The sequence below is a fragment of the Motacilla alba genome, chromosome 24 (assembly GCF_015832195.1).
Source record: "Motacilla alba alba isolate MOTALB_02 chromosome 24, Motacilla_alba_V1.0_pri, whole genome shotgun sequence".
Classification (NCBI taxonomy): domain Eukaryota; kingdom Metazoa; phylum Chordata; class Aves; order Passeriformes; family Motacillidae; genus Motacilla; species Motacilla alba.
In genome coordinates, this window is record NC_052039.1 from 5,636,997 (window position 1) to 5,752,484 (window position 115,488).

Sequence of the window (115,488 nt, forward strand, 5' to 3'; positions counted from 1 at the left end):
TTAAATCTTTCAGGGGCAGGAATTTTAGGGATTTAGCAGAAGGAAGTGGTGCTGAATTTCCCCAGCAAGGAAGGACGAGATGCAGCTTTGTAGCCATGGAGAAATTAGGTCAGACTCCAGAAGACACAGAATGATTTATGCTAATGAAATATTAACTCCCAGCGAGGAGGGGAAGCTGTTGGCACTTTCATGGGAACTGAGCGCTCCAGAAGAATAAAAATAATAATTAAAAAAAAACAACAAAACAAAACAAACACGTGGCAAGAAACCAACCCAAACAATGCCCAGGTTGGACTGGTTTGGGCAGAGAGGCTGATCCTCAAAAGCTGACAGAGCCATCATTTATTTGTTCATGGTTCAGGCAAATGAAAGCGAGAATAATCCCCAGGAAATCTCTCCTGTGGCAAATCAACACATCCCTGTGAAATATATCCATTGAGGAGAGGCAATCTGCCCTCGGTGAGATGTTTCTCCTTAAATTTTGTGCCTCAGCTCAATGAAACAAAGGCCTGGCTTTTAAAATTCTGTCACAGCAGAGCTGGGCACGCACAGCCCTTGGAGATTCCTTTATCCCCCCTACAAAGGAATTTAATCCTCTGAGTACGTTTCTCAGCCCTGCTGATTAACAGGAGGTACTTCCTTATTTTGAGGTAAATATCAGCTGTCACAATTCCCAAAGAAAACCAAAAAGGCAATAAAATACACAGCGTTTAGCAAATCAAACAGCTCAGCCAGGTCAGGATTTCGCAGGGTTCTGCTCTTCTTCAGAGTTACTGTGCGAAGATCAAATTTCAGAATTAATTTGGGGTGTCATTGATTGGAATATTGACCACAAGAGCAGGGATTTTTCATTGCTGCACCCTCTCAGACCAGCCAGAATCCCAATAAATTCCATTTCTACAGAATTTTTTTGGGGGGTTTGCTTTGTGTTTCTCTCGAAATCAAAATTATTTATCCATTCCAAGTGACTCTTTGAGGTTGAGGATGAAGAATAACAATATTTTCCCTCCTTTTTCAGGCAAAGTGCAATAACTTTCCAAGCAATGGCAACAATCCTGACCTTTCCCATCCCTTTGGGAGCAGCTTTGGGGACCCCTCACCTGTTTTTCCCCCCAAATCTTCTTTTCAGTGGCTTTTTTCTGTCCCCGTGCCCAACCACCCCCGGAATAAGCAGCATTTTTATGCCCCAACAAAACAATTTCTCCCCATTTTTCTGCAGTGACCTCAGTGGGAGCTGTTTCCCTGATGCTGAAGGAATTTGGATGGAGGCCACTGGCAGTGAAACAGAATCTGGGTGGATGGGAAAGGGCTCTGAAACCTGACCCCAGATTAAACCCCATTGTTGTTTGTGACTTTCAGAGGGCTCCACTGGATTTAGGGCCTTTATTTTCTTCTCCCCACTTGTTTATGGCTTTAATTATTAACCCCAAATAAGCAAATTTTTCCTGCTGCCAACCTTAACTCGGAGCAGCTGCGATTCGGCCCATCCTAATTCTGGTTTTATTCGGCTCAGAGTATTTATTCAGCCTGCAGAGCAGAGTCCCTGACACGCAGGTATTTCGGGACACTGCTCCCCTGGATTTCTGCTTTGGGATGAGAGCTTTGCTGAGGGTAGGAACAGAAAGTTTCTGGCAAATACCATCAGCAATTACTACAAGTGGTTCAAATCCCCTTCAGAAAAGAAATTCAGCACTGAGGGACTGAATGATGCAGAAATAAAATTGTGAATAACCGAAATATTTCCCTCACAGCTCACTGTGGGAGTCCTGCTTTAATCTGGGCACCTTGCAGCTTGTATTTAATATAAATATTATATTTAAAATAAATTTATAATTTATATCATATTTAATTATAAATTATATTTGTATTATTGAATTTAATTAATTTAATTGAATTTATTGAATTTAAATAATTTAAATTTATTGCTTATATTTAATGTAAATAATTTGCATTTCGTTGTTATGAATATTTGGGAAGAATTCTGTGGAATATTTGGGAACCATTCAGTACAATATTTGGGAACTCTTCCACGGAATATTTGGGAACTTTTCAGTGGAATATTTGGGAACTTTTCTGTGGAATATTTGGGAATAATTCAGTGAAATATTTGGGAAGCATTCAATGGAATACTTGGCAAATATTCTGTGGAATATTTGGGAACTCTTCCATGGAATATTTGGAATAATTCTGTGGAATGTTTGGGAGCTTTTCCATGGAAAATTTGGGAACTTTTCTGTGGAATATTTGGGAACTTTTCTGTGGAATATTTGGGAACTGTTCCATGGAATATTTGTGAATAATTCAGTGCAATATTTGGAACTGTTCCATGGAATATTTGGGAATAATTCAGTGGAATATTTGGGAACTCTTCCGTGGAATATTTGGGAATAATTCTGTGGAATATTTGGGAACTTTTCTGTGGAATATTTGGGACTCCCAGGAACAAAAAGGTGTGAGGGCCCCAGCTCAGAGTGCACCAGCTCGTGGTCAATGCCAGGCCACCCTGAATTCCTGATTTGAGCTTCCCTGGATCCCTGCCGGGGGACAAAACCTGCCAGGGAGGGATCCTGTCCTGGTGGGGCATTCTCCTCCACAGCCCCACCAGCCTGAGATGGGCAGAAATGAGAGAAAACTGATTGATAAACGCTGTTCAGCCACCTCAGCACGGGCAGGACACCAGTGAAGGGAGGGAATGGCAAAATAATAATAATAATAATAGCAATAAAAATGTGAAAATCCAGGGGTTTGGGGCCCGGATCCCCCGTTTCGTCCACGCGCAAAAGCTCAGCTCAGCAAGGAAAGCTCTCTGAGGCCCTGAAGAGCAGCTCCCGAGAGCTGGAGCCTGTCAGGGGCAGGAGTTTCTTGTGCAAGAGCGGAGGGAGCCTGTTTGGGCTGGCTGCAGGCCACGGCGCTGTGTTGCAGCAGCACACAGAGAAACCATCCCTCCAAACGCCCCGCTGGAAACGCAGACGCTCAAGCACCCGGACTCCAAAAAACAAGTGGTTTTGTGGCTTCAGCTCCCAAAACATTAACCCCGAGCAGCCTAAATTTAAGTTTATCCTCTGCTGAGCCAGGACTAGGCCTCAGCTTTGCTGAAACCGGGTTTTGGTGGGGATAGATTGAAATGAAAGGAGGTTGAAATTACCCAGTGAGCTGCAGGGACACAAAAAGGGGACATTCCCCGTGCCACGTGGCCCTGGTGTGTTCTGCAATCCTCATGGAAACCCCACCTTCCGTGAGTCCTTTGAGCTCTCACCTGAGCTTTGTTAAAACCGGCTCCATTTTCTGCCCTGCCCCTTCCTCCCCCTTTTTGTGCCAGCTCCCAGTGGAGCTGTCAGGAACCAACACAAACATCAGCTTTGCAGGGATGGAAAAGCATTAAAAATGGTATTTTATTACTTTAATATAATAATAATTATTATTATTATTATTATTATTTGTTTTTATTATTTTATTTATAATTTATTTTTATTTATTATTATTTTTATATATTTATTATTTTATCCCATAAAATTGTATAAAAAGCATTAAAACGGTATTTTATTATTTTTATATATTTATTATTGTTATTTGGTTTTATTATTTTTATTTGGTTTTATTATTTTTATTTTTATTTATTATTTTTATTTATTATTATTTTATATATATTATTTTATCCCATAAAATTGTATAAAAAGCATTAAAAGTGGTGTTTTATTCTTGCGATGGTATTTTATTCTATTCTTTTATCCCATAAAATGGTATAAAAAGCATTAAAAATGGTATTTTATTATTGCAATGGTATTTTGTTCTATTATTTTATACCATAAAATGGCATTAAAAGCATTAAAAATGGTATTTCTGCCCTGTTCTGCACATGTTAAACCACAAGGAACCCCTTGTACATCATCCTCAAACACCAGATTTGTTCCAACATTAAATTTCCACTCCCTCTCCTCTATTTCCCTTTTTGCTGCCTTGTTTGGAATCTGATGAGGGTTTTTTGCCGCCGAGGGTTTTTTTGGTCTGACTCCCAGCACCATCTAGTGACACAACCCGGGATATAAAAACATTTTCTATTTGTATTTTATCTCCCTCTCGATTTTCCTGACCTGGTTTTGCTTTTCACTCGCCACAAATTAAAATTCAGCTTCATTTGCACCAAAAAAAAAAAATATTTTACCACGCGTCTCAAAAGCCAAACCTAATTATTGGGATTTTCCCCTGCGCTTCCTGCTCCCATCTCCTTCAACCCGAAGAACAGCACAGAAATTCCCAAACCACTTCAGGTAGCCTAAAAAAAAAATCTGCATTTCAGAAGGAATGCTTGGAAAGGCTCTCGCCCTGGAGCTGCAGCTGATGCCAGCGCTCCCCAGCTGAAGGTTATTTGTTTGGAAGATGAACCATCAGAGTATATCATATATTAACAAATATAAAATATTAACAAATATAAATATCAGCATTTATTTCAGATCTCTTCAGTGCCCCCTCAAACGGATGTGGCCGATTCCTCGGCACAAATGTCTGCTTTTCACCTCGAGAGCAGAACCCCAAGAAGCCCCATGGGTTTAATTCCCATTTTTTTCTGTCTGCCTGCATGCAGCCAGTCCAGCCTGGGGAGAAGAACCATTGTTCCTGCATCACCGCTCGCTTCTGAGCTCAGCAGCTGAGTGCACTCTGCTTCTACAGGCATCAGCATGAAGGGATGAAAAGTAAAGCCAAGAACAAACATCCCTGAGCCCTGGTCTGGGGAGGAGGAACTCTGAGCATTCCCATTAAAATTTAACAGGAACGTGGCCCCGGGACTCAGCAGAGCGAAACATTTTAAACCGCTCAGTTCCCTCCCTTGGTTGCTGAAAAGAATTGTGGCTAAAAATAAAAATATTCTGATTTCCGAGGGGCAGTGAGGTGGAGAGCCAGACTGTGCCACTTCCAGCCCGGAGGAAGGGCAGTTTTGCCATGGAATTATCATCCCAGCCTCTGAGCCACGGTGCCTCAGCTGGGGAAGGAGAGCTCCAGAAAAATGAAAGAGGATTCCCTGATCACGGAAAATCATTGATTCCAACCCTTCTCTGCCGTGAGCCCACCGTGCCGCAAATGCAGAGCAACTTCTGTAACTCAGCCCCTCCAAAAAATCAAATTATTCCTCTCAGAGCCCGGCCAAGCCCTCAGTGCAGCCACCAGCAGGCCTGACCTCATCAGCTGCATCCAACAGCAGGGCTGAATTCGGGGATGAATTTCCCTCTGAATTTCCCTCTGAATTTCCCTCTGAATTTCCCTCTCCATCTCCCATTTTAGGTGCTCTGCTCAGAACCCAGCCCTGATCAGCTGAGGGAGCACGCTCAGGCTGCCTTTGAAACCTCAGCAGATGATTCCTAAAGGTTTGCCTGGCAAAGAAATCAGAAGGAGGAAAAAAAAACCCAAAACAATACAAAATAAGGGAAATGTCTGAAATTTTTTTGTTGTCTGAATAAAAAATTTTCTCAGTGAAAAATGGATTAAATGAGGAGCACCCAGAGGAAAAGCCATCAAAATGCTCCAGTGATAATAACATTTATTCCTTTCGTCTTTCCGTGCCTGTTTGGCCTCCAAATTTAAACTTTTCTCTGGATGTTTGTGCAGTGTAGACCAGTGAAAATCTCTGTTAGAAAAGTGATGAATAAAAAGGTTGATCCCGAGTTGTTTGGAAAGCTGGGAAGTGCTGGATATCCTTTGGGACTGGATGATAATTCCATTTGGGATGGGGTGATAATTCCATGTGGGATTGGGTCATAATTCCATTTGGAAGTGGAGGATCAATTCCATTTGGTATGGGGTGATCAATCCCATTTAGGATTGGGTGACCAATTCCATTGGGATCCGGTGACCAGTTCCATTTGGGAAGGGGTGACTAATTCCATTCTGGATTAGATGATCAATTCCATCCTGGATTGGGTGACCAATTCCATTGGGATGGGGTGATAACTCCATTTGGGACTGGGCGATAATTCCATTGGGACTGGGTGATAACTCCATTCTGGATTAGATGATCACTTCCATTGGGATGGGGTGATAATTCCATTGGGATGGCGTGATAATTCCATTCTGGATTAGATGATCAGTTCCGTTTGGGATGGGGTGATAACTCCATTGGGATGGGGTGATAATTCCATTTGGGATGGGGTGATAATTCCATTGGGACGGGGTGATAACTCCATTCTGGATTAGATGATCGATTCCATTGGGATGGGGTGATAACTCCATTGGGACGGGGTGATAATTCCATTGGGATGGGGTGACGGTTCCGTGCTGGATCAGCGGGTCAGTGGAACAGGAGCACCCGGCGCTGGCAGCTCCTCCTGCCCAGGGGAGGTCACTGTTGCTGCACAGAGCGGCTCAGACGGGGCAGTTTTAGGTGGAACAGCCAGTCTCGATGTGGAACACCAGCAAACTCCTCCCGCAGCACCTCAGGGCTCCTTTCCTTCCTCATCTTTCCAGAAATCCACCGAAAATCGATCCCACAACCGCACCATTCCCGGCGCAGACTGGTGATTCTCAGGGCTGCACCAAGGGCAAACCAAATCCCATCCCCAGACGCCTCAAGGCATCGAAGCTGGGCAGATTAAAATAATTTCTTCACCTTTAATCACCTGCAATTCAGGACCACACAGCGGAGAAGTCATCAACAATTAACAGCATCTGATCGCTGCTTAAATTAGGAAATTATAGCCCAGGGGAGCAGAGCTTTGCTTGTCCTGGTCTGAAGAGGTGAAAACTCTGGGAAAATGTCTTGATTCCCCTCTGAGGGGCGCAGAGCCATCCCAGCAGCCCCACACAGGAGGAATTTCCTCACGGTGACACGTTTCAGGGAGGTGAACCCAGTCTGAACACGCCGGCCCCGCCACGGCCAGGCAGCTGCGGATCCGGGGAAAACATTTGGAGGTAACCATGGAGCAGCAGCAGCAGGGATGAGTCAGGGGCAGGTAATTCTTGGAAATGAGACACGGAGATCACACAGGAGGGGACAGTGCCATTGTCAGCGTCACCTGTGGGGTGGAGGGGCTGGAGAACCCCTGGGCAGCTGGGAAGGGCCTCAGCCTGGAGAAAAGGGGCTCCAGGATGGATCTTGTGGCTCAGCCTGGAGAAAAAGGGGCTCCAGGATGGATCTTGTGGCTCAGCCTGGAGAAAAAGAGGCTCAGGATGGACCTTCTGGCTCAGCCTGGAGGAAAAGAGCTCCAGGATGGATCTTGTGGCTCAGCCTGGAGGAAAGGAGCTCCAGGAGGGACCTTGTGGCTCAGCCTGGAGGAAAGGAAGTTCAGGATGGACATCGTGGCTCAGCCTGGAGGAAAAAAGCTCCAGGATGGATCTTGTGGCTCAGCCCGGAGGAAAAGAGCTCCAGGAGGGACCCTCTGGCTCAGCCTGGAGAAAAAGAGCTCGAGGAGGGACCTGCTGACTCAGCCTGGAGGAAAGGAAGTTCAGGAGAGACCTTGTGGTTCAGCCTGGAGGAAAGGAGGCTCAGGAGGGACCTTCTGCCTCTGCCCAACTGCTGCCAGGAGGGGAGGATTTGGGATCTTATCCCAGGGACAGGGATAAGGAGAGGGAGCAGCCCCAAATCACACCGGGGAGGGTCAGGGTGGACATCAGCAGGACTTTCTCCATGGAAAGGGTGGCCAGGCACTGGAAGGGGCTGCCCAAGGAGGTGTCACCTGATGAGGTGAGAGTGTCAGGGGAGATTTTAAAGCTCATCTTTGGAGAGAGTTGTGCCTCTCTAAAGGTGAACATAACCCTGTGTGAATACAGCCCGAGCTGAGTGGATGGGCAGTGTTTAACAGGCTGAATAATGCCGATATTGAAAATTCCTGGAGGTGCCCAAGGAAGGGCTGGAGGTGGCACTGAGTGCTCTGGGCCGGGGACAGGGTGGGGATGGGTCACAGCTTGGACTTGGTGACCTTGGAGGGCTTTTCCAAGCTCAGCGATCCCGGGATTCGTCACGGCTGTGCCCCCTGTGCCCTGCTGCCCTCAGCAGGCATTTTCAGCTCCCCCAGAGAAGGGTTTGTTCCTTTGAGAAGCATCTCCCAGCTCGGGACACGGCTCCCGGCCACCCCAGGTGACCCCGAGCCAGTCCTGGCGTGGGTAATTAATCAGGTAATTAATCGGGTGGATGTTTACACCGAAAGCGTGTGACAAACCCCGCAGCGATGTCACAACCCGCTGCCACCGCCAGCGCCGCGATTGTCACATCTCAATTGCAGCGCTTGCCATGCAAATGGAGCCTCCACATCCCTTCTCTGCTTCCCAGGGGAGAGGCTCCGAGGGGAAAATCCACCCGGAGAATTTTCAATATCTGCATTATTCAGCCTTCTAAACGCTCCCCATCCACTCAGCCCGGGGTGCATTCACACAGGGTTATGATCACCTTTAGATTTTCGCGATTCTCTCCAAAGATGAGCTTTAAAATCTCCCCCGATGTTTTGTTTGTCACCTCAGCTGGCTCGGCAAAGCCTCCTCCTGCCTTTCTCCATCGCTGCGAACCAAACCCACCCCCTCCCAAATATGCAAAAGAGGGTTTTAAGAAAGGAACCCTTTTGCAACAAAGGCTTTTCAGCCAGGTGGGAGCAGAGCTGGCACCCAGAGGGAGAGCCAGACAAACACCTACCCCAGCAAAGGCTGTTACAGTGGGTGTGTGCACGGGAACGTGTAGGAACAAGGGAGGAGGGGAGGGACAGGATTCACCCTCCATCCGAAGGTAAAAAAGGAGCTCAGCCCATGGGCAGCACGGCCTGGAGGCGCTCCAGGAGAGAGGCTTTGCAGAGCTGCCCATCTCAAATCGCTTCGTTGCAGGGGTTTTTGTTTTTCACTCAGAACTTCAGAGGGTGCTGGTTATTTCTGCTGGAAAATCTGAAATTCCTGCATCAGGATGTCGGGAATGTACAAGGAGAAAAAAACAAAAAAATCCCCCCCCAGAACAAAAATGATGGGATTTTTTCCCTACAGTGCAAATGTGTCTTTCCTAAAAGCTCAGCTCTGTTTCTGCCCAAACCTCAGCCCTGCCCCGGATAATTGCCACTGGAGACCCTCACCCAATCCCATCCTCTTTTCTTACACCTTCAACACTTGAAATTTTCTCCCTTTCTTAGAACAGAAGCGCAGGGAACGTTAAAAACGCAGAACTGTGGAAGACAACGAAATTATTCCACGCTCTTGTGTAAAAACCACTTTCCCCAGGCCAGGTTTCACCGGGCAGTAAATGAAACAGTTCAGTCCACAGGGATCTTCCTGTGGGAATCAGGAGGCGCCGGCTGAAGCAGCATCCACAAATCCTAGAAAGTGGTTTTTGGGATCTCCCTGTGTTTGCTGGGCAAGCTGGAGCCTGCCCTGCCTCGGTGGATAAAAGAGGAGTCCACGCAGCGTTATTAGAGGGTCCAAATTGAAAGCTGCTGTTGGACAGCCAGGGATGGGGCTGGAGGTGGACAGCTCACGGCCAGCAGTGCCTGTTTGCAGAGCAAGACTCATGCTTGAAATTAGAGCAACAAAGGATTCTTTCAAAATGTCAGGTAGCTGTCGAGGTTGGAAGCAGAACCACAAAATTCCCAGCTAAACAAACACAAAGCCTTGGAGCCCTTGTAGTGTCCACATTCCAAGGGGTTTTGCTGCTGGATTTGAAAATCCACTTTTCTCGTGGCTGAAGATTGCATTTTGGCCCTTTCTGGGCCATAAAAGGTCAATTCCTCACCAGATTTGAAAATCTCATGGCTGAAGATTGAATTTTTGCCCTTTCTGGGCCACAAAAGGTCAATTCCTCACCAGATTTGAAAATCCACTTCTCTTCTTGTGGCTGAAGAAAGACATTTTGGCATTTTCAGTGCCATAAAAGGTCAATTCCTCACCAGATTTGAAAATCCACTTCTCTTCTGGTGGCTAAATATTGCATTTTGGCCCTTTCTGTGCCATAAAAGTCAATTCCTCACCAGATTTGAAAAATCTCATGGCTGAATATTGAATTTTGGCCCTTTCTGTGCCACGGAAAGGTCAATTCCTCACCAGTGTAGGTCAATACCTGCACCAAACCCAGGCCAATTCCTGCTTTACCGTGGATGCAATCACAAGTTATAAACAAGAAGATAAAACCACCCAACGTAAGGGCTGGAGTGTGGAGGAGAACAGAAAGAGGAGCACTCTCTGCTGTGATTTACGGGCCAATAAAGGCAGTGAGTTACTGCAGTCATTTCCTGTTTGCAGGAGGCCAAATTCTCCCACCTGGAACTGGAAGAGTTCCTGAGCTGGAGGAGCTCCCGAGCTGCTGCCTCATCCTGGAGACCTGCACAGGGTATTTTCAGGGTGACACAGGGATTTGTGGCACTGAGGGGCTGGATCCTGCCTCCAGCTCCTGCACTCCGGGCAGCGAAGCGGCTGACACAGGAGGGAAATGTTTCCCCAGAGAGAGCAGGAGCGGCCCTTGGAGGAAGAGGTCACTGTGTCACACAGGCAGAGCACAGTCCAAAAGTGAAAGGTGATCTGACAAATCCCTTCCCCGGGACAAAGTGAGGAGGAAAGTCACGGCTGCCTTCAGTGCCTGAGCTGCAGGGATCTCACAGGGATGGCAGAGGCATGGCTGCCCTTGGGGGCGAAGCCTTGTTGAATTTGGAGGCAACCCTGACGAGGGGAGAGGTGAGTGGATCTGACTCCATGTTCCTAGAAGGCTGATTTATTATTTTATGATATATATTATATTACAGAATGCTACACTAAACTGTACTAAAGGATAGAAGAAGGATACAGCCAGAAGGCTAAAAGATAATAATGAATCTTGTGACTCCTTCCAGAGTCCAACACAGCCTGACCCTGACTGGCCAAAGAGTGAAAACAATTCACATGAAACCAATGAAACAATGACCAAATCTCCAAACACATTCCAAAGCAGCAAAACACAGGAGAAACAAATGGGATAATATTGTTTTTCTTTTTCTCTGAGGCTTCTCAGCTTCCCGGGAGAAGAATCCTGGGCCAAGAGGATTTTTCAGAAGATCCGATGGTGACAAAGCCTGGCTCCAGCCATGCCTCTCCCTTCTCCATCGTGTTCCTCCATTAATTAAAGGCAGCAATAATCTGTGGGGCAGGCAGCCAGGGAAGAGCACTGCAATGCAGATCAGCTCCCGATTCCCTGCTTGTTCTACAAGCATCAAATCTCCTTTGATCAATACCTGAATAATCCTTTCAACATCCCTGAGCCTGTGGTTGCTGCTCCCAGCGCAGAGAAAGCAGGAGATGGGATTGCTCAGGCCAGGGAGAGGAGCCACTGCCCAGATTAAATTATAACAAAAATGTGATTTTGCTCTTTTCAATCTGCCCCAGAAAGTCTGGCTGCTCTCTGCCCAGGCTGATGGCAAAGATGGTATTGTTTGGGATTAAATCTGGAATGCTTTCCAGGGCACAGCCAGGGAAGAAGATGCAGCTGATAACATCGTAATCCCTTTTCCAATCTAGGTGCTTAAGAGAAATATCTGCTTGTTCACTTGAATTGGCACAGCCCACGGGGTGAAATACATTTCCCAGGGACATGGGAATGGAGCTGAGATCTGATACTGAGATCTGGTGACAAGGAAATAGATTTCCTGCAGGAAGTGTCCCCATTTGTCACGGCTTAACCCCCGTGGCACCAAATACCCCACAGTCCCCAGCTCACCCCTCTGCCTGGATGGGGAGAGAGCTGTGAGCAGGTAAAAAGCCATGGCTGAGGTAGGAACAGTTTAATAAATGAAATAATGGCACGAAATGAGAGAGGGAGATAAATAAATAAACCCCGATTAAAACAATAAACACAAGGGCTCCCTCCAGCTGCTGCCCTGAACTTGGTGCCTCAATCCCCCAGTTTAAATATCGGGCACATCTTCCCACAGGACGGGATGTCCCTTGGCCATGGTCACCTGTCCTGGCCGTGCTCCCTCAGGGCTCCTTCTGCTCCTCCAGCCTGGGAAAATCCCTTCATTTGGGGGCAGCACAACTGGGCAAGCGCTGCAGCATCAGTTTGGGATCAGGAGCATTCTCCTGCTCAGTCCAACAGCCAGCACTGCACCAGCTACCGAGAGCAAAACTCGCCCTATCCTGGCTGAAAAGCACCTTTGAGAATTCCCAAAACATTTCATTAAGGATCTCCTGCTACTTTGCTCACTTGCACAACCCTAAGTCAGAGGTTGCTTTTCCCTCCCCGATGAATCAGAATTTTTTTTTTTCTGTTTCACACAGCAGAGAAGAAAAAAAAACAAACCACCTCAACTTGAAGTTGAGCTTTTTCTTGGGAAAACTCATTTCCTCATCAGCTGCTCGGGGTTGTAAAGAAAGAGGGTGGAGCCTTCCCAGGCTGCCATCCTCCAAAGCATACCTGAGTATAAAGAGCAGAGCAGAACTGCAGCCAAGAAACTCTCAAAAGCTGCTTCCAGTGCCTGCTGGGATTCCAAGGCTGGTTTTGTTCCTCCCCTGCTGCAACTTGCTGCTCCAAAGACAAGAGGGAAGCTGGACTCAGCTAATTACACTGGAGGATTAATTACATTGCCATGGACTCCATGTGATACTGGATTGATTTTTAATTTTTTTTTTTTTAAACACAACTGAACCGGGTTTTTTTCCCTCCCCTCTTCTCTTTCATCTTTTTCTGCACACACACACACAGTGGAGATGTTGCAAACAGTCTGCATGAGCCCCGAGCTGCTCGTCAACCAAAACATGAGTGAAGGTGAAATCTGTGGCTACAGCCCAGGCCAGGGATCTCCCCTGCCTGGAGAAACTGCCAGTCCCAAGAGCTGCTTCCAGCAGAGCCCATCTCTGCCAGACTCTGGATTAACTGAGCTGAACGTGGCGAGTCCCAAGATCTACCACCCTCCTCCTCCTCCTCCTTGCAACCCTCCAGGGATGCCTGCTCCTGCTGGTAAGAGAAAAACCTTTATTCCCATTTCCTACTTTGTGCTTCTTGCACCAGCTGATGAGGCCCAGGGGGCTCTGAGCAGCACAAAGCAAGCTCAGCAGTCCCAGAGATGTTCAGCACATTCCAGGCTTGGCTGGGTTTCGTTTGGTTCTGCTGCTGAGGTCAGAGATTGCCCTGGTTTCCAAAGGATGCCCAATATTCCATCATTCCTGTCCATCTCCAGCGTTTTGCTGCCCTTTTGCATTCTGAATTGCAAGTTTGGTTCTGAGCTAACAGCAGGGTAATAGATGTGACCTCCTGAGCTATTAACATTTCAAAGTCACAGCGAAGTGTGTCTGGTGAATCACTGCCTTTGCAGAGCCCTTCAGTTCCTAGGAAATGTTTGATCTGTCACTGGAAACTCTTCCCAGGTATCAACATTATCAGCAATCTTACTGGCTGGTTATAAAGCTTTCCGAAGAAACCTTTAAAGCACTCTTCAAACAGTTAATAATTCATTGTCAGAACACCAGTCTATGAGAAAATAATAATTTCTAGAGCAGTCTGAGACACAAACCCTGCTTTTCAAGGCCTCAGTGTTTTGATTATTCGGGGATAGGTTAAACACTGAGAAGTGCCAGAAATCCCAGCACAAACTCTTGCCAGGTATCAACATATCAGCAATCCTGCTGGCTGGTTACAAAGCTTTCCAAAGAAACCTTTAAAACAATTCATTGTCACAACACCAATCTATGAAAAAAAGAATCATTTCTAGAGCAGTCTGAGACACAAACCCTGCTTTTCGAGGCCTCAGTGTTTTGATTATTCGGGGATAGGCTAAACACTGAGAAGTGCCAGAAATCCCAGCACAAAACAACAGCCCCATCTCCGTTCCAAAGGCACCATTTGCTGCTCGGGATCGCCTCCCTGCCGCTGGAGGGGTGTCAGCTCTCGTTGCCTGGAGCGGGGAAAGGAAACGAAATCACGCAACAAGAAACCACATCTGGTGGGGCTGGTTCCCCTGCCAGGACTGCTCCTCTCTGCCATCCCAGGAGCTGCACCGAATATTCCCATCTGCTGAGCTCCCCCTCCACGGGGCCCAGATCCCACATTCTTGTCACATCTTTGCCCCAGATCCCTGATTTTGGTCAGGAATATTGGTCGGGCACCTCCTGGTTGATTTAACAGCACCAGGAGCTGCTGGCCCAATGCTCCTCCTTCATTTCAGGCTCTCGTGTTGTTCCATCCTGAACTGTGTTTGATCACAAGAGCTGGTTTTATTCCTCCTGCAGTGGGAGCAGAAAGCTTCTCCCTGCTCTCAGGATCCCAGGCTCTGCTCCCTTGGAGCTGGGCTTCCTCCATGGAGTATTTCACTGGGAAAATGAAATGCAGAAAGCTGGGGATTCCTCCATAGTGTATTTAATCTTGAAAATGAAATACAGAAAGCTGGGGTTTCTCCATGGTGTGTTTCACCGGGAAAATGAAATACAGAAAGATGGGGTTTCTCCATGGAGTATTTAATCTTGAAAATGAAATACAGAAAGCTGGGGCTTCCTCCATGGAGAGTTTCACTGGGAAAATGAAATATAGAAAACTGGGCTTCCTCCATGGTGTGTTTAATCTTGAAAATGAAATGCAGAAAGCTGGGGCTTCCTCCATGGTGTATGTCATTGGGAAAATGAAATACAGAAAGCTGGGGTTTCTCCATGGAGAGTTTCATTGGGAAAATGAAACACAGAAAGCTGGGGTTCCTCCATGGTGTATGTCACTGGGAAAATGAAATGCAGAAAGCTGGGGTTCCTCCATGGTGTATGTCACTGGGAAAACCTTGATCTGATGCATGGAATCTGTAATTTTTAATGGCAATATCTGTTACTGAATGAATTTTAGATGAAGGTTATTCCAGGCAGGGGGACACACAAGGCAAGGAGGTGAATGCCAGAGTTACATAAAAGGTGTTTCAAAAGCCGATGGGTTTAAGCTCCTAATCTGGGCAAGTCTTTCAAGTTTGGGGATGCAGGCACCAGATGCAAGGAGTCCTAACACAAACAATCACAGAGCAGCTTGTTTTGACAAAGAGAGAGCCTGTTTGGACAACGAGGTAAATTCTCAAATAACTGTTCCATTTCAGTGCAGAAAATCATTGTTTCGCTTTGAGCACACTGAGAGCCCCTGGACAGAGCATCCCTATCTTGATTTTGGACAAATTCTGCTCCTTGTTCATGCGCTGGCAACAATTTCACAGAGCACAGGACAGGAAACTGCAAAGGCAGATTTACCACAGGACAGGAAAATCAGAGTGGAGCAGGGGCAGAGACCTCAAGGCTGCTGACACATTCCCCAAAAGCAAATCCACGCGGGAAAACTGAGCAGGAATTCATGGAAGGAATTGTTGAGCAGGGCCAGGGAACAGGCAGGGAGATGTGGAAATTTCCCAGAAGTGATGATGAACATGGGAATCAGAGCCCGTTCCCCAGGCTGACCTCATCCTCCCACCCTTCCCCAACAGCTCAGACAATTGTGTTACTTTCAGCATCGTGTTGTGACTTTTCCAGACTCTGAACTTAGCTCTGATCCCCCTCAGAAGCGCTACATGGGTGTGAGAGTGAAGATGCCAGTGCGGGAATTGCTGAGGAAAATCCGACTCTCCAAAGGCTTGGACCCGGCTCCCGGCAAGGTGAGGAATCCCTGGGGCTGGGGAGGTTCCTGGGGCACACAGCCACTGCCCACTGAGTGCTCTGCAGGGGTCACACCTGCAGCTGCTGCCTCTTCCAGCCTCCAAACCGATGCTTTTGAAAGCGGAGAATAAATCCCGAATTCCAAACGGAACGAGGGCTGGGCTAGGGACAGTTCCAAGGCGCCCATCCGTGCCGTGGGTGCTGTACATCCTTCATCCAAGGCAAAGATGGCCCAATAAACACTAAAAATGTTGCTCCAGAACCTGCAGAAACAGCCCAAGGAGCTGATAAACTCCCTGGCTGCTGTAAAGATCTTTGTAAAGCTGCCATGAATTACCCACTCAGGGAATTGTCCCCGCCTGCAGCCCCTGCTGAGCAAACCCAGAGCCCAGGAGCCACTCTGCTCCTGTCAGAATATTTGCCACTGTTTCATCTCCTCCTCCCTGTGAGCACCTCACATTGAAGCTGGGTGGTTTTGTCTCCTCAGGAAGCCTCACCAGTGAAGATGGCAGCCAAAGGATCCTCAGGAAAAACAGGTTTGGAAACGCCTCACTTGGTAACAGAGCCTCCTTTGCTGGTAGGATCATCAGTGCGAGGTACCCAAAGAGCCAGAGCACTCCTGTGCCATGGGCAGTGGTCCCTGCTGGGTCCCTTCTGTGCCAGGAGGCCAGCTGTGCATCGCCACCCTGCCTGGCTCGCCTGGCTCTTATCTGGGGCAGCGCTGATGGGAATCTCTGCTCCGTGGGTGCCTCTGAACCTTTGCTTCCCTTTTTTTTTTTTTCCAGCAGAGAAGAGGAGATCTCACCCTTATACAGAGAAACAGCTTAGGCAGGTATGCAGAACGCCTTGAACCCCTCTGTGCCAGGCTCCTGGGGCAGAATTCCTGTTCTATCACCGAGGGAGAACAGGACACTTCATGTCTGCTTCCCTCCCCTTTCTTCCTCCCTGCCCGGCTCCTGTTGCTGTTTCAGGGCAAGCAGAGCGCTGGGCAGAGCCCCAAAGGCTTGGAGGACCTCGACATCCTGGTGGAGGTGCTGCAGGAGGATCTGAACCAGAGCCAGCTCGGGGAGGAGCCTCGGCACCCCGTGCCAGACGGGTTTTGGCAGGGATTCTCCAGGGAGCTGCAAGGCTGCCGCTGGCAGAGCGTGGGGAGCGAGGAGGCAGCTGCTGCTGGCCTGCAGGGGAGGCAGCCGGGCCCAGCTGAGCTTCCCCCCGAGTGCTGTGGGAGAGATTTCCACCCCATCCTGCGGGGACAGGCAGAGCCTGCCTTCCATGGCCAGCAGGAAAGCCTCCAGAGGTCCGGCCCGCCTGGAATGTTCTCCAGGATGGGCGAGGAGGGGAGCGGCTGGTGGGAGCAGGATGCTCTCCCGAGCTCCCAGGACTGTTTCTGGAGGAATTCTCCATCCCAGGGATGTTTCTCGAGGAACTGTCCATCCCAGGAATGTATCCTGAGGAATTCTGCACCCCAGGAATGTCTCCTGAGGAATTCTCCATCCCAGGAATTTCTCCTGAGGAATTCTCCATCCCACAAAGGTTTCCTGAGGAATTCTGCACCCCAGGAATGTCTCCTGAGGGATTCTCCATCCCAGGAATGTTTCCCGAGGAATTCTCCATCCCACGAAGGTCTCCTGAGGAACTCTCCATCCCAGGAATGTTTCCCAAGGGATTCTGCACCCCAAGAATGTTTCCCGAGGAATTCTGCACCCCAGGAAGGTTTTCCAAGGAATTCTGCACCCCAAGAATGTTTCCTGAGGAACTCTCCATCCCAGGGATGTTTCCTGAGGAATTCTGCACCCCAAGAATGTCTCCTGAGGAATTCTGCCCCCCAGGACACGCCTGCCCTCCCCAGCTTGGCAGAGATGCTGCTGGGAGCTCCCAGGGGCTCTCCAGATGTGGAGGGACGCTTGAGGCTGACCCCGAATTCCTTCACCAGGCAGGACCTCTCCGCCCTCTCCTTCTTCCAGTTCCAGCTGCGCAGGGAGGAAAACTTGCTGAGGAACATCCCAGAGGAAAAACTGCTGGCCCCCGATGAAAATGGCAACAGGTCCTTGCCTTTTCTGTCTAAATACTTTGATTTCTGTCCCCTGGGGACATCACTCTGCTCTGGCCTCTGAGCTAAAGCTTCTCTGCTCAAGGGGAAGCTCAAACTTGAATCAATACACAGAATTTTGGGCAGACATTAAAAATGGAAGTGCTCCATATTTGCAGTAATGTTCCCGAGCTACAGCTGATGCCAGGGCAATTCAGGGGGTTAAAATATTTGAGGGTGAGGGTATGTGCAGGGATTCACAAGGAAATTAAAATCGAGGAAAATAAAAAAAGATAAAAAACTGCTGCAGACACTCTCAGGGTAATGATTTGTGTTATTAATTGCTAATAAAAACGGATGGGAGGGTTAGCCAGAAACACAAACTGGAGCACAGACTCCCAAAGACCTGGCAGTGGCTGGAAATGAAAGGAAAGCAAAGCTTTGCCTGCTCCCAGTAAAAACCAGTATTGCCCTGGAACGGGGTGCTTGTGGAAGAAATAGCTCTTTGTAAGAACTCCCTTTGGGCTGTTTGTTTTTACCCATCCTTTGGGGTGTTTTAACTTCTCATTTGGGGTATTTTGCCCCTCTCCTGTGGGGTGTTTTTACCCCTCTTTTGGGGAGTTTGTTTTAACCCTTTCTTTGGGGTGTTTGAACCCTTTCTTTGGGGTGTTTGAACCCCTCCTTCGGGGTGTTTTTACTCCTTCTTTGGGGTGTTTTTACCCCTCCTTTGGGGTGTTTGAACCCTTTCTTTGGGGTGTTTGAACCCTTTCATCGGGGTGTTTCAGCCCCTCCTTTGGGGTGTTTTTTACCCCTCCTTTGGGGTGTTTTTTACCCCTCTTTTGGGGTGTTTTAACCCTTTCTTTGGGGTTTTTTTTTACCCCTTCTTTGGGGTGTTTTAACCCCTCCTTTGGGGTGTTTTTACCCCTCTTTTGGGGTGTTTCAACCCTTTCTTTGGGGTGTTTTAACCCCTCCTTTCCCTTCCGAGTGTTCCCAGCTGAGTTCTCTTCCAGGCTGCTGCACAAGGCTGTCGCCCAGGGAAGGAGGGCTCTGACTTTTGCCCTGGCCCAGAGATTCGCAGCCCTCAACAAGATCGACGAGAAGGATGCAGAGAAAAGGGTAGGAGGCTGATTTGCCACCAGAAAAAAGTCATTTTTTTATCCCCTGCAACCCAGCCACGCACCAAGCATCCTCCCGCTGTCCTGGGAAAACGGGAATGGGGAGGGAGTGATGGAGCACAAGTGGGACCAAAGAGCCCCAAAATCCCGACTCCCCACTTCAGGATCTAAAAAATGTTGTTGTTTTGAAACTATTTCTGCCTTTCACTGCAACTCTGTGCCCTTCTTCCCTTCTCAGACTGCTTTACATCTTGCTGCAGAAAAGAACCAGCACCTGATGGTGAGCGACCTGATCTCCCTGGGAGCCAACGTCAACGAGCAGGACAGCTCTGGGAGAACTGCCCTGCACCTGTGTGCTGAGAACGGCTACCTGAGAGTCCTGGAGGTGAATTGGGGTTTTTTTTTGGGGGGGGCCAAAGTGGAGGGAAAGCAGCTCATGCACCTTGTGGTGTTTGGAATAACCCGGGGTGTTCCACGCGGCTCCGCTCTGCGGTCACTGACGTGTTTTATGAAAAAAAATCCTTTTGTTAGGATTTCTTCTTTTGAGAAGTTGAGAGGTTTTAGAAAAGAAGGAAAAACAGTTCTTATTTGTTGTTGTGGAATGCAATAGGTGTGTCTTTGATTGGTCCACGTTGAGTGTTTTTACTTAATAACCAATCAAAAATGCAGCTAGTTTCAGATTTTTTTGGGAGTTACAAGATTTAGTTGTTTATTTTATTTTATTCTTGCTTAGTTTTTTGATGATTTTTAAATTTTTTTAGTATCGTTTTAGTTTAATATTTTTAATATAATATATATGATAATATAAAAAATCAGCCTTCTGAAAAATGGAGTCAAGATCCTCATCTCTTCCCTCGTCCTGGCTGCCCTGCAAAGGCCACGCTCTGTTGTGGTTGCAGAGGGATTTGGAGGAGGAAAGGGCATTTTTGGCCCTGCCAAAGGCCAGGAATCACCTGGATATTCCTCATTTCAGGTCCTGAAAAGCTGCAAGAGCAGCGGGGTGTGTGTGGACGTGGATGTGCCTGACCACTGTGGTAAGAGGGGCGGCTCGAGCGCAGGGCTTGCCTTGGATCCCAAATCCCTGAACGCAGACCGGGGTCAGCCTGGGTTTGACTTTGTCCCGCGCAGGTTTGACCCCCCTGCACCGTGCTGCTCTTGCCCACACCGTGCTGGTGACAGAGTGCCAGGGCACTGCCAGGGACAGCAGCACGGGGAGGCTCCTGAGGCTTCGGAGAGCCCAGATCCTGGAGGGAATCCTCTGCCTGCTCCAGATGGGAGCGCGGCCCCGGCTGCAGGTGAGCATCGATCCCAGCGGATCTCCAGCCTGGCTCAGGTGTTCCTGTCCTTGTGCAAGCACAGGATTTGCTGTCGTCTGCAGGTTCTGAATTCCTGTCAAACCTCCACCCCCTGCCTAAAGCTCGAGGAGAACACAGAGCTCATGTGTTTGCTTCAGCCTCATCAACCCCGGGCACAGGATGTTCCTCAGGAGGTAACTATTGCTGCTTGACACAGGCAGTGTCTAATTCCAAGATTAATTTCCAGGATTAAGCAAATATCCAGTGCTTAAAAACAAACAAAAAATGTTACAGCTCTTCTGTCTTTTCCCGGGTCTTTTTTGCCTGGGTCAGATAAGAGTTCCCACCAGAGTAGGTGTAATAAATGTAATGATATAACCAGATTTCGGTTAGAAATACAGATTTAAAGCCCCATTTCAAGTCACTGAGATTCTCCCAGAACCCAACAGAGAAAGAAAAATCCTTTCAGTGCGGTTCAGCTGGAAATTGACTGTTCTGGTCTCTTCACCCGTCCAGAGCTGCAGCCTGCTGGGTGCTCCCAGAGGAATCCCCGCTCCCCCAGCTGCAGATAACTCACCTGGGCTTTGCTCCTTGGCATCCTCAGACCTCCTTGATGTCCTCCTCACAGGTATTTTGTGGTGGGAAGTGGAGGTCAGGGGGTTGGGGGTTTGTGTGACTCAGCAGCTGGGATGGAGCGGCTCAATCCAGTCCCCGCTCTGCCGTCCCACTGAATCATTTGGGGTGGGGGAAAAAACCCCAAAATCATCCAGCTCCAACCCCCGCGGCGTGGAGCTGGCGGAAAAGGTGCTCGGCACCTCATCCCAGCCTTTGGATTCACTCCTTTTCCTTGCAAGCCTCCTTCCTCCCCCAGTTTATGAGGGAATAAATTCCTTTAGCAGGAATTTTGCTGCTTTGTTGCCTTCCAGGGAAGTGCTGAGAGCTCTCACCCCCTGCACCTGATGGGCCACCCGCTGCAGGAGAATCACCAGAGCACAGACACCAAAATACAGAATGTTTTATCCTTTATCTTGAGCTGGCTGCTGGGAAGATCTCGCCTGGACCCAGAATTAAAGAGCAAACTGATAAATGAGGGGAATGCTCAGTGCAGATCTCACCAGGAATTCAGTGTCAGGTGCTCCGGGAAGAATTAGATCTTCATTTTCTCACAATTTTGTGCTTCTCTGCTCAGGACTGAGGTCAGTCTGAAGCTCTGATGGTTTTTCATGCAGGTGTTTAGCCCAAGAAAAAGATTTTAACCATCCAGGGTCTAATCCTGAGGGTTTCAGCCTGAAATTAGTCTATACACTCCAAATTCTGTGTTCAGATAGGTGGAAAATCTCAGTCATTTTAAACAATGTTCAGATAGATTGAAAATCTCAGTCATTTTAAACAATGTTCAGATAGAACTGAAAATCTCAGTCATTTTTAACATGAGCTCTGGGAATTCAGAGCCTAAATATTGAAAATATTTAATATTTTCTGCAGTCTGGCTCTGAACTTGGCCAAGGCTGGAGTGGTCACACTTTAAGGCAGTCTCAAGGTGAAGTCCTTCCAAAATCAACCATCGTGCTGAGCATGTTTCTTCAACAAAAATCAAGCTTTTTATTGATGCAATCGGAATTTTGCAATTTTTGTAGGTGAAGTCTGGGACAAAGTGTTTCCAATCAGCTCCTTTCCAACAGATCTGAGAGAGGATTTTGTAAAGATAAAATTGAAATCCAGAACAGCAGCTTTTGAAGGATCAGTTTTTTAAAAGTTGGGAGCTCAACAAGGAGCTGAAATGCTCCTGTGCTGCCAGAAAACCAAGTTATTCAGCAGAACCACTACAAACTTGATCATTTTTATTTTAAATTATTTCTTCCCAGGCTTACTCTGGTTTAATTTTGACTTCTGGTTGCGAGTTTGCTGGTTTCTATGAAACTTCCCTGTTTGCTACATAGGGAGCAATTCTACTTTTACAGAACCTAAAAGCAGAATAAAAACTGGTCCAGCAGCTCCTCACGTGTCTCCTGTGGAGGAAAATGGGAGATTCCCACGTGAAGCCGCTGCAGGATCCAGTGTTGAGTACTCAGCATCTTTGGGGAATGTTTGTAACGAACCCTTTGCGTTTGTTTCTTGGGGAAAAAAAACAACCAAAAAAGGTTATTTTTGTGTCATGGGGTTTCCTGAAGTGTTAAGCTCCAAGAGCTGCGTCGCACGAGGCGAATGAACTTTGAGAAGTGGCAGTGTTGAAGTGAATTCCGGTGGGATTTGGGTCAAATCCTAAGATTCCGATGCCCTGAACAGCTAAAGAGTTCTCTTCTGTGTTTTCTCTAGTTTGAGGCATAATAACTCATAATCTTTCAGTGTTTCATTTAAAATATAGATATATGTTATATGTTATTCTCAGGAGGAGTTGCATCACTCAGCCACCTCCTCCCAAAGCTTTCCCTCGTGTTTTAATAATCTTAAATCTTTTCTTTTTCCCTTTTTGTCCCAGCTTTTAAGGATATTTTTCCTCTCTGAATATTTCTCCCTGTCCCCCCACCACTGCCCATCCTTCCTTCTGTTTGCATTTGAACTCACATCTGTATTCACTGAACTTTTTATTCATTTGAGGACGATTAAGGGAGAACTTCTGGCTTAGCTCAGCTTCCATTTGTGGGATTGAAGGGTCGGATCCAGCTCTTTATTTTCATGATAAACCCACCAAGAAATCCCACAGCACCAGGAGGAAGCAGAGTGAACAAAGAGAAGAGCAGCCATAAACATCTGCAGGGAAAAAAACCAAAAAAAACCAAAAAACTGAATTTTCTCACAGGATTTCTTTAAAAAAGCATAGAAAACTCTCATTTAATAATCCAGCATTAATCTTTTAGCCATGGGAACCCTTCAGGTGAAAGGACAGCAGTGTTAAACTATTCCTGTAGGTATCATTTATTCAATGTACTCAGAGATGAACTTGCTTCTACCGTATATTCCACCACAGTTATCCATTAATTGCATGGTTAATCACTTTACATTGTTTCACTGCTCCTTCCTGCCAATAAATACATTTATTTCATGCTGTCACTTGGTTTTTCTGTGCTTTTCCATTCATACCAAGCTCACAAAAGAAGGGACATCATGGAAAAGGCAAATTCAGCAGGGTTTAGAAGCTGAGAAGCGTGGGAAGGTTCTGTTGTTGTTTTTGTTTTTAGGACAAAACCGAAATCCTCCAGCATCCCCCTGTCCCACCATTAACCCCAATATTTCCCAGTTCCTGTCATTCCAACGGGAATTGCAGCAATTCCTGTCATTCCAAAGGGAAACAGGGCCCGAATTCCTGGCAGGAGGCTCTGGAGGGATCCATCTCCCCACCCCTGGTGCCTCACCCACAGCAGAAACCCAACCCCTCTTTGGTTTTCAGCCTCCAAAAACCGTCCTTGGAGCCCTGATTTGCTGCCCGGTCACAGTCACTGCACCAAACTCCTCCCCGAGGCTCCTGGGGTTTTGCTGAAGGAAATTTTTGCGCCTCCCAGAGCCCAAAATCCTCAGCTGAGGAGCGCGGGGACCGCTGCCCGCTACAGGAGACCACGGCAGGCAGGGAACAGCGCCAGGATTGTGAGGAAAGCACAGGCAGGCAAAGCAAACCAAGTCTGTATTTTTAAAAAGCCCTCATTCCCTCAAACAAAGGAATTACACAAACAAAAAATAATAAATAAATACAGGCAACATAAATCTAATTTTGTGTGCCAGGGTGCCAGGCTGCCCAGTGTCTGTTCCAGGGTTCCAGGCTGCCCAGTGTTGGTGCCAGGCTGCCCAGTGTCTGTTCCACGGTTCCAGGCTGCCTGGTGTCTGTTCCAGGCTGCCCAGTGTCCATGTCAGGCTGCCCAGTGTCTGTTCCAGGCTGCCTGGTGTCTGTGCCAGGCTGCCCAGTGTCCGTGCCAGGCTATTCAGTGTCCGTGCCAGGGTTCCAGGCTGCCCAGTGTCTGTTCCAGGCTGCCCAGTGTCGGTGCCAGGGTTCCAGGCTGCCCGGTGTCTGTGCCAGGCTGCCCAGTGTCTGTTCCAGGCTGCCCAGTGTCGGTGCCAGGGTTCCAGGCTGCCCAGTGTCGGTGCCAGGGTTCCAGGCTGCCCAGTGTCTGTTTCAGGCTGCCCAGTGTCTGTGCCAGGCTGCCCAGTGTCTGTGCCAGGGTTCCAGGCTGCCCAGTGTCTGTGCCAGGCTGCCCAGTGTCTGTTCCAGGGTTCCAGGCTGCCCAGTGTCCGTGCCAGGCTATTCAGTGTCCGTGCCAGGCTATTCAGTGTCCGTGCCAGGCTATTCAGTGTCCGTGCCAGCGTTCCAGGCTGCCCAGTGTCTGTTTCAGGCTGCCCAGTGTCCATGCCAGGCTGCCTGGTGTCTGTGCCAGGGTTCCAGGCTGCCCAGTGTCTGTGCCAGGCTGCCCAGTGTCTGTTCCAGGCTGCCCAGTGTCCGTGCCAGGCTGCCCAGTGTCCGTGCCAGGGTTCCAGGCTGCCCAGTGTCCGTGCCAGGCTATTCAGTGTCCGTGCCAGGGTTCCAGGCTGCCCAGTGTCTGTTCCAGGCTGCCCAGTGTCTGTTCCAGGCTATTCAGTGTCCATGCCAGGGTTCCAGGCTGCCCGGTGTCGGTGCCACCCCGCAGTGCCGCTGGCAGTGCCAGGGCTGTGACCTTTCCCTGGAATCGTGTCGCAGATGTTCAGAGCTGATAAGGTTCTGCGGAACCCGTGGGGCCGGGCCGAGCTGCCGTGTGCTGAGCGCCAGCCACCCGGGGACATTCCCTGGGGACAGGTGCCAGCAGCACGGCTCACTGTCACCCCGGGCACAGCGCTCGTTTCCTCCTGGTGGCTTCGAGCCAACACCTCGGCTGCTCTCCCGCGCTGCAGAAATAAACTTTGGGCTTGACTCCCCACCTCCAACCTGAGCAGGAGAGCTGCAGAGCTAAATTCAATTCTAAAATCTGTATTTTCGAATTTAATCTAAATAGAAATATATTTTATATTATTATGTTTCTATATTTTATTATGATAGAAATTATAAATTATATAAACATATCATATATTAATATATAATATAATTTTATAATATATAATATATATAATCTAAAATATACAATATATATAAAATCTAAAATATATAATATATATAAAATCTAAAATATATAATTTTAGATATAATATTAAAATATGTCTATATAAATAAAAATTCGATAAATTATACATATCTTTTTATTAAATTATCATACTATTTCTATCATAGTTATCATATTTATATTTTAATATAGATATAAGATTTTATACTTAATAGTTAATGTATATACATATAATGAATGTAAATAATAAAAAAGGGAATGTGCCCCTTGCACAGCCCAGTTGATGGTGGAGGTGAAAATAAAGGAAATAAAAAGGAAATTTGCCACTTGCACAGCCCAGATTGGTGCTGGTTGTGGCTCTGGGAGTGAAAATAAAGGAAATAAAAAGGGAATGTGCCCCTTGCACAGCCCAGCTGATGGTGGGAGTGAAAATAAAGGAAATAAAGATAATGTGCCTCTTGCACTGCCCAGATTGGTGCTGGGGGTGAAAATAAAGGAAATAAAAAGGGAATGTGCCCCTTGCACAGCCCAGATTGGTGCTGGGGGTGAAAATAAAGGAAATAAAAAGGGAATGTGACCCTTGCACAGCCCAGCTGATGGTGGCTGTGGCTCTGGGAGTGAAAATAAAGGAAATAAAAAGGGAATGTGACCCTTGCACAGCCCAGCTGATGGTGGCTGTGGCTCTGGGGGTGAAAATAAAGGAAATAAAAAGGGAACGTGCCCCTTGCACAGCCCAGCTGATGGTGGCTGTGGCTCTGGGGGTGACAGTGACCCCACAAGCCGCAGGCGGGGTTTGGGTTTTGTGTCCAAAGCTGCCTTTTCAGGGCCCTGCTTCCCCTGGAGCTCGCCGTGGGCAGCTCCTGCGGGTGCCACCCCGTGCCCTGGCTCTGTCCCAGCTGTCCCAGCCCAGCCTTTCCCCAGAATCTCGGAGCGGCTCCAGGGCTCCTGCAGCTGCTGCTCTGCGAACCCGGGCTGAGCAAACACCGACCCAGGGACAGCTGCGAGGGAAGGGTACGGGGGAAAATGAATAAAAGCCATTAAAACAGAACCTATTCCAGTCTCTCCAAGCGTGGGAGAGAAGGGAGAAGGATTTCTTGGAAAGGAAAACGGAATAAAAGAGTGGAAATATGGGGATTTCTTATTGTGCTTTTTAAAATCTTACAGCTTCTGTTGGGAGGATGAATTAAATATAAGCCTTCCCTCACTGGGCTCTGTGTTTTCTATGCAATAACAGCGCTTCTGAGCATGTTTGTGTGGTAAAAAAATTCATTTTTATTCTATTTTCAGAGGGCTAGAAGGTAAAGAACATTCAGCGTTATTTTTACATTGAAAAGCTTAATTCTGGAAAAAGGGAATTTACCTCTGTGCCAGCTGAGAGCGCTCTGTGAGCTGAGGGCAGGCGCCTGAGATGCTCCAATTAATCATTAATTGCAGCCAAAATATTCCACTTTTCTGGCTCCTTTTGCTGAAAAACTTCCATGAAATTTTGGAGCAATAGGACAAAAAATTGGCTTCTCTGACGTGCTGGCCATGGGTCTCGTGATAAATCAGGTCCTGCTTGTAAAGATGCCATGGAAGGAAAATAAATTATTTCTTTTCAATTATTTATTTTATATATTATTTATTATTTATTTATAAAACAAATTATTTCTATTTAAATTAATTTTTTATTTTTACTTTATTTTTATTTTAATAAATAAATATATTAAAAAAAAAAGAATAAATAAAGCCTGATGCCCAGGAAGAAAAATAGATAAAAATGACTCAAATTGGCTAAAAAATAGCTTTAAAACAGTTAAAAATAGCTTAAAAGTAGCTAAATAAAAGGTAAAAAAAAAAAAGCTAAAAATAACAGGAATCCTGTGTGAAAGAGGCTGAGAACACCCGTGATTAACTCAGCAAGGGGAAAAACGACAGAATTCCAAACCAAAATAATTCTTTGAGTTCAAAACTCTGTGTGTGTGCATTGGGGATGATTTCACAAACTCCAGAGCTTTTCTTTGCTCTTTTCAGACCCTGCTCGAGCTGCTGTGCTCAACAAGAATTGAATTTTTAGTGATTTTAGTGAATTTGGGAGCTGTTTAACCAAGGGCTGCTCGTTCCCCGATTCCTTTGAAAACCCAACAGAAAATCGAATTTTTCAGCCTTCCCCTCTTTTTTCCTGCACAAGGAGGTGATGAACGAGCCAGCCAGGGTGACTCAGGCTGATTCATTTTATGGGGCTGTAAATGCCCGGCCCGGGCACGGAAATGCCAGCCTGGCAGCCGGGCAGCAGTTCTGGGGAAAAGGGAAATCCTGAGAGCGCTCAGCACAGCCAGCACCGGCTGGCACTCCCACTCTAGCACGAGGCTCTTTTTATTTATGTGTTTAAATAGATGTGTTTTCGTTTTATTTATTTATATTTATATTTATATTTATATTTATATTTATATTTATATTTATATTATTTTATTTTTATTTTATTTTATTTTTTCTAGTTCTAGTTCTAGTTCTATTTTATTTCTATTTCAATTTTTATTTTATTTTATTTCTATTTTATTTTTTCTATTTCTATTTCTATTTCTATTTCTATTTCTATTTCTACTTCTAGTTCTAGTTCTAGTTCTAGTTCTAGTTCTAGTTCTAGTTCTATTTTATTTCTATTCTATTTCTATTTCTATTTCTATTTTATTTCTATTTCTATTTCTATTTTATTTCTATTTCTATTTCTATTTTATTTCTATTTCTATTTCTATTTCTATTTCTATTTCTATTTCTATTTCTATTTTATTTCTATTTCTATTTCTATTTCTATTTCTATTTCTATTTCTATTTCTATTTCTATTTCTATTTCTATTTCTTTTTTTAAATAAACGCCCAGGGAATGCAAACCCGAGCAAGGAGCGGACTTTGGGCACTTCCAGCTGCCATTTCCAGCCCGGGCAATTAGGATGGAAGCAAATCCTACTTTAAAAATCAAATTTTAGTGGTGGCACGGGGGACTCCAGGCTTTTCTATGTCTAAAAACCACCGAAACATCAGAGATGTGTCCAAGGAGCAACAATCTCTGCCAATTTCCAACAATTTCTGACAAATTCTGACAATTTCTGACAATTTCTGACAATTTCCAAAAAATTTCCAAAAATTTCTGACAATTTCTGACAATTTCTGACAATTTCTGCGCATTCCCACTTCAGTCACTTCGGCAATCACAGAAATAAATATTTCCTCTCCCTGCAAACCCCTCTCTTCTGTTTTTCTCCCCCAAAATAAATCAAAATATCCAAACCCCTCATTTCCCGCGTCCCGCAAAGCCCACCCAGCTGCGGGTCCTCGAACAAGCAGCTGTGGGAAGGGATTGGAGAAGAATTCGCATTTGTTATGAAAAAATTGGGAATTTTCACCCGGAAATCTCTGGATTGTTCGGTTGTAAATTCCTCCAGGAGGAAAAAGCCGCGCGGGGCGTGGGACATCTCCAGCAGGGCGCGGGTTTCGGCTCCGGGGGAGTCTCAGAAATTAAAAATGTGGCATCGATTCCCTGTTCCCATCCTGCAGGGAGCCAGGCTGCCCTCTGCCGTGGGAATAGCTGCAGGAATTCGGGTTTGTCGCCTCCAAAACCTCCAGAATTCCTTCCAAACCTGGCCCCTGGCTTGTGGATTTTGGGAACCTCAGTCCAGCTGTGGAGGGTGAATTGTTCGTGGTGAATTCCGAAATTACGGCGATTGCTCGGCGGGGTTTTGCTTTGGGGGGCAGAGTTTATGGAGAGGATATCCCAAAGACACGGCTGATCCCACACCCACTGCTGGACCCGGGGGAAATGGGAGATGAGAAATGGGGAATGGGGAATGGAAATGGGGAATGGGGAATGGGAATGGGAGATGGGGAATGGGAGATGGGAAATGGGGAATGGGGAATGGGGAATGGGAGATGGGAAATGGGGAATGGGGAATGGGGAATGGGAATGGGGAATGGGGAATGGAAATGGGTAATGGGGAATGGAAATGGGGAATGGGGAATGGGGAATGGGAGATGGGGAATGGGGAATGGGAGATGGGGAATGGGGAATAGGGAATGGGAGATGGGGAATGGGGAATGGGAATGGGGAATGGGAATGGGGAATGGGAGATGGGGAATGGGGAATGGGAAATGGGGAATGGGGAATGGGGAATGGGGAATGGGGAATGGGGAATGGGGAATGGGAAATGGGGAATGGGGAATGGGGAATGGGGAATGGGGAATGGGAGATGAGAAATGGAAATGGGGAACGGGGAATGGGAGATGGGGAATGGGAAATGGGGAATGGGGAATGGGGAATGGGAAATGGGAAATGGGGAATGGGAAATGGGAAATGGGGAATGGGAAATGGGAAATGGGAAATGGGAAATGGGAAATGGGGAATGGGGAATGGGAGATGGAAAATGGGAGATGGGGAATGAGGAAAATGGGAAATGGGAAATGGGGAATGGGGAATGGGGAATGGGGAATGGGGAATGGGAAATGGGGAATGGGAAATGGGGAATGGGAAATGGGGAATGGGAGATGGGAAATGGGGAATGGGGAATGGGGAATGGGGAATGGGAGATGGGGAATGGGGAATGGGAGATGGGGAATGGGGAATGGGAGATGGGGAATGGGAAATAGGGAATGGGGAATGGGAGATGGGGAATGGAAATGGGGAATGGGGAATGGGGAATGGGGAATGGGAGATGGGAAATGGGGAATGGGGAATGGGGAATGGGAGATGGGAAATGGGGAATGGGGAATGGGGAATGGGAAATAGGGAATGGGGAATGGGAGATGGGGAATGGGGAATAGGGAATGGGAGATGGGGAATGGGAAATAGGGAATGGGGAATGGGAGATGGGGAATGGAAATGGGGAATGGGGAATGGGGAATGGGAAATGGGGAATGGGGAATGGGGAATGGGGAATGGGGAATGGGGGAAATGAGAAATGGGAAATGGGAAACGGGAAATGGGATAAATAAGGATTTACCCTGGACTGGGGTAAATGGGGGAAATGAGGAATTGTGGAATGGGTAAATGGGGGAAATGAGGATTTGTGGACTGAGGTGAATGGTAAATGGGGTGAATGGGGTAAGTAAGGATTTCTGGACTGGGGTAAGTGGGGTAAATGAGGATTTTCCAAACGCAGGGTTGCTGGGGGAACCCTGAAACTCCAGCTGGCCCAGGAGCAAACTCCAGCATCCCAAAGCAGCCCTGCCCTGGCCTTACTGCACAGGAATATTCCTGGGCAGGGCAGGGCAGGGAGCAGCTCTGCTCTGTGCCCTGCGGGGCTCGGATGACTCCCATAAATATTTCACAGCAATCTCTTCACTCTCCCTGCCATGAAATATTCAGCAGGGCAGGAAAGCTGAAGGGAAGGAAGGAAAGCTCTCCTCAGTGCTCTGTCCTCCCCGACCCGGGCAGCTCAGGCTGTAAATCCAAATCCATGGCCCTTTTCCTCTTCTTCTTCTCTCTTTTTCCAGCCTTGCCTGGAGCCAGGGCGGGAACACAGCGTGAAAATGATGGGGAGTGCCCAAGTGGGGTTCCCTGCCCCCCCGGATTTAGGAGCTCTGGCAGGGACGGGAATCTCTGTGTCAGAAAATCCTACCCCGTGTGCCGGGACTCAGCCTCCCGGAACCAGGAGGGGCAGTGCCTGACCAAGAGAGGATGGGCTCGCTACTGCTCCCAAAAGGTATGCAGTTGTTAATTTTTTAATTTTTTTTCTACTTGTAAATCCCCAAAACCAGGCATAGAATACCCCAAAAAAGCAAAATCCCTAAGCTCTCCCTTCCCAGGGCACCCCCAGCGTGATCTCCAGGGTTATTTGGGTTTTCTGAGGAGCTTTTGCCTCTTTTCCAGCTTTAGGAACCCATGAGGTATTCAGGGGTTCTTTGATGGGTTTTTGGGGGTTTTATTGGGTTTTTTAAAATTTTTCTTTTTATAAATCCCAAAACCAAAATACCCCAGGCAGAAAATACCCCCCAAAAAAGCAAAATTCCCAAGCTCTCCCTTCCCAGGGCACCCCCAGCGTGGTCTCCAGGGTTTTTTTGATTCCACAGGAGTTTTTTCCTCTTTCCCAGCCTCAGCACCCTCTGTTTTTTGGCCCTGCTGTTTTCCCTGCTGTCCCCAGGTCTGTGCTGTCCCCAGCGATTTCCGGGGCTATGACAGAGTCCTGGGGCTCTGCGTTTGTCGCTCGGAGAGCCTGGAGAGGGTTTGCAACTCCCAGTGCAGAAAGCGGCAGCAATCCACCCTGCAGCTCTCCTGCGCGGAGAAGCAGCCTCAGCTTCTCATCACCCACGGCAACGGCAGCAAGGTGACCCAAAATTCTCATTTCCCCATCTCCCTTCTCCTCTCAGGCTCTGCCCCTCGTTCCTTTTTTTTTGCTCGGAAAATTCTGGAACGCGACAGCAAAAAAAAAAAAAAATAAAAATCCCCAAATGTTTTCCTGTTACACACATAAAGTGCTTTTTAATTCTGTTGCGACCCTGGGGGAAAATTGAGGTTGAAAATTAAAATTAAAAAAAAGAAAAATCGGAATTATTTTTCTTTCAGACCGCTGTTTCCATAGAAAACTTGAGGAAGGTTCTGCCAAGACCAAATTTCTCTCTGGAAGGTGTTTGTGCTGCACAACAAGAAATCCATCCGGCGCACATCGTGGAGATGAGCGGTGAGGGAAGGGAATTGTTGGGGTGTTTTGTGGGGTTTGCAGACAAAAAAACCTTTTTGTGGGGTTCAAAGCACAAATAATGAGGAATGCCCAGGTTTATTCCTGAGAAAAATGGGAGTTTGGCACTCCACACCAAATTTATCCTGCTCGGTCCAAGAATATTCGTTTGAAATTCGTGTATTTCTAACAGAAATTTGTGTATTTCCAACGGAAATTTGTGTGTTTCCAATAGAAATTTGTGTATTTCCAAGGAAACTTCTGTATTTCCAAAGGCAATTTGCATAATTCCAATGGAACTTTGTGTATTTCTAATGGGAATTTTTGTATTTCTAATGGAAATTTGTGTATTTCCAGTAGTACAGGAAGAATATTCAGGGGTTTCCTTCCTAAACGACAACAAACAGAGCTGGAATCTCTTCTCAGCTCCTTTCCCGCACTGATTTTTTCCTTGGGATTTGAACTTTAATGAGTTTTATTTAATTATTTATTATTTATGTATATATTTTACCAATTTGAATTTTTCCAAGTCAAATTTGAAGGAGAGGGAAAAAAAATTCCCTCAGAATTCCAGATCCAGGCCAAAAAGCACAGCCAGAAAATTGAATCCCAACATCCGGAAAAATTTGTTTGCCCCGTGCAGGTTCATTGACTTCAACCAAGTGGTTGGATCCAAAAAAACCCCAAAGGTTTTAATTAAAACAAAAAAAACTTAAATTATTATTAAAATTTAATGTTAAAAGGCCCAAACACTTTAAAAACTGCTCTAAAATGAGAAGAATGTGCTAAAAATGCTCCCATTTGGGTTTCGAGCTTGGGGGGCTTTGCTGAGCAGATGTTCTGGAAGGAAAAGCAAAACTCAGAGCAAAATTCAGAGTGAAGCCCAGAAATGGTTGATTTTCTTTTTGTTCCATCGCAGAGAAAGGATTTTTAGGGGTTTATGATCCGGACCCTCAGCTCGTTCACGACCTCGTGGTGCAGGGGGAGGCTCCAGCGCTCCGGGAAATGAATCCTCCCTCAGCAGCAGCGCCAGGTCAGCTCTGCAAAGCTAAACTGGGATTTAATAATCATATTTTAAAATAATTATTTCAATTTGTCCTCTGCACGTGACTCCCTCCGAAAATGCCCAAAAAAGCAAATTCAGTGTGTCCATGCTGCTCCGGGGGTGCTGCTGGGGCTTTTTCCGTTCACATTCCTCGCTTTGGGCAGAGCTCAATTACCGATAATTGAATTTAAATTAAATTTAATATAAATTAAAATTAAAGTTATGTATATAGAGAGAGATAATACACATATACATATATATAATATAGATAATATATATAAAAATTTAAATATTATTGTATATAAAATTGTATATAAATAATATATAAATATATTGTATATATATATAATATATAAAATTAAATATTGTTATTGCATATGAAAATAAATTTACATAAATATATAGGGTTATTTCATATATAGTTATATAGGTATATATACATATTTTATTTATTATTTATTTCTGAGCATTTAGAAATATATCTTTTTGATTTTTATATTTTTACTTTTCTATTTGAAAATATTTATATTATATATTTACTATATATAAAATTAAATATTATTATTAGATAATATTGATTAAATGCGCATATATATAGGTTTTTAAATACATAGTTATTCATAATTTCATATATATAATTAAATATTATTCTTATATATTAAATTAAATTTACATATATATAGGTTTTTTAATATATATAGTGTTAGATAGTTATATATACATATATAGTTATATATACCTATATTATTTATTTATTTCTAAGTATCTACAAATATATATTTCTTAATTTTAGCGGTTTTATTTTGATATTTAAAATAAATTTATTTTGATATTTAAATGTTTTAAAAATATTTATGTATCCTATTTACTTATTTGTATATTTTATATACTTTTCTATATTTTATCTATTTATTTCTATATTTTATCTATTTATTTCTATATTTTATCTATTCGTTCACATATTTTGATTTATAAATGGATGTATTTCTGCTCATTCATGAGCACGTTTATCAACACAAGGATGGATTTCTGCCTCCTGAGGCTGCTCTGTGCTCTCCCAGATCCCCCCGGCCCCGAGGAGTGCAGGGACCGAGCCCTGAGCGCCCCGAATTCCACAGGGCAGCGCCCCGAATTCCTGGGCATCCGCAACCCCATCGCCTGCCTGGGCGGGAACGCCACCCTGCTCTTCCTGCTCAGCCCGCAGCACTTCCCCCTCTATGACGTGTGAGTGAGAACAAGGGTTTAAACCCCCAGAAAAGAGCTCGGCTCATGCAATTTTACAGCAGCCACCAGAAATTCTGCACCTTTTCCTGTATCATGTGTGAGTAAAATATGGATTTTAAACACCAAACCCATGGTAGAGCTCAGCTCATGCAATTTCACAGCAGCCACCAGAAATTCTGCACCTTTTCCTGTGTGACGTGTGAGTAAAAACATGGATTTAAACACCAAACCATCCAGGAACTCAGCTTGTGCAATTTTACAGCAGCCACCTGAAATTCTGCACCTTTTCCTGTATGATGTGTGAGTAAATATCTATATTTTAAACACCAAACCCACACAGGAACACAGCTCACACCATTTTGCAGCAGCCACCTGAAATTCTGCACCTTTTCCTATATGATGTGTGAGTGAAAATATGGATTTTAAACACCAAACCCATACAGGAACTCAGCTTGTGCAGTTACACAGCAGCCACCTGAAATTCTTCACCTTTTTCCAGCACACAATTGAAAGGAAACAGGACAGGGAACAGGAAAATTCTCATTATTTAACATAATTCCGTGTATTTTTCACAGACAGGGCAGTGCACAGTGGAAGCAGCGTTTAAAGCAGCAGGAAATTCACATTTATTTATTCCTCATCACCCCGCAGCATTTCCCCCTTTATGATGTGTGAGTAAATGTATGGATTTAAACGCCAAACCCATTAAGGGACTCAGCTCACACCATTTTACAGCAGCCACCTGAAATTCTTCACCTTTTTCCAGCACAGAATAAAAAGGAAACAGGACAGGGAACAGGAAAATTCTCATTATTTAACATAATTCAGTGTATTTTTCACAGACAGGGCAGTGCACAGTGGAAGCAGCGTTTAAATCAGCAAGAAATTCACATTAACTTATTCCTCATCACCCCGCAGCATTTCCCCCTTTATGATGTGTGAGTAAAAACATGGATTTTAAACACCAAACCCATGGTAGAGCTCAGCTCATGCAATTTTACAGCAGCCACCAGAAATTCTTCACCTTTTCCTGTATGGTTTGTGAGTGAAAATATGGATTTTAAACACCAAAACCATACAGGATCTCAGCTTGTGCAGTTACACATCAGCCACCTGAAATTCTTCACCTTTTTCCAGCACACAATTGAAAGGAAACACGACAGGGAACAGGAAAATTCTCATTATTTAACATAATTCAGTGGATTTTTCACAGACAGGGCAGTGAACAGTGGAAGCAGCGTTTAAATCAGCAAGAAATTCACATTAACTTATTCCTCATCACCCTGCAGCATTTCCCCCTTTATGATGTGTGAGTAAAAACATGGATTTTAAACACCAAACCCATGGTAGAGCTCAGCTCATGCAATTTTACAGCAGCCACCAGAAATTCTTCACCTTTTCCTGTATGATTTGTGAGTGAAAATATGGATTTTAAACACCAAACCCATACAGGAACTCAGCTTGTGCAGTTACACAGCAGCCACCAGAAATTCTTCACCTTTTTCCAGCACACAATTGAAAGGAAACAGGACAGGGAACAGGAAAATTCTCATTATTTAACATAATTCCGTGTATTTTTCACAGACAGGGCAGTGCACAGTGGAAGCAGCATTTAAAGCAGCAGGAAATTCACATTTATTTATTCCTCATCACCCCGCAGCATTTCCCCCTTTATGATGTGTGAGTAAATGTATGGATTTAAACACCAAACCCATTAAGGGACTCAGCTCACACCATTTTACAGCAGCCACCAGAAATTCTGCACCTTTTCCCAGCACAGAACTGAAAGGAAACACAACAGGGAACAGGAAAATTCTCATTATTTAACATAATTCAGTGTATTTTTCACATAGAGGGCAGTGCACAGTGGAAGCAGCATTTAAATCAGTAAGAAATTCACATTTACTTGTTCCTCATCACCCCGCAGCATTTCCCCCTTTATGATGTGTGATTTAAAACATGGATTTTAAACACCAAACCCATCCAGGGACTCAGCTCATGCAATTTTACAGCAGCCACCAGAAATTCTTCACCTTTTCCTGTGTGATGTGTGAGTGAAAACATGGATTTTAAACACCAAACCCATACAAGAGCTATTAATTAAATTAATATTAAATTAATATCTGTTATACAATTAATATAATTTATACATGGAATAGTGAATTGAAATTATACATTTACTCATGGAATAACGAATTGAATTCACACATGGACTAACAACTCGGAATTCATGAATCTCCACCTTATTTATCAGCCTAGAAGGAAAAATAATTAAAATAAAACAAGTAACCAGAAATTTTTTGCGTTTTCCCTCCTAGGAACAACCTGTACAACACAAACGCTGGATTTGACTGGGGAGATTTCCGGAGCCTGAGGGAGGAGATAAGGGAAATTCCCGGGAATTCCCAGGAGTTCCTCCTGTTCCTTTTCCAGTTCCACACCCCCGGCACCTACGTGCTCCAGCTGAGCAGCAACAAGCACAAGAGAATGGTTTGTGCCCAGAAAATCCTTCTTTTTGTTTAGAATTTCCCAAAATTATGAATTGTAATTATAATTTATTAATTTATATATAAAATTAAAATGCACAGAAAGCATTTCGTGCTCCAGGTGAAAGTCTGGAAGTGCAGGAAGATCTAAAAACAATAATGAGCATCTTTATATAGCACAGAAATACAGAAATAAATAAATTCCTACAAATTCGACTGTGTAAGAACAAAAAAAAAATTAAATAATTACAAATAATTAGAAATTTAAATAATTACAAATATGAAATTGTGCTGTCGTGCAGTTCCTCAGTGGGGGGACACAAAACCCTAAGTGGTTTTCTGGGTTTGTACCCAGAAAATCTTAAATTTTTTAGTTATAATTGCCCTTTTGGAGAAGAATTTTGTGCTGCAGGTGAAACTTGGGAAGCTGCAAAAATAACAGTAAGCACAGAAATAAATGGGAGTTTGTTCCTGTGAGGGGAAAATGGGGAAATTCCTGCAAATTGGAGAGTGTAAGTACAAAAACTGAATTTCAATAATCCCAAATCTGATTTTGTGCTGTGGTGCAGTATCTGCAGGTGATGCCAGCGGGGGGACACAAAACCCTAACTGGCTTTCTGTCTTTATACCCAGAAAATTTTTTATTTATAATTTGCCTCTTGGGAAAGCGTTTTGCACTCCTGGTGAAAGTTTGGAAGCTGCAAGAACAACAGTGAGCATCTTTTTATAGCACAGAAATAAACGAGCTTGTTCTTGTGAGGGAAAAACGGGGCAATTCCTGCAAACTGGAGAGTGCGAGCGCCAAAACTGAATGTCAATAATCATAAATGCCGTCTTGTGCTGTGCTGCAGTACGTGCGGGTGATGCCAGCGGGGGCTCAGTGCCACCAGCCGGGTCCCTTCCTGCCCAGCACGCCCCGGTTCGCTGTCCAGGCGGGCATTGTCCGGAGAAGGGAGCAGGAGCTGCGGCTGAGCCCGGACTGGGCAGCGCTGGCCGCGGGCAGCTCGGCCCTGCTGCTGCTGCTGCTGCTGCTGCTGCTGCTGCTGCTGCCCGTGAGTGAAACCGACTGTGCTCGTTGGTTCCATGTGATTGCTCATTAATCCTGATTATTCTATTCCATTCTATTCTCTTCCATTCTATTCCATTCTATTCTCTTCCATTCTATTCTATTCCATTCCATTCTATTCTATTCCATTCCATTCTATTCTACTCTTATACTTTTATTAATATCATCATTATTATAATTATCATTATTTAATATATATTATCGATATAATTTATATATATCATTGTTGTATTATATTATTATTATATTATTATACAATTACACACCATTTCATATGGGTTTTGTGAATTTCATTTGAATTTTTTTGTGAATTCCATTTGGGTTTTGCGAATTCCATTTCGGATTTTGCGAATTACATTTTGGATTTTGTGAATTCCATTTGGGATTTTGCGAATTACATTTCGGATTTTGCGAATTCCATTTGGGTTTTGTGAATTCCATTTGGATTTGTGAATTCCATTTGGATTTTTTTGCGAATTTCATTTTGGGTTTTGTGAATTTCATTTGACTTTTTTGTGAATTCCATTTGGAATTCTGCGAATTCCATTTGGAATTTTGTGAATTCCGTTTGGAATTTTGTGAATTTCCTTTGCGTTTTGTGAATTCCCTTTGTGTTCTGTGAATTTGTGTTTTGTGAATTCCCTTTGTGTTTTGTGAATTCCATTTGGATTTGTGAATTTCATTTGAATTTTTTGTGAATTCCCTTTGTGTTTTGTGAATTCCCTTTGTGTTTTGTGAATTCCCTTTGCGTTTTGTGAATTTGTGTTTTGTGAATTCCCTTGCGTTCCGCAGCCGCTGTGCCGGGGCCTGCGCTGGGCCCCGCGGCGCAGCCCCAGCCCCGCGTTCCGCAGGCGGCAGCTGCAGCTCATCCTGGACGGCTTTTCCTCCAGAATTCCGGGGGTTTATTCCGTGGAGAAACCTCACCCCTCACTGCTGCACCCGGCCGGGCACTCCTGCAGCGCTGCGGGGACAGGTCAGGCAGCAAAGCACCCTAAAAACCCCAAAAAACCCCAAAAAACCCTAACTAACCCAAAAATCATACCCCCCACAAAATCCTAAAACAAAAAAACTCCTAAAAACCCAGAAAAACCCTAAAAACCAAAAAAAAACCACAAAATCAGAATAAATCCTAAATAACCGGAATAAATCCTAAAACTCTTAAGAACCCAAAAAACCCTAAAAACAAAAAAAAAACCACCAAAACTAGAATAAATCCTAAACCCCCAAAAAACCCCAAAAAATCCTAAAACCCCTAAAAACCCATAAAAAACCTCAAAATCCTAAAACCCTTAAAAACCCTAAAAACCCATAAAACACCCCAAAACCCCCATAAAACCCGTAAAAACCAAAAAAAACCCACCCCAAAACCCAGGGGGTTCTGCACAGAACAGAACCCGAATTCTGAGTTCAGGCTGCTGAATCTGTGCTCAGAACTAGCCTGAAAGGAACAAACCATAAATAAATAATTAAAATTTATTAAATTGATTAAATTAATTAATGCAATCCCCATTTCTAGCCGGTTTCCTGAGGCCAGGGCAGCACTGGGAACACAAATTCTGAGTTCAGGCTGATGAAATCAACGAGTCCAGGAATTTGTGTTCAGAACCAGCCGGAAAGTAACAAAATAGAAATAAATTAATAAATTTAATTTAAAAATAATTAATTATTTTAATCAATTAAATAAATTAATAATGCATTCCCTATTTCCAGCCTGATTCCTGAGGCCGGGGCAGCACTGGGAACCCAAATTCGGAGTTGAGGCTGCAGAATTTGTGCTCAGAACCAGCCTGAGAGCAAGAAACCATAAATAAATGATTAATATCAATACAAATGAATTCCGTTAATGAATGCAATTCCATTTCCAGGCGGTGTCCCGAGGCCAGGGCAGCCCTGGGCGCCCGAGCAGCAGCTGGACCTGGACTCTTTCAACAGCCAGGCTTTCTTCGAGCTGCTGCTGCGGCACTCCCAGGCTGTCACCTCCACCCTGCGCCGCTCCCACCAGGAGGTAACCGTTCTTGTTCTGATCTTAATTAATTTATTCATTAATAATTCATTCTGCTGCTGCTGCTTTTCATGGAGAAAAGCCTAAAGCTGAATATTTTTTTTCTTCTCGTTGTTCCATCGAGCCTTGGTAGAATCTTTGTTTCAATTTTCAGCTGTTTAGGATGGGATAAATAAATCTGTCCTCATTTTATTACATTTTTATTTTACTTTTTTATTTTATTTTTATTTTATTATTATTAATTTCTTATTATATTAATTATATTATATTATATTATAAAATTGTTATTTATTTTACTAATTTTCTATTATTCTATAATTTATTAATATATTACATTAATATATTATAATTATTTTTATATTATATTATACTATATTGTATTATATTATATTATATATTATTTCATAATCTATTATATTTTATATTATTATAATTTATTACGTTATATTACATTATATTACATTATATTACATTATATTATATTATATTATATTATATTATATTATATTATATTATATTATATTATATTATATTATATTATGTTAAACTGAGGAGAGATTAATAAATTGCTTTATGTGTGTGTTATTTAAATTTTATGGTAAATATATTAATATATTATTAAATATATTATTATATACCAAACATACTATTAAATATATTGATGTAAGATGTTTAAACCAGCAAAAATTAATATATTGAAATCTGCAAAATGAATACACTTGTATATATTAATATAATTAAAATAGCAAATATATTCATATATTAATAATATATTAATATATTCAAAATAGCTCAATTAATCAGCAATTCATTGAAGGACAGGGGGGCATTTCACAGCCCAAACTTGGCTCCACCCGGGAGCTCCAGGCGAGGTTTGGGAGGCAGCAGAGGGAGCTGGAGCACAGTGAGCATTTGCAGATAACCAATAAACAGATAACTGAATTACAAACGATTAAATAAATGTGATTAAATAACGAATAATTGGAGCAATGAGTGGGGCCGAGCTGCCCTCCATGCGTCTGCACCCCAAATCGTCCCCAGTTTGGGGTTCAGCGCCAAAAGGAAACTCCAAACGATCGCCTCCCTCCTAAAACCGCTCAGAATTCCATTTATTCATGGTTTTTATTGATCTGTTCCCGCGCTGCGCCGCAGGCCAGGGCTCTGCACCGCGCGGCCGCCCGCGACATCGCCGCGCTCAGGAGGCTCTGGCTGCGCGCCCGGGGCTGCCCCGAGGAGGAGGAGGAGGAGGAGGAGGAAGAGGAGCAGGTAGAGCTCAGCTCGGAGCAGAGATGGAATGAAGGAAACCGGTGCACGGAATGAAAAACGGGATGGTACATGGGGGGAGAACTGGATGAGACATGGAGTCATAAACTGAATTGATACATGGAATGAATTGATTGATACATGGAATAAATTGATTTATACATGAGATAAATTGATTTATACATGGAATAAATCGAATTGATACATGGAATAGATTGAATTGATACATGGAATAAATCGAATTGATACATGGAATAGATTGAATTGATACATGGAAGAGTAAATTGAATTTACACATTAATAAATTGAATTTATACATGGAATAAATTGGTTTATACATGGAATAGATTGAATTGATACATGGAAGAGTAAATTGAATTTACACATTAATAAATTGAATTTATACATGTATAAATTGGTTTATACATGGAATAGATTGAATTGATACATGGAAGAGCAAATTGAATTTACACATGGAATAAATTGAATTTATACATGAAATAGATTGAATTTATACATGAAATAGATTGAATTTATACATGGAATAAATTTAATTGATACATGGAAGAGCAAATTGAATTGATACATGGAATAAATTGAATTGATACATGGAATAACAAGTTGAATTAATACATGGAATAAATTCAATTTCCACATGGAATAAATTGAATTTATACATAGAATGGTGAATTGAAATTATACATGGAAAAGCAAACTGAATTTACACACAGAATAATAAGTTGAATTTACACATGGAATAACAAATTGAACTTATATGTGGAATGGTGAATTAAATTTACACATGGAATAACAAATTGAATTTATACATGGAATAGCAAATTGAGTTTACACATGGAATTACAAATTGAGTGTATACACGGAATTACAGGTTGGATTTATCGATGGAGTGGTGAATTAAATTTATACACAGAATAATAAATTGAATAATCTCCTAGGAATTTCAGGCCCAGCCACGTAGAACGCCACTTTCAGTGCAGCAGACATTTCATATTTCACAGCTGCAGAACAATTTGTCCTCGAACAAGAGGTGACACCCAAAAACTGTGAGGAATCGGAGCAAAATAACAAAAAACTTCCATTGGAAAAAGCCTTTAAAATTTTGGTTTTTCTTTTTTGATTTCCTTTTTCTTTTTTTCTTTTTTTTTTTTTTTCTTTTCAGCATTTCTTGGGTTTGGGGACAAATTGTTAATAATAACTGATAACTAACTTAAACACGATTTAAATTTCACAATGAAAGGCAGGGGGTGGCAGGAGGTTTGGTTCCATAAAATGACATTTTTTGATGGGCAGAATCTGCGCCGTTGCAGGTGCCTCCCGCTGGCTGCCCACACAGGACCCCCCAGAGCCGTGGGTTTTATGGCATCAGTGATGCCCCAAGAGATCCACGGGACTTCATCCCCCAAAAACTGATCCCGCTGCTCCACTCCGTGCTCCAGGAGCTGCAGGAGAACAGAAAAATTAATTTATCACCTGCCAGCCCAGGTAAGAGAGAAGAGCGCTGCCACTCCCCCTTCTTTTATTCTGATCTTATTTCAATTCTAGCATTATTTCATATTGTTTTGTATATTAAACCCACAAGATTCTCCTGCAAATCAGATTTTGGTCCCATTTTGTTGAAGATCTCCTTGGGCTTAACGAGCAAATTAAATGGGGGGAAATTCACCCCAGGGTGGGGCGAGCCCTGAAATCACCTGGAAGGCTCAGGGCTCCTCACCAAAATTCAGGTCAATTTGGAAAAAACCTTCATTTCTCGCAGAAAACGTGTTTCCCTCCTGTTTTCTTGCCCAGGCTGCTCCTCCAGGAGCACTTTAAAGGCTTCTGCTGCTCACACAGAGGCGTCGAAAAGCGAAGAAAATCAGGAAACCACTCAGGCTGCCGCAGCGTGCCCCGCCCTGCTCCCCTCACCTGCAGCAAGGATCGCCCACCTGCAGCAGGAAATGCAGAGAAGGTCAGAAATCCGGATTATTCCCTCATTCCCGCTCATCAAATTCCATTATTTGCCCGTTTTTCCCTCAGGAAGTTGATCTTTGGGGGCCTGAGGGGATCCTGAGCTGGTGTGGGTGAGGGCAGCGCTGCTGGCAGTGATTTTGGGAAGGCAGAGGGGTTTGTTCTGCTTCCCAGGCTGTCAGTGCACATCTGCCCAGCTGTTTCCAGGCTCTCTGTGCACATCTGGCTGCAGGTTCCTGTGGGAGAAGCACAGCTGGGAGCGGGCACAGCTGGAAATGGCCCTGCTCCTTCTACCAGGCATCCGAGGTTGGCACTGGGGCATCTCACCTTTCTCCCAGGAGAAGAAAGTTTCCCCTTCCCCAATTCCTCTCCGTTTTCCCGCCGTGCTTCAAAAAAAAAAACTGAAGCAAAAAGTTTATCAGGGAAGGAGAAAAACATTGATTACAGCAAAGCAAACCAGCAGCTAATTCAGTTTTCCTCTCTCAGCGTCGAGGCACAAGAAGCAGTGGCCTCATTTCCAGTGAATTTGGGGATTTAAGGACTTTTAAAATGGCGCTTGAAAAACCAAGGATTTTTAAAATCCATCCCACCAATGGCACTTAAATTAACAAGGATTTGTAAAATGGAACTTAAATTAACAAGGATTTTTTAAATGGCATTTAATGAACAAGGATTTGTAAAATGGAACTTAAATGGCATTTAATGAACAAGGATTTTTAAAATCCATCCCACTGCTGGCACTTAAATTAACAAGGATTTCTCATACAGCGAAATTCGCCTTTCTGCTTTGCTCCTGTGAAGATAAAGTTTTAATACTGGCATTTCTCCTCTCTCAATTTCAACTTTTCCCTCTTTTTCTTAGCCCTGGAGAGGAAATTGTGAATTCCTTGTCCCCTTCAGAGCTGGAGGACAAAGTGGATGCATTGACGGAGGAGCTGCTGCAGATTGTGGAGGATGAGGAGCAGTTTTTAAGCAGCAAAGGCAACGAAGATCTGCTCTCCTATTACCTGGAAATAACCAGCTTGGAGAAGGAGAGTTTGGTGAAACAAATACAAGCTTTAGAAAAGGAAATAGCCCAGGGCAGAAAGTTGTGATGCTCAAAATTCTGGGGTTGGTTCTTGCTCCTCTGCATTGGGCTCCAACCCAAGGAAATCTCAGTTTCTGCCTTGATTCCAGTGTGTCCAAAGAAAATCTCTATTTCTGCTGGAATTCCAGCATGTCCAACCCAAAGGAAATCCCTTTTTTTGCTGGAATTTCAGTGTGTCCAAAGAAAATCTCAATTTCTGCCTCAACTCCAGTGAGTCCAACCCAAAGGGAATCCCAATTTCTGCTGGAATTCCAGCATGCCCAACCCAAAGGAAATCCCTATTTTTTCTGGAATTCCAGCGTGTCCAACCCAAAGGAAATCCCTATTTTTTCTGGAATTCCAGCGTGTCCAACCCAAAGGAAATCCCTACTTTTGCTTGAATTCCAGTGTGTCCAAAGAAAATCTCAATTTCTGCCTGAATTCCAGTGAGTCCAACCCAAAGGAAATCCCTCTTTCTCCTTTAATTCCACTGTGTTTCTCCCCTCCATCCCAAGGCTCATTAAATCAGGAGGGAGAGCAGGGCAGGGATTGAAGTGACAAGACTTTGGCCAGAGGAAATGACATTTCTGGCCACATCCAAGAGCTGAGAAGAAATATCGCTGCAAAAGCCCCGACTCAGAGTTTCCAGGAACAGGAGCAGAAAATAGAGCCACTCAATTCCTGGTGTGAAATAAATTATTCTTCAAAGCAACGCATCACCCCACGAGGTGCTCTGAGGCCTCTGCAGCTGAGAGCTGCAGATTTCTGATTTTATGACGCAGCAAAAACTGCAGATACAGTAACTTGGGTTAATTATAGCTGTTTAATTACACTTGAAGAGCAAGAAATATTCTTTCCCACCTTTGAAGCGACTTCTGAAGTCGCCTTATTTCAGCTGTGTGCTACCACCCCCCAGGAACATTCCTGCTCTTTAACCTGGGCAATCAGGCTCTGCTCCTCCCAAATTCCAGAGCCAAACCCCAAAAACATGAAATATTCAACATTTCCCCACCAGTGAAACATCAGCCCAGCCCCCGGTGGAGATAAAAAGCAAGTGAGGGAAGAGCAAAGTCACTCAAAACTCTTTTTTTTTTTTCCCCATCAATACAAAACTCATGGGGGCACAGCAGAATTTAAATATTTTTGTGAGTCATTAAATACCCCAGACATTTCTGCTGGTGATATTTAGGTCCTGGCTCCTGACACCTCTGCCAGAAGGAAGAAAAGTGATTTTCAAAGCAGTTTGGGAGTGTTTTTATCTTCCTTCACCTGCTGGTGTTCGCACCAAAAAGCTCCTGAACACCCTTCAAGGCACCACCAGCAGCTGGCTTTGATAAAAAAACATCAGCAGATTTATTGATTTATGCATTTCCTTTTTAACTCACAAGCAGAGTCTCACATTACATCTTCAATCTTATGTTAACATCAATTAAAAACATTTAAAATCCTGGAGAAAACAACAACAAAAACAAAAAAAAAAATCCCCCCAAAATATCCATAAATACAGAGTCAGAGGCAGGGATCAGACAGGAAGTGCTGTTTTTATGAGGTTTTGCAGGGCCAGCCTTCACCCCGTGACAAAATCAGGGCTCCGGAATGCCAGGGGAGCCCCGGCTCTACCTCTTGGTGTTGATCCAGTGGTACCTGTCCACGCGTGGGCCAGCCAAGGTGGCCGTGGGCCGGTAGCTCCTGTAGCCCCTGTGCTGGCCGAAGTGGGAGCCCTCGGGCTTCCTGGGCAGGCACTGCCACCAGGGCTGCAGGGGGGCCTTGCAGAAGTCACCAAACTGAGCAGAAAAAAGGGGAAAAAAAAAGTTAAAAAACACTGGGGAAGGAGGGGGAGCAGTCAGGCCACCCCAATCCTCCCCCCAAAGCTCATCCCACCCACCGGGGCTGGCAAAAGCCTTCCAAGGACAAGCCCAGCTGTGCCCTGAGCCGTGTCCCCAAGTGCCAGGTCTTCTAAACCCCTCCAGGGAAGGTGACTCCATCAGGGCTGGTCACCTCCCCTTGGGACAGTTCAATTCTTCAGATATTTCACACACACGGAGCAGTAAAATGAGAATTAGTCAGCAAGAAATAGGGCCACAGTTCCTAAACTTTGTCTCACAAAGCGTGGACAAGTTTGACACTTAAAACCAGGCTGTGCACGCTTTTATGGCACAGTGACCCCACGTGCCAGGGCTGGAGACCCCTTCCAGAGGATAAATCAAACCTGACCCTCCCCTGGGGCAGCTCAGGGCTGTTTCCTCCCATCCTCTCACTGGGAGAGGAGCCTGACCCCACCTGCAAGGGCTGGAGAATCCTTCCAGGGCAGAATTCAAACCTGAACCTCCCCTGGGGCAGCTCGAGGTTGTTTCCTCCCATCCTGTCCCTGGAAGAGGAGCCTGACCCCACCTGCAAGGGCTGGAGAATTCTTCCAGGGGAGAAATCAAACCTGAACCTCCCCTGGGGCAGCTCAGGGCTGTTTCCTCCCATTCTGTCCTACCTTCCAGAACCCTCTTTGGAGGGATTTCTGGGTGAGGAGCTCCTCCAGAGCCCCGGCTCACCTGGTAGATGCTGTTGGGGTTGCTGACGGTGGGGATGGCCCTGGGCTCGTTGCTGACGCTCTCCTCATCCGAGGAGCTGCTGGAGCGATAGTCCAGCGCCGCCCTGCCCACGGCCAGGCTGATCAGCTGGGGCAGCTCGGGGGTCTCCTCCCCATCGAAGTACGCCACGGTGAAGGGCCGGCTCCTCTCGCCGTACCTGCAAGGACCCAGGTGGCTGCTGCTGCTCTGCCAGGGGCCAGCGGGCACCAGGAGGCACCAGACCCTCAGGGGTTAATGCTGGCAGCAGCTTGAGGCTGGTGGAACACCCAGCACTCGGTGTTCGTCAGCCCCCAGTGAGGCCTGAAGTTTGAGTTGGTGTTTTTCACATTCCGCGCTGCTTTCAGAGCTCGGAACTCCACGCGGAGTGCCGGCGAGTTCTCCCCACGCAGAGCAATCCTCTTCCAGCCCCAGAACCAAGGACACCGCTGCAGCTCCAGCCCCAACAAGTGCAAACAACAGGGGATGGAGGAGAGCAGCCTGGGAGGGTGGGATTGCATCCCTGGAGCTGGAATTGGACCACTAACCCCATATGGAAATGGACCAGAACTTATAAAAGTGTGAAAATTCACGACTCCAGTTCCATCTTGGGTGGAGCCTTGGCCAGGCTCCTGTGCAGCCCAAGGCATAAACACCTTGTAATAAATCCCTTTATTAAATCCCTTTTTAAAAACACTGTTAATAAATCCCTTTATTCCTTTAGCTCTGGCCAGCCTCTGCTCTCAAGGTGTCACATTCATATTCTCTGGAAAAATCCCTCTGCCAGGGTTTCTCTCCTGGCAAGCTGAGAAGCCTCAGAGAAAAAAGAAAACAATCATGATCTGATTTGCTTCTCCTGTGTTTTGCTGCTTTGGAATGTGTTTGGAGATTGTTTCATTGGTTTCTGTGAATCGCTTTCACTCTTTGGCCAATCAGGGTCAGGCTGTGGCAGGGCTCTGGAAGGAGTCAGGAGTTTTCATTATTATCTTTTTAGCCTTCTGTCTGTATCCTTTCTGTACTCTTTAGTATAGTTTTGTATTTAACATAATTTAATACACATTATCATATATGATATATAATACACATTATCATATATGATATATAATATATAGTATATAATATATAAATTTATATTAAAATAGATTATATTAATTATTAAGTATATGTTATATTAATTATATATACTATATTAATTTATTATTTTATGATCTTATGGAGTATATTAAATTATGATCTTATGGAGTATATTAAATCATGATATAAATTATATGCATTAAATATATGCCCTATATAATACAAATGTATATATTTAATATATCTATAATTTAATATAGTACAGTACCATAAAATAATAAATCAGCCTTCTGAGAACACTGAGCCAGACTCATCATTCCTTCCCTCCAACCTCGAGCCCCCCTCAGCCCCAAGCCCAGGGCAGCCCGGCGCTCACCTGCAGCACACCTGGAAGGGATCCACCCACAGCGTCATCTCGCGGGGCAGCCCCAGCAGGCTGAAGTCCACGTCGCTCTCCGCACACGCCTGCTCCAGCAGGGGATCCCGAGCCTGGTGCTTGTTGATCCTGATGCACCTGGGGAGCAGCAGGAGCTGGGCTGGGGCTCACTCAGCTCTGCAGCCCAGAAGCTCAGTTGGTCTCAGTGCTTTGGGCCTGTCCATGCAGGCTCTCACTCGGAGCAGGAGTTCAGCCCCACAAGGTGATCCAGCAGCTCAAACGGGATTTGGATTTTAGTTCTCATCAATAGCTGATGAGGCAGGTCACCGCTTCGAGTGCTTGAAACAAAACCATCCCAAAAGTCACGGCAAGGCGGCTTGAATTCTGCACCCTGGCAGCCAGAGGCTACTTGAGACACTCATCTTAGTATTTCCACCACAGTTTTCTAATCCCACACTCACAGGTAAAAAAAAATAAAGATATTTCCACCTCAATTCTCTAATCACCCATTTACAGGTAAAAATGAAATATTTCCACCTCAGTTCTCTAACCCCACATTTGCAGGTAAAAAAAGTTTCTACCTCAGTTCTCTAATCCCACATTTGCAGGTAAAAAACCACTTCCATCTCAGTTCTCTAATAATCCATTTACAGTCAAAAAATTTTTTCCACCTCGGTTTTCTAATCACACATTTTCAGGTGGAAAAAAAATTTCCAACTCAGTTTTCCACCTCTAATCACACACAGGTAAAAAAAAACCAACAATTTTCACCAATTAATAATTCTTCCTTCAAGCTGAAGGGGTATCCCGGGGTTCCCTCTGCATTATTTATTTCACTTTAAGGCTCCAGGAATTGCCCCTTGGATGCCAACCCGAGGCTCCAGGTTCTTCTCCTGAGCCCCTCTCACCTGAAGGCCTGGCCTCGGGATGGGTTGTCCAGGTACCAGTGGTTTTTGTACTTCTCAAACAGGAGCGTGGTCAGCTTGGCTGCAAACTTCTCCATTTTGTGCTTGCTCAGCCTGTCCTCCCTCCTCGCCAGCTTGGTGATGAAGAAAACCGTGGCAGCAATTTCATCTTTCATCTTAAACTGCAGCTCAGGAGGCGCTGGGGCAGAGATGGGACAGCGAGCACGGAGATTTAATAACATTAAGGCACTGTCAGCTTCCAAAAACTGATGCTGCAAAATCCACACAAGCCAGGGTAGAAAGAGCCTGGGCGAGCCTGACTGCCAAGCAGCAGATTAAATTTAGTTTGGGATATTAAAACCACTCTAATGCATTACTAGAAGGTGCCTGCACTAAGCAAGTTAAGAGAGAATATTTAAAATTAGTTTAAAATGTAATAGTTCTCATTTGTCACATAGATTGCAAGTAATATACTTTAAAAATAGAGAGCTTTTAATGTAAAAAGGAACAAAAAAATCACCTTTTCAGAGCAGAGACAGTAAAAACTTGAGATAAACAGCTTGAAGAGGCACCAAGAACACAGCTAAAAGCCTGGAGCACTGCCCCAGGAGCAGCCCAGCACCCAAGGGCTCCCTCCTGCTCTCCCTGGCAGAGCTGGGTCAGGCTCTTTATGGAACAGGAGCCATGTGGAGCTGGGGAATGTAAGAATATTCAGCTGTGCAGGAGCTGCAGGTGTGTGCTGGGTTAATTGACAGCCTGTCCAAAGTTATCCCGATCTCCTTGGCTTCATTCCTGCACCAGCTCCTTCTCTCAGGGCGATTTCACTGATTCCATTCTGAATTCTGTTGTGTCCATCAGTCTAGCCCATAAATCCCCGTGGAATATTTAATATTCACCACGAGAAAAACAGCACCAGGCTCATTAATTAATGATCAGAATGGTGCTGGACTGCTTCTAGCAGACTTAACACGATTATTTTCCACATGAAACCTTCACATTTGGCGTTCTTTATTTAGAAAACTGCTCAATTCTGGATTTATCACATCCCTGATCTTCCTAATTCACACTATCAGCACAGATTTATATCATTTTCCTGGCTTTTAAAACACAGAAAATGTCTCAGTTCCTCAAATGTTTGGCACAGAGAACAGCTGATTGTTCTTTTTTTTTTTTTTTTCTCCCCTTTTGCTGCCTCAGGAAGTTGTGTCTCCAGTGTGAGACCCCAGGAGCTGCAGAAAGAAAAAGAATAAATGGAGATAAAAAGAGCTGAGCGTTCAAAAGTGGCTCCAAACGGGGCTGGGGATGCTGCAGCCCCCAGTTCCAGAGCTCACACCTCAGCCTGGGCTGATGCCAGGCAGGGGGTGAGAAATTCACAGCCTGAAGGCACAAATTGTGCCCCCAAACTGCAAATTTCTGGCTGTTTCTGGATTTCACTTCACTCACACAGCTCCTTCCTCGCTCTTTAATTTCTTTCTGCCTCACGCAGAAAAATATAATAATAATTTAGAAAAAAAGACCAAGGCTTTTAGAAGAAATTCTGCTTTTAAGGAATGAGTAATAAACCACAAAACAGCCCCACGTTCCTTCTCTGCCTTTGTCTCACTCACCAGAACACCCCCTCAGCCAGTGGGGACCTGTCCCTTTCCATGAGCACCCCCAGGAGACAGAAACAGAGTCTGAGACGGAGATGGGCTCCTCGGAAAAATGGGGAAAAGTGGGAAAAATGAGAAAAAAATTCATTTTCTTTTTTTTCTCAGACACAGAACCCCCAGTGCTGTGACCCCACTTTGTGCTGCAGGGATGACACACAAGGCTTTTGTTCCCTGAGCCATTCCTTCTCCTTCCATGGAGAGCAGAGGGCAGGGCCAGGCTGCTCCGGGGTTTTGGGAATGCTGGAGGATAACAGGAAACCGCTGCTGGGAGGAGTTTCCGACATTCTCTGGCCTCTGCGTGTGCAGCCTGAGCAGATCCTGATCTGTCTGCATCCAGAATTAGCTCTGGAGCATTCTTGGGCAGCTCAACTGGCTCTTCACGCCCGAGGGCTGAGTTTATTCTGGACATTAAACTTCTTTAAAAAGGTCGTTTTGGCTGAGTGGATTCCCTTGCAAACACTGCAGCCACATCCGTTTTTAAAACTCTGTTCCATGGTGAGATGCCCAAAAAAAACCCCAAAATAAAAGTTCCCAAGTGGCTTCAAGTTTTGATCACATCGATTTCGCTGCAGCACGGCTGACTGCAGGAGAAGCAGGTGTTACAAAAACCCCAGGGCAACCCCCCCAGATCTGTGGGTTTTAACCCAGCTGACGAAACTGGTGTCCAGGGAAATGTCAAAGAGCAAGATTTGCCGCTTTAAAATGATGGGTGAGGCGCATAATTATAATTTCTTGAAGCTCTTCTCAGTAAATTTGGTCCACTCTGGGTTTCCTAGACAATCCCAGGCGCACAAACTGGGATTCCTCTAGGGATGGCTTTGTATTTCTGGCCAAAGTCTGGACATTAACTCTGATTTCTTTGATTTCACATCATTTTTCCTCAATATCAGAGGGAAAAAAAAAAAAAAAAAGCCAAACCACTACAAACCAGTGCCTGGATATCCATGGGACTGACCCAGAGCTCGCTGAAACCACGAAATGTGGTTTTGGAAACCCACTGAGGGTTTTGGAAATGTGTCCAGCTGGGCAGGAGCATTCTCAGCCAGATTAAATGAGTGTCCCTGGGTCAGGCAAGCCCAGGCTTGAGGCAGGCAGGGACAGACCCACGGACAGTTTCTGTAGAAACTGCAGCCCAGAGCCAGAGCAAACACAGCTCCCCCAGGCACACCCTGGCAGAGGCACCCCTGCAGGACTGCCTGCTGCAGTTTTCCTGCTGTAAAGGGTGAAAATGGAAATCAAGAAGCTGAGTGCAGCTTGCCGGGCGCAACGTCCCCTCTGCGAGGCGTTTGATCGTCGTGGGGGATGGAAGGCAGGCAGTTCCTCCAGGTGAGCAGCTGCAGGTTGTGGATGTGGATACAAAAATCAGAGTGGCTGGGTGATTTCCACGGGGAAAAGCATCCTTGGTGACAATCAGGAAGGCTGGGTGATTTCCACAGGGAAAATCATCCTTGGTGACAATCAGAAGGGCTGGGTGATTTCCACAGGGAAAAGCATCCTTGGTGACAATCAGGAAGGTGACAATCGGGAAGGGCTGGGTGACTTCCATAGGGAAAAGCATCCTTGGTGACAATCAGGAAGCTGACAGTCAGGAAGGTGACAGTCAGGAAGGCTGGGTGATTTCCACGGGGAAAAGCATCCTTGGTGACAATCAGGAAGGTGACAATCGGGAAGGGCTGGGTGACTTCCATAGGGAAAAACATCCTTGGTGACAATCAGAAGGGCTGGGTGATTTCCATAGAGAAAAGCATCCTTGGTGACAATCAGGAAGGTGACAATCAGAAGGGCTGGTGATTTCCACAGGGAAAAGCATCCTTGGTGACAGTCAGGAAGGTGACAATCAGGAAGGTGACAATCAGGAAGGGCTGGGTGACTTCCATAGGGAAAAGCATCCTTGGTGACAATCAGAAGGGCTGGTGATTTCCACAGGGAAAAGCATCCTTGGTGACAGTCAGGAAGGTGACAATCAGGAAGGCTGGGTGACTTCCACAGGGAAAAGCATCCTTGGTGACAATCAGGAAGGCTGGGTGACTTCCTAGGGCCACTAAATCAGAGGGCAGAAGAATCCTCACACCTGGAGGTTACAAATTTATGCACCTGTACTAAAGCCACGCAGTCTCTGTAAAAGAATTGTTGTGAACCAGGAGCTGATTCTGGTCACCACCACAAAAACTGCAGGGGTTTGAGCACTCCATACTGCTAGAATTTGATTTAAGATGTCACGGTTTAAGTAATAAAATAAACCCTAAAAAGCCAGTGGTGCTGACCCAGGATGTTGTAAAATTAAACAACAAAGGAAAGACTGCAAAGCTCCTCGTTTTGTGGAGTTTAGGAGTTTATGGGTTTATTTTATGGAGTCTAAGAGCTGCGGCCATGACTCTTTTCCGGGTTTGCTCCCTGTGTGCGTGTGCCGTGATTTCAGAGCTGGGCAGATCCAAGGGCCGGGGCTGGGCAGACCCCAAAAACCAGGGGAGAGGTGCAGGGGGTGGCACAGCGCAGGACACCGACCCCTCCGAGCTCTTTTGGGGATTCCTGGTGGGAATCGCTCCAGGCTGGAGCCCCGGGGACACCGGCTGGGACTGCCACCAGTGCCACCAGGGCTGCCCCTCCCCGGGGGCCGTTTGGGTGGAAATTCCAAGCTCTGGGTGTGTTTCCCGTGTTGACTTTGCCCATGGAAACCTCTCTTGCAACAGAGCTCCCACGGCTGGGGCCACCTGAGCCGAACCCAGGTCCCCCCGAGGGGTGGCCATGGTGACAGGAGTACACAAAGCTCCCAGGCAGGGGCTGGCCTGGGGACACTCGGAGCCAGGAGCCCCGGGGGAAAGATGGGAGAATCCCAGGAGAAAAGGTGGGAATATCCCAGGGGAAAAGATGGGAGCACCTCAGGGGAAAAGGTGAGAACATCCCAGGGGAAAGGTGGGAGAATCCCAGGAGAAAAGGTGGGAATATCCCAGGAGAAAAGATGGGAGCACCCCAGGGGAAAAGGTGGGAATATCCCAGGAGAAAAGGTGAGAACATTCCAGGGGAAAAGGTGGGAATATCCCAGGAGAAAAGGTGGGAATATCCCAGGGGAAAGGTGGGAACATCCCAGGGGAAAAGATGGGAATACCCCAGGAGAAAAGGTGGGAATATCCCAGGAGAAAAGGTGGGGACATCCCAGGGGAAAGATGGGAATATCCCAGAGGAAAAGATGGGAACATCCCAGGGGAAAGGTGTGAACATCCCAGGAGAAAAGATGGGAATATCCCAGGAGAAAAGGTGTGAACATCCCAGGGGAAAGGTGGGAATATCCCAGGGGAAAGATGGGAACATCCCAGGGGAAAAGGTGGGAAGATCCCTGGAGAAAAGATGGGAGAATCTCAGGAGAAAAGGTGGGAATATCCCAGGAGAAAGGTGGGAATATCCCAGGGGAAAGGTGGGAACATCCCAGGGGTAAAGATGGGAATATCCCCGGGGAAAAGGAGGGAATACCCCAGGGGTAAAGATGGGAATATCCCAGGGGAAAGGTGGGAACATCCCAGGAGAAAAGATGGGAATATCCCAGGGGAAAGGTGGGAACATCCCAGGGGTAAAGATGGGAATATCCCAGGAGAAAAGGTGGGAATATCCCAGGGGAAAGATGGGAACATCCCAGGGGAAAAGGTGGGAATATCCCAGGAGAAAAGATGGGAGAATCTCAGGAGAAAAGGTGGGAATATCCCAGGGGAAAGGTGGGAACATCCCAGGGGTAAAGATGGGAATATCCCCGGAGAAAAGGAGGGAATACACCAGGGGTAAAGATGGGAATATCCCAGGGGAAAGGTGGGAACATCCCAGGGGAAAGGTGGGAACATCCCAGAGGAATTCTGCCAGGGAAAGGCTCCTGGGGAAGGGAACAGGGAAGAATCCACCCATTTTCCCCTTCCCATGAAACAATTGAATATGAATCTGGATTATTAATAGGAATATGAACAGAAATAGAAATATAGATAGAAATATACATCTAAATATATATATTAGATGTGTATTTACATCTAACAGAAATATTTAATATACACTGACTTCTAATTTATATTGTGTATGTGTGTAAATATGTGTATTTACATCTAATGGAAATACATTAAATGGAAATGTAGATGATAGAAATAGAAATGTGAATATAAATGTATATAATAGAAATACAAATACAAATGTAATGTAGGTATAGATATAGATAGAAATATACTATAAATATAATATATATTATATAAATATGGATATAGATATAGATATAGATATAGATAGAAATATACTATAAATATAATATATATTATATAAATATGGATATAGATATAAATATAGATAGAAATATACTATAAATATAATATATATTATATAAATATAGATATAGATATAGATATAGATAGAAATAGACTGTAAATATAATATACATTATATAAATATATAAATATAAATATAAATATAAATATAAATATAAATATAAATATAAATATAAATATAAATATAAATATAAATATAAATATAAATGTAAATATAAATGTAAATATAAATGTAAATGTAAATATAAATGTAAATATAAATGTAAATATAATGTGAATTAAATATAAATATAAATATAATGTGAATATAGATATAAATATTAATGTAAATGTACATATAAATACAAATATAAATATATGGAATTTAGCAGAATGAGGGTGATATGACCAATATTTTCCATTATTGCCGGTTCTTTATTATGTTGGGAGGGTTTGAGAGATGGAGAATCTGCACATGACCACTGGAAGTTTTTCCTGTGGCCCCGGAGCAGCCCGTGGTCTGCAGGCAGTGCAGTTAGCTGATTGTCTGCCCCACGCCGCAATCACTAACCTCCCTGCCACCAGAACAGGGCGCAGCACTCCCCGCTCCCGCCTGGAAATCCCCATTTCCCGCTGCCAGATCCTCAAGAATGGGATTTCTCTGCGGCTTTGCTTCCAGAGCTCTGCTGCCCGCAGCAGCGTGTGCTGCCTGCGGGTAACTTGAGGTGAAATCTTGGATTTCTTGTGGTTGGTGCTAAAATCCTCAGGAATTTTCCTGGACCAAGGATCCTGTCTGGTTTTAAACGGTTCATTTATTGCATAATTAATTGTTAACACACACAGACTGGACTGTGAATTATTTTAGGTTGCATCCTTCAGCTTATCTGCCAGATACCAGTAATTCCCTTTTTTTTTATTATTTTATTAAGCAAGGTAAGTGAAGGGAGTTTTGAGCAACAATTATGCTCAAATTCAGTGTGGCGCTGCATTTAATTTGTATTTTAGTGTATTTATGTATTGAACATAATAATTTGTATTTCAGTGTATTTGTGTATTGAACATAATAATTTGTATTTCAGTGTATTTGTGTATTGAACATAATAATTTGTATTTCAGTGTATTTATGTATTGAACACAATAATTTGTATTTCAGTGTTTAATTGCTCTGCCTTTGCGCTCTTGAAACGGCCTTTGTGTTGTGTTCTCTGCAGTTTTCATAAGTAAAAACTCCTAAAATGTGGTTTAAATTCTATATATAGATATAAATATTCTACATAAAGATAATTAAACTGCACAAACTCGCTGTAGGTATGACTACCACTTAGCTGAACTAAGAATTTTAATTGGAGAAAATAATGATTAATGCCAGAACCTGCTGCAGGAGGGGCTTTGGAAAGAAGAGGCTCTGCCATCAGCCTGGCTGCCAGGCAGTGTGGTTAGCTGATTGCCCAAAGCAACAATCACTAGCCACACAGCCAGGTGACCAGGCCTGGAATGCTGCAGGCTGGAGGAATTTGGGAGCAGGAATCGGAACCCCAGCAAGGCTGAGGACGCCAGAGCAGCACCAGCAGCCTGGCAGTGAAATAAAACCAGAGCTGTGCTCCTGCCGAGCCAATTTTCCCAGTGATCCAGCTCGTTTCCAGCTCGTTTCCACAAAAAACCACATGGATAAAATGGATTTTTGGGGTTTTTCCTCTCCAGATTTGCAGGTTTTGACTCCCTTTCTGCCTGGGCTCGTCCCAGCCCCACCGAGGCCTCTGTTCTCACATGTCCCTCCATTTATTCTCGGTGAATAAATGAAATTAAGGCCTGTGGTGGCAGCTGTCCCATCCTTGGAGAAGCTGGGCGGGAGTGGAAATGGCCTGGAAGAAGATGGAAACTGCTGCTGGAGCCCCAATTACTGACCTGGTTAATTAGTGTGCCCCACCATCGAGAGAACACAAATAAAACAAACTCAGACTTTCAGCCTGGCTCTGCAATTATTATTCTTAATTATTCTTAATTTTTGTTCAGCCTGTGGTTCCCCATTTTTAGCGGAGAGCTGGGTTTGGGAACTGGAAGTGGAGTGGAGCGGAAATGACCTGAAAAAAGATGGAAACTCCTGCTGGAGCCCCAATTACTGACCTGGTTAATTAGTGTGTGCCACCAGCAACAGAACTCCCACAAATAAAGCAAACCCTGGTAAACCATTAGGCACAGAAATTGCATTTTCAGCCTGACTGTGCAATTATGAATTTTTTTTCCCCTTATTTTAGTTCAGCACTCCCCATTTTTAGCCGAGAGCTGGGTTTGGGAACTGGAAGTGGACTGGAGTGGAAATGGCCTGGAAGAAGATGGAAACTCCTTCTGAGCCCCAGTTACTGACCTGGTTAATTAGTGTGCCCCACCATCGAGAGAACACAAATAAAACAAACTCAGACTTTCAGCCTGGCTCTGCAATTCTCCCTTTTTTGATCCCTAATTTTAGTTCACACTCCCCATTTTTAGTAGAGAGCTGGGTTTGGGAACTGGAAGTGGACTGGAGTGGAAATGGCCTGGAAGAAGATGGAAACTTCTGCTGAGCCCCAATTACTGACCTGGTTAATTAGTGTGCCCCACCATCGAGAGAACACAAATAAAGCAAACCCAGGTAAACCATTCCATTAGGCACAGAAATTGCATTTTCAGCCTGACTGTGCAATTATGATTTTTTTTCCCTAATTTTAGTACAGCACTCCCCATTTTCAGTGGAGAGCTGCTTTGGGAGCCGGGCCAGGCAGAGCAAGCTGCAGGAGGTGCTGAGCTCTGCAAGCCTTTCCTGCAAGTCAGCAATCCCCCTCTCCCATCAATAATCCCAAAAGGAATCCCATCCATCACCATCCATTAGTCTGCTCTGCTTTCTGCCCGCAGCCAGCAACAGCTCGCTGAGGCTCCAGTTCTAATTTTTTAAATAATTTTTAATTCCTTGGAAGGTTGGGCTCGATGGGTTTGGAGGGGTTTTCCAAGCAGGGATGAAAGCCAGGATTTGCAGCTCTGGGCAGCCATAAAGATTCATTTTGAGCAGTAAATGGAAATATAGGACACCTTAAAAGCATCCCGTGAGTCTCAGAAAATTCAAATTACTGCAGTGGATGGAAAAAGAATAATGTTCGGGTTGTTATCAGTCACAGATATCAGTGTTCAAACCCAGATTTCAGATTTGATTCAGATGGGAACAAACCCAAAGGAGCAAAGCCTGGAAATTGCATAAATCTGGGAGGAGAATGTGGGTTCATCCCACAAATTCCTCAAGCAAAGAGGATCCTGCAGGCTGGGGAGTTCCAGGCCAGGCACAGGAGGCAAATGAAGTTTAAGTGAGCTAAAAAAAAAGTTATTAAGGACAATTTTCTATCTCAAAACCACAAGAAATAAGGCAGTGAGTCAAATTCCTCAGTTTAATACGAAAGGAATCTTTACAGCCTGGCCATTGTTATTTTTCTATTTTTTTTTTTTATTTATTTTTTCTATTGCTGTCTCCAAGTTTTTATCCACTGAAACACAAAAAACTCAGTTTATAACCAAATTATCAGACTGGCTGCTCCACTCCCTAAGAAGCTCTCAGAAACTGGATTTGAGCAATAAAGCAAGAATCCCATTTGGGGATTTTTATTATTATCAGCAGTGAAATATAGATTTACTGATTTATAATGGTTTGGCCTGGCCTGGCCGGATGTTTATCAGGAGAATAAAATCCAGGAATAAGAGCTCTGGATTCTATTAAGGCTTTTCTTTCCTCCTGCTGTAATTCCCAGGATACAAAGCAGAGACAAATGAGCTGAAGGTTAAGGAGCAAATATCTGAATTAACACAATTTAATCCCTCAGTTGTACAGAGCAGCACTGAGATATTAAAGCTGATAAGCACAGAGATTGGAGAAATAACCTGGAAAACAAGGTTTCAGGAATGACGTCTTCATTTTGGACATAAAAGCCTCTTTTTTTTTCCTTCCTCCTTTTTTAAGCTTTTCAGTTGGTTCCTATTAAGCACTTCCTCTTCTCAAAGTTTCTTCAAATGCTGAACTAAGTCTGTCTGGCCCAAATTCTGGCTTTTATTTCCCTTGGTCCAAATAGTCAGATTCTATTTAGGGGGAAAAGATGTCCTGGATATTATTATTATTATTAATATTATTATTATCATCATCATCATTGCCATTATTATTATTACTACTACCACAATAACTACTCTGTTTTATCCTGTACTAACACATATTTTTACAAGATTTAGAAATGACAAGCCTGCTGCTGTTTTTCTGTACTTTTCTCCTTTCTTTCCTGTGTATTTCCCGTTTCTTTCTCAATGGTGGCCATGCGAAGGAAATGGAAGCCTCACCATGTTTTAATTCTGCGTTCATTCTGGCTGGGCTTCAGAAAGGCAGGGAACAGAGTGGCTGTGGAAGTATTTTTATTTCTCTGGAAAAGCCAGGAAACATCAGAGCCTGTTCCACAGGTGTGACACAAGCTCAGAGCCAGCAGCTTTCCAACACTTCCCTCTGGAATTCCTGGCTCTGCCAGCCTGGAGTGAGCTGTTTTCATGGCATTTTAAAGCATTTCCCTCCTTTAAAATACCAATTCCAGAATCAGCTTCTCCCATTGACCTCCTGAGAGCAGCTCAAGCTCAAAGCCAGTGGTTTTCCAACCCTTCCCTGTGGAATTCCTGGCTCTGCCAGCCTGGAGTGAGCTGTTTTCAGGGCATTTAAAAGGATTTCCCTCCTTTAAAATACCAATTCCACAATCAGCTTCTCCCCTTGACCTCCCGAGAGCAGCTCAAGCTCAAAGCCAGTGGTTTTCCAACCCTTCCCTGTGGAATTCCTGGCTCTGCCAGCCTGGAGTGAGCTGTTTTCATGGCATTTTAAAGCATTTCCCTCCTTTAAAACACCAATTCCAGAATCAGCTTCTCCCGCTGACCTCCCGAGAGCAGCTCAGAGTTTTAAAGCTCCCATAAACCCACCGATCTCCTATTTCAAAGCGTCAATCCCGGTTTTTCTCTGCCTGAGCAGATTCACTTTGCTGCTTTTCCACCGCCTGGGAGAATCTCTCGGACCTGAGCCCCAAACGGGGATGGATGGAGAGCCCGGGCTGCAGGAATCAGGGGCGGAGCAGCTTCCCAGGAAAGGCTTTGGCCTTTATCCATGCGGGAACCACAATTCCCGTGCTGTGCTTCCCTTCCCAGGGCTAAAAACGCCGAGATTTTGGAGCCAATCCCGGGGTTTTGCACTTAAAGCAATCCTGGCTGCGATCCCTTCCGACTCAGAGCAGCCAGAATATTTAGAACAGTTGGAGCCTGTAATATAGAATAGAAATTCTGTAGTTAGATTTAGAATATAGAGTATAGATTCTCAGAATGGATTCTGGAATATAGAATATAGACTGTCAGAAAAGATTCTAAAGTAAAGAATATGGATTCTCAGAATGGATGCTAGAATATAGAATATCGATTCTCAGAAAATATTCTAAAATAAAGAATATAGATTCTTAGAATACTCAGATTCTAGAATATAGAATACAGATTCTCAGCATAGATTCTGGAATATAGAATGTAGATTGTCAGAAAAGATTCTAAAATATAGAATATAGATTCTCAGAATAGATTCTAGAATATAGAACGTAGATTCTCAGGAAATATTCTAAAATATACAATATAGATTCTTAGAATGGATTCTAGACTATAGAATATCTATTCTTAGAATACTCAGATTCTAGAATATAGAATATAGATTCTCAGAATCTTTAGATTCTAGGTTATAGAATATAGATTCTCAGAATAGATTCTAGATTATATAGATTCTCAGAATGGATTCTAGACTATAGAATATCGATTCTCAGAATCTTTAGATTCTAGACTATAGAATATCGATTCTTAGAACACTCAGATTTTAGAATATAGAATATCGATTCTCAGAATAGTTGGATTTAGAAAACTGGGACTGGGATGGATAAAATAGGATGAAACAGGTCAGGGGCTGGTCGGAGCGGCAGGAAACCCTACAGCTCATCGCGCTTCTCCGCAGCAAATCCACAGCTGGGAAAGAGAAGGAAAAACCTTTCAAAAAAAAAAAAAATAAATAAATAAATAAATGAACACCAAAAAGCCAATCGGAAGTGCTCAGCGCGGGCTGGAGCCGCCCGGGGGTGGCTCGGGGGCGGGCGCGGTGCGGATATAAGCGGGGCCGGGGCGCTGCGGGCGCAGCCATGCGGGGCAGCCGGAGCAGCGCGCTCGGCCCCGGGGCAGCGCCGGCTCCGCGGGGCCGCGGCTGAGCCGAGGAGGAGGAAGAGGAGGGAAGGAGGCAGGGGAGGAAGGAAGGAGGAGCTGCCGCTGTCCCGGCCCCGGCGGAGCGATGCTGGCGGCAGCGGCGCTGTGCGCGGCCGCGCTGGGCTGCGCGGCGGGGGCGCGGCTGCTCAGCGGTAAGAGGGGCTCGGCATCGCTGGGGATCGCGGCGAGATCGTGCGGGGATCCTCCGGATCCCGACGAGATCCCTCCGGCCCCGCCAGCGCCGCCTCTGTGGCCGGGAGGGTCGGGATGCGACGGGGGCAGGGATGCTGTCGCTTCGCGGCGCTGCGGGGGGAGGTCGGGTCTGGTGGTTCTGGAGGTCTTCCCCAACTTTTGCAGCTGGTTTCGCCCGCCGCCCTGCCCTGGGGAGCTCGCTGGAGTCAGCGGCAGATCCCGAGTGAGGATAAGGGGGGATGAGCACAAGGAATCCTTTCAGCCTTGCTCAGAGCTGCGCATTCCGGGTCCCAAACCGAGCGGCGCAGCCCAGCCGGGAACCAGCTCCAGCTGATTTCCTTAGCTGAAAGCCGTGGCAAGCTTGGCTGATAAGGCAGAGACTTCCTTCCTCTTTTTTTAGTGAGGAAAGATGTGTTTGCGATCAGGGAAGAGCTGAGGGCAGTGTTTGTGCCGCTGTTTCTAGAGAGCTGCAGGTTTTTATTGACACTCTGCTGTCTGTGTTTTCCTTTTGCCTCTCCCAGCAGCAGTGGACATTTCCCTCAGAAGAGGTAAGGGGCTTCGCCTTTTTCTCAGTGTCAAATCGCCAAGAGAAACACAGGCTGTGCTAGAAATGTACTTTTTAATAGTGCTGTCATGGTAAAAATCCTGCTCCTCTCATAATCCCTGTGCAAAATGTTGGCAAACTCCATTTCTGGCTGTTTTACTGCTGAAGAATTCCAGTGTGAAAGGTGTTTAAACTCCCACTCCTCCAGTGACCAACACAAAAGGATGAAGCAAAGCCAGCAATGATCCGTGGCAGGGTTTATAATGACCTGTCCTTGTATTATCCATTTGTTCCAAGCACGCCACAAGTGCTGCTGAATGTTTTCCTTCTGTAAAAACATGTAGGTTAGCAGATTGTGCCTGCAAAGAAATATTTACTGAGCAAAACAAAACTGTTTGTTTCCACAGTCTAAATATTGGGACTGCTCTGCTGAAAAAGCACCCGAGTGCATCATTTGGGATGATGTGTCTCTTCACTTTGATCTTCCCTCGGAACCAAAATAAGCTCTGCTGCTTCTGCATGAGCCAGTCCTTGGCTTGTGAGAGCCTGCAAGCAGACATTGTGTTCTCCCTGGGCAGGCAGAAACATTGCAGAGCTGGGAACTGGGCTGCGGGAGCTCCTCTGGTGATCCTCAGTGCAGACACTGGGAGGGGAAGAGTTTGAGGGTGGATGTAAATAAGAAACTCTGCCCTGGGAGGGTGGTGAGGCCCTGCTTGGCCAAAGCTGGGGATGTCCCATCCCTGGGAGCGCCCAAGGCCAGGCTGGACAGGGCTTGGAGCAGCCCGGGACGGTGGGAGGTGTCCCCAGAGATGGTTTTAAGGTCCTTTCCAACCCCAAATATTCTGGGAGTCTATGGCACTGCAGTATCCATTTAACTTCTGCATGTATGTATATATACAAAATATCTATATTGCATATCTGTATTATATCTATATTGCATATAGAGATAATCCATATTGCATATCTATAATTATATTATATATAGATAAAATATATATCTATATTGAAATCTATATTGCACATCTATATTGCATATCTATAATTATATTATATTATATATAGATATAATATATCTATATTGCACATCTATATTGCATATCTATAATTATATTATCTATAGATATAATATAGATCTATATTGCACATTATAATTATATTATATATATCTATATTGCACATCTATAATTATATTATATATATCTATATTGCATATCTATATTGCACATCTATAATTATATTACATATAGATATAATATATCTATATTGCATATCTATAATTATATATAGATATATTGCACATCTATCTTGCACATCTATAATTATATTACATATAGATATAATATATATTATATCTATATGTAGTATCTATAATATATTTATATTATATATAATCCATATTGTATCTATATTGCATGCCTACATTATATCTATATTACATATAGATACGTTATAAATTATTGCATATAGATACGTATTGCATAAAAAGATAAATTCTTGCTATCTCTGCTTGTATAAGGAAATCCCTAATTTTGACTATTTAGCTCCTTAAAAATAATCATCCTTTCTAAAAGCCTCTTGGAACGCCTGCAGGGGAACTTTGGGTTTTCCAAGGCTGCGGGTATCAGCGTGCTCTGGCACTGTGTTTCTTTGGGAGGAACTCCCAGGATCTGCAAATCCCAGAAAAATCGTGAGGGAGCTGAGGAGAGCAGGACGTGAAACGACCTAAACCTTGAGATTCAGTACTAAAAATCTGGAGATGCCATTTGCCAGCCCAGAAACACAAGAAGCTTTTACCCGTGTCGTGCTTCCGTATAAACAGCACAAAACTCACCCGAATTGATGCTTTGCCTTTAATTCTGGCGCTGTTCAGCGCCGCTCCTGTGACGGTTTTCTTTCCCTCCCTGCAGGGCAGACGGTTTGCAGGCGTGGGACACAGAAACCCTGCTACAAAATCGTCTATTTCCACGACGCCTCGCGCAGGAGCAGCTATGAAGAAGCTCACCTGGCCTGCAGAGCTGACGGGGGACACTTGGTGAGCATCGAGAGCCCGGCAGAGCAGAGGCTGATTGAATCACTCATCAGGAGCCTCCTGGCCTCGGATGGGGACTTCTGGATAGGGCTCAGGAGGAGGAAGGAGCAGGAGGACAACAGCACTGAGTGCCACAGCTTCTACTCCTGGTCCGATGGGAGCTCGTCCAAATTCCGGTGGGTAGCTGGGAGTGGCACTGTGGGACGGGCAGGGCCCTCAGGAATTCAGGGTTTTGCCCAGTGGATCCAGGCAGTGATGTCCCAGCTGTCACCTGTGGTCCTTCTGTGTTGTGTTTTCTGAGACCCCCGTCTTTGGAAGGAATGATGGATCTGCCTCCTGGGATTATCCAGGAACGGCAGAGAGGCGTCCTGGGCTCTGACAGTTTTTTTTGTGTGCTTTTCCCCAGGAACTGGTACGTGGACGAGCCGTCGTGCGGGGGCGAGGTGTGCGTGGTGCTCTACCACCAGCCCTCTGCCCCTCCAGGGGTGGGGGGCCCCTACATGTTCCAGTGGAACGACGACAGATGCACCATGAGGAACAACTTCATCTGCAAATACTCCCTGGGTAAGGAGGCTCCGGGGGATCGCAGAGCCCAGGAGGAGCAATGAGGAGTGAGGTGGGGGGAATTACAGAGGGGCTGGAGAGCTGGCTGCAAGCAAAGCTGAGTTAAAAGAAGAAATAACAATCATGATTAAATAATAATTGATGGGTTTTGAGTGTGTCCATAGCAAGGAAGGAGACCAGGCCGTCAGTGAAAAGGGTCTTGGTTTGGAAAGACAGGCGCCTGCTAAGGAAGGCAGGAGCCTCCCCTGAAATGGAGAATGTGAACCCTCCCCACCCCTCCAAATTGCTATAAAATTTAAATTAAGGGGCTCTCAGGCAAAAAAATGTGGGAGCAGGAATAACAGTTCTTTACCAGGGAAGAAAATAAAAGGATAAAATAAATAATGATAAAAATAAACTAAAACAACACTGACAGAGTCAGAACACAGCCTGACGCCTGTGGGTCAGGGTGTTGGTGGCATCCAATTGGGATTGTGGCTGCAGCCCTCCTGCAGAGCCAGTGGTTCTTCTGGAGCAGGGATCCTGCAGAAATCCAATTGGGATTGTGGCTGCAGCCCTCCTGCAGAGCCAGTGGTTCTTCTGGAGCAGGGATCCTGCAGAAATCCCATTGGGATTGTGGCTGCAGCCCTCCTGCAGTGCCAGTGGTTCTGCAGAGCAGGAATCCTGGAGAAATCCAATTGGGATTGTGGCTGCAGCCCTCCTGCAGTGCCAGGGGTGGTTCTGCTGGAAAGGAATCCTGGAGAAATCCCATTGGGATTGTGGCTGCAGCCCTCCTGCAGTGCTAGTGGTTCTGCAGAGCAGGGATCCTGCAGAAATCCAATTGGGATTGTGGCTGCAGCCCTCCTGCAGTGCCAGTGGTTCTGCTGGAGCAGGGATCCTGCAGAAATCCCATTGGGATTGTGGCTGCAGCCCTCCTGCAGTGCCAGGGGTGGTTCTGCTGCAAAGGGATCCTGTGGAAGGGTGTAGTCTTCCTCTGAAGCTCCAGTGGCAGAGGCAGCTGCTGTTCCTCTGGGAATCCAGTGGAGAAGCCGTGCTGGTGTCCCAGGATCTCAGATTATATCCAGGCAGGAATGCTTGGCTCCTCCCTGTGGGCTCCCATCTCCCAGGGGGATGCTGCAGTTCTTATCAGCCGTGCAGGGACACTCAGTGGCCTCTTATCAGCAGATGTGCCCCCGAGGGAGGAACGGGTGTGGAAGAGATTAAAAAAACCTGCTCAATTAACAGAAGACAATGCCGTGCAGATGGCAACCAGAATCCATCTCGCCTTGCCATCTGGGACAAAACGACACGTGAAATTGTTTGTGAGCCAGACCACGTGCATAAATAAATGTGTATACGTGCCTTAGTAAATTTCTGTAAAGCTTACAGAAATTTCTCTTAAGTTTTACAGAAATTCTGTGAAAGAGTATTTCTGTTTCACAGAATTTACAGAGTTTCTGTTTTACAGAAGTTCTGTAAACTTATGGAATTTTCTGTAAAACTTTTACCAATTATATTGCCGCTAATTGCTTTGCACCAATGAATATCATGAGTTATTGTGGTGCAATAATGATTTAAGACCAGGCTTTGTTAAGAGTATATAAGCTGGAGAACACGCAGAATAAAACCTTTTTCTCCTTAGACACTGATCAGGGGTGTGTGTGTGTCACAGCCAGCCCAACAGGGACAGGAAACCCTCCCTCAGTTTTTAATCCTTGCAGCAAATGAGGAAAGATCCCCAGTGTCTGTAGCTGCCTGTGGTTTGCGTGAATTCCCTGGGGGATTTTATGAAGGGTTTGAGGTCTCAGACAGGGGGAGAACACTGAAGAACTGTGCTCAGGTTGGAGACTGTGCATTTCACTCACGAGGAAATTCTGCATTTCTCTTTTCTTCCAGAGAAGCCAACAAGAGCTCCAATAGACAATCCCCGAAGAGGTGAGCTGGACATAATTCTTTGGGAATTTTTTTTAAAAATTATTAAAATATTTTAATCATTAAAATAATTATTTTTAATTATTTAATTGTTTGTTCTTCTATGATTTGATTTTTTAATTTTTAAAATTATTTCCAGTGCTGGCTTGCAGTGGAAATACTCTGCCATTCGTTGTCAAGGCCACCCAAAAAACACCCTGAGCAAGAAGCTCCCCTGCAGCTTGCACTTCCCTGGGCTCATCCGTGCTCCATCCTGCAGGGAAAACCCTGCTGCTGGTGGAGCAGAGCTGGGTTGGATTGAAGGGCAAGAATCCCAGTGCACCTCACACGTCTTTGCAGCTCCCAACCTCTTCAAACAGCCTCACTTTTTTAATATTTAAAAATAAAAATTAATGAAGCTGCTTCTTTCCAGCTGTGGCAACAGAGCCCTGGAAGCCAAAATTCCCAGAGGAACGCTGGAGGAAAGGTGCCAATGGAACAGCTGGGAGAGCCAAAGGTAAGCTCTGCTCTCGAAACCTCATTTCAAGTGTTTGACTCAAAATGTGGAAGACTGAATATAGAAAACAAACTCTGGGGGAAAACAAACTTCCCTCAAGTATTTCCCGGAATAAGGAGGTTGCTCTGGCAGTAAAAATGTTCAAATCCAAAGCCGTGCAAAGCATTTTGGGTGTGAAAAAGCCACTTTTATTGTTTATTTATTTCTTGTGAATTATATTATTGTATTTTTGTGAATGTTACATAATGAATATTCTATTATTATTGTGAATTTTATTATTGTATTCCTTGTGAATGTTATATAATGAAAATTATTATTGTGAATTTTATTATCGTATTGTGAATGTTATATAGTAAATATTGTAATAATTGTGAATTATATTATTATATTTCTTGTGAATTTTTTTTTACATCTGTGATTAAACTTGCAATTTTTTCTCATGACCCTGCTTCATTTTTCACCCCCAGAACCTGTTCCGAGCCTTGCCTTCATCCTCATTTCCAGCATTCCTGTGCTGCTTCTCCTGGTGGCCGTCGCAGGCATCTCCTGCTTTTGGCTGCTGATGAAGAGGTGAGTGGCACTTCTGCGTTCTGAATTTGTCCTGTTGACTGCTAATCTCACATCCTGTAAAAACCTCTGCACAGGAGCGTTTGCAGCCAAAGAAATGCTGAGAAAATGGTCTTGATGCCCCAGGCTGAGTTAATTAGGAAGTAAAATTCTAAATAAATCCCATTATATTCTTTTCTTGCATTGACAGACGTGGCAGGCAGGAAAAAACATCACCAAGATTATGACTTTGGTGTGTTAACCCTCCTGCTTTCCTTATTAGAGCTTTGAATTACCACAAGTTCCCCTTCAAAAGCAAAAAATGGGAACAGAAGGATAACAATTGGAGCAGAGGATGTTCAGCAGGGTCCCCTCCTTGCCTTCCCTGTGGGCTCAGCACACCTTGGGGAAGCTGGCTGGATTTGGGGAGGGTCAGAGGGGCTGGCTGGATTTGGGGAGGGTCAGAGGTGTGGCTGGGATTTGGGGAGGGTCAGAGGGGCTGGTGGGATTCGGGCAGGGTCAGAGGAGCTGGTGGGATTTGGGGAGGGTCAGAGGGGTGGCTGGGATTCTGGGAGTGTCAGAGGAGCTGCTGCCCCAGCCTCGGAGCTGGCAGCAGAGTGTCCCTCAGCAGGGATTTTCCAGGAGAGCAGCCTGGAATGGCTGGAACAAGCAATGTCCTGTGTCACTGTCATATCCTCTAGAAAATTCCCTTGCCCAGGATTCTTCTCCTGGGAAGCTGAGAAACCTCAGAGAAAAAAACCCAATATCCCAATATTATCTGATTGCTTCCCCTGTGTTTTGCTGCTTTGGAATGCAGTTGAAGGTTGTTTACCCACAGGTGGGTGTTTAATTAGTTTCATGTGAATTGTTTTAACTTAAAACCATGGAGTCAAATTCATCATTTCATCCTGGGAACCCAACAAATAGCGCAGTCCCGAGCCCAGCTTTGCTCAAAGCTCGGCGTTCTGCTGTGGGTTTGTGTTTTCCTCCGTGCTCTTTCATGCCTTTTCCCTTTTGCCCTCCTCAGGAGACAGGAGCTGGAGGATGTCACCCCCAAGGGTGCCGAGGCCTGGCTGCCCCAGCCCGGCGGGGACAGCCCCCGGCTGGACATCCACGGCGTGATCCGCAAGCAGTGCCAGGCTGACCTGGCCGGGGCCAGGCCTGGCACCAGGAATTCCTCCTTCCGTGCCCACGGGGGGCTGCAGAGCCCCTGCAGGGACCCCCGGGACAGCTCCAGCGGCGGCTCGGTGACGCTGGCCGGCACGGAGAGCGGCTTTGTCACCAACGACATCTACGAGCTCTGCGGGGACCGCGTGGGCAGGAGCGAGGAGTCCACCTGGGTGGACAACGAGATTTACGGGTACTGAGGAAACGGACCCAAAAAAACCTCTGGAGTTTGGATTTTGGGTTTTAAACCTGAGTTCCTCGCCCTCTCTACGCACTTGTTCAACAACGGCGTGCGCGGTGTTTGTCCTGGTTTTGCATCGCGCCCTCGTTCTTCTGTTTTCTGCAAGAATGGGGGTTTTTAAAGACCCAAACGGAGAGGAATGTAGAGATGTTGCTTGGCACCGAGCCCCCTTTGCCCAGGAATGGCCTGTTAATACCCTCCATTCCTTTTTGTACCAAAGACATGCCTTGAGACGGAAGGACAATCCAAAATCCTTATTTATTTATAGACTTTCTCCTCCTCAAAGGTGCTGAAAGTTGCTGTGATGTGGGATGGAGCCCTGGCAGGTGGGGCAGGAATCCCCTGGTTGCTTCGCTTGTGTGTGTGACTTTCACTGTGCCTATTAAATTTCTTTATCTCAACCCGTGAGTTTGCTCTTTTTTACTCCTCCAATTCCCTCCCTCACTCTGCTGGAAGGGACAGAGAGCAAGAAGTGGAAGGGGAACCACCAAGAAACCAAAGAGTGCCAGGCAGGAACACAGAAATTTCACACCTTTTGCTCTGCAGGTGATTTTTCTGGCGCCAGGAGAGCAACACTGTTGCAGAACAAGAGCGTGAAGCACCTAAAATGTGTTTTGGTTGCCTAAAAGTTTGCTGCTCTCCATAAATAAATAGGAAAATGAAAAAAATCCTAATTCATGAGCAGGGAGGAAAGAAAGGTTTGGCAATAAATGAATAGGGAAATGGGGGAAAAAAACCCAGTTCATAGGATGGGAGGAAAAAAAGGTTTGGTAATAAATAAATAGGGAAATGGGGGGAAAAAAACCAAACAAACAATTCATAGGGTGGGAGGAAACAAAGGTTTGGCAATAAATAAATAGGGAAATGGGGGAAAAAAACCCAATTCATAGGCTGGGAGGAAACAAAGGTTTGGCAATAAATAAATAGGGAAATGGGGGGAAAAGCCCCAGTTCATAGGCTGGGAGGAAACAAAGGTTTGGCAAAAAGGTGTTTTAAATGTGGCTGAAACAAGAGGAGAACTGAGTGCAGGCATAGCCACGAATCTCTTCTGCCAAAAGGAAGGAAGGAGTTTTGAGATCTCTGACTGCTGCAACCACTGCAATATTTCAGTTGTCACAGCTGCTTCTCACTTCCTAAATGTGCCAGGTGCTGCGGCTGCAGGGTCACAGCGGCTGTTCCTCCAGCAGGACACGGGGCAAATAAAGCCCTGAAAGGAGAAATCCCTCTAAAAAAATAAATCATCTCCCAATTGTTTTGAAAGCAGCATCGAGTGGGCAACAGCTTCTCCTGAAAAGCAAAATCCTGATCCAGGAGAGTGGTCAGGGCTGGGCACTCGCAATATTTGGAGTTTCTAATGCAGTAATTAATGCAAATCAAGCAAAAGTCTGTCCACTTTTAATCTTGTATTCTTGGCCTCCTCTTTTTTTTTCTTCTTTTTTTCTTTTTGGCAGCTATTCAGCATCTTTCGGGCACTGAAAAAGAGGAAAATGATGGGCAGAACTAGTCGGATGCTGGAGTTCAGCTGTGTAAAGCCAAATTCTGGCAGCCAAATGTGTGACCCGACCTCTTGAGCCCCCGTTGGGCTCGAGCAGTGATCCGAGCGAGCCGGGCGTTATTAAAGAGAGGAAATGTTATCAATGATGTTATCAGTGCCGCTGTTTGACACCGACCTGGGGCATCCCAGCTGCGGGAGGATGCGCGGCCACACGAGGGCATGTGCGCTCCACGTTCCGTCCTGGAAAATCTGCTCAGCGCCGCTTGGGAGGGGTTTCAATCCCTTTCCTTGGAGCAGAGCAAAAACCACCAGCGGCCGCTGAAAGCTGCCCTGCCGAGGATGGTTTTCTGGGGGATTTTTGTCAGTGCAGTTCCTCTCGCAGCGTTTTTAAGCCCTGTTTTGGTGACCTGAACTTTCCGGCTTCGTGGCGGGGTTTCTGCAGGAGTTTTCTCCTCCAAGCACCAAAACCTGATTGAATCGTTCATTTCTCAGCCTGCATGAGGCTTGAAAGTGGGCAGGGAGCGAATAAATGTTTGCAGGCTAAAAACATCGTGTAGGATGACGTGACTGAGAAGGAGCATTAGGTAACGCTCTGTAGGAAAAAAAGTAACTTTTGACGCGAAGAAAAGGTGAAAGAGGAGTGAAATTTGGCGAGCGGCAGCTCGGGATGACACCATTTGCTATTCCGAGAGGGTTCTGGAAGGCTCTCTCACGTACCCATCAATCACTGGAAGGGTGGATGGCTGACTAACCCGAGCCATCAGTTACTCACTGCCAGAACTTGTGCAGGGGATAAATAGAGCAGCAGCAGCTCCCTGATTCTCCATGGCAGCCCGAGCCAGCAGCGTCATCCCCAAATGTCACTCCTTGCAGGAATCTCATCAGCAGCGAAGGACGAGCATTAATTTCTGCACAGAGAGCTTCAGTTCCCTCTGCAGAACACTCATCGCTGCTTGACACACAACAAAAGCAACTTTTCACTAGGATGAGGCAGCTTTACGTGTACAACCTGTCTAAAAAGGGAAAGAACGACGCAACTTTGTTCCTTGCATTCTTCCACTCTTTTCTTTTTTCTTTTTTTTTGTGTCCGGGCTCTGTTTTGAGCTGTTTGTGCCCGCTCTGAGTGTTCACAAAGCTCTGGGTGTTCACAAAGCTCTGGGGCTGATTCAACAGGCGCGTGCAGTGCATCAGCTTTGGGATGGGCCTCTTTAGTCAGGGGAGCTGAAAGATTCCAGGAGTGATTCCTGGCTCCCAAATGTCAGGAAGGTACCAGTCCTGCAGCCTGGGATGGAGCAGGGCAGAGGGAGGGACAGGCATGAGCTGGCAGAGCAAAGATCGTGGAATTTTAAAATGTAATTCCCCCCCAAGCAGAATCAGTGGGCTCAGCAGCGAAAAGGAAATTCAGCAGAAAGGGCCTTACATTGTTTCACACGTTCTCAGCTCCGATGTCCTCAGACCACTTCAGGTCAAAGGGCCCAAATCTGCCTTTCCAAAGGTGCAGGAAATACGACAGCAGAAATACTCCCTGAGAAAGGACCTGCAGAAATCCCCCTGTGCATCTGCCTGGCCGCTTCAGGACATCGCAGACACACACCTGGGCTGGACAGACAGACACCTGGGCTGGACAGAAACCTGGCTGGAGAGACACCTGGGACAGACAGACGCCTTGGTTGGACAGACACCAGGGCTGGACAGACACCTGGGCTGGACAGACAGACACCTGGGCTGGACAGACACCTGGGGTTGGACAGACAGACACCTGGGGCTGGACAGACACCTGGGGTTGGACAGACAGACACCTGGGCTGGACAGACAGACACCTGGGGCTGCCTCCTTCCCCTTCATCCAAAAGGAGCCGGGCGTGTTTCGCTCGGGGAAGCTGACGCGATGTCACCGAGGCACAAACCTCCCCAGAGGGTGCCCGAGGACGGGGCCAGGCTCCGTTCAGGGGGACAAGATGAGGAGCAACGGCCAGAAATTTAAAAAAAAACCCAAGTTCCACCCCAAAACGGGTCAGAGCTTCCCGGGGAGGGTGACAGCGCTGCCCAGGAGGTGGAGCCACCCCGAACCCCCGGCCGCGCTCCGGTGCCACCTGCCCCCGGGGACGTTCCCTCTGCCAGGGCGCTGGACGGGCTGATGCCAGCGCGGAGGGGTCGCTCCGGTGGCTCCCGAGCCGCGGGGACACAGCGCGGCTGCCGCGGCTGCCGCCGCCGGGGCTGGTGGCACTGGCGGTGTCACAGCGCGGGTGTCACTGTGTCCCCCCGGGGGTAGTGGCACTGTCCCAGCGCGGGTGTCGCCCCGGGCCGGTGGCACTGGCACTGGCACTGGCACTGGCACTGTCCCCGTGCGGGTGCTCCGGGGTTGGTGGCACTGGCACTGTCCCAGCGCGGTGTCCCCGGGCCGGTGTCCCTGTCCCTGTTCCTGTCCCAGCCGGTGTCCCGGCACCGGTGGCCCTGTCCCAGTCCCAGTCGGTATCCCGGTGCCGGTGTCGCTATCCCTGTCCCTATCCCAGCCGGTGTCCCGGTGTTCCTGTCCCTATCCCTGTCCCAGCGCGGTGTCCCGGCGCCGGTAGCCCTGCCCCAGTCCCAGTCCCGGCGCGGTGTCCCGGTGTCCCTGTCCCTGCCCCAGTCCCAGTCCCAGCCGGTGTCCCGGTGTCCCTGTCCCTGCCCCAGTCCCAGTCCCAGCCGGTGTCCCGGTGTCCCTGTCCCTGTCCCAGTCCCATCGCGATGTTCCGGTGTCCCTGTCCCAGTCCCAGTCCCAGTCCCATCGCGGTGTCCCTGTCCCTGCCCCAGTCCCAGTCCCATCGCGGTGTCCCGGTGCCCCTGCCCCAGTCCCAGCCCCAGTCCCCTCGCGGTGTCCCGGTGTCCCTGTCCTTGTCCCTGCCCCAGTCCCAGTCCCCTCGCGGTGTCCCGGCGCCCCTGCCGCAGTCCCCTCGCGGTGTCCCGGTGTCCCGGTGCCCCTGTCCCTGCCCCAGCCCCAGTCCCCTCGCGGTGTCCCGGTGTCCCGGGGCGGGCCGTGCCAGCGCGGTTGCCATGGCGAGGCCCCGCCCGCGGTGACGCGCGCGGTGACGCCGGTGGCTGGCGGAGGGGGCGGCGCGGCCCCGGGGGCGCCGCGCGGAGCCGGAGCCGGAGCCGCCGCCGCCGCCCCCCGAGCCCAGCATGGTGATGGCCGAGCCCCGGCGGCCCCCGGCGCTGCTGCCCCGCGGGCTCGGGCCCGTCCGCGTCGGCTTCTACGACATCGAGGGCACGCTGGGCAAGGGCAACTTCGCGGTGGTGAAGCTGGCGCGGCACCGCATCACCCGCAGCGAGGTGGGCACGGCGCGGGGGGCGCGGCGGGGCCGCGGGGGCTGCGCGGGGCCGGGGCTGCCGGGGCTGCCGGGGCTGCCGGGCGCTTTGTCCCCTTCCGGCACCTCCCGCGGGGGGGGTGGTGGGGGGGGTTCTCCCGCTCGCATCCTCCCGGGAAGGGCGGGAGAACGCCTCCAAGGCCGCGGGGGGATGCCCGAGGATGTGACCCGCAGGATGCCGGGCCGAAGGTGACACCCCCGGGATGTCACCCTCGGGGCGGTGGCGTCGCTCCCGGGGTGGCACCTCCAGGGGGGTGGCGTTGCTGGCAGGATGGCACCCCAAGGATGCTCCGGGGCTGCCGGAGCAGCGCTTTCTGCTCCCTGGGAAGGGTCAGACCTGTGCTGTGCCTGCCGTCGTGCCCTGGGGATTTTCGGGTTTCCCGAGCTGGGCGATGCTGGGTGATCTGTTTGAGCAGAGGAACTTGTGTGCGCGCTGGATTCTCCTGCACGGCATCCTCCAACTTCACCAAATCCAACCATTTTTAGCCTCTTTGTTTCACCGCCCCCGTGTATTACCCGGTGATCATTGTTAGTACCTGGTGCTTTACCTAAAACAAAAACGATTGTCAGTCTGCCTGGGGGAAAACGCAGTCGTGTTCACTTTAAAAAAAAAAAAAAAAAGAAAAGAAAAAAAAGGAGGTATTTGATGAGAGCAATGGCTCTGGAGGATCAGCTTCCTCTTTGCGTTGTTTTAGGTAGTTTGAGTTGCTACACCTAGAGGTGAGCTTTTTGTAAGGCTCTCTCCTGGTCGCTTTCATTGTTGGCTGAAGAAGAGGCTCCTGCGCCTGACAAAAGTCGCTACAACCCCGGGCTGGAAAGGGCTGCAGGTGTTCGGCACCGTGAGCTTGTGGGGGAAATCATCCCTCAAGGAATTCCTGAGATCCGGAGCTCGGCTGAGCCCAGCGCAGCCCGGTGCTAGCAGGGCACGCTGTGATCGACGGGCTCGGCATCGCAGGGCTTGAAAGAAAGTTCTGCTCGTGCCTCGCTTCTCAAGTTCATCCCGGTTCCTTCCGAGCCCTCCCTTGCTCCTGCTGAAGAGCCGAGCGGTGCCAGCGCTCCCTTCCCGAGTTCGGTGCCATGTGCCAGAATCGCAAACGCTCCGCTCGAAGATGCTCGCTGTCATTGCTCCTCAGCCCTCGTTTCTTTGGCAGGGCTTTGTGATGGAGATGAAAACTTTAATCTTCCTCTTTATTGTCGTTTTGGAAAGCCTGTTTGTGTAGCATTGTTGGAAATGACAAAAGTTACAGCAAACACAGAGCTTAAAAATCCCCCCGGTTCCTGGATGATTCTTTCATCTGTGTCCTAAGGAACTGCTGGATTCTCTTAGTCTTTATTTTATTTTATTTTTTAACCAGCTTTTCTGTCCAGCCTGCAGCCTTTTTATCTTCCGTGGGATTTTTACAGCTCATTTGCCTGTGCTGGAGGATTTTTTTGTCAAGGTCTTTGATTTTTTTTTTTTTGAGTCAGCTCTGCCTTGTGCAGTGAGAGATGCAAGAGTGCTTTTCTGGAACTGAATTGCTGACTCGGTTGCTGGCAGTATTTACACAATCTTTGAGGAAGGGGAACCCTGTTAAGATCACTTCTGGTGATGTCAGAGGAAATTAATTCCAGCCAAATACTCTTTGGAAGAAGCACTTCCAGTTTGGAGCAGCTCACCTGACTGTGGGATCCCCGACACTCAGAGTGGAAATCCTGCTTGGTGACGACTCCAGCCTGAAGGGGTTTCATATTTCAAGCGTTTTCTAAACTCTTGCTTAAGTTCCAGTGGAAGAATATTCAGTTTTTAGGTGCTGGAAGGGCTGTGCTGGTGCACCCTCAGGTCTGTGCTGCTGCTGAGATTTGCTCAAAAAATCAAAGTTTTAAAAGCACTCCTTGTCAAAACTTCCCCTGATTTGAACCCTTTGGATTCAGAACCTGCTTGTTGTTGGGATTTTCTAGCACGGGCGTTTTGAAATTGTGTTTTAGATGATTTTGACCTTTAAAATATTTGGATTTTTTTTTTTTTAACACAACTCTGCCTAGCCAGTAACCATCAAATTAAAAAAGATGGGCTCTTATTACCTGGAATGCAGCACTTACGGGTTGTGTGCAATCCTCCCTTTCTGTGGAAACACTACAGGTGAGAAAATAAAGCGGAAGCAGAGGTGGAAATTAAATAAAAACAAACGTGAGGCAGGAGAACAGCACAGGGTGAGTGCAGAGAAAAGCAGGAATCATAACTTGGATGAATGCAAGTTCTAAACAACCACACAGAAGTGTGAAAGGTGGGGAAAAGGGGGGGTTAATAAGGATATGAGGTGAGAAAGATATCAGGAATAATATAAATTAATCAAAGATATTAGGAATAGAGGGGCTGCCTGACCCTTTTTACTGTCAGTCCACCCAAGGGGGGATTAAAAAAGATATTAGGTGATAAAGATATTAGAAATAAATCAATTAAATAAAAATATGTAGGAATAGGGGGGCTGCCTGACCCTTTTTATTGCCAGTCCATCTGGGGGGGCATTAATAAAGATATTAGGTGATAAAGATATCAGGAATAGATAAATTAATTAACGATATCAGGAATAAATTAATTAATTAAAGATATCAGGAATAGAGGGGCTGCCTGACCCTTTTCACTGCCAGTCCATCCAGGCGGGGATTAATAAAGATATTAGGTGATAAAGGTATGTAGGAATAAATAAATAAATTAAAGATATCAGGAATAAATAAATAAATTAAAGATATCAGGGCTGCCTGACCCTTTTTGCTGCCAGGGCTCCCGGGGAGGCTGAACCCGACCTTTGCTTGCCTTGTTTGGGTGTTTGGTGCCATTTGAGTGGAGGCCACGTGGCTTTTCCCTGCCACGCTCCTTTCTTGATCCTGCTGCCCAGAAATCCTGTGATCCCGGGGCAGCTCCTGCTAATGAGGCGTGCAAATGGGCAGGGGTTTGATTTTCCTGGGCAGGAGGAGAGCAGGGAATGAGTGGAAAGTTGGAGAAGATGGGGGTTTGCTTCCAGTGAGATAGGATGGGAATGGAGTAGGGAAAAGGATTGGAATAGGTGTGGAATATGGAAAAGGATTGGAATAGGTGTGGAACATGGAAAGGGATTGGAATAGGTGTGGAATATGGAAAAGGTTTGGATAGTGAAGGTGTGGAACATGGAAAAGGTTTGGAATAGGTGTGGAACATGGAAAAGGATTGGAATAGGTGTGGAACATGGAAAAGGATTGGAATAGGTGTGGAACATGGAAAAAGATTGGAATAGGTGTGGAACATGGAAAAGGATTGGAATAGGTGTGGAATATGGAAAAGGTTTGGAATAGGTGTGGAATATGGAAAGGGTTTGGAATAGGTTTGGAATATGGAAAAGGTTTGGATAGTGAATGTGTGGAACATGGAAAGGGTTTGGAATAGGTGTGGAATATGGAAAAGGTTTGGATAGTGAAGGTGTGGAACATGGAAAAGGTTTGGAATAGGTGTGGAATATGGAAAAGGTTTGGAATAGGTGTGGAATATGGAAAAGGTTTGGAATAGGTGTGGAATATGGAAAAGGATTGGAATAGGTGTGGAACATATATGGAAAAGGTCTGGAATAGGTGTGGAATATGGAAAAGGATTGGAATAGGTGTGGAATATGGAAAGGGTTTGGAATAGGTGTGGAACATGGAAAAGTATTGGAATAGGTGTGGAACATGGAAAAGGTTTGGATAGTGAAGGTGTGGAATATGGAAAAGGATTGGAATAGGTGTGGAATATGGAAAGGGTTTGGAATAGGTGTGGAACATGGAAAAGGTTTGGAATAGGTGTGGAATAGGGAAAAGGTTTGGATAGTGAAGGTGTGGAATATGGAAAGGGTTTGGATAGTGAAGGTGTGGAATATGGAAAAGTATTGGAATAGGTGTGGAATATGGAAAGGGTTTGGAATAGGTGTGGAACATGGAAAAGGTTTGGAATAGGTGTGGAACATGGAAAAGGTTTGGATAGTGAAGGTGATGCTTGGAAAAAATCAGGGAATTTGGGCAGCCGCCCCAAAACCCCTCAATCAACCCCCCCGAGGATGAATCCCCTGCAGAGGAGCTCTGCTCGCTGCTCCCCGGGGGAAAATAAAACCTGGCTCTGCCCTGGCTCCCAGATGTGCTTTCAGCTGGCTGCTGTTACAGGGAATTTGTGTTTTTCTCTGGAATAAAGGTATGAAAATGAGCCTGCAGCCCCTGATCTGATCTGTTCAGGGGTGCTCAGGTGTTTGCAGAGTGAGTGACTCCAGCACAGGCAGCAGCTCCCTGTGCCACACAGCAAAATGAGGAGTTTTTCCAGACTGCAGGAAGTCGTGTTAGTTGATTTTAATGCATTTTATCTATTTTAAGACTGTCCCAGGTTGACAAATCTGAATTTCTGTAACCTGCAGGGCCAGAGCTCTGCTTGAATGTGAACTCGCAGCAGGAGGTTTTGTTGTGGGTTTGGGTTTTTTTTGTTTGTTTGGGTGTTTGCTTTTTGCCTTTGTTTTCCCTTTCAAGAATTAAATGAACAAAACAAAAACAATGAAAAGTGACAGTCGGAGTAGCTGAGGAGCAGAAGAACTTTCATCTTTTCTTGACGAGCATTTCATCCTCAGCCCTTGGCAATTCCCAGATGTCAGGGGAGGCTCGAGCAAACTCCCCTTCCCTGGGCCTTCAGTGGAGGAGGGAAGGAAATAAATGCAGTTCCTTGGCTTTTTAAATGAGAAGAAGCCACGAAAGCTGCAAAGCTACCTTGGAATGGAACTCCTTGAGCAGCAAAATCTGGTGGCAGGGGGAGATCAGGGATTCCCTTTGGGTTTTCCTTGCCAGGTGAAGGATGTGCTGACATTATATCTTGAAATTTGGGGTGGTTTTTTTTGTTGTTTGTTTCCAGCTGTTGCCAGTAGTTGTTGGCAAGCTGCGTGTTTGGGAACAAATCACACTTTTCAGATAGGAAAAGTGCTCCGTGGCTTGGAGGAGCTTCTCCACCTCTAAGAATTCCACCCCTTTTCCTGTCATCGAGGGACAGCTGAGCCCAAAAAGGAGCTGCTCAATTCCCTGCCCCTCCTCGCATCCTTGGGAAGACTTTGCTGCATTTTAAGTATTTTCAAGTGGTTCTTCTGTAAAAATCTCCCTGATGCTGGCGGGATGAAGATGCAGAACGAGCTGAGGTGGTGAATCTGAATTTGAGTGGAGGAGCTGCTGCTGTGCTGCTCTCCCGTGCTATATCCATTTTATGGACAGATTTCCTGCCCTTTCTAAGCTGTACATTTTCCTGGGAGTTGGGGAAAGAAAAAGGACTTTTAAGAAGAAAATCAGAGTGAGCTGGAGTCAATCAGTGGTTAACTGTGAGCTCAGGTGGGCCCATCATCAGTGCTGGCAGATAATGAGCTGCAGCTCCCGTGGATCTCTGTCTCCAGCAGCTCTCCCGTGTCCAACAGTTTGTGAAATTCTGTCATAATTGGAGGCATTAGTGGGGCTGACATCGTTTGCTCCTGCTGCAGCTTTAATAAAGTGACACTCAGGCTGCATAAACACATTCCTGCATTCAGCATTTTTACCCTTTGCATGTGCAGGAGCTGTATTTACACTTTTTTCTTGCTTTCCACTCTAAATGTCTCCTGTTGGAGCTTTTTGGTCCCCTCAGCATCTGGACTTATCTTCTCTTTTTTATTTATTGGCTAAAAAACAAGGTCAGCAGGGCCAGGATGCGTTTTGTGAAGGAGCTGAGATGCGTGTCCAAGGTTTGAGGGATAAATTCATCTGCAGTTTTTGCTCTGAAGGGATGAACTGCAGAAACCCTTTCACACCAGCGTTTGAATTCATCCAACGTGTCACAGCTGCCACCGCGTGCATCCCCTAGCTTGGATGGCTTGTGTGGAGCCAAGTGTTTTTCTCTCAAAATATCATTTTGTGCGACTCAGATTATCACCTTGACTCCAGAAATGGGCACCATTAGGAAGATTTTGGTCACTGCAAATTGTTGATTTACGAGCACCAGGAGCACTGGCCTCCCTCACCTGTTCTGTGCCTTCCATTCCATGGAAAACCTGAATTTTTTCTCATTGAAAACCTGCTTTTTCTCATTGAAAACCTGCTTTTTCTCACTGAAAATCTGCTTTTTCTCACTGAAAACCTGCTTTTTCTCACTGAAAATCTGCTTTTTCTCTAGAAAATCTGCTTTTTCTCACTGAAAACCTGCTTTTTCTCATAGAAAATCTGCTTTTTCTCACTGAAAATCTGCTTTTTCTCATTGAAAATCTGCTTTTTATCACTGAAAACCTGCTTTTCCTCCCATGCTGATGTGGGTGAGAGCCCTGCGGCCCCCTAGAGTGACCCCAGACCCTTCCAGTGCTGCCCTGCTGTATTTTTCAGCCTGGGGTTTGTGTTTCAGAACTCCCCAGAAAGCCTCCAGTCACCTGGGGCTGCCTTTTCCCCTTTCTAATGAGGGTGAGCTCACCAGGAGCATCTCGGGGCGGGGGGAAGTTTTTAAACCTTTTTTAAGCCTCATTTTTGCTGTTGCTCTGCAGGTGGCAATAAAAATCATTGACAAATCTCAGCTGGATGCTGTGAACCTGGAGAAGATCTACAGGGAGGTGCAGATCATGAAGATGCTCGACCACCCACACATCATAAAACTCTACCAGGTAACCTTAGAGTTTTTACCTTTTTTTTCTTTCTTTCTTTCCCCTTTTTTTTTCCCTTTTTTTCCTTTTTTTTACCCCTTCTTTTTTCCTTTTTTCCCCTCTCTTAGTTCTAAACAAAAATGAAGATCCCACCTGGGACCGTTTCAGCTTTAAATTAATTTCATGCAAGAGAAACTGGCCTTTAAAATATTTCGAAAATAAATGGTCTTCAATTTAATGGCCTAGTTAACAAAAAGAAAACCAGCCTTTAAAATATTGATGTGGCAGGTGGAGATGGAGCTGAAGGAGTTAATTTTCAGCTGCCTTGATAATATCTCCCCTCAGTTCCCTTCCCAGGGAATGGCACCACTCAAAAGTGGCAGAGAATATTCAGATGAAGTCTGGAAATCAGCAGGATCACTTGGAGGGAGGGTGCTGCTCACTCCTTCAAGTGCCTTTGATAAATGAATTTATTTTTAACATCCCTTCAGGTTGGCTCCCTGGTTTGCCTCTGTTTGTCAGCGCTCTCTCGGGACTTTCAGGCCAGTTCATAAATAAAATGCAAACTCGAATTCACAAAGCTCTTGCCCAGGGACAGGTTCAGCTGACGCTGAAAGGTTTCTCTGAGTTTATTGAAACCAACCCCAAATATATTGAAATCGTCCTGAAATCTGAAATGACTTTTTGAAGTGGGGGATTTCTCTCGGGGAAGCTCTTGATTATTTTGTTTGCACGCGTTGGAAGATTGGGACAGCTCCAGGAGTGAGGCAGAACTTCACAGAATCCCAGAATCCCAGAGTCACAGAATCCCAGAATTATGGAATTACGGAATCCCAGAGTCCCAGAATCCCAGAGTCACAGAATCCCAGAATTATGGAATTACGGAATCCCAGAGTCCCAGAATTCCAGAGTCCCAGAATCCCAGAGTCACAGAATCACAGAATTATGGAATTACGGAATCCCAGAATCCCAGAGTCCCAGAATCCCAGAGTCACAGAATCCCAGAGTCACAGAATCCCAGAATTACAGAATTACGGAATCACACAATCACACAATCCCAGAATCCCAGAATCACACAATCCCAGAGTCACAGAATCACAGAATCACACAATCCCAGAATCACACAATCACACAATCCCAGAATCACACAATCCCAGAATCCCAGAATCACACAATCATAGAATCCCAGAATCCCAGAATCACACAATCCCAGAATCCCAGAATCCCAGAATCACAGAATCCCAGAATCACACAATCCCAGAATCCCAGAATCACACAATCACACAATCCCAGAATCACACAATCCCAGAATCCCAGAATCACACAATCACAGAATCACAGAATCCCAGAATCCCAGAATTTCTAGGTTGGAAGAGATTTAAGATCATCGAGTCCATCCCATGTTCCAACACCTCAACGGGATCATGGCACCAGTGCCACATCCAGTCTGTTTTTAAACACGTCCAGGGATGGTGACTCCACCCCTCCCTGGGCAGATGATTCCAGTGTTTGACCTTTACCTTGCACAGCTTTAGGACAGAACCAGAAAAGTGAAGATGCTTTTGGGTGGTTTTTGCCTTTTTTTTGCTCCTCCCACGGGCCTCACGTGAGATTTCTGCATCCCCAGGTGATGGAGACCAAGAGCATGCTGTACCTGGTGACGGAATTTGCCAAAAATGGGGAGATTTTCGGTAAGCAGGAGAAGATTTCCGTGTTCAGCTTGTCCATGTGGTGTCTGTGGAAATCGGGAAATCAGGAGCTTGGGCTCTGCTCTTAAATGTCATGTTTCTGTGCAGCTGCAGAGCTGAAAACCTTTCCAGTTTAAATTGGATTTCTGCGTTTCAGTTGGTTTCCACTGCCTCTTGTCCTTCTGGGCTTTGTCTTGGGACAAAAATCCTGCTGTGAATCAGAATCACCGCTGGCTTCTGTTTTATTATAATAAAAAAATTATATATATATATATGTGTGTGTGTGTGTGTTTGTGTGTGTGTGTGTGTGTGTGTATCCTGCTGCTTTGGCCGCAAATCTAAAATCACCTCTGGCTTCTATTTTATTATAAAAAATTTTAAAAAATTATATATATATATATATATATATATATATATATATATATATATATATGTGTGTGTGTGTGTGTGTATCCTGCTGCTTTGGCTGCAAATCCAAAATCACCACTGGCTTCTATTTTATTATAATAAAAAATATAAAATTATATATATATATATATATATATATATATATATATATATATATATAAATTAAAAAGTGTGTGTGTGTGTATCCTGCTGCTTTGGATCTAAAATCACTTCTGGCTTCTAATTTATTATAATAAAATAAGAAATTATATACATATATATACATATATATATGCATTATATGTATTATATCATATAATGCACATTATTGTATATATTCAATATGTATTATATAATGCATATATAGTGTAGATATAAACATGTATAAGATAATATAATATACATTATTGTAAATATTCAAGCTGTGTTATACGTATAGATTGTATATATGCAATATGTATTGTATAATATAATATAATATAACATAATATAATATAACATAATATAATATAATATAATATAATATAATATAATATAATATAATATAATATAATATAATATAATATAATATAATATAATATAACATGATATAATATAATATAATATAATATAATATACATTTAATATAATATAATGTAATATAATTTAATATAATATAATTTAATATGATATACATGTAATATAATATACATTTAATATAATATACATTCTATGTATTATATAATACACATACAATAAATAAATACATTATGATGATGGTATTATTATAAATAAATATATAAATGATATAATTCCACTAAAATTACAATTAATTTTCATGAAGGGTTGGCTGGGAGATGAAGAGCCTGGAAACGAATTTGATTTTCCTCATGCTGATTTTTTTGGGGGGAAAACCATGAAATACCAGTGTTGCTGCCTGCTGTCCGGGCTGCTTTAAACCAGATTTGTTTGATCCGGGGTGGTTTTATTTTATTTTATTTTATTTCCCAGATTACCTGGCCAGCCACGGGCGCCTGAGCGAGCCCGAGGCGCGGCGGAAGTTCTGGCAGATCCTGTCAGCAGTGGAATATTGCCACGGCAGGAAAATCGTGCACAGGGACCTCAAAGCTGAGAACCTGCTGCTGGACAACAACATGAACATCAAAATAGCAGGTATTCCACCTTGGTTTTATGTATTTTTTTAAAAATAAAACCCCCCTCGGATTCCGTCGTGGTTTTCCATCTGAATTTTTCCACGGTGGGTGTCAAAGTCCATCCAAATTTCCAATATTAACTTCCAAAAAAAAAAAAAAAAAAAGAAAAAAAATTAAAGTTCTAGACATTTTTTGTGGGTGTCTTTAAAGCTGCCAGATGTTCAGGTTAAAACAGAGTTAATCAAATAACTTCTTTCAACATTAAAGAAAGAAAAAAACAAACCTCAAAATGGAAGCTTATTGATTTTTTTTTTCCTTTTTTGCATGCATGATTTCACTTTAATTATAAATTTAGACACAGCAGATGTTGCTAGCAATAGAAATCATTTTCATTACGATTCCACGGATCCTTCCACGCTGACTTTAGCCCGGAGAGGCTGGAAATGGGTAAAATAGAGAATATCTTGATTTGAGGGACTGCTGGCCTTCAGTAATGGGGAGCAGGAGGGGAAGGAGCGAAGAGGGGAGAAGGAAATTCCCTTTGTCAGGCTGAGAAAGGTGAAAAGAGGAAACATTTCTGCTCATTCCTGGATTATTTTACCTTTTCCTTTCCCTGCTGGCATGTCTGGCATGGTGAGGGGGTTGTGGGGCGTTCCCCGGGGGGTTCATGGGTGCTGCCGTTTCTGGGGTGCTGCTCCTTTGCTCATTTCTGCTTCCACCCTTGACTCCACCTCCAGCAGCTCCTGGCAGTCACACCAGAGCACCTGGAGCAGTGTGGCTGAGAGAGAACCCATTCACCAGGCCAGGTTAGACTGAACACATCCTAGGGAATCGTTATTCAGTTTAAATCCTAAGGAATCGTTATTCAGTTTAAATCCTAAGGAATCATTATTCAGTTTAAATCCTAAGGAATCGTTATTCAGTTTAAATCCTAAGGAATCATAATTCAGTTTATACTGAAGAAATCCTAAGGAATCATAATTCAGTTTCAATCCTAAGGAATCGTTATTCAGTTTATCCTGAACAAATCCTAAGGCATCATTATTCAGTTTATCCTGAAGAAATCCTAAACAATCATAATTCAGTTTATCCTGAAGAAATCCTAAGGAATCGTTATTCAGTTTCAATCCTAAGGAATCATTATTCAGTTTATCCTGAAGAAATCCTAAGGAATCATTATTCAGTTTCAATCCTAAGGAATCATAATTCAGTTTAAATCCTAAGGAATCGTTATTCAGTTTATCCTGAAGAAATCCTAAACAATCATAATTCAGTTTATACTGAAGAAATCCTAAGGAATCGTTATTCAGTTTCAATCCTAAGGAATCATTATTCAGTTTATCCTGAACAAATCCCAGGGAATTGAGCTGAGAGAAGGGAATTTCTGTGCTGATGCTCACCTGTGCTTCCTTTCCTGCCTTCACTGCCACCTTTTTGCCCTCTGGTCCCTCTCCACATCCCTGTGCAGCCCCTGATGTTCAGCCTGGCAGAGTTTTCCAGAGCTCCTCGGGGGTCTCAGCTCCTGCATCCAGAGGTTTTCCTGCCCTGGCTGTCCTGAGCACTGCAGGGATGCAGATCCCCTGGGAGGAGCTCCCTCAGAGCATCTCAGCAGAGCCACGAGCTGTTCTGGATCGGGAATTCCAGCGCTGGAGCTCTCAGGGACTCCAGGAAAGGGCAGGGAATGGGATGAGGAGATTGCAGCAGCTCTGCCCTGCCCCGGCTGCTCTGCTGCTCCACTTCTCCAGCGCACAGAGTTAATTACAGCTGGGCTGCATGCAAATGAGCCCATTAAGTGGATCTCAGTCAGGCTTTATCAGATGATAAAGATGATCAGATGATGGAGTTGATAAGAGCTCCCCGTGTCCAGCCTGGCTGCTGGAGGAGCCGGAGGAAAGCTCAGGCTGCTGGAAGCTTCGTAGTGAATTGTGCCGAGGCAGCTGTTGGATTTTTCACTGCAGAGGGGAAGGATGAGGAGCTGCACAGGGTTTATCTGGGGTGTTTGGGGTGATCTGGTGCTGTGCACATCCCTGGGAACAGCCTCTCCCAGCGCTTCATCTTCCTCGTGGCTCATTTATCAGGCTGGGCAAGGACAGAGGGCAGCCAGGAGCTCTGGTAGCTGGGGTTTTCCTCTGGTTTCGGGTCATGTAGGAATTGAAAAAAACCAGCACAATAACTGATGCATTATTTTGATAAAGCTCTTCTTAGCTCCCAGTGGGCCTCTTGGTTCCTTCTGCTGCTTCCAAGACTTTTATGGAGGCTTTTTACTCCTCAAGAAGGCAACAGTGTTTAGTCAAACACCAAAACATGCACAAAGTCACCTCTGTATTTATTCAGGAGAATAAACTAACATTGCAAAGTGGTCCAAAACCTGTGGGTTCATAAAATTGCCACCTCTGCTGCTCGAGGCTGGACTGGAATCCAATAGTTTTGGGTTAATATTGCTCTGAAAGGACAGGGACAGGCAGAATTTAAGGGATCTTTTCTCTCTCACAACTGGACAACAGAGGATGAGTGAAGAGCTTGGGGTGAGAGCTTTGATTAGTTTGTTTTCTAAAAGATAGGAGGTGGTTGGCAGCAAAGCCCTCAGATTTTAGTGTAAGTAGCAAAACTGAAGGGATCAATGGGATAAAATGTCCCTTGAGAAGGGGGAAGGTGAGGAATTCCCTGCCAGGTTTAAGGTGGAGTTTGTGCTTAGCCCTGGCAAGGCAGCCCTGCCTGGTTCTCCCCAGAGCTCAGCAGCTGCGTTGGTGACGTGTCCTTTGGATTTGCTGCTTTTTAGGGCATCCTTTGAGGGCATTCCACCTCCCTGTGCTCTCTCTGAGCACAACCTTTGCCGTGCAGCCAAGCGAAACCCAAACCAGCTCGGAATGGGGGCCCAGCTCCTGTTTACGTCCTCCCAGCCCCAGATTGGGGTGCCTGCGGGAAATTCTGCCCCCCTGCTGCTTGCAGCAGCCCAGGTAGGCAGAGACTGTTATTTTGAAGGAGGCAGGAGCTGCTGCTGGACAGGGAAATGTGCATTGACGTCAGGAGAGGCTGCTCAGCACTCAGCCCCTGAAGTGGGTCAGGTTTGTTGCTGCCACGCTCATACCTTGCCTTTATCAGCACCTCCGTGCCCATTATCTCCCAGGCTCACATTTCTCCCCCAACAAAAGCTCCCTGTGGCTCTCTGCAAGGCAGGCGGATTGAGCTCTGCTCCTCGTTTGAGGAGGATGGATTAATTATAGCTCTGGAGCTGCTCCTTGGAGGGCTCTGGAGGTACGAGGGAGAGGCTCTGCCATCCTGCTGGGCGCTCAGCAGAAGCTGCGGTGGCTCTGCCATTTCTGGGATCGCAGATGGGGCCGGAATCTCCGGCTGTTTCCATTTCTAAGGGGGAAAACAGATTCCACTGCCGTGATGGGCGCTCAAAAAAAACCGATACCTTCAAAAGTCAAGATTGTTCTGGAGGGGGGAATGAGATTGAGAAACCAAATACCACAACTGTGCCGAGCCAATATTTGCAGATTGCACAAACACAGGGTTTATTCAGCTGAACACAATGCTGCAAATGATGGCCTTTTTGGGGGGTTTTGTTGGTTTTTTTTTTTTTGTTGTAACGTGCAGATTCAGGGAAATGTTAAGAAGATCACTCCATTATAAAATCTCAGTCCTCTGGTAATGAGCCCAATTTCAGTCCTTGTAGAATTCTGTGGCTGGCATATGTTTGTTTGGTTTTGTGGTTTTTTTTTGAGGGCTGGCACATTTTTTTCCCTCGAATATCAGTGATGTTTCCTCTGGAACGAGACATTTTTGGGGTTAAAAACGACCACTTTGGGTCCGGAATGGCTGTGACAGATCAGCAATGGCAAAAGAGGAACAAGGTGGAAGGGGGAGAATGAGACTGATGATTGTTTTGTGCTTACCTGAATCCTGGCCACTCCAAAAAAAATGGGGCAACTCAACTGACAGCGCAGTAATTAAAAATTGAGGAAGCCCCATGGAGCAAGCATCCAGGATCCTGACTAAATCCTGATTTTCTTTCTCTTTGAAAGGGTTTTCATGGATGTTATCCATGCTGGAGTGCTTACAAATTGTTTCCCAGCCATTTGTGTGGGGAGAATAATGGGGACAAAAGGGGTGACCACAAGAAGTTGTGTACCCCAAGAAATAATGCTGATCTCCCCCACCCAGGGAATTATTTTGTTCAACAAGAGAACAGAATTGGATTTTTTAAAGCTAAGAGCCGGTCGCTGACTTACAGAGCACTGGTTTTAATTCCTGTATTGCATGGAATAGCCCAGTGGCAGTCAGGAGGTGTCTGGCAGTGCTTGGTGTTGTCAGTGCCTGCTGAAATCCAGATCTGAAGGATTCTGGAGTTTCACTGGCCATGGAAAGGGAAGAAATCGAAGCTTTAGAAGTGCAGGGCAGAGGCAGAGTGGGGAAATCATGGTCCAGGTGCACAGGACAGCTCTCCAGGCACAGGGGCTGGTGAGGAATTCCCTCTCACTGGGGCTGCTCCTTCTGGTGGCAATTCACAGCCCCTCATGCATGGATTCTCTAATGGAGCTCAATCGCCTGTGCTGTCCCAAGAGCATCAGAGCCAGCCAAGAGCTGCTCTTCCAGCCAGTTAAGCACTGCAAGTTCTGCAGTTCTCCTGCTCAGAGGGGCCAGGAGCACCTCCAGGATATCCTTGCTCCCGAGGTCCTTTGGGTGACCAGAAATAAAACCTTTGTGGTTTATTTATTTTTATTACCTTTATTACAAAATTCATCATCTAAAGTTAATAATGACATAAACCCGAGGCTTCTCTTACATTGGCTTTTTGCTGCTCAGATTTCTTCATGTTTCTTTTTGGTGATTTCTTCAAGAGAAGAAATCTCTTCTCTAAAAAGAGAATTTAAAGAGGTGACTTTAAATCCCAGTCTGGACAGGCAAAGAATGTCACTTTTTTTTTTAGGATTTGAAATCCTTAGTGCTCCCAAGCAGGTCATGCTTTCTTTAGCTGTGCTTACAAATAAATGTTCTTGTACTTGTGAATCTGATAGGAAGATTTATGAGGGTGGCACCCGAGGGAGAGCTGCAGCTCTGAGATAAAAACCTGATGTTTATCTGCTCTACGAGGATGTTGAAAAGCTGACAAATCCGAGATGAGTGAGGGGAGAAATCAGATTTAAGGACACCTACACGGAGTGGCAGAATGCTTCTGTGGAGAGCAGGAATGGCTCCGTGCTCCCGAAGCGCTGTCACCGCTGCCGGGCCAATTCTGTGGGAAGCAAAAGTCTTCTCCGAGGGAATAATGGTAAAAAAACATTCACAACAGCAGTCTGGCTGTGATAGGGGAAAAAAGGGAAGAGGGAAATGGAGAAAGAAGGGAAGAGGGGCAAAGGTGGCGCCGTGCTGGGGGTTGCCCAGAGGGATGGGGGGATTTGGGGTGCGTTCTGCTGTCCCCCCGTGCTGAAGGCATCGCAGCGCTCGGGAGGGTGAGCGAGGAAGGGCAGCGGGGCTGTGCTGTCCTGTTCCACCCCCTGCTTCCTGCTCACGTTTGGACTCCGAGCCGGCCTTGACCCTGTGGGCCCGGGCCCGGTGACGTCCCTGGGCCTGGTGACGTCCCTGAGCCTGGTGACGTCCCTGGGCCCGGTGACGTCCCTGAGCCTGGTGACGTCCCTGGGCCCAGTGGTGTCCCTGGGCCTGGTGACATCCCTGGGCCCAATGGCGTCCCTGGGCCTGGTGGTGTCCCTGGGCCTGGTGACGTCCCTGAGCCTGGTGACGTCCCTGGGCCCGGTGACGTCCCTGAGCCTGGTGGCGTCCCTGGGCCTGGTGACGTCCCTGGGCCTGATGGTGTCCCTGGGCCCAGTGGTGTCCCTGGGCCTGGTGATGTCCCTGGGCCTGGTGGTGTCCCTGGGCCCGGTGACGTCCCTGGGCCTGGTGGTGTCCCTGGGCCCAGTGACATCGCTGGGCCTGGTGGTGTCCCTGGGCCTGGTGGTGTCCCTGGGCCCGGTGACGTCCCTGGGCCCGGTGGCGTCACCGTGCTGCCCGTCAGGGCTCAGCGTGACGCTCTGGGCTCTGCCGGGGCCTGACCTTGGCAGCAGCCCTGGCAGCCAGCCCGGGGAGCAGCCCTGGCCGTGCCCGGGTGCCAGCAGCTCGCCCTGCAGGGTGCCAGCTGTGCCAGCCCTGGTGCCAGCAGCTCGCCCTGCAGGGTGCCAGCTGTGCCAGCCCTGGTGCCAGCAGCTCGCCCTGCAGGGTGCCAGCTGTGCCAGCCCTGGTGCCAGCAGCTCGCCTCACAGGGTGCCAGCTGTCCCAGCTCTGCTCTGCTGCCCCCAGCCAGCTCCAGGTGACTTTTCCTGAGTTTTGGTGGATCTCTCTCTGTTTCTCAGCTTCTGAAGGATCTCCTGTGCTTTTCTGGCTCCTCTGAGCGGGGCTGAGTGGGGTGGCTCAGCAGGGCTGGGATCACCAGGGCGTTTATCAGCTCTGCTATCTGCTGGTCAGCATTCCAGCAGCCGGGAGCATTCGGGGCTGGATCAACAGCCTGATGTCACCTGTTTGTCACCTCCCTGCATCCCTGTTTGTCACCTCACAGGAGCTGGATCAACAGCCTGAGCCCTGTTTGTCACCTCCCTGCATCCCTGGGAGAGTTCAGAGCTGAACCAACAGCCTGAGCCCTGTTTGTCACCTCCCTGCATCCCTGTTTGTCACCTCCCTGCATCCCTGGGAGAGTTCAGAGCTGGATCCACAGCCTGAGCCCTGTTTGTCACCTCCCTGCATCCCTGTTTGTCACCTCACAGCATCCCTGGGAGAGTTCAGAGCTGGATCCGCAGCCTGAGCCCTGTTTGTCACCTCCCAGCATCCCTGTTTGTCACCTCCCTGCATCCCTGGGAGAGTTCAGAGCTGGATCCACAGCCTGAGCCCTGTTTGTCACCTCCCTGCATCCCTGTTTGTCACCTCACAGCATCCCTGGGAGAGTTCAGAGCTGCATCCGCAGCCTGAGCCCTGTTTGTCACCTCCCAGCATCCCTGTTTGTCACCTCACAGCATCCCTGGGAGAGTTCAGAGCTGGATCCGCAGCCTGAGCCCAGTTTGTCACCTCCCAGCATCCCTGTTTGTCACCTCACAGGAGCATTCAGAGCTGGACCAACAGCCCGATGTCACCCTGTTTGTCACCTCCCAGGAGCATTCAGAGCTGCATCCACAGTCTGAGCCCTGTTTGTCACCTCCCAGCGCCCTGTTTGTCACCTCAGAGCATCCCTGGGAGCATTCAGAGCTGCACCCACAGCCTGGTGTCACCCTGTTTGTCACCGCTGTCACAGCACCACCAGCAGCTGCCCAGCTCGAGGGGAGAAGCCTCTGTCTCTGAGCTCGTTGCTTTTGCTTCTCACCCCTGAATTGTAGAGATTCTGATTCATATCAGACCCCACGAAGCCATGACCAGCAGCATTTCAGAGAATTTTTAATCAGGGGGCCGTGCCAGCCCCGGTGGCAGTGTCCCTCCCAGCTGAGGTCCCCGTGCTTTCCCGTGCCTGTTGCTCTTGGCACAGCTCCGTTCTCCCAGCTCCAGAGCTTGTCAGAATTTGTTGTGCGTTCAAGGCCAGAAAGCACCTGAGGAAAGCCCAGGGAATCTCCGATTATCTCTTGGCGAGTCGATAATCTCATTTATCTGCTGCGACTGTCAGCTGGTTGAATTTTAGTGATGGCTGTTTGCAAATGGGCTCAAAGCTGCTCCGGCTTGGGAAGGTTCTGCAGTGTTTTAATAATCCCACAGCAGAGGACAGCCAGCACCCCAAGATCATCGTGGGAGTCCCCAGAAGGATTCGGGGTGGGATCACAGAGGGGCATGCCTGTCATTATTCTTTCTGGAAGCTTGGAGTGACTTTTCCCTTCGTTTTTGTTTTTTTCCCCCCCAGATTTTGGCTTTGGGAATTTCTACAAGAGCGGGGAGCCTCTGACAACGTGGTGTGGGAGCCCCCCCTACGCGGCCCCCGAGGTCTTTGAAGGGCAGCAGTACGAGGGACCCCAGCTGGACATCTGGGTACCAATATCCTGAATTTTTACTGCATTCCAGTCAGCTCTGGGGAAGCTGGAACCGATATTTGATTGTTCTAAAGCTGCAGATCTGGAAACTTTGATTTTTCTGGAGGTGCAGATCTGGAATCTTTGATTTTTCCCACCTGCAGATCTGGAATATTTGATTTTTCTGAAGGTGGAGATCTGGAATATTTGATTTTTTTAAGCTGCAGATTTGGAATATTCAATTTTTCTGAAGCTGCAGATCTGGAAAATTTGATTTTTTTGAAGCTGCAGATCTGGAATCTTTGATTTTTTGAAGCTGCAGGTCTGGAATATTTGATTTTTCTGAAGGTGCAGATCTGGAATCTTTGATTTTTTTTCTTACCTGCAGATCTGGAATACTTGATTTTTCTTACCTGCAGATCTGGACTATTTGATTTCTCTTAACCTGCACATCTGGAGTATTTGATTTTTTTGAGCTGCAGATCTGGAATATTTGATTTTTTTTTTTTAACCTACAGATCTGGGATCTTTCTTTTAAGCCACAGACGAGTTGTTCCTTTGCAGGTTTATTTCTTGAGTGCCAGAAAAACCTTTTAAGACTGCGTGGAACTGGAGTTACCTGTCCAGGTGGCTGCCAGATGTGCACAGCAGGTGGATTTGGAGGGGAGCAAACTCCTCCCAGAGCTCCCTGGCTGGATGAGTGAAATTTGCTTTTTTTCAGTGCCTTTTAGTGTTTTCTGGGCTGAGTGGGCATGAGGATCCTGTGAGAAACGAGGCTCATTCTTTAAAAATTTTTAAACTTTAATTTTTAAACTTTTTTAAACTTTAATAGGGGACAAATCAGCAGCACTGGGTGCCTGATAACAGCCCAAAGCACACCAGTTAAATTCCAATTATTTTCTTATATGTGGTTTCATTATAGTGGTGAAATGCATATTCATGAGGGTAATACATATTCAAACATGCAATAAATGACATCATATAAATATGATAATAAATAAATAAAATTATTGAAATAAATAAAAATATGATAATAAATAAATAAAACCTAAAATAAATAATAATAAAATAATGAAAATATCCCGAATTCTCAGCTGAATTTGGGGTTCACCTCTCAGTCACCCATGTGCAGCTCCCTCCTTTGCCTCTAAATTCCCTTTTCCTGCAGAAAACAATTCTTTCTGCAGCAGTGATTGGCTTGCACCCTCAGAGGCACTGCCGGGAGCTTGGAGCTGAGCTGAAAATCCCCTTTTTTCTCCCCACAGAGCATGGGGGTGGTGCTCTATGTCCTGGTGTGTGGAGCTCTGCCCTTTGATGGCCCCACCCTGCCCATCCTGAGGCAGCGAGTGCTGGAGGGGAGGTTCAGGATCCCATATTTCATGTCTGAAGGTAACAGTGCCGTGCTTTTACTCATCCTGCTGTGGTTTGAATCCATTCTGGGCTAAGCAGGAGGTGGGCAGGGGGAATGGCGCTGCTGGCCATCAAGAGTTTGGGTTTTTCTCCACTTTAATATTATTTTTTGTCTGGTTTTTGAGAGGTTTTTAGCAGCTCTGGGCTGGTAGTCGCCGAGCAAGTTTATAATTCTTATTTTATTTCCCTTTTCCAACAGAGTGTGAGCACCTGATCAGGAGGATGCTGGTGCTGGACCCATCCAAACGTTTGAGCATTGCTCAGATCAAGGAGCACAAGTGGATGCTGGTGGAAGTCCCTGCCCAGAGGCCAATCCTTTACCCCCCAGGAGAGGAGAACGAGCCCTCCCTGGGCGAGTACAACGAGCAGGTGCTGAGGCTGATGCACAGCCTGGGCATTGACCAGCAGAAAACCGTGGAGGTAAAACTCAGATGGGGGTGAAACACAATGAAATGGGGGTGAAACACGCTGAAATGGGGGTGAAACACACTGAAATGGGGGTACAACACACTGAAATGGGGGTGAAACACAATAAAATGGGGGTACAACACACTGAAATGGGAGTAAAACATGCTGAAATGGGGGTACAACACACTGAAATGGGGGTGAAACACCTCAAATGGGAGTAAAACACACTGAAGTGGGAGTAAAACATGCTGAAATGGGGGTGAAACACACTGAAATGGGGGTACAACACACTGAAATGGGGGTGAAACACAATGAAATGGGGGTACAACACACTGAAATGGGAGTAAAACATGCTGAAATGGGGGTACAACACACTGAAATGGGGGTGAAACACAATGAAATGGGGGTGAAGCACCTAAAATTGGGGTAAAACACGCTGAAATGGGAGTAAAACATGCTGAAATAAGGGTGAAACATGCTGAAATGGGGATGAAGCACCTAAAATTGGGGTAAAACACACTGAAATGGGGGTGAAACATACTGAAATGGGGTAAAGCACACTGAAATGGGGGTAAAACACACTGAAATGGGGGTAAAGCACACTGAAATGGGGGTGAAACACCTCAAGTTGGGGTAAAACACACTGAAATGGGGGTGAAGCACCTAAAATTGGGGTAAAGCACACTGAAATGTGGGTGAATCACACTCAGATGGAGGTAAAACACCTCAAATGGGAGTAAAACACCTCAAATGGGGGTGAAACTCACTGAAATGGGGGTACAACCCCTCAAATGAGGGTCCTGAATGGTCTGTGTCCAGTGGGCAGCCCCAGGTGTGAGGTGAAGTCCCACAGGTCCCATGAGGTGTCTTCGGGACAGAAACTTCTGGGCTTTTCTGCCTTTTTCAGCAGCCAAAGAACAATTTGGTCACTCCATCAACAGGGTGCACATTCCTGTGATTGTTTTGGGGTATTTTTTTTGTGCAGTCCCTGCAGAACAAGAGCTACAACCACTTTGCTGCCATCTATTACCTGCTGGTGGAGAGGCTGAAATCCCACCGGAGCAGCTTCCCCGTGGAGCAGCGCGTGGACGCGCGCCAGCGCCGGCCCAGCACCATCGCCGAGCAGACCGTGGCCAAGGTCAGCTCCCTCCTCAGCCCCACGCTGCTCTGCCTCCTTCCCCTCCAAAATCCCTCCTTTCCCACCTGAAATCCCTCTCTGCTTGGTGCTGTTTTATCCTGGAGCTTAAAATTCTGGCCTGGCGCCACTGCCGAGCAGGCCAAGGTGGCCAAGGTGTCCAAGGTCAGCTCTGTCCTCAACCCCAGGCTCCTCTGCCTCATTCCCTTCCAAAATCCTTCCCTTCCCACCTGCAATCCTTCTCTTCTTGGTGCTGTTTTATCCTGGAGCTTAAAATTCCAGCCCAGCACCATCACCAAGCAGGCCAAGGTGGTCAAGGTGGTCAAGGTGGACAAGGTCAGCTCCTTCCTCAGCCCCGGGCTGCTCTGCCTCCTTCCCCTCCAAAATCTCTCCTTTCCCACCTGCAGTCCCTCTCTGCTTGGTGCTGTTTTATCCTGGAGCTTAAAATTCTGGCCCAGCGGCACTGCCAAGCAGGCCAAGGTGGCCAAGGTCAGCTCTGTCCTCAACCCCAGGCTCCTCTGCCTCATTTCCCTCCAAAATCCCTCCTTTCCCACCTGCAATCCCTCTCTGCTTGGTGCTGTTTCATCCTGGAGCTTAAAATTCCGGCCCGGCACCATCACCGAGCAGGCCAAGGTCTGCCAAGGTGGCCAAGGTGAGCTCCCTCCTCAGCCCCGGGCTGCTCTGCCTCCTTCCCCTCCAAAATCCCTCCTTTCCCACCTGCAATCCCTCTCTGCTTGGTGCTGTTTTATCCTGGAGCTTAAAATTCCAGCCCAGCACCACCGCTGAGCAGACCAAGGTGGCCAAGGTGGCCAAGGTCAGCTCCCTGCTCAGCCCCGGGCTGCTCTGCCTCCTTCCCCTCCAAAATCCCTCCCTTCCCACCTGCAATCCCTCTCTGCTTGGTGTAGTTTCATCCTGAAGCCTAAAATGCCAATATTGGGTTTGGTTTGAGCGAGGCTCTCGTTGCTCGTCCCCTGGCGATGCCTTGGGAAGGCTGAGCTGGAACAGGCAGCAAGATTCCCTTTGGGATTTTTGGGTTCTGCTGAGGTGAAACTCAGCTTCAGTTCTGAGAACACAGGTCCAGGAACAGCGCGGCAAGGATTAAAGCCAGGTTTGAGCTTGGTTCTTGTGACAGGAGGTCACAGTAGTGCAGAGAAAATGATCAATTTTAAGATGTATTCATGATCAATTTTAAGACCTATTAAAAGCAGGATGAACAAGGAGGAATAAAACGCCTCTGGGAGGGGGTTCCTCGTACTGAATTCCTGCATTCCCACTTTTTTTCTTCACTTACAGCCTCCCAGTTGGCCCAAGGATAATTTGTTTTCACACATGGTGGCACCACAGCTCCTGGCTGAGGGTGGTTGTTTCCTTTTGGCCAGTGGTGTGGATACTGCACTCCAGGAAATAAAGGTTCAAAACCAGGGGAAAATTCTCCTAATTTTTGGGAAATTTCCACAAAATTCATGGAAACCATTCCTGAGCCTCCTGGTAGCAGTCAGGGGGTTTGTTCTGAATATAAAAAGGGAGTTTTAGAGCACCAGAAAGCCCCAGACTCTGTCCGTGCTGCTGGGAATAGGTCAGCTTCAATAAGTACTGAGCTTTGGGGTTGGCCTGGGTGTTTTGGGGGTGGTAATGTTGTTTTTTTTCCCCAATTTTAAAGGCTAAGAATGTTCTTCATCCTGAACCAAGAAATAAATCTTGCACTTCTGCTTTGGCGCCGTGCTGCACATTGTTCCACCCGTGACTCTGGATGTTGCTCCCCACCTAGAACTGTTCCAGTTTTGAGTCCTTCCGTTCTGTTTTTCAGGCCCAAGCCGTGGTGCCCTCGGTGAACCTGCATTCCCAAAATCCAAGGCTGCTGCAGTCTCCAGGGCTCCCCTCGGCCTCAGGAGCAGAAACCTTCTCCTTCCCTCCCTCCAGCTGCCAGGGAGAGGCAGCTTTCATGGAGGAGGAAAGGGTTGAGACACCAAAGGTACAGCTTGAAATCACCCTCTCATTTGTTCTTTTTATTTTTCCAGAGATCATTCCAGCTGAAATATATTGTTGTCTTTTAAAAGCACAGCGGTGCTTCCTGAAATTCAAGTATTTAAGCATCGAGAGCTGTAGGTATTCCAAATTCTCCTTCCCTGTGACTCCCCACAGCAGTTTCTTTTTTCATCGTTCTTCTGCCTCCTGTTCTTTGCTTCGTTCCATTCTCACCACACTGCTTTTGGAAAGGGGGGAAAAAAATCCCAAAAAGTGGGTTTCCTTCCCTTGTTCTGCTAAAATGTATTTTCAAGAGCTCTGAAGACTCCTCCTTCTTACACAGAGGGGTCCTGGGTGCAGCTGAAGTGTCCAAAAGGAGCTCCAGCCTGGTCTGGAGTCAGCAATTAGAAAGGGGAAATAGCTTAAAATAATTACATTTATGAAGAATGTGACTCCCATAAAACTTCTGCTGTTTTCTCTCATGTTGCACCACGTTATAACTTGAATTTCAGCATATTTCTCCTGCCCGCTGCCAGCTGGGGTTTGATTTCCTGCCTGCCACTTGGAAGGGTTTATTGCTCCCTGGTTTGTCCCCAGCCCCAGGAGCGCGGCCCTGGTTCTCAGCCCTGGCTCCTTGTGTGGTCTGTGGCAGCTGGAGAGCACAAACCAGTTCAAAGGCACTTCAAAATTAACATTTCAAGCTTTATTTCGCACCCCCTTTTGCTTTACAGCTGCAGTTTGGCCGGTCAGCAACCGGTGACAGTGAGGTGACAGGGCTGAACTCACTCGGGAATATTCCTAATTTTTGTAGGACACGACCAGTAAAGATTTCCAGGCTCTGATCCCTGGAAAAGCTGCAGGGGTGGGATTGGGCTCTGCTCTTCCTTTCTGCCACACCAGTGCCAGGCCTTTGAGGGCAGCAGTCCCAAATGGGAAGGAAGGTGTTTGACAAATGAAATTTAGGGGTAAAATCCACTCGGTGAAAAGGGAGGCAGCAGAGCCAGAGTTTCCCCGTGCAGGAATCATCCTTTTCCTGCTGTTTCAACTATTTATAGCTGCTTCTTGATATTTTCCTACCATGGAGTTCTGCCTCAAGACCGTTTGTTAAGAGTTGCTCCATGCAGTGGAAGCTCTTTTCCAAACACTCCTCCTTTCCAAAGAACTTGGAGGAAAATTCAGGAATGGCTCCCAAAAAACGGCTTTACATAAAATCAGCTGCAGCAGTGCCAGGATTTGTGGTAAAGGATTGTGCTTTTTCCATCCATATTTTACCCAGTGTGATCCTTTTTTTGTGCAGCAGGAGAGTAATTACAGGACAGAGCCTCCAAAAGCTGCAGGACATGGAAATATCTATAAAATAAAATATATAAAAATATTTAGAAATTAAAATATATTAAAATATTTTAAAATTAAAATATATAAAATATATAGAAAATAAAATATATAAAATATTTATCAATTAAAATATATAAAATATTTAGAAATTGAAATATATTAAAATATTTAGAAATTGAAATATATTAAAATATTTATAAATTAAAATATATAAAATATTTATAAATTAAAATATATTAAAATATTTTAAAATTAATATATATAAAATATATAGAAATTAAAATATATAAAAATATTTATAAATTAAAATATATAAAAATATATAAAAATATATTAAAATATTTATCAATTGAAATATATTAATATAATATTAGTAGAAATAAATATAATAATGGAATATTTAAAAATATAAATCATAAATAATGAAGTAAGAAGGTAAATTTTAAATAAAACAATATATAGAAATAATTTTTTTTGGTCTAAAACCCATGTAATTCCATATGGCAAAGAATTAGTTAAAAACTGGCATGGAGAATAAAAGCAGAATTCAAATCCTAGGAGCAGTTTGGGGTGGGGAGGTGCCTCCGAAGGTCTGACTCAAAGCTGTGGGAGGCTGCTCAGGGCTTTATCAGGCTGGGTAAATGCAGGGAGGGAGATTCCCCAGCTTCTCCAGGCAACCTGTGTTTGCAGGGGAGCAGCATCAATCAAGTGGAGCAGTGCTGGGAGAAGGTGCATTTATGGAGTTCTTCCTGAGCACAGCCCTGCCAGGATGAAATGCGAGGCTGGGTTTTTTTCCTGGTGTTTATCTGAGTGTGATAAATGAGCACAGGAGGTATAGGAAGGGGGGAACAGCAGTACTGCACATTCCAGAAATGTTTTGTACTTGTGACTAAGCTGGCCAAGTTTTTAATAACTCAAAAAAAAAAAAAAAAACTCAAAAAAAAACCCCAAAACCAGCTCTGGAGAGCACAGAACTGTGGGGAAAAGAAGATTCAGATTTAGGGAATTGAGTGTTCAGGGAATGTAACTGGGAAATGGAGAATTGTCCATGACAAGCCTTGCTTGGCTCAGCAGAGTCAAAGATGCCAACTGCTTCAGGCCAGGGAGCTCCTGCTCCTGGGGGGGTTCTTTGGGCCCAGAACAAAGCTGGGCACAAAGGTGGGCACAAAGAAAGGTGGGCACAAAACAATGCTGGGCACAAAGAAAGGTGAGCACAAACAAAGGTGGGCACAAAGCAAAGGTGGGCACAAACAGAGCTGGGCACAAAGCTGGGCAGAAACAAAGCTGGGCACGAAGAAAGGTGTGAGCACAAAGAAAGATGGGCACAAAACAGAGCTGGGCACAAACAAAGCTGGGCCCAGACAAAGGTGGACACAAAGATGGGCACTAAGAAAGATGGGCCCAGACAGAGCTGGGCACAAACAGAGCTGGGTAGAAACAAAGATGGGCCCAGACAAAGGTGGGCACAAAGATGGGCACAAACAGAGCTGGGCTCAAACAAAGCTGAGCCACACAAAGCTGAGCACAAAGCCAGCTGTCCCTGTGCCCCCAGGTGAACGGCTGCCTGCTGGACCCCGTGCCCCCCGTGGTGATGAGGAAAGGATGCCAGTCCCTGCCCTCCAGCATGATGGAAACCTGCATCGATGAGGGGATCGAGGCGGAGGGAGAGGCAGAGGAGGACCCAGCGCAGGCCTTCGCTGCCCTGCAGGCAGCTCGAGGGGGCAAGAGGAGGCACACCCTGGCTGAGGTCACCAACCAGCTGGTGATGGTGCCAGGCACAGGTACAGAGCTCGGCTCACAGCTCCTTCTGTCCCCCAGCACTCAGGTGATCAGTTTTATGTGATGAGTACAAGATGGTTTGTATTTACTAGAAAAGACAAAGGGAAAAAAAACAACACAAAATACCCCAAAATGTGCTGTTGAGGCAGTATAAAATCAGAGCAGCAAATTTACAGGTGATGAAACTCATGCAAAACCCCAAAAGCTACTGGGAAATCTGGTAAAATTGGCTGCTCTCTCAACTGAATGTCCCCAAATCCTTCATCCCCTAAAGGTGAGCTGGCGGAGAGCAGTGGGGAAATGAAACCCTCTGGACTCCAGCGCCAGTGAGGTGACCAAACCTTTCAGGATTAAAAAAACACCTAAACACCTTCTAGACAAGCCAGTGAACACCTGTAGAGTCTCTGGCTGCTGCAGGAGACTGCAAAACCCTCTAGCAAATCCCCATTATTGTACTGCAAGTTTCACGAGACAATTCCTTTGTCAAAATTGATTTCTCTGGCTGTTCTCTCCAGGACAGCCGCTGTTGGCAGCAGCAGCTCGAGTCAGTGGTGCTGATTCTTGTGTTGTGTTCGAGGGTCCCCAGGACAAGGGAAGAGATGAGAATCCTGACTCCATGTCAAGGCTGATTTATTGTATTATGATATATATGGTATTAAAATGCTATACTAAAAGAATAGAGAGAAAAGGTACATCAGAAGGCTGGAAAGGAATAGAAAAGAATGAATGATAAAAACCTGTGACTCTCAGAGAGTCCATACAGCTGGGTCTTTGATTGGTCATTGAGTAGAAACACTCCACATGGACCGATCAGAGAAGCCCCTGTTGCATTCCACAGCAGCAGAGAGTTATTGTTTTTCTTTTCCTCTGAGGCTTCTCAGGAGGAAAAAATCCTGGTGAAAAGATTTTCATAAAATACCACAGTGACAGATTCTCACTTTTGTCCCGGTTTTTTGGGTTTTTTTGTCCCAGGGAAAGTCTATTCCTTGGATGAGAACTCCTCCCTGGGCAGCATCGACTCGGAGTACGACATGGGCTCCGTGCAGAGGGATCTCAAATTCCTGGGGGAGACCCCTTCCCTGAAGGAGATGGTGCTGAGCAGCCAGCAGGCCCCGCGGGTGACCTCCCCTTTCCTGGGGCTCAGGCCTGCCAACCCAGCCATGCAGGCCCTGAGCTGCCAAAAACGAGAGGCTCACAACCGCTCCCCCGTCAGCTTCCGCGAGGGCCGCCGCGCCTCCGACACCTCCCTCACCCAAGGTAACTGCTCTGAGCAGGAGCTGCTCTGCTCGGCGCCAAGCACCTGCCTCGGCTCTCTGGTTTGGTGACAGGGACAGCCAGGCACAGCAGGAAATGTCCTCCGTGCTCGGCTGTGGCTCGGTTGTCACTCGGCTCATCTCCCGCGCCGACCAGAAAATCAGATTATCCTGACCAGGGGTTTGTGCTCTTCTCTCCTCTCCAGGGATTGTAGCATTTAGGCAGCACCTCCAGAACCTGGCACGAACCAAAGGAATCCTGGAGCTGAACAAAGTCCAGCTGCTGTATGAGCAGATGGGATCAGAGGAAGAGCCTTCCCTGACATCAGCTGCCACCCAGCTGCAGGACCTCATCAACAGCCCTGCACAGGTACTTAAAGCAGAAATGGAGCTCCATCGCAGTGCTTTGGGACAGCTCAGGAGAGGATGAGGTGGTGTGGAGATCTGGGAAGAGCTGACTGACAGATTAAATGTCCTGTTCTCCTTTCTGCCTTCCCCAGACTGGAGAATTTGCAGCCTTTGCCCATCCTCGTGGTGTCAGTGAGGGGCTCTGCCAGCTTTCCAAACCCAGCAGTCACTGCTTTCCATCTGAAGGGTGTTTGGGATTTAGCAAAGGCCCATGACACCTTTTCTTGCTGGAGGTGTAATGCCAGAAGCAGATTGCAGTTACACCCAGCCTGACTTGCAGAGTGAACGTTCCAGAGCTCCCAGCGAGGAGCAGGAACACAGCAGCCAGGGAACCTCAGGCAGGGAAAACCCTTAAAGCAAGGGTTCAAGAGCCTTTTCTAGCCATGCAGCTTCTTCCTCTCCCCCTGCAGGAGGAAGGCTCCCAGCAGCAGCAGCAGCAGCAGCAGCAGCAGCAGGAGGCTCCAGCTGCTTTCCCCAGCGGTGCACAGCCCCCGCTGCTGTCCCGAAGGCAGAGCCTGGAGACTCAGTACCTGAAACACCGGCTGCAGGTACCCCTGCCCTGTGAACCCCACACCACCCTGCCCTGTGAATCCCACACCACACTGCCCTGTGAATCCCACCCTGCCCTGCCCTGCCCTGCCCTGCCCTGCCCTGTGAATCCCACACCACACTGCCCTGTGAATCCCACCTTGCCCTGCCCTGTGAATCCCACCCTGCCCTGTGAATCCCACCCTGCCCTGCCCTGTGAATCCCACCCTGCCCACCCCAGCTCAGCCCAGCAGCTCTGGGCTCTGCTGCCCAGGCAGAGCTGTCAGAGAGCAGCCCAGGGCAATGGCCCCGTGTGTTTGGGGTGTCCCTGGGTATGCACACAGGGCATCCTTGCCTTTCCCTGCCCAGCCTGGCAGTGTTTAGTGACTGCTGCTCAATACAGGTTATTGCTGCAACATCCCAAAAAGGTTCTGCATCAGCACCTGAGAGCCACTTCTTAACCCCCTGGGCCTTCCTCTTCTACACCCCCTTTATTTCAAACCCATTTTCATATCCCTTTAGTTCATAAAAAACTGTTTTTTCCCCAATTTTCCAGCTCGCAGTTTGTTCCACTAGGGAAGAAAGCTTTCCGTGGATTTTTATGGCATAATCTCTCCTGCAAAAATACTGCCTAAGGGTTAGAAGCCAATGGGTTTAGAGAGTGGCTCTGTGGACAGCTGGGCAGTTACAGGGGTAGAAAATCTTTCTTGTGCTTTCTGGACTCATTCATTAAATCAAAAGCCATTCAAAGCAGCTCTGCTTTCCCTGCAGAAGCCCACTCTGCTCTCCAAAGCTCCCAACACTTGCCAGCTCTACTGCAAAGAGCTGCCCCGGAGTCTGGAACAGCAGCTCCAGGAGCACAGGTGAGAATCCCCCAAATCAGGCAGGAAAATTACTCTCAAGAGTAATAAAAGAGCTGGAACTCTCTTTGTCCAATTAGAAATGATCTGAAAAAGGAAAGTTTCGCTTCAAAACTTCTTTTAAAAGCAAGAACAAGTCCTGCCATGTGTTTAGCAATTTCTCTGCCTGATCTTCAGCTCCCAAATTCCCCAGAGCAGTGAACAGCAGGCTTTAAAATACAAACACAGCGCGTCCCATTCTTAACAAACTGAAGTAAACAATGCATGGCGCTAGCTTAAAAATGTGATAAAGTTTTCAGAGGAGATGTGAAAATGTGTGGTAACCCTGGATTTCAGATGTGATGTGTGGTAACCCTGCAGTAACCCAGCTAACTTTGGTGTGCTGCAGAAGTCAAGGAGCAGGATTGCCCGGGGATTTGGAGCTGTGTGAGCAGCCCAAATTGCCACAACATCTGTTTTTCTGTCCTGGCTGCAGGCTGCACCAGAAGAGGCTGTTCCTGCAGAAGCAGTCCCAGCTGCAGGCCTACTTTAACCAGATGCAGATAGCAGAGAGCTCGTACCCCCGGGCCAGCCCGCTGCCCCTGCCCTGCCCGGAGGAGCTGCAGCCCCAGCAGCAGCAGCAGCAGCAGCCCCAGCAGCAGCAGCCCCAGCAGCAGCAGCAGCAGCAGCAGCCAGCCCAGTTCAGCCTGCAGCAGGCCCTGAGCCCCGTGCTGGAGCCCTCCTCGGGGCAGATGCGCTTCGAGCCCTTCCTCAGGCAGTTCCCCAAGGTGCAGCTGGAGCCGCTGCCCCCCAGCCCGTCCCGCCTGTCCCCCCCGGGGCAGGGCCAGCCGGCACAGCCCCTCGGGTTCCCCTACCAGACTTGTGAGCTGCCTGCTGTCCCCTCTGGCGAGCAGTGCCGCGTCCCCCCGAGCAGCACAGAGAGCCAGAGCAGCTCTGCAGAGGCGCAGCCCGGCTACGACTCCCTGCCCCTGCCGGAGCTGCCCGGACTCTTCGACTGCGAGATGATGGAGGCTGTGGATCCCCAGCACGGTGGCTACGTCCTGGTCAATTAGCACCCAGGGCACACTGGAAGGACAAAAGGAGAAGCATGTGAATTTTTGGTTGGTTTTGGTTTGTTTTTTTTTTTTTCTCCCCGTTCCTACTCCACCCCCCCGTCGAAGTTTTTCGACCCTCGGATCGACAGGGGAACTGAAAATCCACCTGGCTGGAAGGAAAAAAAGCAAAGCAGGAGGTGTTTGAGCCCAGTGGCAGGGGCTGGAGAACAGGGAGTGCAGCTTCGTCCCACAAAGTCTGCGTAGAAGGAGGCAAACGAGGTGAATTTGATCAGAAGGAAATAGCCCCTTCTGAAGAAATTCGGGGAGTTTGTCAGCATTCATCCACCATCCACTGGAGAGAGGAGAGGGAGTGCACACTTCTCGTCCTTCCTGGCAATAAAAGCAATAGTTTTCATTGAAATTCAGGGTAGATTTGGGTCTGTGCTGATGGCAACTGGAACCCTCTGGAGAACAGAGCACGAGGAGGAATTCAAGGGAAGTTGCACTTTGGTGGAGCTCCTGGCGTGGAATTACTCTGTGGCCAGCCCTGAGCGTCTCAGGCAGCCTCCACTTCCTCCTGCTGGCACCCAGACAGGATTTCCCAGGCCTGCCAAGGAGCTCTTCACTGGCTGCTGAAGGAATCTGGACCTTGACTTTGTCAAAAGAAACCTGGGACTGTGTGGAGAGACCTCTGGGTGGGGATTGGAATTCTGGAGGATCAAGGAGGAGCCAACAGAGACAGAAGGTAAGAGAGCCACGAAAGAGAGCAAGAGCTGCAGGAAATGGCATTAAAAAAAAATATAAAATCTACCTGGGTGGCTTTTAAAATCACCCCCTTTTCCAGGAGGGCTCTGTCCTGGAGAAGTTCTGCTCGCTGGAAAGGATCCACCTGTCCCTGGGTTGCATTTCAAAAACAAACAAGCAGACAAAACTGTGTTTGGAATTTGCAGTATGTGTTGCTGGTGGTTTCTTGAGCTTTGTATATTTGGACAATTATTTAGGGTTTTAGAACTTTAAGGATTAAAAAAAAACAAACAAACAATGAGCTTATAAAAAGTAAAAAAAACACCCCTGTGAAGTGATAGTGCTGTGCCTTTTTCAGTTCTTTCTCAGCCTATATGCTTTTTTCTGAAGAAAGTAGACAATACCCCATTTATATCCCTGCTGTGGCCAAAGTCCCTTCAGAGCACACGTCCCACCGTGTGGGACATGTTTAACTTTCTTAGTGTTTGAATGGCTCGTGTATATAGGACACTGAAAGTATCTCAGCAATATTTCAGCATCAATCTGTTGATGTGTCAACCATGTCAAGGGATCTCCAGACCTTTTGATGTATCAACCATGTCAAGGGATCTCCAGAACTTTTCCCCTCGTGAAATCCGAGTCACGGGAGGCAGGGGTGGCTCAGGGAGCTGCAGGAAGCTGAGATCTCCACTTTGGGCTTTGGCTCTGCCCCTGCGGTGGCCAGCTGGCCAGGCCAGCCCTTTCCTGAGCAAACATTAAGCACAATTGCAGCTCCATCAAAGCACAAAGAGGAGAGGAACTGTGCTGATCACGCCAGAGTTTGCTGGAAGGTTTGGTCTTTGGTTCTGCAAATCCCCAGGGCAGAGGGAGGTGAAAATCAGCAATAAGACCACATCAAAACGTGGAACAGGAGGGGTTTAGCCACAGGGTGTGAAGGCAGGAGGGTTCAACAGGTGACACAAGGCACCTGGTCCCTGTGTGGGCAGGCAGAGACAGCTCCTGTTCTCTGGAGCCTGCTCTGACTCTGGCCCAGTCCCAAATGCTCAGCCTCTGCCTCTGCTGGCACAGGGATCCTCAAGGCAGCAGCAGCAGCAAGGGAGAGCTGAAGGAGCAGGGATCACGAGATAAAGATGGCCAGAAAGCTCTGCTTTAAACAGAAAAGGTTTCTGTTGTGTGGTTTCCCTTCCAAGGGAAATCTGTGTGACACTGGAGCACGCAGCCCCAGTGACACCTGGAGGGAAACAGCCTGACAAAAACTGCAGCAGGGCAGAGCAGGAGCCGAGAGGAAGCAGAGTCCTGGCCTTTCCCTGCCCCTTCCCCAGCCCACAGCACAACCCAGGCCCTGTGCAGTGAGGAACCTGCCCAGAGCTCACAGCTCCAGGAGCTGGGGCACTGCCAGAACAATAACCACTTCCTTCCCCGTCCAGCTCCAGGATCCTGCACGTTCCAGGACTCAAAAGATAAAAATAATTCCGTTCTGGAGTTCTGCAGTTCATTTAGCAGGATGTGCCAAGCAGTGGGAGCTCCTTGGAGCTGGGCAGGGCTGGGCAGGGGGAGGCTGCAGTGTTTTTAATGGAGTTTAGACCGACTCCTTCCCCTCAGCCAAAAGCATATTTAACATTTCATGTCATTTCCTTTAAGCCAATTAGGACTAAAAGGCTTCTGAAGCCTTCTGACACAGAGAGGATCCATTGGGCACCACTTCCTCCTCCTTTGAAGTGGCTTTTTTGTTCCAATCTCTTCTGTTCTGACATTAGAGAACTGTGTACACTACTGTTAGAGTAATTCTTAGCTTTATTATCTTGTTCTACAGCCTCCTTTGAAGAGACTTTGGTGTGATGTACATGGGGTACAAATTTCATACGGAGAAAAGTGCAATATGTGTGTGTGTGGTATGTTCTTTAATGTATTTTTTTAAGGATTTAGAGGGTTTAGTCTCTGCTTTGGGATAAATGCACTAGTTTTGTGAGCTCCAGTTTGGCAAGTTCATCTGTAGTATTTACATGCAACTGATCTGCTGGACTCTGTAAAGCAGTTACAGTGTATTAATACAAAATAAAGAATATGTGCATTTCATTTTTTAAATTTCTAGTGAGCTAAAGCAGCGCCTGCCACTCTTGTCTTCATCAGGGTCAAGTTATTTCCTCTCTGAGGCACGAAACAATTGATGGCTGCTGCAAACACTGGATTTTCTAGACTGAGGTTTGCTCCCCATGGTTCTGACACGCTTGGGGTCGTTGGTACCACTGACTTTTGCCAAATGTGAATTTGGGAGGACTGGAAAACTCGGTGCCACGGGATTGGAGCAGCACTTTGCACTTTTCATTAATAGAAGGCTCGTTCAAAATGAATTAAAATGAGATCAAAAACCACTGGAAGGATCCTCAGCAGCTCTTGCTTTAACATCACCAGTGACATTCCTGTGCCCCTCACGCTTCCTGCTGCTACCAGAGTGTGATGTTTGGAGATAAAATGCAAAAGTTAATGGAGAACCAGTGGATTCAGCTGTTCCCCCACCCCAAGAGTGCTTTTGGGCAGTGACTCGGCCCCAAACAGCCCCCCTGAGGGGTTCTTGTGACCCACAGGGACACAAACCCCTTTAACCAGGATGTGGCACAGGGGTCAGCAGCAGGACACCAGCACGGGTCACGGAGGGGTGACAGCGCAGGGAACGGCCCTGGAAAATCCACAGGAGCTCTAAAACTGGGGCTGAACTCAGTGCGTGCAGCCCTGCTGCTGAGCTGGTCTGGAAAATCCAAAAAGAGCCTTAAAACCATGTCTGAACTCAGTGCACACAGCTCTGCTGCTGAGCTGGTCTGAAAAATCCAAAAAGAGCCTTAAAATTGCACCTGAATTCAGAGCACACAGCTCTGCTGCTGAGGTGGCTTGGGAAATCCAAGGAGAGACTTTAAATTGTGCCTGAGTTCAGTGCACACAGCTCTGCTGCTGAGGTGGCTTGGGAAATCCAAGGAGAGACTTTAAATTGTGCCTGAGTTCAGAGCACACAGCTCTGCTGCTGAGCAGGCTTGGGAAATCCAAGAGAAGCCTTAAAATTGCACCTGAATTCAGTGCACACAGCTCTGCTGCTGAGCTGGTCTGGAAAATCCTAGAGGAGCCTTAAAATTGCACCTGAATTCAGTGCACACAGCCCTGCTGGTCTGGAAAATCCAAAAAGAGCCTTAAAACCATGTCTGAACTCAGTGCACAGAGCCCTGCTGCTGAGCTGGCTTTGGAACTCCAAGAGAAGCCTTAAAATTGCACCTGAATTCAGTGCACACAGCTCTGCTGCTGAGCTGGCTTGGGAAACCCAAAAAGAGCCTTAAAACTGTGCCTGAATTCAGTGCACACAGCCCTGCTGTGGTTTGGGCATCCTAAAAGGAACCCTAAACTGTGCCTGCCTCGGTGCACACAGCTCTGCTGCTGAGCTGGTCTGGAAAACCCTGAAATTGAAAATCAGACTGACTATGAAATGACAGCAGGAATTGATTCTCGTGTCCTCCCTTTCTGCCTCCACTGCTGGGCAAAGTGCAAGACTGGAAAACGAGGCGTAAATTCTGCAACCCTGACCCTGATGGGAACGTGGCCAAGCAGGTCACTGTGGGGAAAGAGCTGCACGTGGAGCCAGCAGAGGGTTTTGCTGATTCAGGTGATTTTCTGATGGGAATGTTGCAGTGGAGGGGAGGTCAGATGGCAGAGAGCTCATCTGAAATGCGACGAAAAGAAACTTTTCATTGGCTGATTCCCATGAGGCATCCCTGGGAGTTTGAGGCAAACCCTCAGAGGGATAAGAATTGGGAAGTGGATGAGAAATGAGGGAAATGTTTCTGCCCCCCCTTGCGTGCACCTCGAGGTACAGAGAATAACTCAGACTGAGGTTTGCAAGGCTAAAGGAATAGGCTCTGAGTGGACTAAACCTGATTTTGGACAGGTTGTCCTGATTCTTGGCGGTTAGAAATTAGCAGAACAAAATGGAAATTGTGGAAGAGCCCAGACATGCAGGCAAACAAAGAAATCTGAGGTTAATTTGAGTGTAAAACCACAAGATTGAGTGGAAACTGAAACCACGGAAGGAACATGCTCTAATTTAATAGAAACAGCCCCTGATGAAAAATCATACCTGCAGCTCCAGCAGCAGAGAATTCCATCCAGTGCTGGTAATTTAATAACCACAGAAGATCTGTGCCTGCCGTTAGAACCCCCACAAATCTTACACAGGAAAGAGTTAACCCTGGGGGTGAAATAAGCACTGGGTAAAGACTGAGAAGCTGAAGGCTGACAGCTCCAAGAGGCACAGCCAAAGGCCACAGCTCCCCCTGAGCCCAGCAGGACCCTGGGGACACCAGCAGGGATGCCCTGAGGGATCACCCCAGCACGGGCAGCCCCAAAAGGAGCACGCACCCCCCATGGCAACACGCTCAGGAAGGGGGGCACGAGGCTGCAGCAGGTTTTATCCTCCTTTTATCTCATTTTAAAAGTTCTGTCTGCCCGTTTTCCCAGGGTTTCCAATCCCCCATCCCTCCCAGGAAGGCTCCATTTTCCCCGGAGCTGCCACTCGGTGTTCCCTGAGATTCAATGCGGGGCTTTCAGGAGAGATCTCTCTGCTCCAAAAGCTCCCTAAAGGTGGTGATTTCCTGCCAGGGAAACGCCATAATGTGGTTTTTATGTAACAGCCCCTGCTGGGGTGACTTATCAGCACAAAAAGGCGACGCTGCTTTGATAAGGATCCGAGTGGGGCTGCTTTGCAGAGCAGCGGCAAAACCTCTCACGTACAGCGAGCTAATGGAAGGTTTGTTCCCAAAATACCCCCAAATGGACATTCAGCGAGCTGAGAGGGCCCTGCCAAGGCCAGGCACATCCTGGGAGCTCAGGGCTCCTGCTGGAGAGCAGAGCTGGGAGGGAGCAGGGCTGACGTCAAGAGGGGAAATTATCCCAGGGGCTGAATCGCCTGGGTCTGCCTTCCCCTGAGCTCGGAGCCGGGGAGGCACAGGGGCTGTTTCCATGGAAAACGCTTCAGCAGAGCCAGGCAGCGTTCTCCAGGACCACCAGCCCCCACCAGAACAGTTCAGAATATTTATTGCTGCAAAAATAAATACCTTCAGCTCCTCCGGCTCTTTGAGAGCTCAGCTCAGGTGCTGTCGCACACAGACTGCACAGAGCAAAGCCTCTCAGAAGGAGCAAAAGCATCATTTTCCTGTTCCTTCCCCTGTTCCAGGGGCAGGCTGTTCTGTAAATTAACAATTCACATCTTGGTCACTTGGAGAAGCTCCTGGTCTGGGGAATCAGGAGCTTCAGCTTCACCAAAAAGTTCCTTTGTGTGGCAAAGGAGCCTGCAGGAGCTGAGTGCTGTCCTTCAGCAAAGCAGAACACCGGCCTGGTGTCCAACAGCGCCGAGAAAAGGCAGGTGAGGAGCTCCAAAGGAGGCACAGCTCTCCTCTCAGAGAAACCCCTGGAGCTGGAAGGGGAGCCCAGCATCCCCCAGGCTCTCCAGCAGCCAGGGCTGCTCCAGGATCCAGGGGCAGAGCTCAGGGAATTCCCTTTCCCCCGGACGCCCAGCCCTGAAGAGAAGAACAAACCCGCAGAAAAAGCGGCTCCAAGTCCCCCTTCCCTGCGAGCCAAAGCGGGAGAACATCATCAGTAAGGCAGCAAATTAACAGCCGAGCCTCGTTAGCCCTGCTGCTGGAGGGATAATTAATTATTGCCACTAATCAGGGCCTGCCAGCAGGAGCTGGGGCAGGGCAGGGCTCCCCTTCCCAGCAGCGCTTCCTTGGAGCCGTTGCCATGCCAACACATCTGTCCGGGCCATCCCGAGTCTCAGGTAATTCAGCTCAGAAAGGCTCTGAAGGGCTCCAACCCTTCCCCTTCCCCTCGGGTTTGGTCCCAGAACTCCCACAGGTGCTGGTGGAAAAGGAAACTGCTGCCTGATTCCCCCTGCCGAGGGATCCACCAGCTCTGGATGCAGCAAGGTCAAAAAACCACCGCAAAAACATCACAGAAACCCCCAGAAACCACTGAAAACCCAGCAGGGACTGCCTGAAGCCACAAAGCAGCCCCTGAGAGGGGCATGTCCTGCTCCAAACCCCACAGAAAGGGGCCCCAGACCCCACCCCCTCAGTGCCCCCCACCACAATTCCCCATTTCCAGCCCCAAATCGCCCTTGGCCGACGGACACAGATGCCAGCCGTGCCAAGCTCCGTTAAAAAGAAGCAAAACCTTGACCTCCTCTTGGGCCACGTGCCTTCAGCCCTTACCCTTCCCTACTCCCGGCCCCCAAACAGTTCACCTGCCCCTAAAGTTTATTGGAAATAATCACATTTTTGGGGAGAGGCCGGAGCTTTGTGAAGATCAGCTGTCTCTCTGTGCTTTGACCAAATTTATCCCAAATATTGACAACAATGACAACAGTTTCACATTCCACAGGGCAAGGTGGACTTGAAAAGCAAATCCTCTGCGTGCCATCGACCTCATTGCAGCAGTTAAAACACCAGGAATTTTAGGGGAAGGCTCAGGAAAGTCACCCTGCTCCCCTGAGCTCCAAGAAGCCCCAACAATTCCACCCTGAGCCGCACGGACACGGATTTAATGGAGAGGAACACAGAGCAGAGCAGGAAAACAAGGCTTCAGGAGCAGCTCATCCCAGCCTCACCCCTGACTCAGGGCTGGAGGCTGGGGAAGAGGAGCAAAGTGGAAGCAAAGCCTCCATTTCTGGTTTATTTTGATCACGTTGCCTGGAACCCTGGCACGGCACGGCCACATTTTCCCCTTTCCCTGGGGGATTTGGCCCAGAATACCAGCCTTTAAAAGGGCTGGGTTTTTTTCCCTATCAACAGTTCTTAGAAGCCACAATGGCGGTTCTAATTGTTGTTTTTATTTCTCCAAAAGAATTAATTGTAAAATGCCTAAAAATAAGCCTGAAGAGAGTCAGAGGGGAAGGCAACCTCAGCTCCTGGGAGCTCTGCGTTCTGCACTGGGGGATGGGGGAAACCTTTCCAGACACAGAGACCTCCTGAAGAGGCTCCAAAAGAGAAATAAAAGAAAAAAAATAAATAAATAAGGGAACAGCCACACATTTGAGCTGATAACCAACAGGATTAGGAGCAGCCCTCCCCTCTGAAATCAAGGTTAAAAAAAAAGAACAGCAAAGGAACACACCTTGAGCTGGCAATCCAAACTCACCCGCAGCTCCAGGGCAGCTGCAAACTCAGCCCTGCCCGATCCAGCTCAGCTCGGGGCACCCCCAGAGCCCTGGGGTGGTGCCAGGTTGGGTGACTGGAGCCCTTTGTCCCCAGCAGCCACAGCCGGGCTGAGCTGTCCCCTGCCCACCCGAGGGTCTGGCTGCTCCACACGGAGTGGCCAAGGTGGGGTTTTGGTGCAGAAAATGTTGGGATGGGGCTGGCATGAGCCAAGCACGAGGGAGAGCTCTGGGAAGAGAGAAGGTGACACATAAAAAGCTCCTTTTTATCCCCACCTGTCCCCAGGATTTGGGGGCAATCCCTCAGAGAAGACAGAAATAAATCCAGGTGTTCCTGCTGGGCACTGAAGGCCTTTCCAAACCACGGCGATCCGGGGCAGGGTGGGATTCACAGAACACACGCTGGTTTTTGGGGTGAAGGCAGCACGCGAGAGCTTATTTTGGGCTGTATCCAGACAGAAATGGTGAAAGCATTTCCCAAGAGCAGAGGCAGCTGCAGCAGCCGGGGAGTGGAGGCAGGAGCAGCTGCTGGGTTGGGTGCCAGGGGTGCCAGGGGTGCCCCTGTCCCCTTGGTTTGGGTCACAAGGCAGGCGAGGCCAAAGGTCTGCTGGAGGGATTTGCTGTGTCAGGGGCGATTTTGGACACAGCAGGGTACAAACCCTCCATGAAGGGTTGGTTTTTTCTCTTAAAACAAGATGTAGAAATCCCTGGTTTATAACCAAGAAAAAAAAAATCCAAACCCTTCATGGGAGTGGGGTTAAAATGCAGCTGGGAAAAACCAGATTTTCCTCTCCAGAGTGTGAGGACAAGGCTCTAGTCCAAGCTCCGTTCTGCCCTGTTTTGGGGCATTTCCTTTTGGGAAGACACCAAGTGTCCCTACAGAAGGAGAGCACCACGAAACCCTGCCCCTTCCAGCAAGGGAACAGCTCAGATCCCACATCAAAACCCAAAACCCACAGGGCTTCACCCCCCAGACACTGCTGCAATCAAACAGAGGAGCTGCTCCCTCCCCAGGAGGACCAGTCAAGTCCTACAGAGTTCCAGAGCAACCTTTGACATCTCTCATTAAATATTGGTAAATATTGTTAATAGAGCTTTTAATTATAGCATCGATGCAGGCTTAAATCCACTATAATCCATATCTGCTCATAACTGCTCATTAATCACACACCAAGTCAAGCTGGAAGCACCTGAAAAGTTCCACTCAAAGCTTTGAAAGTGACCACGGGTTAAAGGGATGGAAGCAGCCCAAAGTTTGCCTTCAGGAAAGCTGGACCACCCTCACAGGGAAGGATTTCTCCCCAAAATCCAACCTAAACTTCCTTCAGTTAGAAGGGTCCTCACCATGTTCTAACCCAGTCCAATCTGGGTTTTAACCTGAGAGGTTTAGGGAAATTAAACCTGTTCCTATTCCCACTGGAGAGGCAAAACACCAACCTGGCTTTGGGGCTTCATTCCCCTTCCTGCCCTGCAAGGGTTGAAGCAGTGACTGAAAAGGCTCCGTGGCTTCCCACACAGATTCCAGGATTCCTGACAAGGCTTCCCAGGATTTGCTCTCCCCACTCCCCACCCTGCGTGCCTCTCACTTGTGGCTGCAGCAGCCAGGGGTGAGAGGGGATGGAACTGAGGTTTTGAACAAACCCCTCAAAACAGCTCCAAGTGCAAAGGGCAGAGCAGAACCAACCAGACTAAAACTGATGAATCCACCAAATAATTCCCAACAGCAGAGAATTATTCCCAAATAATTCCAGAATCCAGCTGCTGCCAACAGGCAAAACAAACACCCTTTTTTACCACTGGTTTCTCCTTTCTGAGGCAGAACTAAACGAAGATAAACTGGTGCAAGTCACCTCCAAAACCAGCGTGGAGCCCTCCTGCACACAGGAGCTCTAAATCTTCCTCCTGCAGGGGTTATAAATCCAGGGGAGACAGGCTTGGAACCTCTCTGAGGAGTTCCACAGCACAAGGGACCACTGGGGATATTTTTTTTTGGCTTCAGCTCCGAGGGCACAGGGATGGATTTCACTTGGCCGAGCTGCAGAAAGCAATTAGGGAGCAGGCTGCCTTCCCCTACCCGAGGAGGAGAAAAGTTTCCTGCCAGAGCCAAACAACTTTAACAAATCAAACAGTTTGCCAGGGAAGATCTTTGCCAGGGAGGATCTTCAAGCCTCTCCTGTTAGAGAAGCAGAAAGGCAACGCTGAGCTGCAAGGCAGGGCAGCAAATGTCAATTCCTCCCTGGAAAAATAATTCTCGGGAATTGCAGTGATAGGGAAATTGGGTGTTTCAGTACCTGAAAATAAAGAGACCAAGGACTTGCAGTGACAAAGCTCCGGGTAATGGTGCACATTCCAAAAACCCTCTTGGACAGGGCTCTGGCAAAGTTTGTCTATCAGGACTCCTAAAAAAAACTGCTGGAGACCATCCTTGTTACCTTCCCCCCTGGATTTTTGTGGAAGTGGGGTTTCACCTTGGGGTTGAACAAATGATCCCGTGGCTTCCCCTGCCCAAAGCCCAGCCTTGCTGGAGGCAGATGGGCTGAGCACACCCCACTGTCAGAGGAGAGGATGAAACACGACCTGGCAATCCCTGGAAGGCTCCCCCAGCCCTGTCTTTGGGAACACCCACGTGCCACTGCTGCACAAACAAAAGCTGCCAGTGTGGGAGACTCTGGGGCAAGATTCCAGCGAGGCAGGAGGAACAAACACCAAAAGCAAGGGAGCAGCAGCATTTGAACAGCTTGCCCGGGAGAGTAAATATTGACTGGTTAAGGGGGAAAAGACAGCTCATCCTCCTTCTTGGTGGCACCGAGGAGGAGCCCTCCCAAGCCACAAGAACACAGAACACAAGGAAATCCCTCAGCAAATATTTCTGGAAGGTGGCACTGGATGATTGATCTGCACCGTGGCTCTGCTCACGGGCAGAAGAATCCCAGAGGCTGCCCGCAGTCCCCAGAGAGGAGCTAAAAACACCCAGGGAATTCCCACGGCAGGGAAATGGGTTCTCCACACCCCTGGAGCCAGCAGCAGGAGCACAGAGTGCTCCAGCAGAGCAGGAAACCCAGCCCAGCTCCTCCCGGGGAGATGCTGGACCCTCCCTGCCCTGCTTCAGCAAGGACTGCTCTGCAGAGGTCGCAGCAATCAGCTTCTGCCTGCACCCCTTTCCCTCGGCAGAATTTGCTGTCCAAGCACCATCAGCACTTCAGGCAGCTGAGCAGAACTGGCCAGAGCTATTTAGGGCGTGAAGAAGCGAGCACAAAAACACATCGACAGTTTTCATCACCCCTCTGGGAGGTGCAGAGTCCACAGAAACGCATGAGCTCAACAACAACAGGCCATGGAATATCCTGAATGGAAGGGACCCACCGGGATTGTGGAGTCCAGCTCCTGGCCCTGCTCACACACCCCAAAATCCCACCCTGGGCATTCCTGAGGGCAGCATCCAAACGCTCCTGGAGCCCTGCCAGCCGGGGGAATGTGACCATGCCCTGTGAGCAACACCCTCTGCCCCGATACCCGGCTTAAACCTGCCCTGGCACAGCTCCAGCTGTTCCCTGGCCACACAGAGCTGCAAAAAACACCCAATTCACCCCCCTGCCACGCACAGCCCTGTCCTGCTGGAACAGGAGGGCCCTGCGTGGGGAAAAGCAGATTTTGGGGGCTGGAACACAGCCCTGGATCATCTGACAGGCCCAGCTGAGAGCTGCTGTTCCTGTAAATCATTCACGCGCCAGAGGCACGTCAGAGCCCAGGTGACATTTCAGAGGCAGCCCTGCTAACCCTGGCACTGTTGGTGAGCTCCCTGAAATCTCTTTCCCTTTTGTTTAGACATTTAAAATGCCTCCCTGCCTGCAAGCACGCTGCAGCCAAAATCTCAGTGAGTTTTTATGATGGAAAAAAAAAAAAAAAAAGGGAAATAAAAACATCCTGTGGTTTGTTCTGCCTCGTTCTCCTGATTTTCACCAAATGGCCAAGTCAGACCACCCGTTTCTCTCATAAATTACTGTTCCCTCTCCCCTCTTTGGGCCCAAAAAAGTGAGCAAGGCTTGCACCTCATCCTTCTCAACGACTCCCCTCTCCAGGCCTGTCATTGCTGGGAAGGACAAGCACAGCCCTGGATTTCCAAGCAGCTCCCACAAGATTTTCTTTTGGACTGCCAGGGATTTCAGATGTTTGTCAGCAAACTCTGCGAGCCAGAGCCCAGGGAGCCCGGC

General features: G+C 46.9%; 4 protein-coding genes across 6 annotated transcripts; 3 read left to right on the forward strand and 1 right to left on the reverse strand.

The window, feature by feature from the left end:
- Window positions 1-12,463: 12,463 nt before the first annotated feature.
- On the forward strand, window positions 12,464-21,783 carry LOC119711366 (NF-kappa-B inhibitor zeta-like). The gene is made up of 13 exons (XM_038161514.1): window positions 12,464-12,880; window positions 15,412-15,533; window positions 16,022-16,070; window positions 16,320-16,366; window positions 16,506-16,907; window positions 17,118-17,578; window positions 18,574-18,679; window positions 18,917-19,063; window positions 19,652-19,712; window positions 19,807-19,973; window positions 20,057-20,167; window positions 20,490-20,601; window positions 20,900-21,783. The coding sequence occupies exons 1-13, from the start codon at window positions 12,631-12,633 to the stop codon at window positions 20,908-20,910; spliced, it is 2,046 nt and encodes a 681-aa protein (XP_038017442.1). The 5' UTR covers window positions 12,464-12,630; the 3' UTR covers window positions 20,911-21,783.
- A 23,633-nt stretch (window positions 21,784-45,416) lies between these two features.
- On the reverse strand, window positions 45,417-48,889 carry BTG4 (BTG anti-proliferation factor 4). The gene is made up of 4 exons (XM_038161540.1): window positions 48,717-48,889; window positions 47,809-47,946; window positions 46,344-46,539; window positions 45,417-45,584 (listed from the first exon to the last, which is right to left on the reverse strand). The coding sequence occupies exons 1-4, from the start codon at window positions 48,887-48,889 to the stop codon at window positions 45,417-45,419; spliced, it is 675 nt and encodes a 224-aa protein (XP_038017468.1).
- An 11,926-nt stretch (window positions 48,890-60,815) lies between these two features.
- LAYN (layilin) lies at window positions 60,816-68,997 on the forward strand. Of its 3 annotated transcripts, none has more exons than XM_038161640.1 (8): window positions 60,816-61,058; window positions 61,620-61,646; window positions 63,550-63,847; window positions 64,078-64,235; window positions 66,111-66,149; window positions 66,559-66,642; window positions 67,110-67,212; window positions 68,216-68,997. In XM_038161640.1, the coding sequence occupies exons 1-8, from the start codon at window positions 60,992-60,994 to the stop codon at window positions 68,553-68,555; spliced, it is 1,116 nt and encodes a 371-aa protein (XP_038017568.1). In that variant the 5' UTR covers window positions 60,816-60,991; the 3' UTR covers window positions 68,556-68,997. The 3 variants fall into 3 exon arrangements, with proteins under 3 accessions (XP_038017568.1, XP_038017569.1, XP_038017570.1); XM_038161641.1 differs by having other exon boundaries at window positions 61,623-61,646; XM_038161642.1 differs by lacking the exon at window positions 61,620-61,646.
- Window positions 68,998-73,165: 4,168 nt separating this feature from the next.
- SIK2 (salt inducible kinase 2) lies at window positions 73,166-106,173 on the forward strand. Its single transcript, XM_038161534.1, has 15 exons — window positions 73,166-73,399; window positions 79,947-80,063; window positions 81,670-81,733; window positions 83,108-83,269; window positions 91,124-91,248; window positions 92,495-92,618; window positions 92,839-93,059; window positions 94,033-94,185; window positions 95,990-96,154; window positions 99,035-99,263; window positions 100,234-100,518; window positions 100,721-100,884; window positions 101,333-101,470; window positions 102,222-102,313; window positions 102,786-106,173. The coding sequence occupies exons 1-15, from the start codon at window positions 73,250-73,252 to the stop codon at window positions 103,360-103,362; spliced, it is 2,766 nt and encodes a 921-aa protein (XP_038017462.1). The 5' UTR covers window positions 73,166-73,249; the 3' UTR covers window positions 103,363-106,173.
- The last annotated feature ends 9,315 nt before the right edge of the window (window positions 106,174-115,488 follow it).

Excerpts from the sequence above, each read along its gene's own strand:
- SIK2 (XM_038161534.1), top strand. The coding sequence starts at position 73,250 with ATGGTGATGGCCGAGCCCCGGCGGCCCCCGGCGCTGCTGCCCCGCGGG. Across the intron at positions 91,249-92,494 it reads GACCCCAGCTGGACATCTGG|AGCATGGGGGTGGTGCTCTA; the intron begins GTACCAATATCC and ends TTCTCCCCACAG. Across the intron at positions 102,314-102,785 it reads CAGCAGCTCCAGGAGCACAG|GCTGCACCAGAAGAGGCTGT; the intron begins GTGAGAATCCCC and ends TCCTGGCTGCAG.
- LAYN (XM_038161640.1), top strand. The coding sequence starts at position 60,992 with ATGCTGGCGGCAGCGGCGCTGTGCGCGGCCGCGCTGGGCTGCGCGGCG. Across the intron at positions 66,643-67,109 it reads AACAGCTGGGAGAGCCAAAG|AACCTGTTCCGAGCCTTGCC; the intron begins GTAAGCTCTGCT and ends TTTCACCCCCAG. Across the intron at positions 67,213-68,215 it reads TTTTGGCTGCTGATGAAGAG|GAGACAGGAGCTGGAGGATG; the intron begins GTGAGTGGCACT and ends TGCCCTCCTCAG.
- LOC119711366 (XM_038161514.1), top strand. The coding sequence starts at position 12,631 with ATGTTGCAAACAGTCTGCATGAGCCCCGAGCTGCTCGTCAACCAAAAC. Across the intron at positions 16,367-16,505 it reads CAGAGAAACAGCTTAGGCAG|GGCAAGCAGAGCGCTGGGCA; the intron begins GTATGCAGAACG and ends TTGCTGTTTCAG. Across the intron at positions 20,168-20,489 it reads CACAGGATGTTCCTCAGGAG|AGCTGCAGCCTGCTGGGTGC; the intron begins GTAACTATTGCT and ends TCACCCGTCCAG.
- BTG4 (XM_038161540.1), bottom strand. The coding sequence starts at position 48,889 with ATGAAAGATGAAATTGCTGCCACGGTTTTCTTCATCACCAAGCTGGCG. Across the intron at positions 47,947-48,716 it reads TCCCGAGGCCAGGCCTTCAG|GTGCATCAGGATCAACAAGC; the intron begins GTGAGAGGGGCT and ends GCTGCTCCCCAG. Across the intron at positions 46,540-47,808 it reads CCCTTCCAGGTGTGCTGCAG|GTACGGCGAGAGGAGCCGGC; the intron begins GTGAGCGCCGGG and ends GGGTCCTTGCAG.